Here is a 142,404-nt window from a genome sequence, read left to right on the forward strand (position 1 = left end):
TAATGTAGGTGGGTTGTTTTTTTGGTTGGAGGGTTTTTTGTGCGTGCGAGAAACGTAAATAGGCCTTCATCTTTTATGCATTTCCTTGTGCCTCCCAGACCCAGAGCTCCTCTCCATCATTTGACATCATTTCTAGTTCTGAAAGACGCACTTACTAGAAAAAGATAGAAAGGTATTTTCATTGCAGTACATCATATTCACATACATAAAATATTAAAAGCAATATAGATGAACCCAAAAACAAGGCAGCACTTTAGAAAATAGTATTAGGCTTTTCCCTAGGTGTTAGAGAAGGAGATAAATCGTACCCTGTGAGACATTACAGCCTCCATGAACTCCCAAGGGGAGTGTGTGTCATGCTCAGAGATACCAGGAGGGTCTTTTACAAGGGGAGCAAAAGATTTCCTGCTATATGCATGCAGACACAGAGGAATATAAATATAAATGTGTGTGTGTGTGTGTGTGTGTATGGATGCTTACACAGCATCTGTCAGCACTGCCAAGGAGCATTGGCTGTGCCTGCCCCACACTGCTGTCTCTTGAGGACAGAGTGCATTTCCTGAGTCCTCTCCCAGTCTGTGCTGGGTCTCCCCAGAGGTCCTGAAATCTATGGCACAGTGCCATGGGGAGGCCTGCAGGACGTGGCACTGAATGGCAAATGCAACCCAGTGGAAACAGCAGTTTTTTCTCTAATGGACAGCCCCACTAAAGGAGCCCTTCAGTGTCCTCCAAACATCCTTGCTCAACTCACTGCAGTCAGACTTTGGCCCCAGGTGAGCCCAGGCTTGGTCTCAGGTGACTAAAGGTGATGTGTCTGATCTTCAGCAGTGTCCCCTGGAGACAAGTGCCCTCACAGGTGATCTCCATCATAAGAAGGCAAAATGGTTTTCTCCCTCTTAAAGGGTGGCCTAGAGGGTCAGCCCCATAATAACCAACTGCAATACTCACTGAAGCTCAGTAGGATGAGGAAACAAGAACTCAAACCATCCAGGATCACACCCAGCATGGGACCTAATGTAGCTCTGAGTTCACTCCTCTTTGTGAGAAGAGATTTACTCCCAGGGTTAGTGTCTGCATGTTTTTCCAGCTGCTAGCTCTCTCCCCATCCCTCAGATCCATGTGCCTTCCCAGTCTGTCAGTTCTTCATTCATGTCCACATGTGTGTTCCCTTCCTCCTCTCTCACTGGGAAGCCTCCCACAGCCCACCCAGCTCCTCCAATGCCATCCTTCACTTCCCCTCCTGGGACAAGGCAGCAGGAACCAGCACTGCTCCCACGTCCCTGCTTACTGGGGTTAAAACCATCTCATCTGCTAATGTAGACACACAGAAATGCTTTCAGGAAAAGCTATTTGAAAAACAGGAGCAAGCATTTACTGAACGTTTAAAAACCTGCAAATTCCTCTCCATTCCATTATCTTCCCTTTTTTCAATCTTCCCTCTTTTATTCCCCTTTTTTTTTCTACAGAAAAGTCTTATATTAATAATTATTGGTGTCTCTTTTTCATGGGTATTTGATTCCATATTGCTGCTGAAAAAAAGGAGTAAATATAAAAGGTTCCTAAAGCATTCAGTCATACACCCACATTTCTCTCCAATATTGTCTTGCTTTTCAAAGTTAGACTGAAAAATCTATGATTATTGTAAAAGTTTTAAAACAAATTTAAAGGTCTGATTCCTCGAAGCTCAGGTGGTCCAGGCTTCAGTAGCCACCAAAGAAAGTAAAACCAGAACCAACAGAAAATATGAAAATCCTTTTACAGGCAGAAAATGTTAATGGGAGAAATGTTAAAGGTGTTAATAGTACCAATGCCATATTCAGCATCTCCTATAAATGGGGAAGGGAATGTTACTGTTGGCAACCCTAGGCAATAGCAGGAAGTATTTACTAGCTCAACGGGATCCTATATTTGCAAGGGTAAATCCAGCCAGCGAGAATTATCGCTCTGCTGACAGACTAGCTAAGGGGCCAAGGAGAAGGAAGGTGGCAAAGGGGGCATCCACTGAGGGCAAGGGAGGGGTGCAGAGCCCCCAAAAAGCAGCACTCCCCAGGCAAGAGGGTTCCCAGGGCTCCCCTCCTGCCCTGCTCAGAGCAGCTCACAGCTGTAGATGCTCTGATGGCATTTTTATGAATGGTGAAAGGAGATTTTGGTCCAACAAGTCATAGAAGTACTGGGCTAAGAGAGAGAAGGGCAAAAGAGAATAAAAGCAGTGAAAGGTGATTAATGCTATGTAGTTGTTGGTAGATGCTTGCCTATAAATCATGTGATGGTGTGTAACATGAAAAGAAAATTGAAGCAAGTTATTCAACAGGAAACTCCATGACACATGGAGAAAACTCTTCAGCTGTACACCACAGGCTTGATTTTCTCTGCTCAGAATACCTGCAGTAGGCATGGACTTCACTGCCAACAGGGACTATTCATTTATTATGGTTATATAGTAGGCACTTGAAGCAAGTCCTACAAAGCTCTGTGATTCATACAGACCACAGACCTAATCCCAGAATGTTTATTGTCATCAGTGAAAAAAGGCTAAGCTGTGACAGGCACTCTTGGCCAGGAAGAAGCAGAGCTGGTGCCCTGACTATTTTGGGACAAAGACATCCTGTTCCTCTAAAGCCTGAGCAGGGAGTACATCTTTCCCACTGGGAAGCACCAGCCAGGCTGGCTGCAGGGGCAGCCAGGGGGAACCTGGCCCTCTACAGCAACTTGAGATGCCTGCTCATAAATACAGATGCATATGAATAAAGGACTTGAGTTTATTTTTTGTGAGTGTTTGAAATGATGACAGTCTTAATTCTTGCTTTTCATTTTGATAATAATAAAGTATTCCTTCTAATTCATCTTGCTCTTCTATGCATCTTGAAAACTGTCCCATGCTTAGATGATAAAACATCCCCTCTCCCTCCAAAAGTGTTTTTATGTTCTTGTGTGATGTGAATTATAATCAGGATTGGGACAACAGCATTAATGTGATATTTTTCCAATTCAGTTTGAAGCTATTGGCCTTCTACCCTTTGTAGCCATAACACTAGGTTGTGATACAGAGACTCAGGATAAACATGCAAATAAAATATTTCTTCTTTCCTTTTGCAAAGGTTATTTCTGATTATAGAGTTATTACACTATATTGTTCAACCCCCCCCTTGTTTCAGTAGCACATATAATGTTTCTGACTTTGTCTGGGTAATTATCAACACATAAGCACAGCAATACAGATGTCTGTGATATCCAGTAACTTTTTGGGCAGTGGGAAAGCTCCAAAGGAAAGCAAATGTTGGAAAAGGTTTTGGAAAAGGTAGAGAGAAGGATCTAAGTAATTATAGGCCTGTCTCCTGACACGAGTCCCAGCAGTATAATGGAATGACTCATATGGATCTAGATTAACAAAGAATCAAAGGAGGAAAATATCATTAATGCCAATCAACAGGAGTTTATGGAAAGAGACCCTTTCAAACTGACTTGTTATCTTTCACCAAGGAGATTGTAAGGGTGAGTGATAAATGTAACAAAGCTGATGTAAAACACTTGGATTTCTTTGAGGCCTTCAACTTGTTGCAGCAAGACATGGTGATTAAGAAACCGGAACAATCCAAAGCCAGTGTGGCACATACAAATTGGTTGTCTAAGTAATCATCCCTGAGACACCACCATGGGGTTCCTGGAAGGGTGCTTGGGGCATTGTGAGCAGCAGGCACTGCTCCCTGGGTGCCACCCTGGGACCTTCAGCTCAGTGTCCCACCCCAACCCTTTATTCAGTCCTCAGTCCTTGCACCCCTTCCCTTTGCTTGCTGGAAGACCTCACTAATCAGCTGTGTTTTCTCAGAGCTGTTTATTTTTCCTTTCCCACCCTGGATGGTCTGTGCATTGTGTGGATTTTCAAGATAGCAATTACTTAGCGACAATTTTTTAAAATCAGAAAAATGCAATATGGTCCCATAACCCTGCACAATTGGTTCTTCACCTTCACCAGGTGATATTTTATCAAGAACTGTAAAGAAACAAAAGGATTGCTAATAAGGTTTGTAGATGACACCAAGACAGAGAAAAAAGATAAAAAATAAAGGATATGTCACCAGTACAAGCAGACCAGTTTACAAAATTGCATTCAGATGAACAAGACAGTTGAGTATGACCAAAGGTAAAAAATCACACCTGTAGAAATAATAATAATAAAGGGTAGTTTCAATATAGGAGATACCAAAGGGGCACATGAGACACAGCTGAATGTGAGTTTCCAGAGTTCAGAGTTACAGTATCTGAGAGGGCTAAATGGGTTTTTTGGCATCAGCTAAATAACCTACATCATGTCTGTATTTGGGTTTCATGCCATTACAGATGAAAAACCATGTTCACATCTGGTATCCACAGCACAAACCAATGGATAAGGCAGAAATGAATCAGAGGAAACATGCATGCTGCTGCTTACAAATTTGAATAGGATGCCTTTTGATAACAGACCCTAAGACTTCTATCTCTTTAGTCTCTTGAAGAGATGGATGTGGGCTGAGCTGGGTCCCGATTTGGAGTAAAAGTCTGATCATCCATGACACAAAAACAGGAAAGTTCCCATAGCTGGAAGATGTCATTAGCAGGCATATCCAGAAGAGAAGCAAAGGTTTCTAAAACTAGGAGGAACAATCACATGGACAGTCTTCCTAAATGCTCACTGATTCCTTGCCTCTGGTAATATTTAAATAAAATATACAATCCAAATCAAACACAAGTTACGTCAGGGAAATACACAGAGAGACTTCAGGGCTTGGTTCTGCTAAACTTTGGAGACTATATGAGCAACAACCTGGGTCTTCACCTAAAGTGCCTTCAGAAAATACTGAAGCTCAGCCTATGTCTGGACCTCAACACAAACTCTAGTATGAACAAGGTGGATTTAACAAGTATGGGCTATACCAATTTTTAGGATAACCTGTACCCAAAAGCCCTGGAATTTATCTTACTGCTACAAAATACTTCCTTCCCACTATTGCTTGGGCACACCAATTCTTAACCAGCACTTGAAAACATGACATGTTCAGGAGTCATCTATTCTTCTCCCATCATTGTGAATAGAGTCATTGATTCAGTATCAACCACACAGGAAATGGCATAGGAGTAACATGCCTGACTTAGATGGCAAAGCATCTAGGATGTTGCTTTGGTGGGGTCATGTGCTAAGAATGGAAGAGGCTTGCTATAAAACATCTATTTTAGCTTCAAACACACAGAGTCAAATTCAGAGTAGCATCACCACCAACTGGCTACTTGTCCTTTGTGTTACCTTCGTAACCCACATGGCGCCAGGGTCATGGAAAGCCAAGGAGGTATTTTCAATCCTCTGCTTCTCTCACAGTGACCTTGTGCCAAGCCATGAGAGCAGTGCTCTCACCAGCTCTCTGCAGCACTGTGATTCCGTCCTGGAGCTACGATCCATACAGGCATTTGCATCAAATGGCACCAGAATTAGTGCAGTTCAGGCACTTGGTAGCGATCCCACCATGAAGGTTCATGTGCCATGCACCACACTGCATGGCTCTGCAGGCAAAGCACAGCATGCCTGGCCCTGCAGGAAGGGAAATAAATGAGGCATGCAGTTCATGAACCAGCACTGTTTGCTCCTGTTTGCCCACAGCTGCAGCCCAGCCCCTGAAGCTCTCCCCACCTGGGCAATGCAGAGCAGTCACAGTGCCATGGCCACTCTGCTGTCCCCAGGCACTTGTATGGATCAAAGAGAGAAGTCAACACACACAAAATCTTCTCCCACCTCTCAGATCTCAGTCTCTGCTTGACATGAAGCTGAGAAGGAAGATCTTTTCCTTTTCCAATGTTTTCTCTGCTGTCCACACCACATTTTGCTCCAGCCTTGCAGGAGGTTGCACTTGGGCCTCATTATAACAGAGCATGGACTATTGATTCAGGTTGCAGACAGCAATCAGTCCTTTTCTATCAATAGCTTTGCCATTGACATTTTTAAAATCACATGCTTTTTCCTACCATAAAACACTGTTAAGATTATGTATTGCCTGGAAGTTAAGATTTTAAAACCAAATACAAATACTGATTTCAAACACAAGGAATGACTTCGGTTCTAAAGACAGCACTAATGATAAAACAGTCCTGCATGTGAAAGAATTCACTTCATTACCTTAGAATTTCTATAAGAAATAGGAAAAAGGCATTGGAATAAGAATGAATAATATTGTCTATATCTCAGTGGATGTAGCATATTTTAAAATGTGTTTTTCAAAGGCTTAAGGAAAAAACAAAAAAGTTTCATCAGGGTTAACAACTATCATTCTAAACTGGAATTTTGTATAACCTAAAATGATTTAATACCTGGGCAGGTTTCCAGCTGGTAAGCATTGTCATAGCTGCAGAACACAACAGAGCACCTATAACAATTACATTAGCTGATTCTCTACTTGTCTCTACCAACTGATGTCTTTCAGTTCCCAGCCTTTAAAGAGCAGTGAGTGGAATACAAATTCCTCAGTCAGTTCTGCATTTGTAATCCTTCTGCCAGAATTAAGACTCAAAACCTGTGCATATGAATACATTAAACTTAATCTTTATGTTGTGCCCAGCAATTGTAATCAAGTCCAACATTTTTTGCTCAGACTGCAAATGCTGTTGGAGTCTACTCTGTGCAGCGCGGTGTTAAGAGGTTCTTAGTGTGGCTTTTAATGTCCAGAAGAAAAAAATTCTAAATTATTCACCACAGTGATGTCATTCTGTATCTTATTGTTCTGTGAGGTGGCAGCCAAATGAGTGACATAAAAAAGTTACCTTAACTGGCATCATCTGCTTCCTGTATGTTTTTGAGTCATATTCTCCAGCTCTACTGCCAAAAGTTTTTATAACTGCTAGCACTATAGCCAGTACAGCTCAAAATACAAATTGCAGCCTATTCTGGTAAGATACAAACACTATCATTGAAGTCCCCCTTACAAAATCACTGCCACCATTACTAGCGATAGCATGAGAACCAGAAAGCATGATAGGATTATCAGACTGCTTTCTGAGTTTTCAAAACCTTTCTATAGGAAAAGAAATCATCTTCTGATTTGTGAATGTGGCTTAAGCAGTACCTGATAATACACAGAATATTTATGGAAAACAAAGATAAAATCCATACAATCAGCTTTTTTCTATGGCCCAATTTCTAAGAAGAACATGAATACATTTTGAAATTAACTTATCTGTTTAAATGGGAGAAGCAGAATATAGCAACAATGAAATGCAGAAGAAAGCACCTGCTATGCAGTTTGTCATTCCCTGTGCAAGTTTTGCTACACAGTAAAACCAGCTCTAATCAATGTTGTCATTTAATGGCAATAAAATAGCAAAATCAGCTACTGTTATTTTTGTGGTCTTAAGCACTTCAGAAGTTCTTACTTCAAAATCCCTTTGCCAATGAAAAACATGACTCTGAAAGATACAGTCATCCCCCACAGCTCCCCTGCTCCCTGTGCCCTTTCCCCAGCCCCTTTAAATTTGGCCTGCAAGTATTAAATGTAGACTTTATCAAGGGTAATAGTGGAACTCCTACTGTATCAACAGGCCCAGGAATTCCATCTGACTATCCACCATTGTACAGCTCAGATTTTATCTGAGTGACTACTGCTTCCACAGAGCAGAAATGCAAGTATGTAAAAACACAATGCTGTTTTTAATGCCTCTTCATGCCCGTGCACAGAACTTGCACAGATCAGGACAGGCACACTCCTAGGTGCAAACAGCATTACATGTACTTCCCATACTGTGCCAACAGCTCCAACGTGGGCAGCTCAGCCTTCCCATGCTGGCTGCAGTGCCCACGAGTGCAGGCTGAGAGCTCCAGGCTGGGTGACAGCCCAAAGAAACCTCTGCCCAATTGCTGCCCTTTTACTGACTCCGTCATAACTCAATTAAAATTTTTTACAAACACATCATAAAGAACATATTCTACTGGCAACCAAAAAGAAAAAGATGAAGCAGCAGCCCTGTGGCAAAAGCAGAGTCAGGAGATCTGGATACTTTTCCTGGCTTTGCTTTAGATTTGTGACTGACCTTGGCAAGTCAGATATAGACAAATCCCACTCCCTGCTCTGTGCAAGGGGTCCTGCCTGCTTCCCAGGGACAGTGGCTCTGCTATGAGAATGTGTTGTCTGAGCAAAGACACACATGGACGTGCATGTACACACAGAAATACATTTTCACAAGGGGAGAGTCCTGAAATCCAAAATTCCTGCCATTGACAAAGAGCAAGACATCAGCTTAATGAGAGGTCAGAAGGAAAATCTGCAGGTCAGACATTGTGGAGCATTTTGTAGTCCTGAAGATGAAGTAACAGACATACATTATTTGGTGGCATTCAAAGGCCATCTTTCCTTGTTCATGTCTCTAAAAGCAAGGGAAATATCACCTACATCATAGGATGGATTTCAGGGCTGAGCTTTCAAATATTTATGAGAGCCATAAAGTTTAGAAGTCTAGTTTAGTCCTTCCACTTTAGAAAGACAAAATGTTACTGCTAGGCTGCCAGATCCACAGATATGCCAAGTCTCTACAAATCCCACCAGACCCAACATTTTTTTTTTCTAGAGAGGTTCATTTTTTTCTGTTAAAAAAAAACTCCAAAAAAACCAAAAAAAAACCAAAAAAAACCCCAGAAATAGGTTTGTTTTTAAACCACCTACATGCTGAATATACAAAAGTTATTTCTCTTTCTTGTTTTTCATTCATAATTAGATCTACTCATGACTATACCAAGATCTTCTTCATAGACTTAAAAAGGACTATGCAGAGTAACTACTGGATACACAAAGAATGTTTTGATAGCTCAGGCTTCCACCCTCCTTCAACAAATGAGCCAAGCATCAAGTTGGATGAAAACACAGTGCTGTAACACTGTATGGGTGTCTGATGGCACCAGGTGAGATCTGCCAACAGCAGCCTCAGACCCCCGCCAGGTATGAGCTCCCTTCTGTAACACACACCATCCTTGGGCTGGGAAAGCCCAAGGAAAGGAAGGACATGCTTTGGCAAATGGCCCAAGGACAGAACCCTGAACATGGATGACCATTCCTGGACTATGCCTGCCTGTGTCCCTTTCCCCGGCTGTGAGTGGGCAGTGGGGTCTGTCCCCTTCCCCAGTCAAGGGCTGGCTCTGTAGGGAGATCTGCCATTTCTCCAGCCACTCTGTGCACCTTCCCCTCTGCCCCACGGTGCTCCCCAAAACCTGAGCTCCCCACCCCACATCTCCTTCCACGCCAGGGGGGGCACATCTCCCTGAGGGCCTCTTTACAGAATCAGAATCAGAGGCTTTTAAGGGGTTGGAAGAACCCAGTGCCAACCCCCTGCCATGGGCAGGGACATCTCCCACCAGACCAGGTTCCCCAAAGCCCTACCCAGGCTGGGCTTCAACACTTGGTAGGGGTGGGACATCCACAGTTTCACCTGTTCTGGTGCCTCACCACCCTCACGGTAAAAATTTTCTTGCTAAAACCTAATCTAATTTTCCCCTCTTTCAATCTGTACCCATTACTGTTTGTCCTATCACTATAGCTCCTCATGGAGCGTCCCTCTCTAGCTTCCCTGCAGACCCTCTCAGACACTGGAAGGTTGCTGAGGTGCCCACACCACCTTCTCTTCTCCAGGCTGAACAGCCCCAGCTTTCTCCATCTTTGTAGGGAAAATGTTCCAGTCCTCTTAACATCTTCAAGGTCCCCTCTGGACTCGCCCCAACAGTTCCATGTCCTCCTTGTATTGGGGACACCAGAACTGCATGCAGTGCTCCAGGTGGGGTCTCACAAAAGCGAACCCGCCCCAAGCCGTGCCGCCCCGGGGCTGCTCCGATCCCCGGAGAACAGCGGGGCCGGCACGGAGGGCAGGGCCGGTCCCAGGAGGGTAGGGGCCGATCCCCGGAGGACAGCGGGGCCGGCACGGAGGGCAGGGCCGGTCCCGGCCCCGAGGCCCCCGCACACGCCGGGCGGGGGGCGGGACCTTCCGGTTCATGTCGGCGCTGGGCTGGCGCGGAGGAGCAGCGCGGCCATCTTGCCTCGTCCGGGAGCGGCGGCGGGGCGGGCGGGGGGCAGGCAGGGAGGGAGGGAGCAGCGGGCGGGCACCCACCGAGCGTCCGCAGCCCGCGGGGCGCCGGCCTTCTCGGAGCCTGGGGCGGGTCGCGATGCGAGCGGCGGCGCGGTGAAGCGGGGCCGCGGCGGGGGAAGGAGAGGGCAGCCCCCCGGGCGGCGGGCCTGCGCTAGCCGTGCCCCGGCGGCAGCGGAGAGAAGCCGGGCTGCGGGGCGTCCTGCCGCCGCCTCCTCCCGCCCGCCCTGCGCTCACCCCCTCCCCCCCGGAGCCGCTCCCTCGCCGCCTCCCTTTCCCCGGCTCCATCCCTTCCCTCGGCTCCATCCCCTCCCCGCTGGATGAGGCGGCCCCCTGCCCGCTGCTGACCCCTGCGGACCCCGGCTGTAGGATGAGCCCGAAGGACTCGGAGGGGGCGAGGCCGCTCCGCTCCCCGAGGAGGATCTAGTGGGGGGGCACCGACGCGACGCCGCCCCCCGCCAGGCACCTCGTCCTTCATGGTGGCTCCCTGCGACCACCATCTCGGAGCAGACGCGCAGCCCGGGGCCCGTGTGTGTGTCTGTGCGCGCCGCCGCCGCGGCCGCCCGAGTGAGGGAAAATGTCCACTCGGACTCCATTGCCCACGGTGAACGAGCGCGACACCGAGAACGTGAGTACCGCGGCCGCGGGGGACCCGCCGCGCCACCGCACCGCGCCCGGCCCGCGCCGCCCGGCCCCGCCGCGCGGGCATCGCCCCGCGGGGCGCTGTCAGCAGCCGCCCTCCGCCCGTACGCTGCCCAAATTGCCGATTTATTCTGAATTGATTATTTTTTTAACCCCTCCACAGCACGGTTCGCCGGCTCCGTGGCGTTTGCGGGCATCCCTCCCAAAGCCGGTGTCCCCTCTTTAATTCCCCAGGTTCTATTTGAGTGTCGCAGGGTGGCGAGGATCGGGTTGGTTATGTCGGTAACGGGGATCCGCGGTGGGGAGGGGAGCGCTGGGGGGCTGCTGCCTTCTCCTGATATGCGAACTTACTGCCAATGCATCCGAATAAACCTCTGGTAAACAGATGGGAATAATTCAGCTTGGCTAGGGGTGGGCTAGGTGACCTAGATAATAGGCCTCTTCCCTGCTTAATTTGCAGGGTTCTCGATGGTAATGACGCTGTTAGGCTAGTCACCTGTTCAGATGACATTAAAAGGGTTTCTTTATTGGAATTACCCTTTGCGCAAGGGAGCTTGTTCCCTTCACACCGAATACCCCCACCTTTTTTTTTTTACCTTGACAAAGCCAAGGTTTAGGAATCGACACTTTATTTACAATATTAAGTCAGTCACAAAGGTCGTATGCTAAAGGAAGAAAGAACAAAAAAATAAGCTAGTCCTACCACATGAGCATATAGCAACAAACGAAGCTCGGTAGGAGACTCCCTTTCTGCAGATAGAAACTGTGTTTCTCCTGAGTTAAAACTTACTTGATCCTGGTGTATCCTGTCTAACCATTTTTCTGTAGAGGCTCTGACATGTCCCCAAATGATAAACAGAAGGGAGTTGTCACTCACTGTAGTCTGAGTTGATAGGTGAACTTTGTATTCAGCTTTTTGTAAAGGCTATCTGATATTCTTTACAAGATAGATGCTAAGCTTGACGGATGAGGCTTTTTTTTGAGGGGTTTGGTTTTTGTTTTTCTTTTATTTTTTTTTTTTGGGAGGGCTTCTTATGTTTTGGACTGGCATAAAAGGTGGAAACTTTGGTTAAAGATCAGGAAAAACTGTTGGATTGTTCCAGACCATAAATAGTCTGAGAAAAGTGATGGTAGCCCCATTGTTTAAAACAAGACCAGACAAAGCGTTAGAAAACATGCTGCATGGAACAATTACTGCATTACTAGGGATTTAGATTTTATTGACATAATAGGCATTTCTAACTTCTGTGATCTTTATTTGCTTTAGCACTACATGCAACCTGCAGGCTAAGGGCTGTATTGAGCAAAAAGCCAACTAAGCATATTTGGTTGTAAAATCTCAATGAGCTTCCTGTCTTGTGGAAGAAAATAATTAAAATATTATGCAGCCCTTCCTATGCCATGGGGAGAGTTGAAGTTGAAACATTCTACAAAATACTGTGCATGGTTGATTTGGGTGATTTAAGTCTATATCAAACCTGACTGGACTTTTCAAGCTCCATGTGAATGTATGGAGGCCACATAGTAAATCATTTTAGAAAGTGTTCAGATCAGATTCCCCAGTTAATTCAAACTCTACTGTGGATAACTTAACAGTGGAAAGACTTAATATGTGCTTGAGGAAACATAATTATTCACAAGCTGTGTGTTCTAGCACTTGAAGTTAGGTTTTTACATGTCTTCCACTTAAGGCACCTTATTCTCACTTCAAAATATTGGTCTAACACTTCTGTTTAGTTATCTTCATAATTTGACATACATGGTTTGTCTTGCTTGCAGATAAATTGCCTTAGGTTTAGAAAAAGGCATATTTTTCAAGTGCTGTATTCTGTGCTGGTGTCCACAGAAATACCTGTAGGTAGTGATATTGACAGGGAGTGATTAATCCAAGTACTCGCCAGATCCAGCCAGCCAAGCCCTCCCCAGTACAATACCATATTCTTCAGGAAGCTCTCTGATGTTTTGGCCATCAGCTATCTAGAAATTTACAAACTATTTTGTTATGCCTTGCTTAAAAACTAAATTTAAATCTGACATTTAGTCTGTCTGAATTCCCCCTACAGCTGTGAACACCAGGTCTCTTTTTTAATACCAAATGCAATAATTTTGATACTTCAGCTAACTGTTCTATTCCCCAAACCTGGGTGTATTATGTTGGCAGGTAAATTGAGCCTTGATTCATTCTCTTTCACATAAGAGAAGTCTAATTAGTTAATATTCAGAGGGCTCTTTGAAGAGGCTTAGGAGGTGCCAAGGTATTCAGCTAGCCTTTGGGCCATGGTTGTGGACCCTGTTAATGCCTTCTCTCTGCTTGGAAGGTTACCACTGCTGACAAAGGCTTGGCTGGTGTTGAATCTGGTTGAAGTGTGCTGATCATAGCTTATCCATGCCTATACTTGCAGTTTTGAAAATGAAGTTAGCCTCCAGAATGACAGTGAGTGTAAATTATCATTGTCTGTGCTTGCACTTAACCACGTTCAGTGGTTGGCAGGTCCTGTTGAATAAAAAATTGTAATTGCCAGTACTTGATTTTTATTTTTTTTCCTAAGGCTTCTTATCAAGACATGCTGAAGTGGAAATACTGTCACAGTGACTTTCCCCAAAAGCTACTCAGAGCTACCAAGCCTTTAGTGCCTTTGAGATTAAAGAATTTGGCTGCGAGTCACCTGGTTTTGAGAGGAAAGGCATCCCAGATGATCTGTGATCATAGGAACTTCACACTTGGACAGTTGGAAGCTGGCTGTTGGCCTGCCATGAGCAGAGACACAGCAGCTCCTCTCTGGCCATGTCTTGTGCAGCAGGGGCTGCTTAGGGGACAGAAGTGCAGGACAGGATCAGATCTTCTCTGTCTTTTTCAAAAATATGTCCTGCATGTAAGAAAGAAAGCAACAGAGACAAGCAGAGACCTCCTTCATGCAAATCTGGGAGATAGGATAGACACAGAAGAAGGACTTTAGATGACAGAAGAATGAGTAAACCTGTTTTACTAGTGATGAGAAGGAAGGAAGAGAAGATGGAGGAGAATAGAGTGTGGAAACAAAGTGGAAAAGGAAGATAGAAGGTGGAAAACAAAAGATGAGAGGAGTCACAGAGGAATGTGCATATGGCAGGATGGAGGACAGCCAGTGACAAAGAAATAAGAGCAGAAGAAACAAGATTGTGAGGAGTAGGACAACTATTCATTAAAAAAAATATTCAAAGAGTGGGAAGATGATAGCAAACTATAGATAGAAACAAGGAAATACAGGTGGTATGGAGGTTGGAAGATTACTTTTTTTAACAGCATGAAATAGAAAAGAATAATCTTGCATTAAAGAGTTTAATTAAAACCTCTGTGTTCGTTGCACAGCTGTGTTTTCTGGGGGGGAGAAAGGGTAACTCTTTTGAATGTGTTGGTTCTGCAGGCCAATCTGAATTAAAAATTTAAATAATTTGAGGAAAAGCAAGACTAAAATATACTCTTATCTCCATGACTGTGCCTAATGTGAAAAATTTGCTATTGAAAAATGCCAGCATGATGGCAACTGTGCTTGCACAAAAGGATTCTGTGCAGCAGAAGTACCACCCGTTTTTGGTTTTTGTTTTTTTTCTTTTATTTAAAAAGATTTAGCAAAGGCAGAGTTAGGTACAAAATGTATTTTGAGCTACTGGGAAAGTTAGTGCAGTATGTCTTGGTTTATTACCAATTAACTATGAAATGCATTAGAGCATTTGCAGACAATATGCAAGCTTGCATTGTTCTATATATTATTTATCAGTCTTCTCCTATTACAGATAGATCTGTAATTTGAATGCTTTCTTCCGCAGCATGAAATCCTGTGGGTTTTTTTAAAGAAAGGACTGAGGAGGGAAGCGTTCCTGTGGCCAGCACTTCTGACAGATTTTCTTCTACAGGACCATCTACACTATTCCATATTTTTCACCAGTTGTAATAAATGTTCTGGTTTGAATGAAATTGGGCAAAGATGGCAAAATAACTAGAAAGAAAAAATATTTTAGGAATTCACCTGGCATGTATTTTGTAGTGCCAAAATTCCCCAGAGCAGAAAAAAATGCTGATGCTCGATAGGCCTGGTACTGTGTCCTCAGAAAATACCTGGTGAGCTGCATGACATTGCGAGTCATTAACTGCTAGTATTTTCACATTTTTGCAGTGAGACATTTATTTCTCAGCTGTGCTGAGCAGCCTGTGCTGTGGTGTTTAATCACTTGGTTTCAGTCAGCTCGCACTGATGGGAGGCTGCTGGGGGCATCGGCCTCGGGTGCCCCTTCCCACCCGTGGTTTGTGCCAGCACTGATTATCACGGGGCTCTGAGATGAGTCTGGTCAGCTCTGATCCGACTGCTAGAAACCCTTAAGAAAAGTGGAGTTATCTCCATTCTGTGGCTGTAAACAGAATGTCCAGTGCAGGTGGGGAAGGTTAGAAATGCTTCCTAGTGGTTTTGTTTTGGCTTGAATTAAGCCAGTCATAGCACAGCACCCTAGGGCTAGGGTAACTTGAGTTGTGCCACAAGTACAAACAGATACGTATTTACAACAGTATAATTTGGGATGTTTTATTCCTGGAAATAATATTTTTTTCTTCCTTTCTTACATTATTTCAATAACTCAGAAAAACTAGGTTGCAGGACCTTACTCCAGAAAATGTTACATAGTTAGACTTCATTTGTTACCACCAGCAAATGTGGCTTATATTGTGGGCTTAGAAGTAGCAGTCTGAAAAACACAACACAGCTACAGGAATTGCTGAAAGAAAATAAATGAGTAAATACAGTATTTAGTACACTGAACTTCACAGTCTTCTTCCTAACTTTTGTTACCCACTCAGCTGGTATCCTTACCTGCTCAATTCTCCATTTTAGTTCTAGCCAAAAGATATATTCATGTTGATGTGAGCGGACAGTTCCTGTTGACAACATGTCTCAGGTGACTCAAGTCAAAGGAATTCAAAGAGTGGAGGCATTTGTCTCTCCCAATCTCCATTTCATATGATATATAAGTAGCATGTGTCTGCAACTTCCTCTTCTCCTCAGTCAAGTAATGCTGCCTCATGGGTGTCAGCCAGATCAAAAATGGAGGTCACTTTTTTTTTAGGCTCATGGCATATCAAGGTTGGCTCTGCTTTGCGTGGAGATCATCTGCCACTAAAATTCTTTAGAACATATGATAAATAGATGCATACTGCTCTTAAAACATAAACCTGAAAGATACTGAGTACACCTGTGATGAGGAAGAAACCCTAACCCTCCTTGGGTTAGGAGGAATTCTTGCCCCATAAAGCAGCAAGTTGCTGAGCTCAATATGTGTATATATACATATAAACAGAAATTGACTTTCAAATAAAATTTGTTCCTGCAGGGTTAAACCCTAAGCAAAGCTTTCTATCTGCAAGCTCAATGTGGTTTTTGAAAACCAACTGTGAGGTGGTTGGGTTTTTTCTTTTTTGTTTAGCATGTAATTACTGACAGTGATGATTCTGGAAACAACTTAGTTGGCAGTATTGTTGATGAAGAATAGAATATGGTTGGCTCTTTAGCTATTATTCCCCAGGCTGATGTCAATAAATATCCATTTTAATCAGCAGTAAAGGAACTTTGGCTGGAAAGATATGATGAATGTCAGATCTTGATAATGTGAAGCAACAAAAGAGCTTTTAAAGAGCTTTTCTAACCGGCACCAGACTTATCTTTTTGATTATATAAGCAGGATTTCTTCACTGTTGTGTTGTTCAGTGCTAATCATGGAATTACAGATTCACTCTCTTTCATATGCTGTATAGAGCATGAACCAAATACTGCCAAACACATCTCAGAGGCTGTAGTGGTTTTGGATGGGAGGACTCTTGAGCCAGACCCTGTGTGTGAAGCATCCTGCCTTTGCTGAGGACTGTTAGTGCTTTGCTGTCAGCACTTCCCCACTCTGGTCTTCAGAGCACTGCTGCACTTGTCACTAGCAATTCCCACTGCTGGTCAGTAGCCAGAATTAGGGGTGTGCAAGTGTTGCTTTGGGTAGCAGTGTTCCCTCTTTTCCCAGTGTTTCACTTTGCCAGGTGTCCTGTGTCCCTACTGTCACCCTCCATCAGGCTGCTCAGTGTAGGCTGTTCCATTGCTGTGCTCACTTTGAGCTGTATCCTGAGTTTTTTTCTTTTATTTTGCCTTCCCCACTGAGGTGTGGAGGAATTGGGAATGTGTGTCAGAGGTATAGCTTCCATGTGCTAAAGGCTGTTTACTCTCCAGGTTCCCCCTTTAATCCGGTGGTTTGACAGATCTGACCTAATTAAAAGAGCCACTCTTTTTCATGAATGTCATACCAATTACATGAATGAGCACTGTGACAGGCTGAGAACTGCACAGTGAAATCTTCCCCTTTTGACAATGGAAGCATCCCAATTAGTGTTTTCTCTCCCTTAACATCTATATTATATTTCTAGAAGGTCTGCTTGTCTCCCTTGATGAATTCTGACCCTTTCAGTTGTTCCTCTCAATCACAACATCCATAATGGTTGGGCTGTAGCCTACATCAGTGAATCAATCTGCCCTCGTGGGTTGATAACTTCAGTACCATTTTAGGTGGATAGCATTTTTCTTCTTAGGAGACCCTTTAAAATTTTGTGAGATGGAAGCCATGACTGTTTACCCTTAAGATTGATTATGGAGCAAGCTAGTCTAAAAACTGCCTTTTAATTATATGTGTTGGAACCAAATAATTGGTTATGCAAACATCAACATATGCATGCTGGGTCTGACAAAACCCACCTCACTCCATATCCTGATTTGTGCCTTGGTCACTGGTAGGAGGGAAGTTAAATCAGGACAAGTACAGGACATCTTCACCTGATGTGTTCCTGTTTATAATTTAGGAAAATAATATAATATCTTATAATACATGATGATTTAGGGAATCCCAGAGCAGTAACTGGTATATAAACAATTGTGGATGAGTGTTTGCTGTGACACCCTTTGGTGGCTGCCAGAAACGTAAGTCTGTGTTTTGACTTTCCAGTAGAATTCCTGTGTCAGCAGTTGCAGGATGCCCTGCTGTGCTGTTTCAGGGATGTCTGCTCAGTAAGATGCTACCTCTGTGCATATCCTTAGGGCTGCCTTTTTGCTCTTACACTGAGCAGTACTCAGCAGTCTTTGTGTTCTTAAAGATGTTAATGAGAATGGGAAATAAAATACAAAACATTGTTGGGATGGGCTGCAGTGAAATTTTGTCTTTGCATGTTTGATTTAAAATATTTTTGAGTTTCCTGTTAAGTTTTTCTGTAAATATGGTGGTAGTGGCAAGTGCACAGCCAGAAATTACCATTTATTTATATATTGTGTACCCAGGTTAAGGTAATGAAGCAATTTAGTGTCTCAAAAATTCATGTCCTGGAATCCTTACATTATTAACATTATAAGGTATAGGCTTTAAGTATGGGTTTTTTCTTATTACAATTAAAAAAGCTGAATGAAATGAGGTTGTCATGATTGTTACTGGTCTGACAGATTTCCAAGAAATTCTGTAATATCACTTTGTAGTATTTCATACAGAGGTTAGGTAACAGCTAAGGTAATAAATATTCCTGGAAACTTCAGTAAGATTAAATTGTATTAGTTCAGTTTCGCTGATGATAAGCTAGTTCTCACTATTTAATTAAATAAATACTTTTAAAAAGTCGATGCAATTTGTTCCCTACATTTCAGAAAGAGTTTCCTATTTACTGTAATTAAACATGGATTTTTGCAGGTCTTGGACATTCTGATTTCTTACTGTTTTTCAGCTCTTTGAATGGATATCAGATTCTGTTTCTTTCAGGTTTTTTCCTCAACATTTGTCACCTTCTTAAGCAGTTCAAGAACTTCGATACTAGTCATCCCCTGCCCTGTGTGTTTCTAATTCTCTGAATGTTAAGATATCTGAAACCATACAGATACTGGATAAAAGTAACATCTACCAAAAAGATTTCAGCTGTTGACACCCTCATACTTCATTTGCTTTTTACTTTTTTTCCTTTTCTTTTTTCTTTCTCTTCATGCTAATCATTATCTGGCTATGAAAGGATGTCGGCTCATCATTGGGGGAAGGCTTTTGCGAAAAGGTGGGTTTTGTGTTGTGTTCCAAATGGAGTTGGTCTTGGGTTCAGTCCCTCCCTTGCAGTAAGGTCTCTCACAAATGGAGATGTTTTACTTCATTTCCTTCTGGGTTGAGTAATAATAGGGTGGGGCTGAGGGGAGGAGGAGAATGTTTTGTTTTTGGGTTTTTTTAATGACAAAGGTTGTCCTGTTAGCTTGGAAATGGATGGTGCAAAAAAAGAACAAACGTTTAAAGTATTTAAAAGATTTTTAAATGCAATCTGGTGCATGCCAAGATACGGAAAAAAAGTGCTTTATTGTCATGAGTGGATTTCAGGAAATTTTTTTTTTAAAGAGGTGGTGACTGTCAAACCCGAAATTGCACAAAGTACCTCATCTCCTTGCCTTAGTTTCCCTCTACAGTGTAATGGTCCTGCTTTACACGAAGACAGATATTTTGGGAATCACTTAGCCCTGGTGAGTTCATTAGCAAGTGTTATTCTTACACAGAAAACACCTCCAGGAAATACAACTCACCTACCACAATATATGGAAACTTATTAGAAATGAGCATATGCTGATTTTAAATTTTATGTTTTTAAGACAAAGCCCATATCTTCTTGAAACCATATAAATGTGGACCTGGAAAAGAAGCCTGAAATTGAACAGAGTTTTGGGGGGTCAGTGTAGTGAAGAAGGCAAAATCTGGAGATCTTAGGGAAAATACAAATGGCATTCATCTCAATTTGGAGAGCAGAAGATGCTATTGCCATTTCTCTGGGCTGAGATTGGCACTGTTAAGCTGTTTGCTGAGGAAACTGCCCTGGGAAGTACTTGAGCCAGATGCTGTACAAGCCAATGCATGATTTGAGCTTTTGTTGGACCACCTATATTTTGCTTTTTGCCTACACCATTTAGCTTTCCATCTGCCTATCATGGCTTCTTGAAAATGACTAGGCTGGGAGAAACACTTTCACTCAGTTTTGAGTTTATGCTCTTCATTTCCATATGCAAAAGAAAATCCATGTTGAAATGGACAATCTGTTTTCTGTGGTTTTTAGAAAGCTTGTTGTCTGTTCAGTATAATAATGTAACTGACAGAGGAAGGACTTGCTGATAGATTTATTTATGTGAAGTGGAATATAGTCCAAATTAGATATGGTTGCAAATGGCTGGATTTCTACAGAGGAAAACATGTCTGAGCAAATCAGTTGGAGAGAACCGAACTGCTTAGGAACACGCAGCTTGATACTTAAAACCCACAGCTGAAAAAGGTCATATTCTTGAAAAGAAATAATCTGGGTTGGAGTGGAAATGCAGACCTCCATACAAGGAGATTTTGTTCAGTTTATCAACCCTAGTCCAAATCAGTTCACAGCTTTTCATGCTGCCCTTTAAATGCAAAGCTAGGAAGCATGAAAAAATTATAGGATACAAGAAATCATTTTTCAACAAGAGGACAGTGAAGCTCTCAAGACACAATTACTGGGTGGTTTGCTACGTGGAATAGAGTTTGTTAGTATAACAGAACCTTCCTGATAGTGCTTATGTGAAGTAGGGTATGAGTCAGATCAATTTTGGCTAACCTGTTCTCTGGCTTGTGACTACGTCGTGCCTGGTGCCCACATCTCAGCTGCTTCCTAGGCTAGCTCAGGACTAACAGTGTTTTAGTTCCAGCACAACTGCTGTGTTTTCAGAGTCAGCTATGTGGTTCAAAAGCTGTTGAATTCAAGTTGTTGAATCTGTCTGCTGGAGAGCCTAAGCTAACAAGCCCTGCTGGGAGGCAGTCTGCCTCCTGCTGAAGGCAGCTTGTGCTGAGTGCCCAGGTGTGGAAGGGCTGTAGTTTAAATAGCTCTGATACACTTCTTCTTTTGAGGAAGGTTATCAACTTAGTGAAGTGAAGTGTAAGTAGTACAGCTGTATTCCTGGGATGCTGTACTTGAACTGAAATGAACCTTCCTCTGATATATCCAAGAAATATCCTTATGGCCCTGTACAGAACATCCTGGTCCCTGATCACCAGGGGTAGCAATGCAGGAGGATGTTAACACCTAGAATCAGCAGTTGCTGCTTTTTTCTAGCTGGTCTGAATAATTTGACACTGAGAGGTATGAAAGGAGCTGACAGAGAAGTTCTCTGCATTGTGTGTTGCAAGGTTTGTTAGAAGTCAAAGTTTAGGGAAATACAGAGGATTGGCATTGCTGTGCTAGTGCACACAGGGGTGGCTAAGGTGGCCTGAACAATCAGCACCAGCCTGACATTAAGGACGTGCAAAATACTGAAATTGTTAATATAGGATTTCACTGGCTTTAGTAGGTGCTTCAGTTGTTGACTGCTCGCCCTTCCTCTCCTTGAGAATTACTGATTGATAAACACCCAGTTGTTGCAGGTCTCAAGGTATTATTGAGAACACTGAATTATTATTAAGCCTTGAATTTTTACTGGATATGGTTATGGATGTGCTTCTTGTGGCAGTTATTAGTGGTTTGGAAAAAATGTGTACTCTTGCTCCTGACCTGTGATAAAATTGTTAGACTATGAAATAGGGCAGGATGGGCCTCTCATTAGGAGCACTTGATATTCTGCATGAAAAGAAACTTTGCATTTCACTTCAGCCAAATGTGATCGTGCCTGTAAGAATCCAGGAATGAGAAGCAGTAAATCAGGGTTGGTGTTGGGTGGTCAGGTACATATGGTCTTCTGCAAAGAGGGTTAGTTCTGCCCTTGTGAAATCAGTGGGGTGTTGAAAAGGAGATGCAGCCTCTGTGTTTAGCCCTGCTGCACCTACTCTTGGTATGGCAGGTCCATGTCTACCATGAGCCCCACAAAAAGATGTTGGAAGAATAGAGGAGGGTTCTCAGCAGAAGTACAGGAAATGTTTTCTTGTCTTTAATCAGTTGTACAGCAGCCTGTTTAGGGAGCTCAATATGCATATCACTTCCTGAAGTGGTGGAAGGGTTTTGTGACCAGAGAAATGAAGTACCTCTATGGGAAGTGCAAATCTTGTGGCAATGCAGTAGCCAGGCAGTAAGGAGAAGCTAAAGCCAGATTGATACTAAAACATTGTGTGTTTTTTAAAATAGAACTATTGAAACAATTTCCAGGAGTTGCCATTGCCATAGACTCCTATCAGTAGCATTTCTTAAAAGAAAGTGTTTTTAACAATAATTTGATCACAACTGTTGCACTCAAATTAACAAATCAAGGAGCCCAAGATGGGAGAGTGTATGGTCACAAGGTTACATCAGGCAAGTGAAACTTGCCAAGTGTCATGCAAGCACGGATTTGTTCATTTGTGCCTGTACTATGGTTGTTAGCTCTTGAGGTATCATCTCATCCTCACACTACAGTGATTTGCAGACTGAATGTTGCTCTATGCCAGTTTCTTGGTTGTCCCAAATGGGTTTCAGCAAGAGGAGGAGTAGTAGAAGAGCAAGATCTGGGGTTTCTGTGATGACTGTGAATTTAATGTGTCATCTTTGGTGGAGTCAGATATTTGTTCCACCTTTGGAGGCCCCTAAACATTTCTAATACTTTAATGAGTGTGGTTGGTGTATGGACCTCAACCATGAGTTAAGAATGTAAGAGGGCACCTGCTCTTTCATAAACAGGCTATCAGGAAGTGAAAAAATACTTAAATCTTAACCATGTAATCTAATGAGTAAAGACTGTTATAGATAATATATAACCATTCCTTTTTGCAATCAGTAGCTATTCAGGGAAATGAGAGTGAAAGGAACTTGAAAGATTGCAGACAGTGTCTCAGATCTCTGTAACTGACTTTCAGCTTATCAATATTCAAGGTTTCAGTAGATTAGGTAAGATTTCTTTCCTTGTTCTCCAGATCATCCTGGGTGTTTGCAGTCATGTGGATCTGTAGGAACACAAGTTAGTACCAAAGGAAAGAAAAAAACCTTTTTTTATTAGTATAAGTTGTCCAATAAGGGTTAACAATTTGTGATCTTGGAAAATCTGTATTCGTGTTTCCTTTCCAAAGGCTTTCCTGCACTAGTTATGCAAATGGGAAATAACATTAAACACCTCTATATTTTGTGCCTGACCTGGCAGCCCATGTAAGTTACTTAGAAATGCTCAGCTGTTGCAGTGCAGGTGATATTCCACTGTCTTGACCAGGTGATGAGGTGAATATTGTGTCATGAACTGGGCACCGCTTTATTGCCCCCATCAGAACAAAGTTCAGTGTGAGTGTGAAGTTTCAGTTGGATCCTTTGAAGATTTCTTCAAAGGCATTACTGATGTTTTTGAATGCTGTATGCTTCTCCTCATTGATGTGTTTTGTCTGTGTTCCTCAGCCTTACCATGTGTGTGTTTTTGTTGCAGCACACGTCCCATGGAGACGGACGGCAGGAAGTTTCCTCTCGAACTGGGCGCTCTGGAGCTCGCTGCAGGAACTCCATAGCCTCCTGTGCTGATGAGCAGCCACATATTGGAAATTACAGACTCCTTAAAACCATTGGAAAGGGGAATTTTGCAAAAGTGAAGCTGGCAAGGCACATCCTAACTGGCAGAGAGGTAACGTGGTATGGGTGTAAACAGCAGTGAGTTGCTGTAGGTGTGAAGGTTCTCTTGGAATAGCATCATTAAGTTGGTGAACATAGAGCACATTTTACTAGAGATATTGCCACTGATGTAGAAAAAAGCAGAAATTGAAAACTATTTTTTTAGAAACGATTACAAAACAATTTCTCTTGGAAATGGTTTCTTAAACTTGTATATTTGGTGAGTCTCTGTCCAGCTGAATTATGTTAAAATTTGCTACTAATATTCTTGGATAAATCCTCCATTTTCAAAAACCAGATCAATATACAGCAATTAAATAAGCTTGTTGGAAGGACTGCCTCTTAGTGTCTCTATACTGCAGGGCTGTATTGGAGGCAAAGTCGGGCATGAGAACTAAATGTTGTCTTAATTATTTTCCAATAGCAGTATTATTTTGTAGCCCAAATGCAGTATTTTCTTGCCAGAGCCATGTATCTCCCAGGAATCCTAGGGTGGATCATCCCAGGGTGTCTGCAGTGCTGGGTGGCCTTGGGAGGACGCTTCAGTTTGTTCAGGGATAGTCTTGTGTCAGTGACAGTTTGTTCAATGTGTGCAGTATAGACAAACTTTCTCTTGCATCTCTTCTTTGAGTCAAACTCAGCTCCATATTTAGTTTCTGCATGGTATTGCAGTGTAATTACTCACTTAATGGTGGTTCTGATTTGGTGAACTATAGTCCTGTCTGCTTGTTACAAGAAGATGTTTCTTGGTGCTGTTTTATTAAAAGCAACTCTGAAGTACTGGAAGAGGGAGAAGCACCTTGCTAACCTTTTCTTGCCAAACCTGTCTGATGAAGTGAATGTTTGCTGATACCAGCAAGGACTTTTACAGAAGCTGTGTTGCTGACTGCAATGCTTTAATGGAATTTCTCTTTTCTGAGCTATTACAGGGTTCAGTAGCAGGAACAGAGGGAAGAAGAGAGGGGACATCGTTTTGCAAGAGCTATTGAGATAGATTTTAATTTTTTTGGCTGACAGTTCCCATTGTCTTCTGATATTAAAGTTAGTTCTCATTTGTAGAGAAAGTTTTTGATTAATTCCTTTCCACTTAAGTTCCCTCCTCTTTTTACTGATACTTAAGATGGGATATGCAAGTACTTGTTCAGTATTTCTTTGCTCTTATTATAGCTATAGAACTTGGAGGTAGATATGTGCCACACTTTGCAAAAAGTGAAGTACATATTTTTTTACTTGCAGATAACTGTGTTGACCTCTGGTTCATTATTTTTGTTTGAAATTTCAACAAATAAAAGGGACAGTGTAAAATTTTTGGCTAAATTTGGAAAGATTCGAGTACTAAGTTTCTTCCACTCACGTAGAATTGATGTAGTTCAATCAATTCAGAGCATAAATACTTTCTGGGTTGTGGCCATTGGAATGAGTGTTATTCCTTAGAAGGGAACAATTAAGCTAATTTTATAGGAATTTCTTCAAGATATTTCAAACTTTTTTTTTTTAAGAGGGAGAAGAGTAAAATTTCTCTTCTTGCTAGATGAACTGTACAATGTTGATAATTTTTGATGCCTGTGACCAGAATTGTTTCCAATATGCTGGATAGCAATTTCCCCAATGTCATTACTTCACCCTTGCCCTTGCTTTTTATATGTATTTATCTGATCAATCTTCAGATTGTGCTAGGCTTTCTCATGGCTGTTAAATTGATGTGTTTTGCTTGTGGTCAGCAACAGCACCAACCTTGTATGTTGAATCTCAGTTTCATTGCTAACTCATCTCCAAGGCTGTTTGAATTGGTTTTCCATTGTGTTTGATGGTGCCTCTTAACTCCTTCAACAGATTGAATCATTATGCTTTGACATCCTCTGCCAAGGCCACGGATACAGATATTAAACAAGATTGGTCCCAAAATCTTGTCCTTGAAAAACTCTTACTCATTTATTTCCAACTTAATATCTCTTTAGCCTCTTTTTTTAGGAAAAAATAAAAACAACTCTGTGCACTTTTCAGCTTATCTAGTTGAAAAATTTCCATGCTGCCTCTTAGATGAGGCTTTTCATTAGTCCAGGTAGTTCTATCTTGTGTGTTTCCACAGGGTACAGTTAACTGTAGGAAAATATGTTGCATTTAAACCTTCTCTTTCCTTGGTTTTTCCCTGCCAGTTTTGAGTTCAGGAATTTTATGATGAATTGGAAAAAAAAAAAATTGTCTGCTCATTTCTAAACCCAGCTCTCCTCTTCTGTTCCTGGTAGATGCTAGGAACCTGTGCTGCAAGAAGGCTTTTTTTTTCTTTCTCCTTTGAAAATCTGCTTCTTGTAAGAATTCCAGGGTCATATTCTCAGCCTGGCCTCAGCCAGATGGCACTTAGCTTTCTGAATTTGTGATTTCCTGCTTTACAGTCTTTCTCCTGCAGCCTGTCCTGTCTTTGTTCCTGTTCTTTTTTCCATCTTATGTACCAAAACCTAAACTAAATGCTTAGTTTTGGGAGTTACACTGAAATGAGTTTTCATCTCTGCTGTGTTCTTGCTGTATTTGAACCCCACTTATCTTTTTCCTTGTTAACTGTGTCTCTGTTCTGAATGTCCTTTTAAGTGACCATGTCAGGTTCACTTTTTGGCAAATTCCTTCTTTATATCTCTGTGCTGAGTAGCTTCCAAATCCTGAAGCAGATCAGCACTTTTCTGTCCCTTCCTGGGAGGAGGATATGTTTGTTTAAGCATTCTTTTAGGCTAGTTGCTCATCTCCTTGCATCTGGAGTCCTTCCCTGGGAGTTTTCCTGTTGCTTGAGACGAAGATTTCATGTTTCCAACTAGAATAAGTTCTAGGACTCTTCTTCATTTCCATTTTTAGTGTGTCTGCAGGATGCATGATGAGTGCCCATCTTCAAATTACTGAAAGGAAGAAATGTTCAGCCCTTCAGGGGATGATCAGAACATCATCCCAATTTGGAGGGTTGAATTGTCTTGCAAGGAGTGTGTGGCCAGAGATCAGCTTCACTGCATTGGGGCTGGTGTTTGGACACACCATCCTTCTTGGTCCTCTGCCTAGGAGAGTGTTATTTGTAGGCTGTCTGCCCTTTTGAAACCACAAGTCTTCATTGTCAATCTGCTTTTCTCAATTCTTTGACTGCAATCCGTGTATTTGCTGTTGTAGTTTTATCAAAAGGTGTTTCCTCTGACAAGTTTTCCATACTTGCCAAAATGAATCTAAAAGATAAAGCTACCTTCTGCTATTACTGAGGTGGCCAAAATTATTCTGGACCCTTCTGTTCTTTAAAGACATGTTCAGTTAATAGCCAGGGAGCTGAAGTTTCCCAGTGAGGCTGAATTCTTTCAGAACCCAAGTCTGACTCCAAGGAATCTATTGTCATCTTCTTTCTCTTCTTCTCTTGGAAAAAGTGAAATTTAAGAGGGAGAAAGCATTCTGAATAGTAGCAGTTTGGCCAATTTGGTCAGTGTCCCAACTTCTGATTTCTTTCACTCCCTCATTCAAATCATGTAGGAGGAATGTTTTAAGTCACATTGTTGTGAATGGTGGAAGCAAATTCAGTTTTAATTCTATTAACAATTTCACACAGAATATCATGGCAGTGGTGTAATAGTGTAGATGGACTTGCATTTTTCAGCACTGGCCCTAGCTCACAGTGCATGAAACCATTCCAAATGCACTTTACATAAAGAGAGCAAAGTTTCTGCTTTAAAAGACAATTTAATGTTTTATTAACTGTACTTAGAAAAGTCTCCATTTAACTTGGTCAGAACTGCTCTTGAGGGCAGGCTGCCTTTGCCTGTGATTTGGAGACCTTATCAAGGCACCTGAAGTTGTTCCCTGTTCTGATGATGGGTTCAAGCTCTCACAGCCCATGTTAACACATGGTACTCTCAGTGTTCATATGGATAGGAATTCTCTGAATTCACCCTGCCTTTAAGGCTATAATTAGTGCACTGAACAGGCCTGAGAGTCTGTGTTCTGGAAAACTGAGCTCTGTACCTTCCCTGTATCTCCAGGGCTGAATTTGTTTGACAGTGTCAGAGCTGAGGTGAGCTGGTTTTGCAGTAACACGGCACCTTAAGGCTTGGTGGGTTAAAAAAAAGTTTACATCTTGTAAAGATTCACCAAAATGGTACAGCCAAGAGCAAAAATGCAAACTTTTCTGAGTGGAATGTGCTTACTAAGTGAACAGCTGTGGGTAGTCTTGGGGCACCAGGTCACTTTCAAATAACATTATCTGCTGTTGACAAAGGCAGTGCTCACTACATCCAGCATTAGAAGAGTCCAGCAGTATAATCCAGAATTATGAGAGATTGCAGGACGTGAGTAACTTTGAACTATTGTCACAATGTTAACAACAGGCTTAAAGGTAGAGATAAAAATCTTTCTTGGTTTTGTACACAGCTGCTAATATAAAAATACCAATTGCTTAATGCCTTTCTCTCTTGTTTGTATTTTTGAAGTGATTTCTCAAGGTTTTGCAATGGAATTTTGCCTCGGGAAACAGTGATCTATAATTTCAGTAGCTTGCCTTAGAAGAAAACACTCCCAGAGTAAAAACATTCTTAGATGGCTTCTCAGTCATGTCTCATCGTATCTTGCAGCTAGAAGAGCTCAAAATAAGTCTTGAATATCAGTTTCAGAAAACACCATGTCCATTATATAACTCTGTGATGCGCCCAAGCGTTGAACACTGTTCCCCTCTTACCCTCTCCATCGTGACAATCCATCCCTGTGTTTTTGCACTTGAATGTAGGGATATAAATTGGCTTTGATGTAAGATATTCTTTATTCCATATGTCACCAACCCCAAGTTAATGAGGTGACAAAGATAGCTCCAAGTGATGCAGGGAAATGGGAGCTGTGGCATGGGAAGGAGCAGCATCTACTGTTTGAGCCAAAAATTGAAGTGGAGTTGAAAGCCTTTGCTTTGCACCAGTGAGGTATTATAATCAGCTGAGTTGCAGCATCTTGCCTCTTTGAGAGGCACCATCTCCTTCTGTAGAGCTTCTTTTGGTATGTTTAGTCTCTAATTTAGAAAGAAAAAATATCAATTGACGTGTAATTCTAGAAAGATTCTCATTTCTTGTTCAACCTCATCCAGTATGCAAACTGCATTGCACTGAAGTTTCTGTTGCCTATTTATTGCTTCAAATCTTCAGGTTCTGACTAGTTAGCATGGTATAGAATTCTCTTCTGCTTATTGTGTGAATTTTTTATTATGTTCTTTAATATTTCTGTGCAACATTTACTGAAAAGAGGAGAACAAGGAATGTACTTACCCAAAGTGTTGTACTACAGCCAATGTATTTTTGTTGATTTCCAAGTGATACTTTTTTTAATACCCATCAGGGAACAAATTGACACAAATATTTAGTGAATTTCCAAAGATGAACTTACTTCTTGCCAAATTTATGTGGAAATGCTTTCAATATGCTCAGAAATCTCTCTGCTTTTAGAAACTGCCAGTGCCCAGTCACTACAGTATAATCTGTTGTGTAATTATGCTGTGTAAATATTATCTGTAGGCACACTGCTCTCTATCGGGGCACTGTCTGCTGCTGGAGCTTCCACTGTCATGACTGTGATGGTCTTAATGTCAAGTCAAAGACTCAGCAAGCTTCTCATCTTAATATCCTTAAAATGCCAGGGTTTTTGCATTCCTGCTTCTAGTTTAAATAGAAGTGTATAATTTGCAGAAGGACCTTAAGCATTTTTTGTGTAATTTTCATGTTTTCCATGTCTGTTACTGGATTTGAGCATGTTGTAATAATGTGGTATTGTTCCTATGGAAAACACTGATCATGAACTCTTCCTTTAGGTTGCCATTAAAATAATTGACAAAACACAGCTGAACCCAACTAGTCTACAAAAGGTATGTTTTTACATTTAATCTTTCAACTCTATTATGACTTGTTTGCTTCCCCACCTCCTTCCATTAACCCTGAATGCCTGTGCTGGAGAATCTGAAGCATTGCATACCTTTGCACACATCTGACTACTGTATTTAATAACTGGTTTTGTAACAGATATTTCTGACAGCCCTGCAGTTGTTCAAGCTGAACTCATGTGGAGCTGTAAACTGAGAAAACAGTGGTATTTGCCACTTCCTTTGTCTTCCAAGCAGAGCTGACTCTGTAGAGAGGACCTGTGGTTTGGTGTCATGCCCCCATGTCTCCTTTGTGACGGTTGCTTTGTTAAACTTAGAAATGCAAAACTTATGTTCTGTCCTCTTAAACTGGCCTTGAAAATACTGCCTGTGGACTGAAGGCCAGGCAGTATCTGGGCCTTTCATGTAGCTTGCAGCAGGAGAGGTGATGCAGTTGTATGAAACAAATTGGGCCATGTCTATTCTGGTTTCTTCCCTCTAGCTCTGAATGTTTAATGTGCTGTTACAGTTGTATCACCTTATCTTTTTAGTACAGAGTGATAAACCCTGCTCTTTCATTAGGCAACCCAGTCTGTTTGGGAATCCGTGCAGGAAGTACATTTAAACGTTACTTTTACTTGGGACTTCTCTAACTCTGTCCTTTTAAGTTCTGCAGTCAAAGGCTTTTTGTTTACTTTTGAGTACTTTGATAAAATCCCCTTGAAATATTTCTGTTTGAACAAGAGAATATGCAGAATTAACCTGCAAACAAAATGAAAGAGGATAACTAGAGTAAACTGGAGAATATACACATTTGTATTTTATGCAAATACTAAAAAGATCACTTGACTAGACTTTTTATCAAGATTAATGGTGCAAAAGTAAATTGGAAAAACACACAAGTTCTTACATTTTATGGTTTCATTGAGAGGCAAAGAATAACCTGTAGAAGAAAGGCTCCATCAGCTGAGCAGGTGGCAGCTTTGTATGACTCTGTAGACAGGGTAAAAGTTGATAATCTGGTTCCATTTTTCTCAGAATTTTTCTCAGTTTAGTCCCTGAGGTTACTGGTGGTTTCTGGGTAAGCAGGGTGAAAATAAAGTGCAAATTAGGTAATATGGTGGATCAGATAAAGTTGATTTCTGTGGCAGATTGCAACTTGAAATGCCTAAATAAAAATGGTTGAATGCTTGAAGCACTTGAAAGTGAAACAAAAGCTGTGTGATAAAATTGGGAAATATCAGAGCATGGGAAGAATGGTCAGAGAGAAGTAAAGATGCCATGTTTTCAGTTCAAAATGTAAAATCATAGTCCTTCAGATGGTGTTACTTGAGATTGGGCTCTAATGCCAGTTTGAGCTCATATGGGGATACAATACAAACCTTTTACAAGTCACAAGTGTTCAGTTGGAAAAGCTACAAGCTGGAAGTGTGCATGATGGGCCTTTGATTACTGGGTTTCAGCTGGCTCAGTGTCCACTCACGGCTCCATCTCTGTTGTAATTTAATTTTTATTTAGAATTTATAAAATTAGATTATGAAGTGTGATTTGTAGTGTGATCTTGTGTACCACTGGATTTCTTACCTGGGAATCTGGAAGAATAGTACCAAATAGCAGGGCAGATATCAGATCAAATTTATGGAGTGAAATTGCAAATGTGCTCTCGTCTCTGAGCTCATTTGTTATACGAGCACAAAAAGAATTTAGTACGGTGTATCAGTTTTTAATTCAAAAACTGAAAGCAGCTTTACTAAAATTAAATTCCTGCTTGCCGTAGGAAGCAGGGTGAATGCCCAACATCCAACTTGCCAGCTTTGCCTGACCAAGGCTTTTCACGTTGCAAGCCTTTGCCCCTTCCCCCAGCACCGCCGGCAGCGCCGCAGCCTCGGTGCCTTTGGAGCCAGCTGCACACAGGACCTGTGCATGCGGGGGAAGCTCAGATGGAAGTGCTTCTGATCTTGCACTTCTGCAGAGAGAGATAAAATATTTGAGGTATGGTGGGGAGGGAAGGGCTGTGCCCAGAAGAGGGTGTGTGTACAGCGTCTCAGCTGCGGTGTAGCTGCGTGCCCGAGTCATCCTTAGGTGGGGAAACAAATGGTGATTAAAGGCCGCCAGTTCTGGTTTCTTTGTGTTCCGTCTTGCACATCGATACTTCAGCTGCCAGGAAGAAGTTAACCTTGTTAGGGACAGGCTTTGCTTTCCGGAGCAGTAATTCTTGGTATGCCCTCCCTGACAGCTCTGTGCTGACACTCAGCAGCACAGCTCTGAAGGGTCGGGTTTCTGCTCTGCTGCTGAGGAAGTTCTGTGGCAGCCACATGCAGCTACTCCTTACTGTTGTTTTAGGACCTAATTACTGCTCTGCTGCTCTTGCTTAGTGAAGAGGAAGCTGTAACTGGTACTTCCCTGCTTTGAAAGAAAAGGGAATTCTTAGAGGTTTTTTCCCATGCTGGCAGTGTTAGTCATAATCACTGTTCTCCACAAATGGACTTGTGTGTGCAATTCCAGTGGATCTTGGTCTCACTGCAAACAAGTGCTGATGCTACAGAGTTCACTTCCTCCTAGACAAAAAATAAAACAGTTTGGGGTTTTTTTTCCTTTGATTTACCAATGCCATTATATGCAACGGGTTTTTTTTTAGTAAGCCCATGTAATAGCACTAAATCATTTCTCATTTTCCTGTTTTAGAACTTGGCTCCTCAGCCAAATATTTTTGTTCATTATGTGCAGATGTTTTGCCACTTACTTGGGCAATACTTATTGTTAAAGCATTTAAGTGTTCTTAAACATCAATTTTAACATGGTTCATGTCCTTTCTGACCATGGGTCAATCAGTGTTTTAAGAACTTCAAGAAAAGTATGAGAATTTTAAATGCTCAGGCTCTTCTGTTGGTAATGTGTATCCCTTTCTGTTTCCAAGTTGTGCTTAGTTTGAGGCAAACTTGTATTGTGTGAAGGCTTTTTGCTTGAGGTTCTTTATTAGATGTAGGGCATATTTCAGTGAGCAGTTACCAGGAGAAGCCTCATACACAGGTCAGGCTTGAGCTGGCTTGGGACAGCATCCTGTAAAAAGCCTCCTCCTTTAAAGGACAAGGTGACCAGGAGGGGTTGGTGCTCTGCAGCTGGCACTGACTCACTTTTTAGAAAACTTTTTCAGTATTTTTAAAATAATTTGTTACAGTCTTGTGATAACTACTGTGGGAGCACTTCTAGTCTGTCTTTTGCTGTGTTCAAAGAGAGTTAACCTAAAAGAACCAGCTCCCATTGCTGGTTCGTTGGGGGTTTTTTATTCAGTTTTTTAGCTCACAGCATTAATTAAATGGCATTCTTTTCCTGTATCTGACATGGCTTGCACTCAAAGGACCAGACCACAACAAAGCTGAAAGCCATTTGTTTGGCAGACTAAGGATGTTTGTCTTTGCCTGGAAACGTTTGTAGAGCTCCTGTTGACGGAAAATGAGCTGTTCAACAAGCTGGGAGTAGTTTTGGATCTCAGCATTAGAAATTAAACTGATGAGAAGTGTTTTCAGTTGTTTGTGTGTCTTTATAGTTTCATTATGACAAGTAATTTCCTAATACTAAGAAAATAAGTTTCTGTATTGAGAACCTTCGTGTTACATTTTCTGATATTACACCTTGTTCTGTGTTCCTGTGGGCAGGGAACCTCAGAGGTGTGAGGTTTTATCATACCTGGCTGTTTGCAATGAATTTTATTGTGTGATGATAGTTACTAGGTCATCTCCCAGAAGCTGATGCACATAACAAAATCTGTAAAACCTTTATCCAGCATACTTTGGGAAAGTTGTATGATGTGTACATTTTATTCCTCTATCAGAAATAGACTATAATACATATTACAATGTCAGGAATTATAGAAAATATATCTATTTTGCCAGATATCCCCATCTTTGTCAAAATATGACATATAACAGATAAACTGACTAAGGGTGCATGATCTAAAGTGCATTTATCTAACTAAAATTACAGTTTGGTGGTGGTTGTATCCTATTCTCAAGTATTTTTATTTTTAATTTCCTCTGAGGCAGAAATAGTCTGTTTTTTAAAAGAGCTTGTTCCTAGTCACCCACTTGAACAAATGGCTCATGAAGTAGAAGCTGCTTTTGACATGCTTCATTTGGGTTAGTAAAGCAGAGTAGTCATTTTGTGGACCAGTGTTTTGGTGAGGGTCTGACCCAGTAGGCTTTATCTGGGTATTGGGGGTGGAAGATATCAGATACCAATTGAGAATGAATTAATCCAACTCTCTTTGAAATTGTAAAAACTGATAAGAGCCTTTCCATTATATAAGCTGTGATTAAAAGTATTAATGGAGTATTCAGAATATATTATACACCAGTTTAGCTGAAATGAATGAAAGGCAAGAAAAAAATAGCTATAGATTCAGCTGCTTTTAAATTCCTGATGATCAAGAGAGAGTCTGATGTATTCTACCCTGTCTGATTACATATGAAAAAGCTCCAGAAATAACATAGTTTAAAAAAGAAAAGAAGGCAATTTTACCTCTCTAGAGGATAAAGAAAACGTGTGCACAGAGGTTTTGAAACTGTTTTGCATGGCCAATAATTTACCTGATCAATCAATCGTGATTTCACTTGAGCAGCTTGTCATCTAGCAAAGTCATCTACCCAGGCACAGACCTGGGTAACAAGATAATCAAAAGCATTTGGAAAACTGTTTGGTTTTTCTCTGTTCAGGTCGTGTGCCAGTCCCAGCTGGTGCTGTAGCAGGGAGGTCTCCAGGGCAGTGCAGTGAGGATTGCTCCCCAGATGCTGGCATTTGCAGAAATTCTGTGATTCTGAAATATCAGAAAGCAGAGAATGGTTTGAACAGCTGCCCTCCAAATTGTGAATTTGTCCTAAGATTTATTGAAAACCCACCCCTTGCATTTTCTTTTATTAATAATCACAAAGGCCACAAGGATTTTGTTTTGTTGACTATTTGGTTGTTTTCTGTTTATTTCTAATGTTTCACCTTTTTTTTATTACAAAGTTTCACTTTTTCTTTGGTATTACTGAGTAAATACACTTACAGGTTTTGAGTTGTTACTAATATATGTAGGCATACCAAATTTCTTCACTTTATCTGACATCTGACCTGAGCCAAATCTTCCAGCACCACTTTTTTTTTTTCCTTACTGTAATTAACTATGCTGTTATCCCTATCCTGTATTTACAAAACTCTTGGGTTTTTTCCTGTGTCTGCATTTGCTTGGAGCTGTGGACTTCTATTCTGCTTCAGTCTCTCTACACAAAGTTCAGTATGATGTTAGGTTACTGATATTCCAGTAGAAATTTGTGTTAGGTATCTAATAAAACCTCTTGATTACTCCCACTTTTTGAAGCATGCTGTTAGAGAATAATTGACACTGAAGAACATCAGCCCTCTGGAGTCTTGGGCTGGCATGTTTGGCTGAGCTGCAGAGGGAGAACAGCTACACACCTGGCTGCCATGTAGTGTTGTGCATAAAAAGAGAATTCTTTGCTTTTCTGAATACAAGAGTATTTATGCTTCAAGGTTTTTTTTTGTAATAATATTTTATCTTGGAACTGCTTTTCATTAATCTGCTATTTACCAGCTTTGTTCAAAGCAATGTTTTATAGTGCAGAAACACCACCTGTGGCATTTTTAGTATTATGGTTATGAATTTGTGTTATCTTACAATAGTCTTTTGCAGAAGAGAGGTGAAAATAATTTACAACTGTTCAGTCATGACTTTGCTTTCATTTCTAGTTTGTTAAATGTCACTCCATATTTTCATTAAGTTGCAGAAGGACAGAGTTTGCTCTGTGTGACAGGCAAAGTTGAAATCTTCAGAAATAGTTACTCAATTACAGCCCTCTTCACACAAGTATTGGCAGTGGGGGAGGGACACACAGGACATGAAACATGACAATATCCTTACAATCTCTGGATTTAGGGCAGGGGATATAATGTCATCCTGCAGCTTGAAATGGGCAGTTGTCCCTCACCACCATCCTGCTGGGGTGAGCTAGAGATGGAGTGATTTTAGATGGGAAAGTTGTGTATTTTGTGAGATATTTTTGTTAAATAATTCCTGTACCTTGTGTGTCAGTCAGGGTTAACAGCAGTGCTTGCAGGAAGGGAAGCAGCAGATGGGGTGAGGAAAGCACCATTTGTGTTCTGCCCTGTTAATTTTGGCCAGTCCATTCAGGGTGCTGCACTGACCAGGCAGTGCCTGGGGGTGAGTCAGGGGAGCTGTGCCTCAGTTGCCTTGCAGCAATGCTTCTGAAGGGCTCAGGGGTGGCCTTGTCTTCCCTTCTCTCCTTAGAACTTGCTCCTTGCTGGTGTAGGTGGATAACATGGTTTTTGCACAATATAAACAGCTGATTTTTCACCTGTGAGCTGCTGTTGTAGCACAGTAGTTCTTGGGCTTTAACAAAGTTCTGAAGAATGCTGAATTCATACTGCAGTGGTCTTCTGAGGGTGTTCTGGTGGGGATTCACAACAATTTGGAGCTGTACTTTTTGTGAAGGGAGTGAAAGATGTGTGAGATGTGCTGGTCAGCAGGAAGCTGCATGGGCTCACAGTGCTCTTCTGACCCCAAAAGTCTGCGAACCACAGGGCTAAGGTCACTTCTTTCCTGAGCTGTCTAGAGTTCTTCCTGGGACTTTGCAGGTTTTTGAGTGTTGATTTGCTTGGGAGGGGTGTTAAGCAGGCATTTAACTCTTCCTTTCAAAAAGTGCTCATTTCATGAACTACGTTGATAATGTTTAATAATGTTTGCTCTTTCTGTTTAAATGACTATATTTAAGTCTTCAGTCTTTAAGGAGAATGGCTGTTTGTTAGTGATTTCATTAACTTATTTCACGTTTTATGTTTATTTCAGCTCTTTAGAGAAGTAAGAATAATGAAGATCTTAAATCATCCAAATATAGGTATCTTGTTTCTTTCACATTATTTCCATCTCTGGAGAAATTTTAGCTTTTTCACTGTTAAGATTGCTGTGGCATGAGTTTAAAAGATTATTTTGCACTGGAGTGTGAATTTACTCTAAGATAGCAGTAATAACTGGTATTTCAGAACTGTGTGTTTAAAAAAATAAAATAAACATTGTGATCCCATTGCACAGAACTGTTATTTGCATAGCTAACTGATAAATTTTCTCCTTTTGAATATAGTATTGATTTTTGACTGAACTCAGGTTCTCATTATAAATTAACACATACACCAAAACCAAGAAGTGGTCAAGAATTTTTTCAAGTTTGTACATTTAAATGATGTGGTACTCCTATGGGACTGTCAGCAGGCTGGTAACTGATTTGTCACCACATGTGTCAGTTCAGTGCACATGTGTGGCTATTGCTGATGCTCAAATCTGTGCACGTTCTGCTTAGTTTAGTTATGTTCCCATGTAAAAGAAGCAAAGTATTGGTTCTTGAAATTATGTTGTTCTGTATGAGTTGACCAAATGTGTTATAGTATTTTCTACTTAGGAGCATTGGACAGAAAGCTTCTTTAGAGTAAATAGTCTGATATTATCAAGTGGCAGGCAAACAGTTTGGGCATTTTTCTCTCACAGAATTCTGTGGGGTGTTAACATAATGCTTCTGCAGCTAGTTAACTGATGACTAAATGTCTTTCTTTTCTAGTGAAGCTATTTGAAGTCATTGAAACTGAAAAAACTCTCTATTTAATAATGGAATATGCAAGTGGGGGTAAGTACCTCTTTGCTGCAGTGACACACTGCAGATTGCCAAGTGAGAGAAAGCACTTGTTTGCTTGAAAGTTTTGCTTTCTTTTTCAGCAAATATTTATGTCAAGGTAGTGTAAAATATTAAGCAAAATCTTTAATATTCACTGGGACTTGTTTGGTCAACATAAATAATTCATGTAACTTGTAAAACCAGCTTCTAAATTTACTACAACTTAGTAACATTTGCTTTTTTTTCACAACTCAAATTAACTGGGAATCTTTTCTCAGCCACTGATTGTTCCTGCCCATAACAAATACCAATGTTCTCAATTTACTGTATTCAGTTCCCTACCTCTGGTGTCCTATTTTGTATAAGATATTTGGTAAAATCATATTCAGATGAAACATTTCTGTGTTTGTTTAATTGTTGCTTTCAAAAGCATGAGCGCTGCAACTTCTGTTTTTAGATGTTGATGACATCTTACATATCTTAATCACAGGCCTTCTACTGTCATGAATTGTTAGGCTTAGCCTTATGCCATTTTAGAAGGAGCTTAAATGCTCTTCCTGATTCTACAGGGGATGGAAAAATGCACTTTGTGCAGTGTCAGATATTTTCACCAGAGCCAGAATTAAGGTATTCAGGCTTAAGTTACTCCTTGCTGGCTAGAACTTAATATCACTCAGCTTGTCAGTGTGACCCTGGAGCACCAGCATGTGGGAATCTCAAACAGTTGGGGCTTTTCTTTAGGGGCAGGAAGGAGATAGACTTTTTTCAGAGAAAATCAGTGTTGAATTCAGACTGTTACATTAGATTATGTGAAGTTGAATGAATTGCTACAACTAAAGCAAGATTCTCTACCCACCTGTCTTTTCTTCCAGCAGCTTCCTAAATGCTCAGCCAAGGTTTGCTTAAACAGGAACAGAGTGGGCATTATCCCATTAAAATATTGACTAGTACAGGTGTTTGGGGAGACATCTCTGTGTTGTTTGATGGTACTAGACTTAAAAGTGAAGTCTTATTGCCATCTAGTGATTGGCTTCTAGGAGGTAGAAAGGCCAGTGGTTCTCTGAAGGAGTGAGGACCTTTCCTGGGATGATCAGGGAGAGGTAAGTACTGTACTGGTCTAAAAGGCCAAGAGCTGTACCTGTTGATGTGCCATGCAGTGCAAGACAGGAATGACTGGCAAGCACAGTGGCAGGCATCAGCTTCCCTGTTTGCTCTTTGTCAAGGTAGAGGTCATCATGTTGCACATGAACTCTGGCTGCAGGATGAAAGACATTATTGCTGCAGCTGCAACACTTCACATAAATTGGGGATAATTCTTTCCCTGGTATCTTTTTCCCTGATTTATGAAGAAGTGTTCAGGTTTGCTGCTTCAAGGTTTTTTAAGAAACAGCTGTGAAATACAGCTGGGAGAGTTACCTGAGTTGAGGATTACAGAATGCACTGCAGAGGGAAGACTATTTTATGGGATGTCCTGACATTCCCTCAGATGGCTCAGTGGTTGCTTTTCCTGCAGTGTGACTCCTTTTTTTTATTGCAATCTGGTGGAGTTGTGTCTTTTAAAAAAATAAATATATTACTCAGCTCTTCCCTTGTGAGGTGGCTGTCTACAAAACCATGTTTCCTTGCTCAGTAGGGAATGTTTAAATATTTGAACCACTTCTGATTTTATGGTTTTTGCATACTAGTGAGGATTTTCAAAAACTGTGCTATTATTCTGTGTTTGTAGTTCTTACGTACGTGACTGTTGGTTTTTAGTAGAGAAAATCTCCCATGCTTTCACAAACATGTCAGTGTTTCATGGGCCAGTGGCCTGCACCTAAAGCTCAGACATTGTAGTCTGTATTGATGTGCTCTAAAATGACTGCATTGATTAAAGAGGGGAAAAGCTGAAACACAGTAGATCTTTAGTAATCTTTGGTCATCCACAGCTGTACAACAGTGGCCTTGTTCTGTGTGTTTTACAGGTGTGATGGTTGTGTGAGGGATTTATCAGTGTGTCCTGCTGTGCTCATTCTTGACCCTCCTTGTGGGTACCTCTTCCAAGCCTAGGTTAAAGCTAAGGTTTTGATTTTGTTTAGAACCATTTTATACACATGAACAAATTAAAATTCTAGCGTTGGTATTTTTTACATTTACATTTACAAATATCATTAATTGTTCTCATATATGAAACTTTTGCTTTCTGAAGCAAAAGAAACTCTGGTGAGAAAGTCTGTGAAGGGGTAGATGTCATCTTTGTTTACAAAACAGAAGTATGCTGCTCAGTTTCTATCCTAAGTAATTGGAAGGAAATGGTTTCCTTTGTGTATATCCAGTCACTCATTATTTTCTTGTAAAAGAGATGATGGTGTAGTAAATTGCACAGCAGTTGTGCCTTGTTCTCTTGAGCTGTCCTGTAATCATAAACTTGAAGTACAGTAATTCCAGTGAAGCTGCTGTGGGCAACTGCTGGAGAAGAATCTCTACATTCTGAAATTGGCATTAATGTATCTTGTTATTGAATTGTAGGGGAGGTGTTTGACTATCTGGTTGCACATGGAAGAATGAAGGAAAAGGAGGCTAGAGCTAAATTTAGACAGGTATGTGTAACATTCCTATATGTCAGCTTTCCCCTCACCCCTGTTTTTAATGGTGAAATGAGTAAAACAGCTGTCCTTTGCATTTGACTTACAGCAGTGTTCAGCATGTTGTGGGCTTGTAGCTCTGAGTTAGAAAAATCTTATGTCACAGCAGTACTTTGAAGGAGTCAGAGTCTGTTCAGTGGTGCTGTTTCCTTAGTGCTGAGTGCCAGGGTGTCCAGGAGTGCCAGAACACAGAGACTGCTTGGTTTGGAAGTGTATTCCATTCCAAAATGCATTTCCTCTGGGCTGATTTCATATGTCCTTACCTCAGCAGGTCTGTAACATTTTGGAAGTTGTTCAAATGTAGCAGGCTACTAACAGGCCAGTTTCAAACTACAGACAGTGCATGTAGTAGGGATCCATTCACATTCATCTGCTTACATGAGAAGATACTGTTTAATAGTTGTTCTAAAAAATGACAGAAAAGTAATGTCTAGACTTGTTAGTTTAGCTTTCTTTATGATGGATAAGCTAGCCCTGCCAAGGTGTTGGAATTTCATTGATCTGCAAAAAGCATTTCCATTCTACAGTCAAGCTGTACTGAACAAAAACAGATATTTTTACATAACTAATTCAAATCCAAATGTCTGCTCTTGTAGCATCTGGAGTTTCAGATCTGACCAGTCTTACACCCTTTTTTCTGCTCCTGTGCTGAAATTTGTAAATGCCTATTCCCTTTGGTCACTTGGATAGCCTCAGTAATGTTGTGACAAATTATAAATGTCAAGATTATGCTCCAGCTTAATGACACTTGAAAATAATGAGTAGGGACAAGAGTGGTTTTTTGAATGGTGTGTAGGGGTTTGGAACTGCTGGATCAGGGCAGTGATGTTGCCCTTTTGGAAGGGGAGGCTCTGATGGTTTCACTTCTTAAGTATTGCCATGCATAATAGAAATTTGATGTAAGATATGAGACATCCAGGAACCAAATTAATGATTTTGCTTTGTTTTCTCTCATCCTATTAAATCTTGTATTTACCCTTTTTAATCTTCTGGGGGAAAAAACCACACCAAAACCACCACCACCAAACAAACAAAACAACCCAAAAGCAGCTGTAGACTTCATCTCCCCATCTTCATCTTCTTCATTTGTGATTACTGGAGTTATCCAGCTTGACAGTAAGGAAAACTTTTCTCACTCTTCAACACTCTTAGGTGTCTTTTTAAAGCTGCTGCCTTCACTTTTATATTTGGTAGGTAGAGAGTTTTTCTCTGTGATTGAAGGTTTCTGGTTTGTGCTTCTGTGCTGTGTTGGCAGTAGGAGTGGTGGGATGTGAAACAGCCATTCCCACTTCAGCCCTCTCTTCTAAATCCCTGCCTGTTGCCTTTGTAATGTCACTTGAAGAGCTTCAGAGTAACTTGAGAGGATTGACTGTTCTCTCTCACATGTGAATATTGGAAACTTCTGCTGATAGACTCTTTGCTCTCAGTCCTCAATTTCTTTCATCAGGAACTATGTGGAAAAAGATCTTGCAGTAATTACATTAAAATTACATGTTTCTTCAATAAATACCTTTTTTTCCTAACAATTTTACTCCCCTTTAAGTAAAAACATACAGAAACAGGTCAAACATGTTTTACAGGTACACTTAGTGCTTAATTTTACGGGATAATGTGGGTAGTACAGGATATATGTAGCTTCATTTTTAAAAAGAAATGTGGAGGAAAAGAATTTACAAGGGAGTTACCTGCTGAGCTGAGTGTTTGACCTATCAAGAATTGGGTTTATGTACTCTCAGCCTGATTTTTTGAGTTGGTTTGTTGGGGTTTTTTTTGTATTTCAGTAGAATAAATGCTGTTTATAAAGATACATAGACGGCCTCACTTGTATGCACTGGAATACACTTTTCAGTTTATTCATGTAAGTCTCCTGGTGCAGACAGCTGTGCTCTGTCCTCCCCCAACAGCTGATTTCCTGGCTGCTGAGCTCAACCAGTTTTAGAGGACCTTGATCTCAAAGGAGGGAGGTTCTTGAAAGCTTCAAAAGCCTCAGTTCCTGGGAAAAAAAGAGAGAAGCCTGGAAATAAGCAGAGGAGAGAAACTGTAGCACAAGCTGATTGGGCTAAGCCAGAGAGAAAAGCATTCATGCTGGATGAAAGTCAGGTAACTTTGATCAGAGCTTGGCATTTTATTAGATGCTAAAGCTCAGCCTGAGGGACAGTGTCAAAGGAAACAAGGAAATTAGATCTTGCTGGGTTCACAGGTCATGAAACTATTCATTTCACCTTACTGTAGTCCTGGAATAGCTTTGTATCACTTTTGGTCATTGTTGGAGGAAGAATGCACTCTGCAGACCTTTTATCTGATGCAGTGCAGCTGTTCTCTGTTAGATAGAGACTTGTGACATAATAGTCTTTTTTTTTTTAATTTCTTAACTGTTTTAGCAGACAGCAGCTCTTTCTAAACCGAAGAAACAGTTGTGCCGTGGTATTGAGATTAGTTCTTACAATAGATTGTATTATATCTTGTTTTCAGATCATGTTTCTTCTTCCAGTAGATGTGATTTCTGGATCAAACACTTGTGTTTTGTCTGAGGAGACACTTCCTCTCTAGCAGGCAAAGAGCAGGATTCAGTAATTCTCCCTTCTTTGCTTGTTTAAGAAAATGTTGTTTCTTTGCTTGTTTAAAAAAATGGTTTTTAGTCCATTTTGTTAAACATATGTAAGGTTTTTAGCAGGAAAAGAGAATATAAAAGACTAATAATATTATTTCAGTTGCACTTGACAAGGAACACAGGAGAAGGTACAAAGTCGAAGAATACAACTATGCTATACAGTTCTCCATTTCAAACTCCTTTTGTGTAGCCATGTGTGAGAAATTCAAATTGAGAATGTTTTGCATTCTTAATGTCACCTTATTCTTCTTCCAGGCAGTTCTGGTTCAATTTCATCCCTTTTCCACAAAAAAATCTGATGCAGAGCAGCAAGTCTTGTTAAATTTGTGTGTGTTAATTCCCTGTCTTTTCTGCAAGCTATGAGATCTGGCCTTTTTCAGTGTTCTCACTGTTTCCCTGCTGAAACAGTTTAGAATTCTTAATGCTGATAGATGTTAGGACAGATCTTAGAAAATTATAAAATCCACAAAATACATCTTATTGGTGTGTTCTAGTAAAGCAACAGAATGCTCTTAGCAGTGTGGAAGGGGCCTTGAGAGGTCATTCATCCTTTTGTCATTTAATCCTTTTAGAGAATGGTTCTTTTGCCTAGAGAGAACTTCTTCAAAACCTGTATTTATACAGATTTTTGAAATCACTCTTTAGAAAAGTTTTCCAGTGTTCCAATTGTTACTTCTAGCAAAAAGCTCAGATGCTTTTTCTCCCCTTCTCTTCACCTGCCAAGTGTCAGAAAATTCCTCACACAAGAAGGTTAGGAAGTGAGGGAGCTGTCAATGGAAACAGTGATGGAAGCTGGAAGACAAAGGTTTCAGTCTGAAGCAGCCATGCCTTGTGCTATTTTTCATTCAGTTATGTTCTTCAATTATTAATGTCCTACACATTTGATTATTTCACTTCACATGGATTGGACTCACTTCTGCAGTCTCTGTGCCATCCTGTTGCAGTGCAGAGGAGTTCAAAAGCATCTCCAAAGGAAGCTGCTGATTGATCATCTGCTCAGCCTTCTGCTCTTAGGCAGGCACAATAAAGCAGCTCAGGAGTGAGTGAGTGGTGGTAGTGCTGTGTCTCTGCAATCCTGAATAAAGCCTGAGGTGTTTGTCATGCTGGCAGCACTGGAAGCCCCTGCAGAGCGAGCTTGTGACTGGGGCTGAGGTAATGGTAGCAGAGAGGAAAGGAAGGGAAACCAAAAGGAGGAGACAAGTGGTGGCATGGGAGCACTTTGGCAGTTTCAGTAACTGGAAAAAGCTGAACTTGGAGTCTGAAAGAGGGAACCAGCATATAAAGGAAAAAGCCAAACCAGAATGAAGGTGTGGGGAATGGAAATAGTACTTCAGCTTTCCACCGTCTGCTTGGTGTCTAAGGTGACATTTTGCATGGGAGTGATTCAATATTACAGGGCACAAAGATCACTTTGGTGCTTAAGTTTCAAATACAAAACTTACTGGTGCATCAATTATTTGACCTACCAAGAACCTACCAACAACTTTCATGTGCTCTAAATGCTGAGGGAGAGAACCTTTGCTCCTTCACCAGTACAAGGGATCCTTACACTAAACTGGTGATCAGATCAGGAGTTATTTTCTTGTAACAGTAATGCTACCTCATCTTTCTGCTGGGGAAGTCTTCTTACTCTTGAATGAAGACTGAAAATATATTTATTTAAATGTAGTTACTATTTTTATGTGCAGTTCCACTTATTTTAACAAGTCATAACATCTGCCTCAATTCTGACCATGCATGCATGACAAAATGCATTTGACTGCATTTGTGGTCATGTAAGAATAATACTTTTTCCAGCTTTTCCATACATGTGAATTTCTGCAGCAATGCTTATGACTCTGAAAAGCAATGTACTATGACACTGCACTGTGTAAATAGCTTATATGGTTTGCTATATAAAGCAGGAAAATCTTTATGATATTTGGAAATTATCATGGAAGAAATTATTCCATTACACTTGAGAGACACAAGAGAGTTTTTCCATTGAGCTTTCTGTGGTATACAAAATACACTTCACCATATGCACTTAGACAGCAGATCTCTGTCAGATGCCTAGTTGCTTCTCATTGCATAAATTTTGACAAACAGGCTGTTTCCCAGTAGTTTCTCAAGTAATCAAAGCCCATTTCTTATCCTTTTCTCTCTGGCATGGCATAAAAAACCACATTTGGAGAGGGCCTGGAAAACCTCAGTCTAGGGGGAAAGCTTTTATAGCTGTATACAGTATTGGAATGGAAATACTTCAGTAACCTTTCTGAAAGTCATTGCTTCTACTGGTCTATAATTAGCCCCACAGGAAAAACAAAATCCTGGTTCAAGTATAGGAGAAAGCAAATAGATCAAATAACATTGAAGTTATTCAGCAGCTTTTTCCCAAATATACTGGTCACTGTAGGAGTTGGTTATGTAGCTCTGACTGGATAATTTCATGTCAACTTCAGTAATAAATGTTGAAATCTTTAATTAAAGCTCCTGCTTCTTTGAGATGTCACTTACATAATTTGGCTTGTTTTCTATCCAGATAGTATCTGCAGTGCAGTATTGCCATCAAAAGCATATTGTTCACAGAGATCTCAAGGTGAGTAGGAAAAAGTGTGTGCAGTGTATGTGTGTCAGCTTCTGTACCTGTGGGTGTGACCTTTATTGTTTATAAAATACAGTTTATACTGAGCTTTCTGATTTATTTATTTATTTACATATGTTATAGTGAGTCTTGAGAAATATTTGCAGCTTAGAACCAGTTTAAATAAAAGGAAGAGGATTTATAAAGCTTTTAAATGCAAACATTTAATGGCTGCTGAAAGATAACCTCTCCCCCAGTGGTCGCATTCAGATCTGATGCAGGTCAGTGTTAGCTGAGAAATCTTTTTTTTTTTTTAAAGTGGTAGTTTGATAGAGATATGACAAGAATTGATGTTGAACAGAATGAATTACCAGTAGTGATAATGAAACTGAAGTATGGCTTCTTTGTAGCTTGGCATGAAACAGCCTATCTCTTGTAACTGTGCCTTTTATATTAATAGTACTGCTACATAATTTGTTCAACTTGTCATAGCTTTGTAACTTAAAAAAAGCAAAAAACAATACCACCATTAAAAAAAAAGAACACTTGAAAGCACTTTAAAGATAATGTTTATTACCAAACTACTGCAAGAATACCATGCTAAAATAAGTATGGTTAGTGAGACTATATCTTATTTTCATCTGAATAGATCAAAATGTAAGATACATTTCTGTGGAGAAAAACATGGTAACAAGTTCTTGGGCAGTGAAACAGCTCCCATAGTCTGAAGCCATTGTACAGAAATTTTTAAAACAGGACATGCTAATGATTGACTAAAGCACACCTTTGCAAGGAAAGGAATGTTAATGGATATTTCAGCTTCTTGCCTTTTAAGAAAGAGTGAAAGCAACCAACAGCATTTTAAATCAAGTATTTTATTAATCTACAAACCATTCTTTCTCTTCCAGGCTGAAAATCTATTGCTAGATGCAGATATGAACATTAAAATAGCTGACTTTGGTTTTAGCAATGAGTTTACAGTTGGAAATAAACTGGACACCTTTTGTGGCAGCCCACCATATGCTGCTCCAGAGCTCTTTCAAGGGAAGAAATATGATGGACCTGAAGTAGATGTTTGGAGTTTAGGTGTTATTCTTTATACTCTCGTGAGTGGATCTCTTCCCTTCGATGGACAGAACTTAAAGGTAGCTCTTTGTGGACTGTGTTGGCCATGTTTATCTAATATTTTATCTAATATTTTAAGTGACTTGCTGCTTACAACTTACTGTCTGTTCTTGTTCTGTTGCCAAGGAACTTAGAGAAAGAGTGCTAAGGGGAAAATACAGGATTCCTTTCTACATGTCCACAGACTGTGAAAACCTCCTCAAACGTTTCCTGGTGCTAAACCCAACAAAAAGAGGCACTCTAGAGGTAACTGCACAAATGAGGTGCATCAAATTTTGCAAAGTGCGTTTTTGAGGTGTAATTTATTATTTCCACCCTGTTCCTGTGCATATTTGGGGTGGAGGTGGGATTGTTGATGAAAGCACATGACTCTTCAAAGGTATTTTTTACTGGGGTTGTAATACACCTGACTCCAGTTACTATCAAATTCAACGTGTCACAACACTTTCCATGTCATATAACTTTTCTTGGCAGTTAGCTTGTGGATTCCTGCATTACTGGATGATCCACCACATTGTTTTCCACATTCTCAGTTGTGAGCTGGAGATACTGGCTCTTGTAGTTGCCTTTGGTACCCTCTTGGAGGAGTAAAGACTAAAACAGGGCTTCCATGGAATTCTGTTGGTGGAGCTTGGAATTCCAAGCCATGTCAAAGTTGTCACATTGCTCCTGGTCTGCATTGCAGGCTTTTGGCTCTCTGCTGTGAGCTGGAATTCAGCTGACTGTGGGGAGAAGCTTGGCTTGATGTGTGTAGTTGATTCTCCTCACTGGAACAAAGCTGGAAAAGTTCTGAAAAATAAAAGCTAGGAAAGACCTTAGTGTTTGTTGTATAAAGAAGTTGTTCTTCTCACAGCTTGATTTCTTTGCTGCTGAGTGTACTGTACTAACAAAACTTTTTTTTTTTTCCATAGCAAATTATGAAGGACAGGTGGATCAATGCAGGGCATGAGGAGGATGAACTTAAACCTTTTGTTGAACCAGAACTAGACATCTCGGACCAGAAAAGAATAGGTAATTGAGTACTTCCCAGAACCACAATACTGTTTGCATGATGTGGGAGGGTTGTTTTTTTTTTTTCTCCATCACCACTCTGTATTTGTTTGACATTTGGAGAAAGTAACTAGTCCTTTAAAACTGATACTTGATCAGGTTTATGTTCTCAAAATTAATAATTCTGTTTTAATCCTTTCTCTTGAACACTCAGCCAGCCTGAACATCAGAGTTTCAGTTACTTACAGAATGTCTGCTTGGTTTTAGATATTATGGTAGGAATGGGATATTCTCAAGAAGAAATTCAAGAATCCCTTAGTAAAATGAAGTATGATGAAATCACAGCTACATACTTACTGCTAGGAAGGAAGTCATCAGAGGTAAGTACCATTCTTAAAACTGCAAAGAAGCAAATCAGAAAGTGTCCTTAGCAGAGTTAGAAGCAAAAATTAAGTCAGTTACTGTAGGCATTGCATTCTTGCACAAAAATCCATTGCATTTTAAGTTATGTTGTTCTACTCATCAGCAGTCCAAATTAAGCAAATTTGTTCTCACCTGATTTTGAGCCAGTGAACTCTTTCCTTTAGGCTCTCCAGAACTGCCCTGTTTGCTCAGCAGTTACTGTCCTGGCTTGTCTAGGAGCTCAGGTGTGAATGTGTCAGCTGTAACTATTTTAAGAGAACCAAGGAGCAGGACTGACCAATCTGAAAGAGTTCTTGCATTGTACATTACCTTTCCATGCAATGCTGAGAGGGCTCAGCATCAGTAAGCTGCTCTTGGTTCCTCTGCTGGAGGAGTTGGTGTGGTGGCCTCTACAAAGTGTATCCTCTCTTCCTGTTAAAACCCTGGAGAACTCCAAGGGGGGAGTTCTGAAAGGACAAATGGATTTTCTTTACTGATTATCCTTTGAGGAGCTGCAAATTCCACTGAGTTTTACCTAAGACACTTGTGCAACAACCTTAAAGAATGTGGGACCTCTAAGCAGCTGCCCATGTCATCAGTAATTTCCCATGTAGCAGAGCCACCTTCCACCCCCCTGTTCCTGCTCCCAGAATGTGGTGGATGCTTTAATTTGTTTTGTCTGAACTTCTCGTTTTCATACTCTCGTTTGTATTGTAGTTGGATGCAAGTGACTCAAGCTCCAGCAGCAACCTTTCACTTGCCAAAGTTAGGCCAAGTAGTGATCTTAATAATAGCACTGGACAATCTCCTCACCACAAAGTTCAGAGAAGCATATCTTCCAGCCAGAAGCAGCGGCGGTACAGTGATCACGGTGAGCTTTTCTCATTTTCAGCCTTGCAGGGTACAGTGGCTTCCAGTTCTGCTCAGTTTCTGGATTTGTCTCCATCCCCCAAGTGTAAGGAGGATGACAACAGCATAGTTCGTAGCATGGTGGTTAAATATTTTCGTGAATAATTGATTTTTTAAATTGGTTTTGTTATAAAGCTTTCAAAAGAGCTTTTAGGGGAACACTGAATACACCAACTTAATTCTCTTGTTCTGCCTTGTGTTGTCCCATAAATTCCTGACTGTGCTGGCAAAATCTTGTTACACAAATTGAAGAGAATGTTGCAACCCCCTTTTTCATGAAAAGCACAGCACTCCTCCCCCATCCTCTTGTATGTCTGTTCAGCTTTTGTTTTCTTTTGACACTAGTAGGTCAGCTTGTGTCTAAAACTTGAAGAAATGTCAGTTTGCCAATATTTCTGGTTTCCTGTTTCCTGAAGCTAGTGTCACTTGGTTGTCCCCCAGGAATTTAATTTCTAAAGAACAATGACTCTGACAAACTTACAACTTTTCTGCTTAATGAGAGTGCAATGTAGTAGATTAGGATTTTCTAGATGTCTTAAACATCCTCCTGCTCAGACACTTTGCCTAAACTGGGATTCCTTTCATGAGCTTTCTCTGCACTCAGAGGTTGCTTTGCTTGGGGAGTCTTCTGGGATGCCAGTTACTGAGGGTTTTGATACTTGTAAAACATGTTTTAGCTACATATTATATATTTATATGTTTATGCATTTAAATGTATTTTTTCTGTCTGTGTATATACATACATACACTTTTTGATTCATTCTTATTAAAACATTTAACTAAGAAGTTGATATAACGTGATGTATCCTCTTCAGAGGTGTGAGAAGTCAGAGAACACAATCCTGACACACCCCACAGACTTCACCCAGTCTGAAGAAGGCTCTTAAAGCAAGAGGGAGCCTGGCTCTGTTGAAGGGACTTCCTCATTCTCAGGTGTGGGAGCAGTTTTGTGTTCCTGGCACACGTGGGAGGCTGAGCCACTGCCACTGGTGCAGGAGCACAGAGCAGCAGCCACCAGGGCTGTGTCACCACCTGCCTGTCTCAGGAAATTGGCTTGAGCAGCACATGGCAGCTCTGTGCTAATGAGGGATGCTCTGGTTTGAATGAGTCAGTTACTTGTTAAGTGTCTTTAAGATGTCTCTAAAGCATTTTTCTAGCAAGCCAAATGAGAAACCTTAATGAAATTCTTGGAACTTTCATGGAAATCAAGTAGTACATTCACCTTACAAGGTTTTTGTTTTTCAAAAATATTCTACTGTTTCCCGAAATACATCTATTTCAATACTTTAATTATCTTTTTGCATCTCTGGTTCCCAGTGTTAACTGTGTTGGTTCTCCTGAATACATTTCCATTGTGATAAAAAATAGTCACTGAACTTCTGAGAAGAAAAATCCTTTTCCTGTTTCTTTTGTTTGTTTTTTAAGCTGGACCATCCATCCCCTCAGTAGTGGCATATCCTAAAAGAAGCCAGACTAGTACTACAGACAGTGACCTCAAAGAGGAAGGAATTCAGTCAAGAAAATCCAGCAGTAGTGCTGTTGCAGGAAGAGGAATTGCACCAGCTAGCCCAATGCTTGGGAATGCCAGCAATCCCAATAAGGCTGATATTCCTGAACGTAAGAAAAGTTCAGCTGTCCCTAGTGTAAGTAGAAATGTTTATTTATCAAAACCTTAAATTTTTTCAAGGTGTAAAAAAGTGTTAAATATGTGATTTATCGGTGGTGCTGCTTTTACTTTTCATTTATCAAGAGTAAATGTAGGTATTTTTCCCTTGCAATGTCAGCTCTTCACTTTACCTCTTAATAGTCTCGAAGTAGTCAGTATTCATAATTAGCATTAGTAGCTCTTGGTAAACAGACATGATTTGGGTATTAAGAAAAAGTAAAAGAGGAAAAGGTAGTTATGTTACTCCTGATACCAACCACTCCTCTGTGGCCTCTGTACAGAAGAATGAAATCTCTATTTTTGTTATCCTGTTTTATAGTTTCATGTGTATAAGGAGCCACCTAATCTTTGTCCTCAAACATTCCTATTTTAAGTCATAGTTATGTTGTTAAGAATATCAAAGAAATGTAGTTCTAAAAACTCTTTAAAGATGTATTTCAGCCTGTATTCAAAAGGAGTGTTCCTGGCTTTTGTCCTTGTGGGCTTCCCCCACCTGCCTCTAAACCACAACAACAACAATAAAAACATACAAAGGAGCAAAAGTAGTAAATGTTCATGGTTTAGCAACAGGCAGCATGCCAAAAGAAAGAAAATCCTTTGTTCATTTTGGCTTTAACTTGTGTTCTCTGTGGTTCCTCCCTCAAAGGCAAAGTTGGAAAACTGTTTTCACATAATGCTTCAGTCATGTGACAGTTAATTTCTAAAACTTTGGGATTTTGTATTGAAAAACTTCCTTCTTTTCAGAAGAAAAAAATTCTCAGTCCTTTATTCAAATTGTTCAACTTGCAACAGAACTTTTGTTTTTTTTAACTCATCCCACAAAGCTGTCACAGTTCCTTTGGTCACAATAATTAGCACCATTACTTACAGCAAATGAGAACATAACTTCCTGAGCTGCAGGACAGTCTGAAGCAAAAGAAGTGAAATGAAATTTGGTTTACTTCATTGGCCCTGTATTGTCAGTTGACTCAGTGGCTAGTAGTGAGTTGGCTCAAGGATATCAGCCCAAGAGTTTCCTAGGAAAAACACATCTTCTACTGTAGCAGCTGTTATTCATAAATGTGAATGAGAATTCAGGATTTTGGGGAACCCTTTTTTATTTTTGTGGTCCTCCACAGTTTCCCTTTGTCCTTGATCAGTCCAGAAACCATTCAGATTTGGTTTTCTCTTAAAAGACAGTTCTTAGCTATTGAATCTCAAAATGGTAGGATAAACAAATCAGTTTTTGTCCTACTTTGGACTTCACTTGGTATTGTATGGTGCCTTGTTCAAAAGATTTGTGTCACAGTTACAACATACTTTACATTCAGTATCTTTTCATCTGCTATTCTGTGCCACTCCCAAATATTGGGGATTTATTCCAGTAGGCTTATTTCAAATTTCTTACTCCTGTACCTGAAACAAAATTTCAGCTCATAACCATTCAATGCTTCCCTGACTCAGTGTGCAACTGGTCCAGCTGATCTTTTACTAGCAGTGTGACCAGGTGGTAAACAGGAAATCAGACTTATGTTGTCACTCAATAATTGGTGTTTAAAATTGTCTCTGTTTATAGCTCTTCACACCAGACAGTTCAAACTCTTTTTTTTCCCTTTCCTTTTTCTCTCCCCTGCAAAAGACTGCAAAGATGACACTTTGGCTTTCTGGTTGTTGGGAGTGAAGGGAAGCACTCAAAAAATGAGTTTTTAGTCATTTCCTGCAGCTGAGTAGGGAATTCTGTTTCTTACAGTGTTGGCATGCATCCAGAAGGAAAAAAAATACAGGAGTTACCATATTGTCCTGAGGCTGAAAAAAGTTTAAGGTGAAGAGAGTTTCTGTTTTACTGAGCACTGAAGTCCTGAAATCTGTAATATGATGGAAAAGCACTGAAGAGATGTAAAAATATCCTATAAAAACAATCAAAATTTTCACAGAACAAAAGCAAAAGCAGTAGAACCAGTCCTTGCTGGAGACCCTTAGTCAGATGTGTGCTGCTGTTATTGAGTAACAAAGCATAAAAGCCTGCACTTGAGGATAAGAGTTGTGCCTGGAGAGCAGATAGCTGAGTCTGGGACTGGAGTGAGGGGCTCCAAGCTGTACTTCTAAAGTTGATAAAAGTGTTTAAACTCTTGTAAACAAAATTGTTCTGCAAGCTGAACAAGTACAGATCAAAAATCTTCAAACTATTTGGGCAAATACCAAATTAATAATGAAAACCTGCTACAGACATTGGATAGTTAGCAGGAACTGATATATCTGTGTCTTAATAATTCCTTTTTTTGTTTCTTAGAGCTTTGAAATTTTTCCTCAATGTTGTAATAAAGCTGTCCCAGAACCCTTAGAATAGCTTTGAGAAAACTGAAATAGGAGAATAGGTGGTACCTTTGAAAAGTTATCCAGGACCAAAAACCATACTAGTGCTCTTAACTAAATACATTGGTTCACTGCTGTAAGTCAAAAGCTTTATATGAAAGTTTTCCATCAGTCCTTCCCCTGGTATCTCTTAATGGGAAATAGCCTGCCTGAGCAGTGCACACAGGACTCTCTCTAGGAAAAGAGGAGGACTCTGTACCACAGATTCATCCTTTGTGCTCTGACTGGACCTTGTGCATGTGCTCACAAGTCTCAACATGTGCTGGGCTGTGTCAGCTCCTCCTGCAAAGAAGGCACACAATGCCATGAAGATGAATTTAGGCACTACCCCTGAGCCTGGGGGTTGTCATTCCATCAGGAAAGGCTGCTCTCACCAGTTTCCAGTGCTGTGCACCTGTGCTGTTTAGTCAAGTCCAGAGATTAACAGTCTGGAGATTGGCTGAACAAAAAGTCACAGCTGAAGAGCTTCCTTGATGAATCGTGAAAGGTCATACACTAGAAAGTGTAACGGCCCCAATACCAAGACTATTCTTGCCAAAACTGAAATTTGAAACTTTGAAGTGCTTAATCTCTTCCTCTGACCTCTGAAATTTGAGTCAAACAGGAAAAAATGTATACTGATGCTTCCATCTTTGCATTTCAGAATGAGCTGGGAGAGCCTGTCCTCGCAGTCCTCTCATTTCAGATATGAATAGCAAAACTCTCTAACCTGAAAATGCATAGTCTTAAAAGTCTGGTCCAGCACAGAGATTGTGGTCTTGTCTTTCCAGATGTGCCATATGACAATACATTGTAATGTTATGTGGTGTTTTCTCAAGGGAAACCAACATTTCATGTTCAAAGGGAGCAGGTGGAAAGAAGGAAGCCACTGATTATTTTGCTTATTTCCCACCAGAAGAGCAGTGTTGGATGTTTTAGTTGCTTCATCCTCTAGTATGTTCAGGAACAAAATGATCTGCAAATACTAATAAGCAATATTTTGCTGTACCATTGGTTTGTCAGGCCTGCATGAAGTGTCCTGCACAGTGTGGCTTCCCAAGAGCAGATAAACAAAACTTCACCTTAGGTGCACAGCTTTCATTGCTGGCATGCTTAGTAAAGAGAGAGGAGTTTATACAGTGATAAATGTCAGAGTGGAAGAATTGGTGGTGGGGTTTTTTAAAATAAATAAATGTATATGAAGACAAGTGATGTATAAGGAGTAAAGCACAAGGAAAGGGTCAGGAAGGCATGTGACCCTTGCCACATGTTTATCCCTAAGGACTATAGTGAAGAATACTTGAGAACCCTTTAGACAGCTGCATGCATCTAACATGTTAATTAATTGCTCTGCCAATCTAAAATATCCTTTGTCTTTGTACTTTTTAACACCAGGAGGTTGTGCCCTGTACATTTGTGTAAAAAGATGTGTAACAAACAGGTCAGCAGTCCCTTAGACAAGATGGCTTCAAGGTTAAATAGCTCAGGGAATGTGTTGCTTGAGACTCCCTACATAGCAGATATTTTGCCTTAAGGCACTGGAGGAGCTTTTGGTATTTATTGGGAATACTCCACTTTAACAGTTTTATTTCAGGTTCGGAAACAAAAAAGGTTTGGCTACTCTGCTTTTGTGCTTGAACTAGTTTTTCCTTTCTTTTTTTTTAATCCTTCTTGCCATGATTCTCTCCTGTGACCGTTTATGCGAAACCTTTTCTTAATGCTATTTTTAAAATCTGCTGAGTTTCCCTTGTCCGTCATAGCATAATTCTTCAAAGAGCTCCAAAAGGTTAGTTGAGCATGAAGTCCCCTGCCTGATTCTTAGTGGCCCTCCTTACTCAACATGTGCTTATCCAGGTGCTGACCAGTCATTCCCTTAAGCTGACCTCCTCCAAGACTTTCCCCAGCAGTGATGTTTGAAGTTTATAGCCTTTTTTGCTTCCTGCTTTGCCCCATGATCCTTTTCTTTAAAGAAAACTTTGAAAGATTTTTTTCTACTTTTTCAACCATTTGCAGTTTCCTGTGTTTTGTTCTTGGGGTGGGGAGAAAAAAATACAAAGGCTTGCCAGCTTTTACTTCCTCTACGACCTGGGGGTGCATGTTTGTCTGGACCACCCTGCTTTTCCTACAGTAATTGCATCTAACTCTTTATAATTCTGTTATCTGTGAATTACCTATAGCTTCTCAGTCGTTCCTGGAAAATTGACCGCCAACTTGGGCATATCTCCACCCTCTTTCTCTGTAAAGACAGAGGCAAAGTAATTCTATTTCTTTTCTCCCCTCTAAAGTAAGGTCTGTAGTTTAAGTCCCCCTGGTTCTCTTGTCCTCAATGTATTATGCTTGTATTGAAATGTGTATTTTTAAAAATGTCTTACTAAAATTCTCTGCAATTTGTCTCTTATTCTTCCCTGTTTTTAAAACTTGTCTAGTGTTTCATAGTATCTTAATATTTAAAAGTCCATGTTTACCTTCCCACTGAATTTTACCACATTTGTTTGTTAAGTCTTTGCTTTTCCTATCTTGTTTAAGGGTATGATTTTAACTTAAAGGAAAATTCTCCAAGCTACAAGTGGTAAAGTATTTCAAAAATAGGTTATAAAGACACAGGCTATGCAGATGTAGAGGAATGCTGTATATACTGAGAATTTGTAATTCAGAACATTTGTAATTAAAACCTTTAAGGAATATTAATTTTGAGCCATCAGTATGAAATACAAGAACAACTTGTTAGAATTATTTTTCTGATTGCAATATTCCTTACAAATACTAGATGGAGTTTGTATATTAAGTTATTTCATTATTGTAAGTTTTAGAGCTGTGTAGAACTAGCATTAAGTAAAAAGCCTTCAGTTATATGCAGACTAACCTCAGAAAAGCCTTCTGTGGGGAATAACAAACCTATGTTTTTTAATTGTAGAATAATACTACCCCTGGAGCAATGACACGGCGCAACACTTATGTTTGTAGTGAAAGAACCACTGCTGATAGGCATTCAGTGATACAAAATGGCAAGGAGAACAGGTATATGAAATGTCTTCCTATGGTGTATGTCACTTGTCTTCACCTTTCCAAAGAAATTCTAATGCCTTATTTTAAAATAAGTGGTATTCTAATGTAATTCATGATGAAAGGTGAGTACAGATCTTTGGTTATGGAGCACCTGTAAGTATGTTGGGGCTTGGGTTTTTTTCCTATATTTCATTTAATAGTCTTTATACTTAGAATATAAAAGGAAGTTTCTAATTTCTGGTCAAATACATGAAATATTTGTAGCAGCCTTCATCTTAAATCTGTTATGAACTCCTGTGGCCAAACTCTTCTGCATGTGCTTGCAGAAGAGCCTTGTTTAGTGTCAGACTACAAAGTCCATCTCTCTTGAGCCATTCTCTTTTTTTTTATTTCACTCTAAACTCTGCTTCACTGGAATTGTTTGAAATACTGTTTTTGCTGCAAAGTCTCAGGGAGAAGGTATTTTTTTCTGAGCGAAGATGAAATGGTGATCCACCATTGTCTGGGGCTAACAGTGTTCCTTGCTGATACTCTGGCAGTTTAGTTTCCCAGGATTTACAGAACTCAGCTGCTTCCCTCCTGAGGCAATATCTCCATATTCTGAGTGAAAACAGTCAGAGAAATAACACATTTCTTTTTAATTTACTGAATGAAGGCCTGAGTAGAGCATGCAGTAGAACTGGAGCTAACCACTGTATGTGTTGGCACTGTAGCCACATCTACTGCCATCCTGTGAAGACTGAGAAGAGCTGTCAGAAATAATATTATAGTGAACATAGATGTCAGGTATAGAGTAGCAGCTGGGAGGAACACCACCAAATTTCCTGGCTGGCTGAGGTTTTTTAGTATCCAGCCCTTCTTGTCAGAATTTTACTGATGGTAACCATCAAAAGATGGTAACAATTAAGTAGTTAACCCTTGCCTGGTACTTAAAAGAAAGAATGTGTACCCTTCTACTGTTCTTCCCAATTTTCTCCAGCCCTTCCTAGTATTATATCTTCTAACTTGTGTTTTTGCACAAATTTTTCCCCTCCTTTTGGGAGTTGATGAGGAATTGAGATGTTGACTGGAAAGCCTGTCTATTCCCTGTTTGATTCCTGGAGCCTAGGGATAAAGAGCATGATTTTGACCCTGTCTCTTCCTCCTAGCTTTCTGCAAATGGAAAGTGATTAAGGAAAGAGTCAGATGTAAGTTTGAAGACTGCCAAAAGTGTAGTTGGCTAGCTGGGTGTGCAGTCACCTGTTTTGTGAAGTACAGCCCAGCTCTTTGGTGCTGTCCCTTACTGTGTCTGTCTCAGCATCCACTGGTTACTCCTTGTTAATGTTACCAAGTTGTTTAGGGTAAAAGTCACCATCCTTTCTCTGATTTGATGTGTTAATAGCTTTTTTTCTTTCCAAGCACTCTTTGAAAAAATGAATCTTTCTGTCTGTAATAGTTTTGATAAATTTTTACTACTTGATTACTTGGTTTAGTACCATTTCTGTTCATCCTTAAACTAATATCTTGCCTACAGTTTCTTTATTGCATTTTTAAAAGCTACTAGATATTGTTTACTGGGAATGCTTGAGATTTAGATGTTCCCTTAATTTTGGAGTAAGTTCATACTCATAAAGAACTATCTTATGAAGTAATTTTATTTCCCCAGCTTTCAGTTTCTCAGGAAACTGATGTTTTCTGGTTTGTCACATATAGACCTTAAAGTTAAGGTTGAGTAGCACTTGACAACTATATTAGTTGTGGTTTATATTCATAATTGGTTATCCTTGTGTAATTTATCTTTTATTGTCAATATGGTATTTAAACATCATTAGCTTTTTCTATAAACCAACCTTATGTGGGTCATTTGAAATGTCTGAGAATTTATATTTGCACATGTAAAAAATGTCTTTTATAACTTTTATCATGCATTTTTTGATTATTACATTCATTACTTTTCATAGAGGGTTAAAAACAGAAAGGGTAATGAGAATGCATTGCTAATTGTATTACAGTTGGAGACCTTTCATTGTCTGAAATGCTTCAATACTAAACTGCATGTTCATTTTGGCACAGTTTCAGAATTACTGTGATTTGGCACAGAATTCAGAATTTACATCTGAATGTATTCTGTTGCTGTAACTGGGTAAAGCATTGACTGGTCACACAAAGTGCAGGGACCTTTAATGCAGGAAAAATCAACGTGGTGATTGATGGGACTGGCTCTTCAGAATTAATCTTTAATGTTACTGTACTCTCAGCTTGGCAGAAAGTAACTCTAGAAACTTGTTCTTTTTTCTTCTATAAAGCAAGATCTGAAGTTGAACCTGGGCTTTGTACATATACAAGGTTTAGTTAAAAATTACTTCTATGCCTTTGAAATGTCTGTTGGTGGCAAATGTTACAGGCTAGAGTAATTGCTGGAATTGGTTTATTACAGATTAGATTTTAGATTTTCCATAGCTACTCAGATACTGACTGTGACTCAGTAAAAACCTGGGAGACTTACCATAAAAAGCAAGATGCACACATTTAAAATCTCCACTTTTTTTCTGTAGAGAAAGCGTTAAAACATTGCTTATTCTGCTTTTATCTTGCACATTGAATTATGAGAAGGCACTGTTTCTGAAAGTATGAAAGCTTTAAAGAATCAATAGTCAGTAGATCCGATGTTGGAGACAGTAGTCTTGAAGACCCATGCCAGACTGGTGGAAGCAAAGAATTCTGAGTCTCCCATCTCTCTTTAACACATTGTGTGGCTGACACAGGCGTTCTGCTGGAGACAGCTCCTTTGGCTTTCCTCCAAAGCCTGAGCATTAATTAATGCACTTGGGGACTCATGAAACACTCTTCATAATGATAGGCAATTGCTTTAAATCATTTGTAACACAAATGATTTACAACAGCTTCAGATTTTTAATAAGCCTTGGCACTAATTGGTGATTGTTAGTTCACTGTTCCTGTGTTCCCAGGCTAGTAATCCAAAGAAGCTGATTTCTAGCAAAGCATCAGAGGAAGAGAAGGTCCTTTATTGATATCTTTAGATGTCACATCTTTGGGGGCAGGTGACTAAAAATTGGAGTCTTGTATTGTAAAACTAGATTCTTTATCTTTTGTAGTAAATATACAGGAAATGAGCTGGAAGAGCTTGAGAGACTAGTGACCAATTTTGTGACTCCAGAGTATTAGTTTTGGGATGAATGTTCATTTTCTGAAAATTCCTTAAAACCCTGGAGTAATGTAAATGCTGTGCCTGTATTGAAGGCTTCATTGTAAGTAGTGCTTGTAGTTGTCATCCTGATGGATTCAACATTGTTGAGATGTATGCATGACTCAGATGAAGTTTTTCAGGTCCTGAAAAGTTAAAAACAAACCAAAAGCAAGTATGTTTTGCTAAGCATTTTAGGTAGCAGTTCAGATGTCTGAGCTGTGTGGTGCTTTGCACTGGTGCTTTGGGAGCCAAGCCTGAGAAGTGGGGGAGCTGACACTTGTAGCTGCACTAGCATTCTTCTCTCCAGAGTCTGATGTGCCAGAGTTCGGTAACAGGATTTGAGATTTTGTGTGTAACCAAGAAATAACTTGGAAGTGAACATGCAGTGTCATGAAACTGTCACTGAGAATTACTGATTTCTTAACCTCAAGCAGAATTTCTGAATTATAGCTGTCTTACTTTTAAGGCAAAAACTTGAGATGAATGAGGTGGTGGTGTAGTCTGAAAGGGCCAAAACATCTTGTGGCTTCTCACTTTTTTCCTATCCTTATCATTACTAGATAATGTGAAGGCTGCAAAAGTATTTTGGCTTAAATAAATAACTAAATTTAATGCTCCTATTTGAACATACCATGCAGCTGGCAGCTTACTGGCCATTCTGCTAAGACAGTGCTCTATACGTTCCTTCAAAGCCTGAACGGTAATTTGGAAAATTTAATGCTCATGGTCAAAGCAATACAAGATGCTCTTCAACAGTCATTCTTCTTTCTTCAGGGAGCAGCAAGCATGTCAGTGCTTACTACACATACAGGTTCATTATTAGCAGCCTTTTTCTTTTGGCATCTCTGGAGTTGTTAAAGATCATGGTATTTTTGGTTTTGATTGTACCTGTGAAGTCTCTCAGTTATCTGATGTAGATTTAACAGCTTGACCAGCTTTCACTAATTTCTTTTAACATTCTGAAAACGAAGGATTTTGCTGTCGTAATGGAGCTATCATGAGTCTTTTGGAAAGTGCATTTGGTGGGGGTTTTAATGCATTGTTTACTGTTAAGAGCAATACAAGTTACATCAGCGCTTTATCGTAGAGCTTTGGCATAGAATTCTGAGTTATTCAGGTTCTGTACATCAAGGAGGGTATTGCTGCAAACTAATGCTAATGGTAAGAGCATGGGCACTTACAGATGTGTGGTGCCATGTAAGTAAGGATGCTTTTTAAGGGGGTCTTTTAGAGATGTCCAGTACCATGTAAGTAAGGATGCTTTTTAAGGGGAGTGTAGGGCAGTTATTGCTGTTACCTAGAAGAGGAGGGCTGTTAGAGTTCGTGTTCTTTGATAAACCAGTTAATAGAAGGAAAAGTTTGCTTTTTTTTTCTATGCAGTAGTTTGTTGTTGGTCCATCATGCTCTTCTTTCTGCCTCTGCCTGAACCCAAACCCCCTCGCAGCCTGACAGAAATGTTCGCTTACGCAGCTAGCCCTGCTTCAGTTTGTACCACATCCTTCTCCAGTGTTCGGCTGCGACATCAGAAGTCGATGTCCATGTCAGCCTCTGTGCACACGAAGATGATGTTGCCTCCAATAGACAATGGCGCAGATAACTTCAGGCCTATGTAAGAACCAGAAATCGTTGTGACACTAACTTATACCCACTGCTTCTTAACTTTGTGCTGTGGAATTTTAGTCCTAGATTGTTCTAGTATATTTTGCCCACAAGATGTGTGTTTCCTCATTTTTTTAGTCTCGTTTACATTTGTCTTGTGGTGTGTCAGGCTGTCTGTGACATAATCCTGCAATAGTGAACCTTAAGTTTTTTCCTATTGTTAGGAGTATTGGACATTCCCTATTGTCAAAGTTTGTGGGAGACTTTTAACTGTGTATCCCGAAGGACTTCACTACTTGGAGCGGTTCGCTTGTAGAGAATTTTGTGTAGGAGACTTTCAAATTAATTTTGTGTAGGATACTTTCAAATTAGCAAGACTTTCAAAGATGTATGTACAGAACGTGGAGGGAGAGACATTAAAGTTACCTATTCTCTTTCCTGGGAGGAAACTTTACCAGTCTATTCTTTTATCAGTCTTCTCAGCAAAACACCGTAGGCCTGGTTTATCTGGTCTTTTCCAGGATACTCCTGTTGCACTTTTCTGCCTATGTAGGTTTCTGTTTCGGCAGCCTCTTAATCCTAACTTCTTACAAGTTTTGATTCCATACGGTGCTGTAATAATGTTGGTATTTCCAACCTCGGCCTATACCAAAGTGTGTGCTTACGCTTTACCGTAGAACGTAGCGTTTTGTGTTTCCTGCTGAGCCGCAGTGCCCGTGCGGAGGCGTTCTAGCGTTGGTTTCTTTGTTTTGTTTTCTGCCCTAGCGCTATTCCCGATCAGAGAACTCCCGTTGCTTCCACCCACAGCATTAGCAGTGCGAGCACCCCTGACCGTGTTCGTTTCCCCAGAGGGACGGCCAGCCGCAGCACGTTCCACGGGCAGCTGCGCGAGCGCCGCACCGCCACCTACAACGGCCCGCCCGCCTCGCCCAGCCTGTCGCACGAGGCCACGCCGCTCTCGCAGACCCGCGCCCGCGGCTCCACCAACCTCTTCAGCAAACTCACTTCCAAACTAACCAGAAGGTAAGCCTCTTCAAATGCCAGTGCAGTGTGGCTGCCTTTTATTTCCTTTTTGTAGTAGGAATACTTCATCGCTTAAACGATTTTTGTCCACATCCACTGAATAATGGCTCAAGTTCTGCGACTTAAAATGCAGTTGCTTGTGATTTTTTCATATTTTCTATTTTGGTTACAGAAGCCATTTGTTTTTGGGTGTTGAGTCAAATGGGATTAAATGGGAAACAGTTTGGTCTGTGCTGTTTCTTCTGTGCTCTTCAGCCTCATGTCTGCAGAGATGAAACATTTCAGCTCAGTTGAAAAGCTGCTCAGTAGATGGCATAAACTAGTCTAGATATTTCATGTAGCATTAGCAGCTCAGGTTGTGTTTTCCAGTCACTTAGTCCATCAGTGTTTCCAGTATAACCTTGCTAGCCACACAGAAATAGAAATATCACAGGTGAAGCGGTAGGGGCAGGAGAAAAAAGCTTCTGTTGGCAGTAGTGCTGTCACAGGCCATCTTAAAATCATGGCAGTATTAGTGTTTCAGTCTGTTTCAGACCAGACAGGAGTCTGGTCAAACCTAAAAAAATTTACTCCTACTTTGGCCTTTAGTTGATGTGCAGGTTCTGTGTTAGGTGTGAAGGTGTGGTGGTCCAGCCAAAGCCAAGCTTCAGCAGGTCTTGCTCCTGCACTAACAATTTTATTCTAACTGAACTTCTAGTTTCAAATCCATGCATTATTTAGATTAGTTACTACAAACCCTAAAATTGATTTTTTTTTTTCCTTCTCTATTAGAAACCTGTCAGTTCCCACACCACATACTTCAGACCACTGATCTCCACAACTTGCATTTGCAGAATTGAGGGCTTGTTTGTCTTTGATGTAAGAGAATCATCAAGCTTTTGTACATTCCTTATCAGGTGAAGTTTTTTGGACAAGATCATTCTAATCTTGGCCTGCTAGCTTTTGTTTTAAGCTTATACCACGTCAGCAGCAAGCCATTTCCTTCCTATCTACTTTATGGCTATGGATGCCTCCCTCTCAGTATCACCTTTGCAGTCTCCCATTCCTACAAAATAATGCTAAGCCACAATCCAGTTTTTCACAAATGGCTGATTTCAGTTTAGAGAGTGAATTTCTTTAAAAATGTAGAATTTGCTTCTTTGCAAAACAAGAACATGAGAGCCTAGCCTTTGATAAATGTTTTAATTTGCTCAGTTCTCTGCCAGGTAACACTTCTCTGGGAAAAACTGTGCTGTAGGAAATTTGGTTTGGGTTTTTCCCCTTCTTTTTATGTTGAGAGAGAGAAGTTTAATTTGAATATTTTTTAAGTGTTAAGCCATCTGCTTTCTGTCAAGTGAAGTCTTAATCAGGCACATCCTTTTGGCATGTCTTTCTTTCTGCACTTTTGTTTGTAATATCCTTACTTAATTTTCCATTTGACGTTCCAAATGTGGACGCTCAAACTGTGAACATGCAAACTTTTCACTCAGTTGTTTAGGCAGCATTCAAACTTCTATCATTACCTCAGAGTTTCATCTTTTGCAGTGCAGTGTGGTTTTCTTGAAGAAGTCTTTCCCCACGACTTTTGACAGTAGTTTAAATTCCATCTGGACTTGATTAAATAACAAGCAATTGTAACACAATAGCACAGTTACAGATGATTAGTTTGCTCTTGGAGGATCTCTTGCAGCTGGGGCTCTGTTATATTCAGTGCTGTACAAACTACTGAGGAGGTGGATAGTGCCACTGAAGGACATGGTTATGTTTCTTCCTGTTAAATAGATTTTTTTTAAACCTTATTACTCATTAATTTATTGTAGCATTCTCAATGGGGAATCAGAATTCTTTTGGTGATTAACTACTTATGTTCTGGTGTAGGCAATTGTTACAGCTTCTGCCACTAAAAAAGCTAAATATTTAAGGCAGTTTTTAGCACAACATGACTGACCTAATGTTATGAAGAAAGGAGGCAACCTAACTCTGAAGATACTCAAGATAGAATTATGGTAGTGTTGCTGATTTTTGCTTTCCATGATAAATATATGAAGAAGATCCAAACATATTTTTACCTGACCTTGCAGATTTTGAGTTTTCAAGTGTTTTGGCACCAGTACATATTTTAATTCATAATAAATACTGGTTACATATTTCCCAGAAAAAATTGAAAGTAACAGTGCCAGGAGTTTGACTCTTCAGCCCCTAAATCATCTGCCTAATCTGAGAATGTATTGAAGTGTAATTTAATTGTGCATTTAAAATGAGATATTTTTGCATGTTTCGCTCTAAATGCCTTTTTCAATTTATTTTGTACAAATTTTTTTGTTAATTATTATTTTGGCTTAATTTCTTTTAGAAACATGTCATTCAGGTTTATCAAAAGGTAGGATTTATTTATATTTAAAAAAAAGTGGCTCCTGCAATTAACAAAAGATTTGGCTTTTCTAGCCTTGGTTTTCTGAAAACTAAACTTCCTGCTGAGAACTAAATACTTTCTTTCTTCAGAGGAAAGCATAGAATAAATCCATTAACTCATGATGATACCTAAGAATCTGTGGCACCATCTGTGTTGTATAACAAGATGCTAAGCATGCCTTGTGAATTCTTCTTTCTTTGATAGAGTTGGTAGTACCAAAGTAATTCTGTTCTCTGTACTAATACACTTAGCATGCTTATGTTTGAAGAATGAGGTGTTTGATAACAATGATGAAAGTATAAACAAAACATAAGGTTACAAGCAAATAAAGGTAAGTGTTGTTAAATTTGTTATCCCTCTGTCTGTTTTATGATATTGAAGAGAAAAAAGGTCTGAATCATTGCCTGCAGCTGAGCACAGCTGTGAGTTGAAGTTTTGTGTGGAAGATTGAATGAAGATTCAATAGCTGTATATTTATTTTAAAATGGGGTGCATTTGTTGAAGTGAGTTGCAGCTGAAGTGCAAACAGAGCTCTTCAATTCTAAACAAAAAGTACAACATTTATGCAAATTTATCAGCAAAAGGGAAAAGCTCAGAAGTCTGATTCACATTTCAAACCAAAGGATTGCATTTAGTTTTGCAATTTGGGAATGAATCAAGCTGCTATATTTCTCATTAATCCATTATGATTCATGAAAATTGCTTATACAATTTTGATGTGCAGGTCAATTTTCCAGTAGAGTTTTGTAACAGCCTGTTTAGTTCTACCACATCTTGGAACTTCTCAAAGGGTGGTACTTCCAGTTTCCTACTACTGATCAAAACCAGGGAGATGGGGCCAGAAACCAGGCATCTGTTTTAACCTTCAGAATACAAGGCTCTGCTTGTGACTGTAATTTGGAGTTAGACCATTTCAAGGAAATGCTTGGAGAGTCCTGACATATGTAAATTGCTGCCTGAATCTGGGATTATTGTGTACAGTGCAAGGCTGAAAGTACCCTACCTGATGAACTGAGTAAATTCCATGCCATGGTGATGATAATCAGTGCTCTTCCAAACATGTCCATGTTTGGAACTGGTGTTGGTTGGCTTGGCTGGCATTGTCACAGCTGACTTGAGAAAATGCAACAACTTAGTTAAGGAAAGAAACCATGCAACTCAGCCTACAGCTGGAACTGAGCAGGGACAGTGGCTTAAACCCAGTGTGCATCATCAGCTGTGGGGGGCAGCCCACTTCTAAAACAAAGCTCTGTGATCTGTGCAACCCTCCACAGCTGGATGCATCTACATTTGTTCTGAAGAAAGATGGGAAATGCTAATATGGGTACAGTTTTAAACTAGCAGGTTATTGTTTAAATTTGAGATTTCAGGTAATTTTAAAGTAATTTTTTAAAAATTACCTTTGACTTGAGGCCAGGAGTCTTAGACCGTGGTGGAAGTATCTGCTACAGCTTCCATGAATGTGTCTTTTTGAATAAGAAATTTGTTAAATCTCACACAACCTGCAACAGGAGCAGTGTGCTTTTTAAATTCTGTTTTAAGAATCTGTGGTGTCCCTTCATTCCTGATCTGTATGTAGGTACAAAAACTGAAAATGCTGGGGCTTTTGGCAGTTTCTCCTGACTCTATTTGCTATGAATCCTACCTGAGCTCACTGTCTTTTTAGTTCTGAAAGAACTACAGTAGCCCAGTAGCATGTATACATAGTGCCACAACATCAGTTCTAGGGAGCTGAATGAAAATAGATGATCAGGCACTCCTTGTTAAACTGCTGAGTTTTAATATTGTGCTCAGTACACAGAAGTATCAAATATATATATATGTGTGAGTATATATATATATATCTATCTTGTACTATGCACTGTCTTTGCCAATCTGCACATTGTGGAAGTCTTAACTTTTTTTTTCTTCTCTGACAGCAAAAATGACTCAATGTTCTGGATTTTATTGCAGCATCATTTCTCTGTTTCCATAAATTGATCTTATTTTATCATCTTGCACTTTTTGTTGGTTTTCAATATCTTTTTAGACAGTTTTCTTTGTGTTTACTTGGATATTTAAAACAGCATACAAAGATGTAAAGAACAGGAAACACAGCATAATCTGGGACAGATGTGTGGAAACAATCAGATTTGTGAAAGCCCTTCATAAACCATAAGGTAGATAATGTGTAAGCATGCCATGACAAATGAGAACAGAACTTGTCTATGTATTTGTTCCATTCTCAAGACCAAGAAGCATCTTGGTCCATAAAATCAGTTTATGTAAAACACAAGCAAAGCAGAAAATTTAGAGCATAAACTAGCACAGAAGTGAAGATTGTATTGGCAATTGAGGAGGCCTCAAGGCTGCCTCTGACTCTCAAAGCCCAAGCAGAACAATCCTGGCAGTACAGTCAGTGCCTGTTCCCAGAGCAGCAGTGCTGGGCTGCAGGGCTGGACCATAACCCTGTCTGCCATGAAGGAAGGAGCACCTTGAGAGACTGGCACAGCTCTCCTAAGCTTGGCATAATGGCTCACCTTTGAGGTTCTGTGTCACTTTATGCAGCTTCTCCTGCTCAGTGGATGGAACACTGATGCTTGGAAAAACTGAGCAAAGTGAGGGTTTTCTGAGAGGCTTCCATGAGAATGTTTATTATTTCAAAGTGGCAGGTATATTCTAAATAATGACCTTTCTTAGATTTAGAGTACTGTGGTTTACAAATGAACACTTTGGCTTAATTTCAAACTGAGAAGTGTGTCAGAACATCACTAGGGATTTCTCCTTACAGACTTTTCTGGACAGATTCCAGCAACAGTAAGGCTGTTCATTGTTGGGGAAACTGGTTGTGCTCCCATTTTCTACAACCTTTGGCAAGCTTCAAAACAAAACACCAAAAACCCAACAAAAATCTGTAAATGTTTGCAGCTCTTAAAGCTGCCATCTTCCACTTCCTAGGAACACAGAAGGCTCTCTGAAGTTTAAGTACTCTTTAGTTTTTCAGTTGGGAAGTGTTTTCTAACTTGTTGGTGGCTTTGCCCAGTAAAATAATCATCTGAAAGGGGAGGATCTGTTCAGTTGGTCCATGTGGTGGTTCCTACCTAACCCTTTTTTGGTCCTGTAGAGCTCTCATAGGGGATGACTTCATGCTCTTGGTATATACAGGCATGAAAAATCTTTTTCCACCTTCTCTTATATCCACCATAAATTAGCAACATGAGATCTCTTGAAAATAAATTCAGTAACTGCCCACTTTGCACTGGGACTTCCAATTGTCTTCTTCTCATTTTTTCTGTATCTTTTTTGCTTTCAGCTGTGCATTTGCCAGTGGCATTGTCCCTGTTGTACCATGAGCTGTGTGGTACCTCAGAGAGCAGGCTCCTGCTCGGATGCTGCCATGACCAGCAGCTCCCAGCTGAGCAGCTTTGCACTCTGTTAATTGCAGTTGCTTTGCAGTAGCCCCTGAGTTGAATTTGGGCTGGTTCTGTGGCCCATGCAACCAGTGCTGCCACCCTGCCCCTCACAGTGCCAGCACAGCTCCTGGTTCCCTGTGACACGGACTGCCAGAGGCACCTTGCAAGGCTGATCCCTCACCAGAGCTCTCAAAAGGAAGGAAAGGAGGAAATCACACCTTGTAACACCCCACACACCCTGATATAAATATCTCTCTGCATCAGAAATAAGGTTACTGTCTTACATTGCTGTCCCTAGACACCTGCCACCCAAACTGCAGTGTTTGTGTTACTCAGGGAAGCCATGTACTGCCTTGGTCTGGATGAAATCAGTGTACAGGCAGCATCCCCCTGAGCAGAATTAATGCTGATGTGTTGAACCATCCTCCTTCAACAATGGGAAGGTAGAGAAAGATAATTTCCCCTTAATTCTTCTTGACCCTGGGCTTTCAATAGATGGTAGTGACCAGCAGTGTAGCCTTAAGCACTGCAAGAAGACAGAAAGCTTAAGCTTGTTCTTGGATGGGGAAGATGCATCAGTGTCGAATTACTGGGATGGAGTTAGCACAGCTTGAGAAATCTTGGATTTGGCTCTTAAAGTTCTGTTAAAATGTATATGCATCTTCTTTTGCATTAAGGTATTTTGGTATTGTTTGAACATGCAGATCTGATGAGCATGCAAATACACAAGGTGATCAGACTTGTCTGTAAATAGTTATGGGGATTTTTTCAAATATATACTTTATTCCAGATAAAACTTTGAAATAACATTAACCTAAAAATATTTGGGAGTTATTTCTCTTTTAGGAGGTACTTAGTAAATAATACAGTCACTTCAATATGCTTTGTAACTAGTTTCACATTTTCTGCTTTTAGAACTTCAGATTTATTCCATGAGTTCTACAGATTTAAAATATAAACATATACTGTTAAAATTAGTTATGGACAGTTTAAAAACTTATAAATGGAAGTTTATAGACTTCCATTTGGTTTGACAATATGTTACTTTCTGTCTTTGTCCTGACCTACCAAGTTCTTTACATCTTTGTTGTTTTGTATTTTAACACACCTTTGGTATGATTGCAGTATCTTTTAGCAACTACTCAGATATTATATACTGTAGTGTAAGATTTGTCTTCTCTTTCCCACTTCCTTTTGCTTCTGCATTCTTTTCATTGAGGCTCCCGACTGAATATGAGAGGAACGGGAGATTTGAGGGCTCAAGGTGAGGGTAAATTTTTTGTTTAAAACGTTACTTAGGTGAGTTTGAACCTTTCTTCCCTTGGTTATGTGGCATAGTGGCTTCAGGCAGCAGCTTTTTTTTTCATGTAAGTCATTGGAACTAAACAAAGAAGCATTTCTGTCTGCAAAACAGCTATTAAAGCACTGACTGACTTGGTTCTAAACTTTCAGCTTTCCTGTTGCCTTTTTCCTTGTGTGGTTTTTCTTTTTTTTTTTGCATTTTAGTCATTGTAATTTGCTGTTGTCGTGTAGATGTGTAGATGAGTGGTCTCTAGTGAGGCTGCAAATGTGTGGAATAACCACTGAAAGGTGATAAGATATTTCTCATCTCCAAAATCACAGGTAGTTAAATATTTTTCATGTTATACTTCTTGCAAAATCAGCATATCAAAAAAATATTAGAAATTATCAAACTGCTGGGTTTGCCGACTGTTTTCAAGTAGAAAAAGCTTCCAAAAAGAAAATGAGCATTGAATAAAAATTGGGGTTTTCCCTGGTCCTTTACAGCCCTATTAAATTAAAACCTCAAAACAAAATACTGTTTAATTTGTGTGATGAATTTTGTAACATCTGGCAAATCACATTGCGTAGTCTTATGATTCTCACAGTCACAAGAAATCTTTTAATAGAAGAATTATGAAATAGGTTATATTTGAGAAATATATTCATTTAGTTGTGGCCTTGCTATCACTTTTTATTTAACTTTTTCATAACTGCCTGCTTAATGGTAGTAGAAATAAAACTTGGTGTAACCATTGCCATCTATTTCAAAGGGCAGCTTGGCTTAATATGGAGGCTCAACATGAGACCTAAACTGCATGGTTGGGGGCCAGTCAGGTTAGCTAATAGTTAAGTATGACAGTCAATATATTTAATTAAATTTGAAGAGGTGACTGGCAGTGTACAAATATTCAGAAAGCAAATCTGTATTTTGTCCCTGGAGGTCCAAATGTAGTTCCTTATTCTTTAGCTGCATGACTACTGATTTTAATTTAAATAGAAGAATGATTACAAGCTAGAAATTTCTGGAACATTTCTTTCCCTTGTCCTGTTTAACTTCACTTATCCATACCAAAAGGAAAGCTTTCTTATTATTAAAAAAAAAAAAAAGTTGCAGATTTGGGAACACACCCTCGATATTTGGTGCTTCATCTCTTAAAAGTGTGACAATAATGGTGCCCTCTCACCATCTTTACAAACTGTGTTGAAGAGGTGTCTAATAGTGACTTCCACATCCCCCTCAGAGGCACTTAACTGCAGAGCTTGTAGCTGCAGAGGATTTCATCACTGTACCTCAGTCAGTGGTTGGTATTTAATGAATTTCTGACCAACTCAGGAGGAGGCATCTCCTTTCTGAGCAGCCCCCAGGGTGTGTCCCTAGGGATCATCTCAAACTCGCCCCAGCGGGAAGGCCAGAGTGGAACTGAGCCAGCCCAGGTCTGGGGGCTCAGGGTGCCCCTGGGCAGCAGGTGGGTGACCCTGGTCCTGCTGTCCTTCCTTCTGCCTGCAGCCAGCTGCTGTGGGGCTCCAGGGGCCCTCCCAGGGCTCTGTCTCCTGGCTGCTGCCCAGGAGGAGGTGCAGAGGAACGTCAGCACCTTTGTGCATGGGCTCACTCCATTCTGTGTAAGTGGGCACCTCCCAAGGCCTGGGCTGAGCCCTCGTGCCACAGGGAGCTGTTATTTCAATGTTCCAGAAACTTCTAGCACAGAGCTGGTGTTTCAGCTGCCCACATGGCCCGAGAGTAGAGTTTTGAGCAGAACCTGCCTTAATATCAAGTTGTAGGTGCTGCATGTAGTTCTGCCTCCAGAAGGTCATTGCCCCCGTGCTCCTGAATCCAGTGAGTGCCAGTTGTGTCCCAGTGAGTGCCATTCCTTTGTTCCAGCCCCAGCAGCTACAGCTTTCCCTGTGTGTGTGTAAGCAGCTGGGGGAGCTGGGCTTGGCCACAGCCAGAGCCTCCAGTGCTGCTCTGGTGTGGGTTGAGTGGTGGCTTCACTAAGGTGGCCCTGGGGAGGGTGGCTGGCCCTGCTCACTCCAGAATTCCTGTCTTTCAGCCGCAATGTAGCCGTGGATCAGAAGGACGAGAACAAGGAAGCCAAGCCTCGGTCGCTGCGTTTTACCTGGAGCATGAAAACCACCAGCTCCATGGATCCCAATGACATGATGAGGGAAATCCGCAAGGTCCTGGATGCCAATAATTGTGACTATGAACAAAGAGAGCGTTTCTTGCTTTTCTGTGTCCATGGAGATGGGCACGCAGAAAACCTCGTACAGTGGGAGATGGAGGTGTGTAAACTGCCAAGACTGTCCCTGAACGGAGTTCGCTTTAAGCGGATATCGGGAACATCCATAGCTTTCAAAAACATTGCTTCCAAAATTGCCAATGAGTTAAAGCTGTAACAAGAAAAAAATAGTTAAGTTGTAAATTAGTTAGCAATTTAAAGTGTTTTTGAGAATTCCGATGGAAATGTATAGAATAACATTTAGGCAATAACTTCTGCATCCTTCTGAATAGTGATATTAAAAAAAAAAAGCTGCTGAGCTGGGAGGGAGAGTTGGACTTTTTTATAAGTGCACTACAGCATTAAAGTTGCCTACTATGTAAAATATTACCCCTTCTGCTTTATTTCCATTGCTCCTAAGTCTTTGACAACAAATTGAAACACAGAATATATTCATTTAAATATGCCTCCTGTTTGTGTGGATGTGTGAATGTACAGTATGTGTGTATAATATATAAAGTATTATATGTAAACGATTCATTTACAACATCGAGCTGTACCAGTACCTCTTTTTGGGCTAATTTTGGTGCTAAAAATTGAAATGGCCAAGGAGGAAACACTTGAGTTAATATTTAAAATGACTGAAGCATTAACCAGTAAATGCAGGTTTACAGTTCACTGCTGTGTTAAGAAAAAAGTGTGTGAAGGGTTTGGATTTATGGTTGTGAACATTATTAGTCCTGTTTTCTAAGTAGATCTCATGAGATGATTAAAAATTCACTTCTACTGAGTAAGTCTTGCATTATATTTTGCCCACCTATTTATTATTTAAGTCTGAATCAAATTTTAATAATGTAGTTAATTTGTGCATTAATATTTGGGTAAACGCTTCCATTCTTCTGCTTCTGCTAAACTACTAAAACTGTATCTTTGTCCTTTTGGCTTACGAGTATTGACCGCAGCTAAGAACGTTTCTCTGTTGTTCCTCTCGGGAATGAGGCAGTGTAAAAGGAGGTGCTAATTGCTGAGTAGTGGTTTTCTTTCAGAGCGAGTTTGCCGCGTTAGACTAGGTCAGATACAAAGCACAAAGGGACTCCCAAATCGTGGCCATTCTCTGCCAGCTCCGAGGCCTTGCTGCACATTGGGCAGTGCTGTCCCTCGCCTCCTGGACACCCTCAGCATTGAAACCCAAAAGTGGGAATCAGATTGGCTCCTGATCTGCTCTGTCCAAAGTCCAGCTTGCCAAACTACAGCCATAGGCCGAAGCAGTTGAAGCTTTTCCTTGCACTCTCCCAGTGTGCTGCCCCTTGGCTCGGGCTGTGCTGCTGTGGATGGCTCTGTGCCAGCGTGTCTGTGTCCCCATGCTGCCAAGGGAGTCCCCTGTCCCTGTCCCCGTGCAGTGTGGCACCTGCCCCGATGAACTCTGATGGCCAACTAGCCTTGGGTAGGACATGGAGCTGCTCTGGGACAGCCCCCACTTTGTAACCATCACGGCGGAGAAAGGGATTTGATTTTGCAAACTAGAACGAGGAGATTTCTTCACGCATTGTTTCCTACCGATACTCAGTTTATTTCATCGAGGACTTGTGTAGATAATACCCTGCATTATCTACTTGACTTTTTGTATTAATGTTTTGTGGTTATATTTCAGTGAAGCACTTACGCATGTACTTAACATGTGCTTTAAACTGGAGCCTAAATTTGCATTTTAAATTTGCAGTGAGCTAATAGTTACTCATAGTACACAGTTCAGATTTGACCCGAGGTGAAAATGCAAAGTCCTTAATATTTTGCAAGTTAGCTCTTGTGATCTGTAGTCTGTGAAGGCAGCAGACTTCCCCTCTTTCCCCCCTAAGCATTGGTATTGATTATGCTAGTTTAAAGGGTAATCATAGTTGTTAAATGTAGTAAATATTCCTGAATTTGCATTTTATTCTCTGTATATTCTGTATCATGCCATGGCTTGAGAACTCCAGGTGCTACCAGAGTTCAGTTGGCTTTCAGTGCTCTGCCCATGCCTGTGCTGCTCAGTATGGGTTTTTTCCATGAAAACTCCATTTTGTAATAGCAATAAGACATTTCAGGGCAGTCATTGTACTTTCTCAGGTGAATGGTCACCTATCCTTTCACTCCCTACATTTTAAGCACTCCTCCAAATGTATTTTTTTCACCTGGCAGTGCACTTTGTTGTCTGAACTGAAAAAGTGTTCTGATAAATTATGTAAATCTGTATTCGATGGAAGTTCCAAAAGGTTTCATATTAAATGTTTTCTGAAATACTCTCTTCCTACTTCACCTGTTAAGCATGTAAGTGTTTCTAAAAAGTGCACCAGTATCATACTTTGGATATTTAAAGTTTGTACTTTGGTATTTTTCTTAAAGTGTTCTCAAAAGGTTCTTTCAGTAAATCCTTATTTGAGGTATTAAAAAAAAATCACTTATTATAATCAGAAAACTATTTTTAACAGCTTCCTTCCCAAATGCCTTGTAAAATTACCTTGTGTGAGAATATTTAGCACCCTGCATGCTTGGTGTTCAAGCCTCTGGGGGCTGCCTGGGAAGGAAAGTTCTTTCTTCAGCTCTCCGAACCAAAGATGAACTGCTTCCCCAGCACAGGCTTTTTACCTGTTCTTATTTCTTGGGAATCTCTGTAGGCTTGCAGGCACCACTGCTGATGGGACTCTGCAGAACCACACCCGGTTTTTCTCACCTTAAGGGGCAAGTTTTAAAAATAATCAGAGGTCAGTGTGTGGTGAGGAGGCAGTAGCAGGTCTTGAGGTTTTGAGGTACGTGAACAAAGACCAAGAAGCTGGTTTGTTTGTTTGTTTGGTTGGTTTTTATTTCGTGACATGGCTGAGTCCTGGAGCGTGTGGTCCGAGTGCTGTGTTACGGGCTGGTTGTAATGGGCTCATGGCTGAAGGTTTGCATCACTGAAACCTGTGTCAGCCTGCACTGATGGCATCATCTGATTGCTGAATCTGGCAGAGAAAAATATATTAAGAGTTTGGGTTGTGGGGTTTTACTTTATTTAATAAAAGCATTTAAAAATACATACATAAAACAAAACAACACTGAGCAGGAACAAATTCAGATACACTTTTTCTTATGCAAACCTTCCCTGTACTTAGGATTTCTGAAACATTTCAGTTTATTTGACCTCTTTACAGGACCTGAGGTCCTTGACCATATTGAGAAGTAGAGAGAGGTAGGCTGGAGGAACAGCTAGTCCTGCTGGGCTAAATGTTTTGCACACTACTTCTGTTCAAGCTACAGCATCTGGTCCAATCTTTGGGGATTTAAAGACTTATAGTACAGACTTGGGCAAGGTTTAGCTTTTTTTCTTGCATTACAGTGAGGCTTCAAGATTAACTATACCATGATACTGTATCCTTTTTTTTTTAATTGCAGAAGTTTGTGTCAAGATAAATTAGATTATTTATAAAAATATGGAATTAATATCCACACGTTTATGTTGCAGGAATGAAGTTCAGGGTTCAGTAGTCCTCCCACTCATATGGAAAGACTGTGGCATATCTGGAATTTAAATAAGAGCTGTCTCCAGTTAAAAGCTCAGCTATACATGGGCCCATTGGGATAATGTGTAGATGCTTTTAATCAGTATTTCCCACAGCTGCTGTGTCACAGACCATGTTGTGGATTGCAATTTAATTAGGCCTGCAGCCAGCCCAGAGAGCTGTTCTCCCTGTGCAGCCCTGGAGCAGCAGTGTGTGCCCCCTGTGCTGGAACCTGCTCAGTCACAGTGGCCACTGTCCCCAGAGGGCTCAGGTACCCCCTGGGTGTGGGCAGAGGCCCCTTGAGCCAGAGTCACTCTCTGTATCTCAGGGAGGGGCTGGTTGGGTGTTTCTTGCTCTGCTATCCAGGACCACATCTTTTCTTAGTAACCTAAAGTGTTAAATATTTAGAGAATTTCAGTAGTTGATGGTATTTCTGCCATCTGGGGTGGGGGGGGGGGGGTCATACTAATGTAACATTTTGGTTTCTGATTTACAGCAGATGTTTAGGAATAAATACAGTTTTGGAAAACTGGCACCACTGTGGATTAACATTTAATTTTAAATATGTAGGCTTGTAACTGTCTATACTATCTCATTTCTGTAAGTTTTCACAGAAGAGTCCTGGAGCTTTCCAGTAAAGACAGGCTCATGTTATTACAGGTCACTGGTGCTGCCAATTAAACCCTTGATTTGACATTCTGATGAAGTGGAGTTTTGAAAATTCCACCTTTGACTGGAGGTTTTCCCCTCCAGTAGCAGTGAATCATTTCATTGATTTCACCACTGACAATTACTCTATCACTTCATAGAATAAACTGTTATCCAGCAGGAGGGGGCGTGAGCTTTGGATAAAGCTCAACCTAGAGAAATGAATAATTTGTTAGAAGTTCAACTTTTTCATACCCAAGGCCAGTCAGACTCCTGCATTGCAACAGCAGTAAATGCTTTAAAAAAAACCAAGAACAAGGGGGATGTTGGAATTGCTGTCTCTGTGCATGCTCCTTACTTCTGTCAAACTTAAGAGCAAGAAAAAGTTTAATTTTTAAAATGTTTGCCTTTAAGAAAAAGGCAAACCAGTAAACTTGGATGACTTGAGGGTTTCCATGTTCCTGTTTCTGCCAGTCTCTTTTTAGTGCACTACCAGGTACTGCCTACCAGCAAAGGGGCTGGATAAAATGAGCAAAACCATGGAGGAACAGTCTCTTAGCCACTCAGTGCTTCTGAAGTTGAAACAGTTTGGTATTCAAAACAAAGGAACTTGAAAGACCCTTAACTGTTCTCTTTTAGCCTTCTAAGATTGCTTTAACCTTTGGTACAAACAGCAGGCTCTTGTTCAGCACTAACAGAAAACAGAAGGGTGTCAGTACCAACGCTATGAATCCTGCAAGTATCTCTGTACAGAAGCCACATTCAGGGCATTAATTGTCAGCTGTTGGGAGTTCACCTAGGAGTGCCATGAACACCTTGTAGTGGTTGTGACTTAGACGTTTATTGCAGAGGGAAAAAATGCTTTTGCTTGGTTTTTGATTATGTGTGTTGAGCACTTGGAACAGCGTCAGACTGGGATGTAAAATCCATGAGAAGTGGCCATGGTTATGGTTGCTGTGGGAACCACAGCATGGAGTTTCAAGGCATAGATATGTTGCAGTTCTCATTCCATTTATACCCTTATGTTATCATTTAACATCCTTCAAAAATTCAGGGCATAAAAACAAAATACTTGTACAGTTCATGTTTCCTTGTAGTTGCTGATCACATTGAATGTATTAGGTGAATAAAATCAGATAACAAAATAGCTCACCACGAAAATAATTCTGTTAAAACATATGGGGATGCAAAATCAGAAAGTAAAATTCTACTGGCATTTCTATCACATGGTTTTCAATCGTTTTCCTGTCTTGAGGTAAAATCCTCTTTTCTTGGAGGTGCCTCTTACCAAGACCTCAGCCTGAGCACCACAAACAGCAAAGTTTCTGAGCATGGAATAATTTCCTTCCCTGGCTCACACAGGAGCAGTCAAAAGGCATGAAATGAAGTGTTTTCACACGTGTTTCCAGATGGATGGGAAAAACACTGATAGGAGCTTGGAGGCATTGTCACAATGGTCCCGTGTCTGTGGTGTCCAGAGGAGCAGGGGCTGGTGGTGGAGAGTGCCTGCTGAAATGTCAGGGATGGATGGATGGATGGATGGATGGATGGATGGATGGATGGATGGATGGATGGATGGATGGATGGATGGATGGATGGATGGATGGATGGATGGATGGATGGATGGACGGTCCCCTCTGCACGGCAAGGCGAGCTGCAGAGGGACGTGCAGTGTCTGCAGCGGCCACAGGATGTCTCCCAAACGCAGAAACAGCTCTAGTTGGGGTTCTCCTGGAATTTTTTTAGAAAAGAACTCCATGGATCACTCCCTCCCTGCAATTTTACATCGGTTATCGGTGTTACCATCTGCTCGGACAACTTTCACTTAATTACAGAGGGAAACTGACCACAAGGTATTGATGGAAACTGTATTTTTCACCTTGAAACACACCCTAATGATACTTCTATTTTCCCATTCAGTTGTATTGTTTTCTGAGCTGAAGTGGAGTTCCAATGAGCTTTCCCATGGAAAAGCTAAAGGGCTACGAAGCCCTTTTTCATTTCTTTGTTAAGCCTTGCTCAATCTCCTTTCCTAGAAAATGACCATGTCAGGCAGCATGCTGTTCTGCTGAGAAGGACAAAAGTCATACAGAATATTTAAATTCATTTGCAGCTCATTTCACGAGTAAGAACCTTCAGTTTCCTCTTCAGAAATTTAATTACTGAAGTTATTTTGCTGTTCATCCTTTAGTAATCAGTCTAATCAAGGCTGTAAATTGCAGCCAGCCTTTTCTAAAATAACCTGGGATCTCTTGCCATTTATATTCCACAGTATTAGTAACTCTCTAAAGCTTTGTGCCCGGCATTTTCCATGCCTGCAGTCTATTTTATTCTTCAAACAAATCATGTCACATGTGCTTCAAATAGGCAAGAAGTGAAACTTCCTTATTTGCTCAGGAGCTTTTTTCAAATTGCATATTTTGCTCCAGCTTTCACTTGTACTGTAATCCAAGTTTTGCTGTTGTGGGATTAATAGTGACTGGTACTAATATTTATCACTGGGGTGTTTGGACTTGGCAAGTGGGAATGGAGAAGCTGTTTATTTCAGGCTCCTTGGTGCTTGTTCTGTGAAGGAGTCCTGTGTCTCATCCCCTCCTTCCTGCAGTCCCAGAACCATGGGCTGCTGCTGAGCCCTTTTCTGAGCCTCCCAAGGCAATTCCTGGAGTGTTGGTTGTGGTGAGAGGCGTGCACAGGGTTCACCCCGCTGTGTGTGACTGCAGTGGGAGCAGTAAAAGCAGAGTTCTGCTGTTGGGAAGTCCTGTTCCTCATCACTGATCTGGAAGCAGCAGCAGAGTCACTTTGTTAGGTCAAATATATTTTAGTGGTTTTATCTAACTGACCCCTTGATGAACCTCTTTATCCTTGGCTTTCAAAACTTGTTGCTTACTCCGTATCTCCAGAGACAAGCCTTGGCTGAACCCTTCTAAGCTAAGTCTTGCTTCAAGGGACTGTCCCTTTTTAAGGTCTCCTATGGTGTCAGAGCTCCATGAGTCTCTACAGACAAGATCTATGAGTGCTTTTCTGGCTGGAGAAAGAGTCCAAGTGCTCTGGGGTCCCTGAAGCATCTCCATGCTGGTCCATAGTGCAGAGCATGGCAAGAGCAACGGGATCTCCTCAGTGGCTGAAGTAAATCCAGACCTGCAGGATGGCTTAGCTCAATTAAAGCCAAGGCTGTAATGAATCTAGCATTTAGAGCAGTCCCTGGGATAGGGGAAAAGAGAGACATCAGTTCTGGATAGCTTCAGTTCCTGGGTGTTTTCCAGGCCTCTCATTAGGGAATCAACCACCTCACCAGAACGCTCTTTATTGGGTGTATTCTCTAATGCGTGGGGCAGAGATGGGCAAGGAGCACAGAATAGCCCAGAAGGGCTGGGAGGCTCTGGGTGCTCATGGACAGGGCAGGGCTGTCCTGCTCTTGGGGCTGCCATGGAGCAGCCTGCTCTCACTGCAAGGCTGCCACAAGCAGGAGCTAAAGCCCATCCTGGCCATGTTGCTGTGGGAAATCCATTTTTCTTCCTGGTTGCCCTTTAGCTCCACTCAGACATGGAAATGAATACTGCAAGGTGAAAAGGGAGACATGGTGGGAGCTTACCTGTGACAGAAGAGGAGCTCAGTGAGCACCACTTCAAAGGGCCCCTTGCCTGTGTGGATTTGAGTCTGGAGCTCAGTGTACTGTTTTCCATATTGTCTCACAGTCTGTTGGAACAAACAGCTCTTGGAGTGAAGCTGCAGCCCACAGGAGCTGCATGGAGGGGCTCGTTCCTCTCAGGGCACAAGCAGGGAGGTTTCTCTCTGACCCTTCTGCCTTGCTCACTTACAGGTGCCACAGCTCCAGGGGGCACAGACTGAGCCCAAGCTCTCACACACAGTGTGTGGCCACATGAGGCTTGTTTCTCTGGGAAACCAGCCCAAAAACTGTGACAGTTCACAGCAGGGACCAGAGCTGCTAGCCAAAAGGCATCTCGTCTCTAAAGGTCACCTTTTAGGTCAGAGCTGCACTCGGGGTGAATCCTGATGGAATAGGGGAGAATTCTGCTGGGTGCAAAGGGGAGCTGAGCTCTGATTTGTGCACCAAATAACTTGGGTAGTTTAAAATATTAAAGATGCTTCTCCAATTTTCTGTCTACCACTGACATTATGAGCTGGGTCTCTTGGGTGGGCGTTGCATGATGCAAAATAGTCAGGAAAAAAAATGGTCTCGTGTCTGGCTAATTCTGCTGCAGAAGTGGGGAATTGTGGAACCACCTTTGCAAAGCAGTAGAAGTAAAGGCAGTGACAAAAGCATTCATCAAGGCTAAAAATAAAGCAGAGGGATGAGAGCCAAGGTTTATAGGGACAGACACATGCTGTTTATTTAACCAGCATCCAGCACTTCTCATTAACTTACTATTACTTCTACTTTACCCTCCCCTTCTGTCCTCCAACAACATGTAAGAATAAAGAATGTTTAATCCTTGCTTTTTTTGTCACTCAGATGATGCCTTTTCCCAGTTTTCTGTCTTGGGAGCAGTAGCATTCCACATTTCATTGCAAAGCTGAGTTTCATTGATCTAGCAGCAGAGTTCAGGAAAGGCAGGGGATGAAAACAAGTCCTAAATTGGGACTGAACCAAAGATAGACGTGCTGCTAAAGGAAAAACCAAAAGCCTGGAAGTAAAGCTCTGGATCAGCACTGTGCTGCATTGAAATTTGTGGCTATGCTGATTGCACCTGTTACACTGGCTATGCTGGAGGATTTTCTGGATCCCTCACAGCCAGGCTGTAGGTGTGGAAGTGCAATGAAGAAGAGGAGGCACCCCCAATCCTGATGGTGACTAACCAAGGCTGGCACAACATTCAAGCTGAGAACTGAGCCTTAGTCTCCTCTCAAAGGGGACTGAACACCCCCCTGGCTGCAGGGCACCCTCCAGCCGGGCTTCTGCTGCAAGGGGCATAAAACCAGGTTGCCCATGGAAAAGGTTGCCATCTCCAGTTGTGGATGCCCTGTCTCTGGAACAGTTCAAGGCCAGCTTGTACGAGGCTTTGAGCAGCCTGGTCTAATGGGAGGTTTCCCTGCCCATGGCAGGGGAGGTGGAACTAAATGGTCTTTAAGGTCCCTTCCAACCCAAATCAGTCTGTGACTCTATAAGCAGCTTATTTAGCTCATAGACCCAATTTATGCAGCTTGGGAGCACCCAAGAGCTGCTTGTGCTCATTTAGAAATCAATGTATGTGCAAAGAGTCTGCAGTCACCAGCAAACCTGGGCTCCCAGACCAGTTCTTCAGCTCATAGCTGCTGGTGCTTGTGGTGCTGTACAACTTGCTGTTGAGCCTGAAGGGCACAGAGCCTCCCTTCCTCATGTTTCTGGGGCAGACAGCAAAGGAAATGAGGTGTTAAACCCAGTAGGAGCTAGAACACAGCCCTGCTCAGCCTTGATGCCACCGGAGACACAAAGGGCTGCCAGCAATCCCACTCATCAGCTGCCATGTGGAAAATCCTAGAGTGTGCTGAGATTTAGGGAAAGGTACTAAAATCTGTCTCTGTGGGTGATGGGGGTCCCTAAATAGGCCATGTCCTGAGGCAGGAGACTGAGCAGAAATGGAGGCAAATCTAGAGGAGGACAGGTTGGGGTGATCTAATCTTGGCTCCTATTTTCAAGCAGGTGGAATAGATCTATGCATTTGAAAAGGGAGTAGCAGCAGCTCCTTCCCTTGGCACACTTCTCCCAGGCATTGCTGGAGGATTGGGTCAGTTCTTGGGACAGTCACTTGTTCCTTCTCCTAGTGCTTATGACAGGGACCCACTACCAGTGTATGGTCACAGTGGTCACCCCTGCCTGCAGCAAGGGTCCACCCTGGCAGTCCAGGGAGCACCACAAGAAAAAGAACCCCACTGGCACATCCCTCTCCAGGCGTGGATTTCCTCAGCAGAGCACCCTGGTCTGCTGCTGTGTTACCCTGTACCCCAGAGCTCTGGCTGGCAGGGGTGGCAGCTGCTCCAGATAGGGGCGAGCTGGAGGGTGAAGGACAAAACTCTGCCTGATGATAGCAAAAAGTTTCTTCCTGTCTCAGCTGGTTTCATTTCTCTGTTCTGGTCTGAATACACACTGGGCTGGGGCCAGGACACTTCTGAGCCCTGGTTTCTTGTCTAGTTGCTAAACCAACTTCTTCTTTGGCTGGCTGGATGCTTTTCTGCTGCCCTTCCACGTGGCCAAGACTGGTGCCTGTGTGAAAGAGGAAGGGAAGGTCCTGCTCTCTCACTCAGAGGGAGTGGTGCAGCTTGTACAAGTGTCTGTCACAAGGCAGGAAGAGTAGGAGTCAGACTTTCCCAAGGCTCAAGTTAGATCTCTGTCTGGCCGCCGCGCTGACGTGTAGGACAACAAAAGCACTCTGTTGGTAAATGGAAGTGGAGTAGTTTGAGAAGGTCCCAAATTTTCTTCTTGGCAAAGTGAGGTGATACGTTTTCACAGTGCTGTGAGAACCTTCCTGAAATTTTCTGTCCTGGAGAAGGGGTTCACAGTATGCAAGGAGGACCTTGAGGTTTGTTTTATAGTCACAAGGCTCAGCAAACAACTAGGAGGAAGCACAATACCCAGCCCTGTGGTTACTTGTCCTGTGCTCAAGCTGCTGCTGTCCTTCCTGGAGGTCATAAATAGTCAGTCCGCTCCGAGGGTCAGCCAGTGAAGTCTCTGGGGAGCCAGAAAGTCCCTTGGATCTTCACTGTACAGAGCTAATGTGTGTTTGAAGCTGCTGAAAAGGACTGTGCATCTCATTGACAGCCCTGGCTATGGCTGAGGCGTGGCTGCCTGTGTCAGCTGGACCTGGGGAATCCTGTGCATGTCCCAGGGAGGGAGCTGGGGGATCCGTGCTGAAGTCTCCCTGGATGGCTAACTGTGACTGCCTCACTTCCACCGCTGAAGGAAGCAGCAGGCTGTTTTGTGAACCTCTCAGCCTGCAGTGATCCATAAAAATCTCGAGCCCAGGCACCTGCTCAGACTGTCTTATGCTTGAATTCAAGAGAAGCTTTCTCCTTTGGCAAAGAAGTGAAACCACCTCTGGTTTGGTGCTAGCCAGGAGTATCACCCCTTCCCCTCCTGCCCCGTTCTGAGCTGTTCCTGAGCTGGCTGCCAGAACTCCATCCCTCCTGCCATGGTCCTGCTCTCTTGGGCAGCTCCTCCCTACCTGTGACATGCTGCAGACATTGCCCCCCTGAGAATACAAAGGAAGGAGCACTTGTCACCCGGAAGGACAGGTCTTTCAGACATCTTTTGAAGCCTCACAGCCCTGGGAGTGGGCAGGGCTGAAGTAATTTGTTCCTGGAGCCAGAAGTCTGGAGGAAAAACAGTTATGGAAATAATAACAACAGTGACAATCAGAATAGATGGGATTGAGCTCAACACAAAGACAATGTGTTGGCTGAAGCAGGCATCTGTTTCTGTGGAAAAAGTCATCTGCCCCTGTGATGAGCCTGCACCCCTCCCTGCCTTTGGGGAGCTGGGAGGAGGAGGAGACAGGAGGGATGGAGGTGGCTTAGTGCACACAGACCTGGCTGTGCCTGGACTAAAGGCAAAGTTTGATGCCTTGGTGTGTGAGCAGGAAAAAGCAAGGGAGCTCTTTGCCCCTTTCACTGCTCCTGGACAGCATCAGCTATGGCTTTTGTGAACCTCTGAGCCAAGCTACACCTCAGTGAGGTGAAGACATCAGAAGAAATCCTAATGCTTTGCAGGACACATCGTGTCAGGTTTGGCCCCTCTCAGCTTGGTGGACTCTGAGGTGACAGTAAGTACTGCTTGTGGTTTAAAAGGGGTCACAAATTGCAGCAACTCTTGGTGGCCTCAGGTGTGTGACCTGCAGGTGAATGCCTGGAAACAGAACTTCAAAGGGAAGTGGAATCCTATCCACAACCTGCTGCTGTGGGGTCAGCCTGGGCTGAAAGCAGTGAAATTGGAGGTCACAAACCCTGGTCAGTGAAGGACTGTGCCCTTCCTGCTGGCACTGTTTGTGCAGGCAGCTTTCACCTGCCAGCCCAGCCTGAGCCCAGCCCAAATCCAGCCAGGTGCTGGGGTTCCTGGTGCACCTGTGTGCTGTGACCCCTGGGGCCATGTCCCCCTCTCCTGCCTGACACGTGGTCTTGTCACCTGCAGAGTGACACCCAGGCTCACAGAGCACCCCTCAGAGCTGCAGGACTCACAATCCCACACCAGTGTGGGTCTGTCCCAGGGCAGGGCAGGGGGTGCAGCCCCACACAGGCAGTGGGGTGGGGGCTCAGCACCCTCGGCTGTAGCAGCACCACCGGGCCTGCTTGGCATCCCAAAACAGACCTGACGTCCTAATGACACTTGCCAAGGGTTTCTCCTGGGCTGCAGCTTCCAGCCTGCGTGAGCATCACCCGGCTGGAGAGTAAACAATATCCTTTAATAGGAGCAGGCAGCGCAGTTCGCAGCGCAGGGAGCGGCGGAGCCTCCTCAGGCAGCGCCGGGGCCGCGGCGGGGCTGCCATGCCCTCATTTGGAAGTCTCTTGCTCGACCCAGCTGCTCGAAATGCGGCTGTTTCCTACGCAGAGGCCAAGGGAGGCTTTTTATTTAGAGGATGCTTGGCCTGCTCAGTGTAGAGGGGAAGTCGAAAGGCACCAGCTCTGCTCCTGGGCTCTGCCGGTTGTGACTTGGACCTGGAGCAGGCCCAGGAGCCATCCCCGCCCTGCCAGAGCCTCCCGGTTTTGCTGGTGCTGCCATTTATGGGGCTCCCCCGCCGAACAGATTAGATAATGCTCTCCCTCCTGTGCCCCGGCACTGCCTGCTCCTCCCGGGAAGGGGCTGCTCTGCGTACACAGGAGCTGCCTTTAAAAATAACCTGAGGAAACAGCCAGGCGGGAGGGCACCGCTCCCGTTTCCATGAGAACACGGGGAACGCAGCCTGCCACGGCAGCTCAGCCCTGGCCTTGGCTTTCTGACCCCGCTCGGTTTCTGCCCAGCTTTTCCCCCCTTTCCTTCTTGGGGATCCTTTGGGTGGGCCCTTGCTGTGGCCCTGCTCTCTGCAGCCTCTCCCGCTGCCTCCAAGGCCTCTGAGCCCTCCTGGGGCAGCAAAGCCCCGTCCTGCCACCACCAGCACCCCAAGGCAGGGGTCCCACAAAGGGTCCCACCCCCAAAACGGGCACAGCTGGGAGGATAAAGCCCTCTGCCTGAAACAATGAGGCTGGGGGCTGAGACAAGGGTTCAGCCACATCTCTAGCAGGGCAATATTGCTACCAGCTCCTGGGCTGGCACAGGGATCTGTCCTGAGCCGGGCCAGGATAGGGCCCCTGTGATGCTCTCCTCATGCTGGTGGGAGGTGACCTGTGGGACAGACCAAGGTGTCCAGCTGTGAGTGGGCCACAAAGCTTTTTCACCTTTGATAGCGTGCTTTTTACAGTCTTTTCCATTCCCAAGAGAAACTCGGCAGGAATTTTCTATTTCTGCAGGAAAGGCAGCAGGGAGATGAAAGGTTGATCTCTCTCGAGACCTTTGTACTTTATTTTTACTTTTGTTGTTGTTTTTATTTTAATCATGAGGAAGGAACAGACTAAAAGAGGCATAAATAAAATCCAGCTAGTTGGGACAAAGATACTTGGTTGAAATCTTTGCCCAGTACTGTGGGTGAGTTTGTACGTGAGAGAGACACTCAGCTAAAGGAGGATTCTGCATCTCAAACCAGGATTTTTTTATCTTTCTCTATGTTCCATCTGGAGAAGAAGGAGAATGACCAGGTTAACCTTCACCTCTGAGGAGGGTGAGCAGCACTGCAGAGGATCATGTCCACAGCAGAGGATCATGTCCAAGAGCCACCTTTCTCCCCCTGTCCCCAGCCTCAGCAAAGCAGCTTCCTCCCTGCTATGAGATGGGGTTAAGATACTCTCCAAGGGCTGGTTAAAAGCCTGAATGATGCTTTGCTAAATGCAACATTACAGAAGCACAAAGTACTGTTAGCACTAAGCCTGGCATAAGCTGAAGGAGCAATCTTGTTTTCTTTTCCAAGACAGACTTTGGGATTTCCTTCACCTGGGTCAGCACCTGGTGGTGTGTCAGGAGGCTTTTTTGGAAAGGAGGGAAAATGCTGTCAAGCTTTCACCTGCATCTAAAACATGTTTTAGCCTCGTGCTTCATGCAGAGTATAGTGCCATTTCTTATAACAAATATAAACATCTCAAATTTCCTTGTGTTACTTTCCAAAGATCCCAGTCTCAGGGTGGCTTGTCCATAGTCTCTCACCACAGGTTGCCCTCTCTGAGAGGTTCATTTCCAAGTCCCAAAATGTCTCCCACAACAGTTCCTTTGGAAACTGCAGTCCCTTGGCCATGGCCACCATGCCCTGGGTGCCAGTGTGAGCCTGGACTGGCCACTTCTGCCAGCACTCCAGGGCTTTCTCAGTGGGGTGGCAGGACAAGACAGAACATGTTGAGAAACAGCTAGGAGAGAATTGTTATGCCAAGTTCAAAGATTAGTGGTTGGCTTATTAGGTTTTCCCCTGAGCTCAGTATTGAGTAATTCTAAATGACCCACACAGAAGTCTGAAGGGAGGATTAGTAAAGTTTAATGGTGGAGGTTTGAGTTTGGAAGTGTCATGGGACTAAAAGTGCTGGCAAACAACAAAATGTTTCCCCCCTTGCTAGTAGATGTTTCTTAATATCTTAAAAATTGTTTTACCTCACTTGCTGGTTTTCTGAGTCTTTTTAATAAGCATTCCCATGCCCATTCAGTCTCAAATAGCTCTTGGGTTTCTAAATGTATTTCATTGTTTCTCTGTATCTTTTTGATGCATTTATTCCAAATCCCTTTTAGGTAATCTAATCCCTGGTTTTGGTGGTCCCTGCTCAGGGCTGGCTTTAACTGGAAGTGAATAAACTGAGCTGAAAGGCAAGTCAGGTGAGCACTTAAATAACTCCTATAGAAGATGGTGGCTCTCCAGGGAAGTTGCTCTTGGTGGAAGCTTCACTCTTGAACTAAGTAGTATGAAAACAATCTCCATGGGCCATGTCAATGGCAGTGGAAGTTATTTTAAAAGAGAAGAAGGTTGTACAGATACCTCAGGAAAGTCCAGGCTGATGGAGACCATACACCAACCAGAAAAACATGTCATTGCTGGTTTGGGCACTGATTTATATTAAAGTATTTGGAAAAGATATTCTTGTCATCTGCCACTTCAGCTGACCCACTGCTTGATGTAATTTCTCATAAATACTGTTACAGGGACAATCCTTTAGTCCTAGTGAGGAAAATCAAAATATAGCTTCAGTCTGCTTTTAAAGCTGCATCTTTTACCACATGCAAGGGGTTTCCCAGATACGTGTTCTGGGGTGTCACACCCAAGCAGCAGGGCCACCTGAGCCCAAGGCATTTCCAGGGAGCAGGAGGGAGCTGCAGGGAGGAGTGCTCTGCCCCGGGAAACATCCTGGTACCCCCAGGAGAGGAGAGGGACACTGGGTAGCAGCTGAGGGCTGCATCCCAAAACATGCAGTCCTGTTGCTGGTGTGAGGACACAAGTGGCCACTAGCATGAAATGCTGCCAAACACCTGTGACTGCCAGCAGGGAGAGAGGCTGGATGCTCCATGGGTGCAGCTGGACTGATGATTCCCAGTGGGACTGGGGCTTGATTCTGTCCAAAATTTAGACACCTGCTAGGAGGTGATGCACATGAGCCAGGGCAGAGCCCCGTGCTGCCACAGGGACCCTTCCCCACTGACACACTCAGGATCCAGCCTGTGCCAAGGGTGCTCCCCTGCTGCAAGGGACAGGTGTGGCAGAGATGGATTGTCTCCATGCCATGCTGAGGTTGTCCTTAGCCCTGTTTCAGCTCAGCAGTGACCCAGGCTGATGCCTGAAATCTGAAGCTCCCCCCACACTAAGCTGCAAGGTCTCTGTCCTGCTGACAAGTCTCTGCAAAGCACAGGGTTCATTGCAAAAAAAGAAAAAAAAAAAAACACACACACACAGAAAAAAAAGGCCAAACCACCACATAACAGAAAACACACAACCTGGGGCGCTGTGCTGGCCAGTCCCTGCTTGCTGGCTCAGCCTGGTGCCCAGGTGAGCCCTGCCCCACTTCACAGCAGCCCAGGGAATGAGCTGGAGCAAGCACAGCAGGACATGGCAGTGGGCAGCTCAGCTGCTGCACCAGGTGGGTGCTGCTCTGGTGCAAGGTGTGATTCCCAGCAGCTGCTGCATTAGGTGCCTCTCACACAGCCCTGCCCAGCCCCTGCTGATGATCATCCACCTGGCTCTCTTCCACTTAATGGAGTCAGGAGCTGGCTGCAGTGAGCAGCAGTCTGTACAGGCACCACTGGCTGGGGATCCTGGCCAGGACTTTTGGGGTTGTGGGGACGTGCATCCATCCATCCCCAGCACATGCCTCCTGCTGCTGGGATAGGGCTTCAAAAAGAGTTGGGAGGTGGGAAGCATGGACACTGAGGGATGCTGTGAACAGTACTGTGGGCTGGGATCAGCCTCTGGAGAGCCACAGGGAGATTTGGGAGGTGCCCAAGCACCTGGTGGGCACAGAAGCTGAGCACTAGGGTAGCTGGGCACTCTGCAGCCCCTGCACATGTGGCCATGCACACCTGACCTTGCATTCCCTCCTCAGCTCTCCTTGGCCTCCAGGACAGCTGTAAGAAACCTTCAAGCCTCTTCTGAAGCTCTCAGCAGTAGGAAACAGCTGAGCTGTTTGATTTCTCATGGCCCTTCCCACCCTTTAGGCAAGTCCAAAGTTTGGGAGTCCCACTAGCCATCCCTTGGCAGGATCAGAGATCACCCTGTGCCACCCACCAGATGGAGGAGGGGAAGGGGCACTGACAGGGACAGAGGGGGGACATGCCAGAGTCAGAGGGAAGGAGGTAGGTACCCATCCTCAAGATGCTCAATGCCATTTTCCCTTAAAATAATGGCTTATTTTAAAAGAAAGAAAGAAACAAACAAAAAAAAAAAAAAAGCCAGCCATGACTCTCCCATGGAGAGGAGATGAAACTCTGGGGCCATCCATTGCAATCCCCTTGTCATGCATATTCCCACAAGTATTTCTGGAGCCATCTCTCCCAGACAAGTTCCAGCTTGGAGGCTGTTACAGCAACAAACCAAGACAAAGCTATCTCATTGTCCTCTGCTGAACACAGCCCACTCCTTCATGGACCAGAGGGGTTCCATGGCCCTCCTGTGTCCATTCCCCCTGGAGACCTCTCCTCTCCTGCCCACTTGGACATGTGCAGTCCTTGGCTCCAGCACAGGCTCTGGGTCAGCAGTGCCAGCAGGGGATGGCAGTGCCAGCTCCCAGTAATGGCAGCCTGGGAGCGCTGGCAGCCCCAGCAGGGATTAGTGATGATTCAGGGGATTTCACCACAGCCTGCAGGGAGAAGGGCCAGTTTCTGTGGGCAAACCGCAGGCCCTCAGTGAAACACCAGGTTCCCTGCCTGAAATGGCTTCACCAGCCATGCCCCAAAGCCACCTGGTTTGCACCTCTCTGCCTCCAGCCTGTCCCTGGCCAGCTGGGACAGCACAGCAGGAGGAGTCACCTCTGTGCCAAAGACAGCGGCCAACCTCCATCAGCTCCCATGGGCAGAGCTGGCACTAGAGAGAACCCTCCAGCTTAGCTGCAGTTTGGATGTGCAGCACATTTGAACTGCAGACAGACACTATTCACACCCCAGAAAACCTGCCCTTGGTGAATGTGCTCACTGCTCTGCTGGTCCAGGCATGGGGTTTCAGGTGAGTTAATTCAGTAATTTTCCAGTCTCACTCTTTCACATGTAATCCAGGAAAGCTTTGCTGTGCTTGAGTGCTACCATCAAACACCATCACAATAAGGCACTGCTGCTGACACTTCCAAGGTCTTCCAGGTTATTCTCAGTTTCACTCCCTGGTCATCAATAATGGATGTGGAAAAAGCAACCAGACTGCAGCTGTCAGCCAAACCTCACACCCACCTGCACAAAACACAGGGAAAAGCTGAGGTCATTGCAAAGATGTGGAGCTTGCATGCATATGGTAAATTAAACTTCACTTTTGATTTTATTCTGAAATTGCATTGAAGAAAGCTCAGGGTTGCCCATTCTTGTGTATTTTTAGCTGAACTTTTCACATTCATTAAAAACTTCAACGTTAACATTTTCCTACCCATTTTCCTGGGTGTTGAACATGAGGCATTCTGCCCTTTTAAAAGTTTAATTCATATATATATATGTGTACGTGCATATATATATATATAAAAATGGTTTCTCAGATCTTACTCACTGGCTGAATGAGAAAAACAAAAATGTTTGGTAGGTCTGGATGCATCTGAGTTTATTTTTACCCTGTCTGATACTGCAGAATTTCCCTGCTAATTTTCAACCCCAGGCTGAGCTCACGCTGCCAATTTGATCACTAGACTCACACTGTGGGTGTAGCAGGTACTAGTTCTCACCTGGCACACTCAGCCTGGCTCTGTGCAGCATTTGGACAAAAAAACCTGCCCAGATTGTGTTCCAAAAGGTGGGGGAAGCCCATTGGTTCAGGACTGACACCTTGGGCAGCCCTCACCCCTGGCCAGTGGCTCATGGCTGGTGAGGTGCTTGAGTCCAGGGCAAGTGGCCCACATGGCCCTTGAACAGCAGCTGGTCTGGGGCTTGTGTGATTTCTGTGTAAGAAAATAAATCTAAAATGTCATAGCCAGGGGAAGAGGGTCAAGCAATGCAAGAGGCCCAGTTATGATTAGCTTCTTATCTTGTGCTGTGGGGTGTTCTCCATCGCTGGGCTGGGCTCCCCTCCACTGCAGACAAATAAAACCCAACAAAACCCCATGATGGTGGGGAAGTGCCCTGCCCCACTGGGGGAGAGCTGGAGAAAATGTCACCAGGCTATTTCCAGCTTTGTAACTATGTTTTTTTAGGAGGAGGGAAGGCAGACTAGCCAGAGGAATGTGGAGCAGCCAAAGGAGCCTGCTGGCCTGCTGCTTCCCCAGGGGAAAAGCAAAGCAAACAGGAGATGAAAAGCTTGAGATGCCATCTCCATCCTCAGAAGAGTGCCTTGCCTACCACACTACCACATTTTTTGTGTGTGGGTGGGTGGGTGGAGAAAAGAACAAAGATCACTCAAAGTCTTCTGCTCAAGTTATTCCATGTTGCGTAAAAATATGGTAATGCTCATCTGAGGACAGGCTGGAGCCTAAACCCTCCCAGGTGAGTGCTGGAGACATTAGGCAATAGCACCTTCCTTTTCCTTCTTGGCCTAGCAATGGATGCTGAGCAAAATGGAAAGCTGGAAGAAAGCATTGCCCTGCCCTAGGCTGTGGTTGGAGCTGAGCAAGAATCCTCTGCGGAGAGCCGGACTGGAGCAGGAGCCTCCTGTGCCCCAGGCAGAGCACTCACCAGGAATCCAGCAGGTAAAACCACCTTGCTCCATCCCTTATTTTTGTGAGAGAGGAGGGACACGGTTTGGCCACCTTGTCCTGGGAAGCAGGAGCCACTGTGGAGCAGCTGGAGCTGCTCGGGAAGCAGCCGCCCTGTCCCTGGCCTGGCCGGAGGCACAGGGGAGCATGCGGGGAGCCTGAGCCTGGCTCTGAGGGCTGGGAGCCTCCCCCACCAGGGCTGCGGTGCTGAGTCCTCCAGAGGGTGAGACACCATGAATCATTTTCCAGTAGATAGCACGGAAGTGGGATAAGGAGCATTTAAGCTGCCAGTAAGTGTAACATGAGAGGCAAATGGTTTCCCAAAGAGATTCATTTCTTGAGCAAGGGCTCTGGGGTGCCAGCAGGCAGCGCGCTGCCTGTGCCACACGTGTCCAGAGGCAAGGCTTGGCACCACACCAGCCAGGGCTGGCCAGCTGCTCCCTGAGGGAAGCAGGAACAGGAGGAAAATGTAATGACAAACAGAAATTTCTCTTTAGAACATCATAAAAGTGGTGCATGTCTCGCAGCACCCAAGGGACAATGTGCTGGCCTGGGGGAGCAGGGGCAGTGAAACAGGACAAGGGGCTGCCTTGCAGCAGCAGGATGGCAGCAACCATCCCTGCTCACCAGTCTATAGGGGAGAAAAGCTCAGCTGAAACATCACAGGAAAGCCCAAAGATGGCACAAAGGGCTCCTGACCCCTCTCCTCCCCCAGCACTGCTGGGACCAACAGAGAAGTCCCCATTCTGGCCTGGTGAGGACACTGCCATCACCGTGGGGGTGATGAGAGCAGGAGCCACATGGCTCCTTTACAAAAGCTACGGGACACAGGTGGTTAATGCAGGTTCCCTGGATAAAGCACAGCACTGACTGATAAGCTTCCTCTCCTCTCCTGCCCCATGGCAGCCTGCCAGCACCTGGCACCATTTGAGTGCCCAGAGCACAAACAAGTGGCTGCTCCATACAATCCATGATGGGCACCCAGGGCACAAGGGTGAGTAATGCCAAAGACCAAACCAAAGCTTTTAAGGTGAAGGGGCAGGAGCTTTAATCTCTCTCTTGATCAGAGGTTTTTAGAAAGTCCCACCTTGGGTTGGTCACAGTATCCACCTTTTGCCAGGACACATTCTTTCTCTGAAATACTTGCAATTGCTTTGCTTTGTACAAGCTGAAACAAAAGCATGGTCGCATGGCAGCAACACGAGGGAACACAGCAAAGGTAGTGCGTGGGAAAGAAAACCAATTAAAAAGAAGTATTTTCTAGCTGGATGCAGGCATTAAAGACTGGCTTGCTGCTTTGAGCACAATTGTTTAGCCAGCTACAGGTGCTGTCTCAGACTGCAGGGACTCAGGGGCTGAAAGCAGACAAATGTAACAGCTCTGATGGGTTAAGAACATAGGAGAAACAAGATGCATAGAGAGAGAAATGTTTTTATTAGTCCAGCTGATATAGCTAGAAAAAAATAGACAAGTTTTCAGGCAACTCCTTTCATTAGGTAATTGCTGTGAGCGCAGTAACGACGCTGTGTTGAGGAGAGGCACCACTAAATGAACACTCTCTGATTACAAGAAGCAAAACCAGCTATTTGCCAAGCGTCTGTGAACAGTGACATGAAGCACAGCATGGGGGATCTAAAGAATATACAGAACCAATCGGTTGTATCTTGCACCATTTTCTCTTCCCTGCTCTCACAAGCTTCACACAGAAAACTCCTGTGCTGATTAACTTAATACAGGAACACCCAGTACAGAACAAAACTCTTACATATGATCTCCTCTCCCCCACCCAATTAACTTTGAAACACATACAAAGCTGTATTAAAAGAAAAAAAAAAATCTTATCTGAAATGTTCACTCAGCCTTTTCTCACCAAAATTAAATTAGCTTACCCCAGCTGGAATCATCTCTTCAGCTAAGTGACAGCCTGCAATCACAGCCTTAGAAATATCACAGCCTTTACAAAAGAAAGCTTCAGTTATCTACACAAACCTATATAAAGCTGCACACCAAGGAGCTCTGCAACAACCTCTCATCACGCTCCCTCCCTCAAATCTGTGTTTTAGCAGTGGGTAGAGCTGCTGAGCAGGTGCATCTGCATGAGCTGCAAAGGCTGCTCTTCCCAAGGGTCTGATGCTCCCAGTTAGCAATACTTGTGGGAAATACTGCTCCTGTATGTTAATAATGTGATGCTTCCACACAGCAAGCACACATGTACAGCCATTCTGGAGAACAGACCTACTTGATGCAATCTTGAGCTCATATCCAGAGAACTACCTGAGCTTGCAAGCCAGGCCCAGTTTGGAAAAAACTATTTATTCATGTTTTAATTGACTGTACTGCTCAGTTTTAGGTTCATGGGGCAACTGGTGCAGGGGCCAGCAAGAGTCAGCTGACTAAAGCTCATTAGCTGGTATTTTCCTCTAAGTGGCAGCATCCAGCTCTCATCTCTGCCCTGGCTGAGCTAAAATCACTTGAGAAGCATGGGCTGAATTAATCTAGATTTCACCTCACCCCTTACACTCAAAAGAGCAACTGGTTGTTTACACTAGCTAGGTTGAAGACAAGCTCCTCCCCACAAAGCAGCTCAGGGTCACTAATACCATGGGCTGGAGTCTGACCTCAGAGCCTTGCCCTGCACCCCCCGAGGGCCCAGCTGAGAGCAGCAGTCCTCTGATCCCAGCCCTGTCTCCCCTCCCTCACAGGAACCAGCCTAGCTTGCAGTACCCAGGATAATGAGAGTTTACAGTTGGCATGAGCAGATGCACAAGTCAAAGCCTTGGAGGTAGGGCATGTTTGCAGTGACTCATGTTTAACATTAGTTCTCAAATTTACAGCAACTACAATCAAGTTAAGAGGTTCAACTTCTGAAACTGCTTTAACAACATTTCAACTCAGCTGGTCTGCAGCAGCACACCTAGGAAGATGTGCTTGCACACAAAACCAGACCACCTAGCATAACTATGAAAACCAAGTCACTTAAATCTCAAAGACATTCAGTTAACATATCTAAGACATCTCAGGCCAAACAATAGTTTATTTCATTTCATTTTCAGCAACATCTCAACCATCAAAAAAATAAACTCTAACACAGATGGATGGAAGACTTCTCTACAGTGTAACTAAGTGGGCTCTGACCCCAAGGGTTTGAATTGGAGTGACATTTTATTATTCATCCAATAAGTTAGGAAGCATGAGAATAAAGTGCTTTATTTCTGAGCTGGCATGAGGTCATCAATGGACTGGCCTTTTTCAAGGCGTTTCTCCATTTCAATGAGAAGCTTCACTCCATCCACCACCATCTGCACCAGCTCCACCTCAGAGAAGCCGAGACGATCAGCATTGGAGACATCAAACACTCCTCCAACAGCAGCTGTGTCCACACCACCTGCAGCAAGAGATGCAGTTACAACATTGACCTCAGCCACAGCAGGTGAGTCTGCCTTTCCTCCCTCACTAGCTTGAGGCAGGGACACAGCAGGACCATTCTCTACAAGCTGCCACTGGTACCTCATCCTACATGCAGGAGATAAAGCCCTGTGTGACTGCCAACATGAACCACAGAATATGCAATTAGGCCAGTTCTTTATTCTTCTGACCCATGAGCAATCTAACCTGAGGTCACAAGTACCCACTGGAGCCATCTCCTAGCCATAGGTTAAACCAGGATTTCCACCCTTGCATAGGAACAGGAACAGCTGGCCCCAGGTCCACCTTACCTGGTGCTCAAAATGACACACAGGACATTAACTAGACAAAGTACAAAGTAAGTAGAGCAGTGGCATCCTAAACTCCTCCACTATATAATTTGAAAACTTTTTTCTCTACATGTGCTTTACAAGGGTTTCTTTTGGGTGGTGTGACAGGCACTGACAGTGTGAACCAAGAGATGGCTCTGGCCATAACCAGGCATTTGCTGGCGTCCTAGGGCAGACTGACTCAGCCCATCAGTGTTATTATCAACTCTCACCTGTGCCTCGTTTCTGCAGCCGAAGTCTCTTGAGGACTTCTCCAAATTTCTCATGTTTCCCAAGGTGTGGGAGCTTGATGTGCACACCAGCACGGAGCCCTGTCCCAAGGTTGGATGGGCAAGTCAGGATGTAGCCCAAGTGTGGATTCCACATGAACTCGTAGTTTTTGGCCTTGAAGAGACTTTCTATCTATAAATAGAAAGAATGAATGTTTAGAGATTGTTCTCTACTTTAAGATTGTAGAACATCCATTAGTGCTCACTTGCAGCTTCAGTCAATCAGCAACAGCCACAACACTCAAAACAGCTATTTCAGCCACATAAGCCTCCTCCCTATGGAAAAAATGGCCACCAACAAGGGGCTTTTAAGGCCTTCATCTTGCTCCTAGCAGTGAAACTGGCTAAGTTTAAAAGCTACACTCCTTATGTCACTATCTGTTGGGAAGCTAGATTTAATGCATGTCAAGCTGACACATCTGTTAGGATCAGGAAAGGGGCTGGTAAAGCTCAAGCTTCTATCAAGACTAGAAATAGAGAACTTGAATCCAGCTTTGCCCATGCACATTCAAGCAATCTCTCCTCCTCCCCAAGGTGTTTCAAAGCTTTAGAGAACTATGTAGAATTTCTTTAAAATACAGTTGAGACATTTGGATAAGGGTGCCACCACATCAAGCAAACATTCTAGATTACACAGCTACAAGGCTTTTTGCCATAACACCTGTTTTGGAGCCCTCACAGCTCTGGATCTCATCAGGGTGTTCTCAGAGATCCAGGTTGTGAAACACAACCATGGAGGACTCCAGAGGGGGCTTGAAAACTGCATTCTCAGCTCTAACCAGAGAGCCATGTGCCATTTGAACCTACAGCCCAGACAATGGTGATTTACCTTTGTTAGTCCAGTACAGAAGCGGCTGAATACTTCCTTCATGTTGCCACCTTTCTGCATGGAAATAACTCTGAGGTGATCCTCCTCATTGATCCAAACAAGGAAAGTCTTGTTATCATTGTGCCTAGGAGACAAAGCAATCAGTTTGCTGTCTTGCCCACCTCACATTTTGAAGATGGCCCCAAATTGCTCATCACTGCAGTTTTTAGTTCAAGATACTCACTTAGCTGCTTCAACAAGATTGATCTTCCTTCTTTTGCCCACACAGGACCTGAGCTAAGCTGGTAGTTGTTACCCTGCTCTTTTCAAGAGGTAATTTGAATTGGCCTTTACAGAGTGAGTAGTAACATGGCATTACTTAGTCTTACAGTATCAAAACTCAAAACCCCCTCATCACCCTAGCTCACTTGTGGCTCCAGTTTACAAGTTAAGGTATTTCTGCTCAGCAATTTGCAGAAAGGTGATTAATAGACTTTGAGGGAGTCCTGCACAATAATGTTCATAATGACACCATGCATAACAAGCCTTTTTAGCAGTATTTTGTCAGATTATGTCAAACTGCACTTTGTATCTTACTTTCACTATGAATTTTAGATCAGGGCTCTTCAGAGATGCTATATAAAAATCCTCTGAACAATGGGCTCCTCCTGCCCCAGCTTGCAGCTGACAGCAAGTACTATCATCCGTGTTTATCTTGCTAGTAATTTCTGAACTTGATTAGGATAAAAAATTAGCTAGTACCCAAGGAAAGTTATTTATGCAGACAACACTAAGACATTACACACTTCAAGTCTGTAGATTAGTCATGCTCAGATGACAGCGCTATCTGGTGCTGGCAATCTGCAGGTAGATGATGCAATCTTAAAGGTGACCTACAGAAACAAAGTGTGCTTCCTCCAGATTGTACTGAAACAGCTGCAGTAATAAGATTGGAGCATTCCTGTTGATAAAAACCTAGCCCTTAGCTTACAAGGGAGCAAGTTAATTATGGTGCAGAAGCTCCTGAGATGCAGTTTTATGTAGGTGACCTACATTTAAAACAAGCAGAATCCTTCTATTCCACACCTCAGTCAATTCCTGTCACCGAATCTCTGAGGACAGGGGGAGATCTCATCACTAGCACAGATAAAGCCACACCAGTCCAGCACCAGTGAGTTTCTGCAAGCAGAAGTGAAGAGACTACAGGGGAGTAACTATGCATCCAGGATCAACCCTGAGCTAAGACAATGCTATGGTTTGTACCACAAATTACTCTTGACTCTTGTGGGAAGAGCCGACTGTAGTGGCACATCTGCTCCTTGACAAGTGATCCACTTCCACAAGCTGATTCAGTTTTTGCATTGTAGCTCACTAACCCATGCAGGCTCTGGTTCTGGGCTAGCCAAGCTGGCTTGTTCTTACCAGCATAAGAGCACTTGTCCAAATTTTGCTGGTTAACTGCAAGTTCTCTGTAGAAGTTTCTCATCAAATACAGTAATATAAAGTGAGAAGTTACTACTTTGCCCAACAGTACAAGTCACCACTGAAACAGCATTCAACTTCTATGACTGCTTCCTCACAGACATACTCACCAGATACCCCTGGCATCAGGCCAGTCTCGTGCCATCCCAGATGCCAACAGAAGAGGAGAAACTGGCTTGTCAAACAAGAAGTGGTCATCAATCAGCTGCTGCTGCTCTGCATCAGTCATGTTCCTCAGAGCATAGTACTTCCCCTTGAGATCACCATCCAGACTACCCAGAGCTGAAAGAGAGAGACTCTTTTAGAATGGGACTAAAGGTTCTACACTTTCCCAGCACTTGGCCATACTTTGTGTGTGGTCTCCAATGTTTGATCTGCTGGGTCTGGTTCCTCCCTTGCTTTCATCTGCAATGGCAATGCCCTTGTGGCAGAACCTGAGGCAGTGTCAGATGATTTGTCTGCACCTTCCAGGCTTATACAAGTAGCCTTTGTTCCCTTACATGCAGTTTTGGATCATTACTGCTGCTGAACTCTAAAAAAGGGGACTGCTTTTTCTTCCAAGGAGAGCCAAGGTTATGAATATAACAAGCAGTATTATTCTAGTCAAAGACTGTTACCCTGCCCTTGAGAAATTTTGAAACAACTACACTCTCAGCCTCCAGAACTGCACCTTGAGCACTGGGAGGCAATAGGAAAAAAAACACAACAGCTGAAGAGCTTCAATGAAAACCAGTGCTTATTCTAGTCAGCTGCAGATTTGGAACAAGACTACATCTCTAAGCAAGCTGAACATTAATGAAAGTCAATTAAATGTAGCCACAAAACACTGCACCCCATGACGCAAGCCCTACAGTTGCTACATACCTGTTACATTTCAGGTTTGAGCCCTGATGAACCAACCTCTTTCCCCACACACACAGACAAAAGCTTTTGGGATCAGCAGAGGTCAACTTTAATGCAGTCCAACTTCCCTCTGCCATGTGTTCTTGCTCTCAGCTACAAGTTGCAATGCTGAGGCAGCTCAAAAGCAATGAGCCTTTTCCAGGGAAAGCTCCATGTTCATACTAAGCCTCCAGGGAGCTGCCTTTTGCCAAGTACCTCCATTTTCAAACTGCAAAGAGCACCTCTTGCACAAAGGACAGGACAGTGTCCCTGATGCACCCAGCTCTCACCTTACCTTCAACAGAGAGCTTCTCGATGGCGCGCCTCTCTCCTCGACTGCAGTGCGGGGGGAGGCAGAAGCCACGGATGCTCCTGCCAGTTCTGACACGGGAACTCAGCACGTAATTGGGATCCAGGTCATCACCTCCCTGCAAGGTTAGCAAACCAGCAAGTACAGCCCTGTTACCAAGATCCCTAAACACACGTAGCCCCTGCGCATTTAAGAACACACTTTACACCCGAGGCAGTGACTCCCTGGCCTGTAAGCCAGCGCCTCACTTCAGGGAAATTCTCTTCAGCATCTCATCAAGTACCTGTGTAACATAACTCTTGCTCTGAGGTCAAGGCTACAGATACTAAGTAGTCCTAGAAGACAGGGATATGACCAGAACATCAGTTCCATGTCCATTTCAGACTGTGGTCTGGGTTTCTGTTACCCACTACAGATTTGCAATCTAGAGATATCAACATGAGGCAAAACCTTCTTTAGGTAAGTGTTTATTCTTGCAAATGAGAACTATTCATTTCTGTTCTCCCAAATCTCTTTATTTTCAATATGATTTATGGCTAGCGAATCAATATGGAGTAAGGAACTGCCAGAATTTAGTTTACAATAACCTTTAAAATCTGTAAAATTATTAAGAATCCTTACTCCTAGCTGTAAAAATATTTATTCAATAGCATGACACCATCAGCTGGTAATTAAGATCCAAGATCAGAGAGAAGAAAGTGTTTAAATTTTATGATAGTCCTTGACTTCCAGGACAGCGTTTAGGTTGACTTTTAGAGCCCATAGCTCACGGAAACACACACTGAAGGTGTTTGCACAACCCACACTGCAACAGCACCTGAAAAAAGCTCCTAGTGCACACAAGCTGCCCAGCCACTGACATCCCACAGCAGCAAGCTCTTCAGGCTGCTTGCACCAGACTCACAGCCCAGGTGTCCATGCTCAGTGGAAGCAAGGGGACAGAGCATGAGCAACCAGCTTAGGCAGCTGCCAACAACTTCACAGTCCTGAGACCAATAATCTGTAATTGATCAAAACTTTATACCTGCAGGTTATCAGCATTCAGGTCAGTCTTGTGCTGATCACTTGGTTTGTAGCCACCATGCCTGTCTTCAATAACTGGATCAAAGAGCTCCTTGAACACTTCATAAGATTCTTCATCACCAGCCACACATCCTACTGTCATTATGAAGGGATGGCCTGGAGTGGTAATAAAGTCAGAAGAGCTAAGTTTGGGTGACATTTGGCTGTAATCCAGTGCAGCACTAACCAGGCAAGTTCTTTAGTGGCAAGTCTAGTCACTTAGAAGTTCATTCTTACATAGAAACATTTGGAGAGACCCTACATTTTACACTTCATCCAGTTTGTCAAATGCAGTGCTATGGAAACCCATAGCTATTGTCATTAAACCAGGCTCATTTGTCAAGCTTGGTTTAGGACAAATTTGCACAGCACATCTAATTTGACTAGCTAATTTAGATCACTGCATAGAACTTTATGTCTAAACAATCATGCTTTGCTGCAAGCAAGCAGGCTTTGCTTTTCGCTCCTTCTGCTAGAGAGCTACATTTCTGTAGTCTGCTCATAAATGCCACCTCCACATGATTAGTTTTAAGTCACCATATTCAAAAGCACCAGTTACTTCAGCTGGTTCACACAGAATATTCTCAATGCATTTTACCAGGATTATCAACCCCAGTCTGAATGACATCATCCAGGGTGAAGCCACTGGGCGTGACTCTGTCTCTCAGTTTCTCGTATAATTCCAGGGTTAGAACTTTGGCCATGTGGTTGTTGTGGGTGCTCAGGTCCGGATACTCCTCATCAGGAGGCAGTCTCTGATTATTTAGTTGGGCCATTTTGATATTGCTAGAGTAAAAATAAATACTGTAATGTTAACATGTAAATACATCTGCTCCCCCTTTTTCATAGAAGTGCTAGAAAACATCATATAACCAGTCTGGAATAGGAAGAGACCAAGATGGCCAGGTAATCTTTTTTTCCCCCCCCCCTCCTCAGATGAGTTATAATTAGAATGCATTTGGTTTGACTTTTTTTTTCCCTCTCCAGATTGAAAGTATTTAGCAGAGCAGTTACATAATTGAAGTGTCTGGGAATTGGTGTGTCAGATCACAGCATGAAACATAGCTGGATGGAAACATGGCCTCCCAACAGAGCCATGACTTTAGAGCAGTCTCTCAATGCTTTAGATTTGTCCCTCAGTAGCTTGAGAACTTTGGGTTCTCAAGTATTGTCAAGAAGCACTTCCAGTCAGGAGGGAGAACAGATCATTGTGCAGACCTAACGATCCCATTACCTGGGTTGTCAACCCCAGTCTGGATACAATCATCCAGGGTAAATCCACTGGGAGTCTGTTTATCCCTCAATTTCTGGTACAGGTCCGGGGTCAGCACCTTAGCCATGTGATTGTTGTGAGCTTTCAGGTCAGGGTACTCATCCTCAGGCTTGTACTTCATCTTCAGAAGGTTGTGGCTGTTTGAGAAGGGCATGGCTGACCCTACCGCAGTCACTAGGGGAGAAAGACGGGAAGCCTTTCACTGGGGGTTTGGCAGCCTCCGGACCGCCCGGGGGAACGCCAGGCACCCAAAAGGTCACCTTGGCTCACGTTCCACCCGCGCCCTTCACACCTTTGCGGCTACACCACCTTCCACAGGCGCCGAGGAGGAGCAAAGAAAGTAAGTTCTTCACCTCCAGCAGCCTTGCCCCGTCCCCGCCATCCCGGCCGCAGGGGCACAGGTTCTCCCGGCTCCGGGGCGCCGCCCGGGTGAGGGGAAGCGCCCAAGGTCGCGCGGAGCAGCCGTTGCACAGCGGGCGGACCCCGCGCGGCTCCGGGGCTCGGGAAGCGGCCGGGCCGCCGCCAGCCGGGGGGTGCTCGGCCCCGCCGGGACCCCGGGCCGGCCGGCAGGTGAGCGGGGCGGCACCGCCGCACCCTCGGTGCGCGGCCGCGCCTCCTCTCGCCGCTAAAGGGCGAGGGGAGCCGGAGGAGCGACGGCGCCCTCCGCATCCGCGGACACCCGGCTGCTCCCCGACCGGGGAGGGGAGGGCAGCGCAGCATCCAAAAAGCCCTTACACAACAGACGGCTGCCTCAGGGGACCTGGACGGGGCGAGCGTATGTAACTACCCTGCTAAATACCGGGTTAATCTGGTTTTAGAGGCCAACCAGCCCGGTGAGCACCTGCGCCGCTCCCCGCGCCCCCCGCACCTCCTGCGCCCCTGCCCCGCGCCGCCCCTCGTACTCCTCCTCAGCCGGACCGGCTCCACCCCACACAGCGGGGGAGGAAAGAAAAAAAAAAAAAAAGGGAAAAAGAAAAAAACCGGAAAAAAAATAAAATCCTTTGTTTAAAGGCTGCAGAACGGCTCGGCTCCCCCGGGACTTACCGCGGGCTTCGCAGCTACAGCAAGAACCTCCGCGACGCTCCGCGTACTACACCGCTCGAGTCCGAGTGAAGCTCCAGCGGCCCCGCCGCGCGTCTTTTATATAGAGTGCAAGCCCGCACCCCCATTGGCCGTTATTTATAGCCCATTCATTGCATTGGGCCGCGCAGCGGCGGGCGGGGCGGGTGCTGCGCCGCCGGCTGGGCCCGCGCTCGCCGCCATTTTGCTCGGCGTCGGGGAGGTCGGTTGTGGGTGGCCGGACCTTGCGGGCCGCTCCTGCGGCGCTGAGGCCGCCCCGGCCCCGGCGCGTCCGTTACCGCCGGCGTGAGAGCAGGAATCCATCTTGTGTGCCACCGGCCGGGGCGTGCCACCGCACACCAGCGTGGCTGGTTGTAGGCTTCACACCTTTGCCAACACCTTGGTCGGGGGTTCAAACACGGGTCTGGTAGTGCATCACCCCAAAGTAAGGGTTATGTGGCGTGCGGACTGGCCGTGCTGAGAGCCTGGTGAGTGGTAAGCGCCCCGAGCTGGCAGAGAGCCCTGAGGCGCCTGCGGATGTGGCGCCCAGCCCCCGGCAGCCCGGCTCTGCAGAGGGAGGACCTGCACCTCGCCTCCAGCACCTGCGAAACCGTGGGCTCGTTTTGCAGTTTAATTCGAAAGGAAGTAGGGTGCTGGTGTAAATCGCAATGAATCCTCTGCTCTTGTCATGTGCCAAAAAAAAAATAAATTCTTCAGCTTTGATTGGAGAGGGGGTGATTTCCTGCTAAAGACAGGCACAGGAACTCTGGGATCTGACCCATCTAAAGCTCACCTGAAATTCATGAAAATAGTGACTTCCACTGGTCTTTGTAGGAATGAGCAAGTTTGTCCCAAAGCAAAGATGCAGCTGAGAATCCTGCCGTTTGCAGAAATTGCAGTATGTTAACAATTTGAATGAGTATCTTCATTTGACTTTCACCTTTACAAGATAGTATCTTTATCTCACAGCAGAACCCATGTTTATCCTCCTGTCCAAACAGAGTGTATTTATCCATGAATGTGCAGATCTGACTTGCAGAGTTGCTTTCCTTGACATGAGCTGTGAATGTCAGGAGACATCACCTGAAACTCTTTCTCCATCACAATCCTTTCAGCACCATGACCAGTACCCTCACCCTAACGAAAAGAAGTATGTGCACTTTACAGAACTGTTTAGGACTTAAAAATAATAATATACATATAGAGGAAATCATTGCAAAATAAAAAGCCTAGACTGCTTCAAATAAAAATGTGCTGTGTTTGGCTGCCATCCAGATTTCCGAGTTATTCCAGGTCTGGTAGACTGAGATGCTGAGTATACAGATCTCCAGGAGAAGCCAAGGGCTCAGCATCTGTGCAAGTCCAGTCTCAGCTTCCGGATCAAAGAACAAATCCTCTCTCTCTTGGTCTCCTCTGCACTTTTAACCTCACAAAGTCTTCCCCTATGCACTAATAGTTTCACACAATGGTCATGTTTCAGAATAGTGTAAATTGCAAATAATGCATGGCTAGACAAGTATTAAATTATTATAAGTGTAAAATTGTACCTAGAGTCCTCAATAAATTACAATAGAAATGTAATATTACTGGATTACCTCAGCTACAAACATAATTCTGATTTTGGATTTTTTTAAATGTAAACCACAAATATTTTATTCTTAATTTGAAACAGGAATATACTAAACCCATTTTCTTACATTATGGCATATTTTTGTGGCAGTCTTCTCCACAAAAAGAAAAAAAAAGCGCCAGGGTAGGTTCTGAAGGCTCCTTTTATCTTATTCCATAATCTGTTGCCACACAAACAAAGAAGCAATCAACTGTTCTGTAGTTTAATTGTTCAGGAGACTTGTGGAGTCAAGGTCACCTCAAGATCCAAAACCCAAGGATCCGTTTCATTGCATGTGCTCTTTTCCTCCCAGTCTTGCAGAACAGGGAATACCAGTCATGGTGAGCAGGTAGAAGTCTCAGGGTGCCAAACATTACAGCACTTCCAACACAAACACACACCTCTTCTTCACAGAACTTGAGTGGCATGGAAAGAGGAACACAAAAACACTAAAATATATCCAATTTACATGTTTGACAAACAATGCACCCTCTACCCCCCTTTTCTCACCACTATTTGACAAATTTCTAGCACACAGTAAGTCAGAAGTGACTGGGTTTTACTCAGACAGCACTTAAAGATTTGCTGAAAGCTGTGTGTAAATTGGATCCTATCTTTGTCACAGCATTCCCTGCCAGCTTCCCTAGTGACTTAATTACAGATGCTGTGCCCTGTGTCAACAGCCTCTGATCGCCCGCTTTATCTGCCTCATCTGCTGGGAAACACTGGCTTTGGATAAGCCTGTATGGCCTGTTAGACTGTGATAAGGGCACCAATACTCACTTTCCATGCTGGGATGGTATCTTAGTGAGTACTGATTTATATGCTACATTTCCAGTTGGAAAGGTGGGCTGATTACTCCAGAGATGTTTGTGCTGAGCTTTTAACAATGAAGAATTAAGGGAAGTTAATCAAGGGCCATGCAGCTAACTTCCTAAGAGGCTTAATTATAAATGTTGTGTGGTGTGCAAGTGCAAGACGAGATGGGTGTTAGCCAGTGAATGTGTCTTCTGAAATTACTTGTGTAAACATAATATGAACCTGAAGAATTAGGGGATAAACATCATCTTGGAAACACAGAACAATATTCCAAATTAGGAGACAGCAAGAGAAAGTGGTTTGCTGTGAACAACTGAATTGTTTCCAATTCCTAATCTACAACTAAACAGCACTTGAAAATTAAACATAACACTCATGTACCAGTAGATTAAGGAAATTGGCCATAGCTCCATCTGCTTAACTTGTCAAATGAAACTTCTCTTCCCATTTATCACTTAAAATGTATTTGCTTAGTTATTATCCTTGGTGTATGTTTTTCTCACTGCTTAGGCAGGCTGCTGAAAATTACTGATTGTTTCCAGTGAGCTGAGTGCCTATGGAAATGAGGAGTTGCTGAGTGTCTCAATCTTGCACACAGTCAGGCCCACGGTGATCTGAACAGCAGCCCATCATGGGAAAGAAAGGACATGAGAACATAAACAATGACAAATATAACCAATGACACTAAAAATGACAGAAAATTAAACAAAGTGGGTGCAAATATAAAGGCACAGTAGAGCCATGATTGCCAGTCAGAAAAACAGCTGAGTAGGAGTTTGCAGTTTAAGAAACCTCTGAAACTGCATACATTATGTTTAGATTAGATGGAGAAGAGTTTCATAACTAACAAAGTCTACTGCAATTATGCTATGGGCAGGTCAACACCATAACAAAAAATATGTTTTCACTGAAGGTAATGGGAAAAAAATCCCTTATTCTTGGTGTAACCACATTAATTTAAAAAATCACAGATCATCATCTAAACAGCTCTCCGTTACTGGGTTGGTGATTGTGAAAGGATGACTTTTTCTCCATTATTGTGTATTACAGGTTACTGGTGAATGCACCACAGTACAGAGTGTTATCTGATTTAGCTGGGAACACTACCTGCAGCACGTCCAAGGTGATTCACATGCTCCCTGCTATGCCCATACCGCTCCCATGCCAGGTGGCCTGGGCTTGTTGTGAGCAGAAGATGAGGCAACATTCTCCTCCTTTGCTCCTCCTTGCCTCCTGACTACAGCCCCCGTACCACAGGGCAGGCAGGGCTCTCCACATCACTTCGATCCTAAACACGAGACAGAAGTAGGAGTTAGTACCATGCTGTTAGGGGGTTAGATAACAATTCTGCTGCTTCTGAGCCCACAGTGTGGTTTCTCCTGCAGCCTTATGAAACCTCTGTGAAGAGCTTGGTTGGCCTTGAGCTGCCTTTCCCCGAGGCTGCCCTGGGGGAAGGGCATGCAGAACTTTCTGAAAGCTGTCTGCCTGGGGGCCATGGAGGCAAGGCCCAGGTGTGCCAATGGCAAAGCCATTCCCTGGGGAAAGGGCTTCAGCCCTGCTGGTGGTTGCCCTTGCGACACCCTACACGTTCAACGAGTGATGAAGGCCGAGTTCCCACTGGGGCTCTCAGTCCCCATTGCAGCTGTTCCCACTGACCCACTGGGACCCGTCACTTTCACTGACAGGGAAGCTGCCCGAGGCAGGAGCACCCCACGGGGTGCCTGGGGGCTGCTGAGGGTGGTCAGTGACCGTCCCCACTGCTCAGGAGCCAGCAAGGAGCGCTGAGAGGACGGGGCGGGGGCGGTCAGCAGGGGGACAGGCGGGGGACAGGCGCCTCGAAGGGGCTGGGGGCAGGGGTGTGCTCAGAGGGATGGATGCTTCGATGGGACTGTGGGCATGACGGGCTCAGGGGAACGGGCGCCTTGATGGAGCTGAGGGCACGACGGGCTGAGAGAAACAGACGCCTCAGGAGGGCTGCAGGAACTAGGTCTGATCGCGCCGGGCACAAGCGGCGGCGACTCCCGGCTCCAGGCAGGGCTGGCGGGGGCGGAGGCGGTGGGAGCGTCAGCAGCCTGCGACCGAGGCGGAAGAAGGCGCTGGGCGGTTCCGCGTGTGAGGAGAGCCGGGCCGGGCCGGGCTTGGGGAGGTAAAGGGCTCGGGGCACGGGGAGAACCGTCCCCGCGGGGACGCGGGGTGCCGGGGCCAGGGCGCTCCGGCCCCGGGGCCGTTACGGGTTAACGCTGCTCTCCCGCAGGCGGATGCCGCCTCTCACCCCTTCCCTGCCCAGCCCGTGCTTCTCACCTGCCCGCCGCTGAGGTTCCCGGGTCCGCTGGCACGGGCCGATGCGCTGCTGGGGTGCAGGAGCCGCATTACCGCCCTCGGGATACGGAAGGGGCTGAGGGCAGCCCTGGTATCGGGGTCACCTCTGAGCGGGGGCACGGAGGCAGGGAGGCGGCTGTGCGTGCGCCTGGGCAGGGAGGCGGCTGTGACTGCCGGAGGTTCCCCGTGCCAAGCAGCCAGGCTTCAGGAGGGGGCAGGGGCAGCCTGCCAGGTCCCTGTGGGAGCTGCTCAGGGAAGAGAGACGTGTGCCTGGCTTGTGATTGAAGGGAACACAGAATCATGTTAGTGGTTTTATTTGTGGGGCTACCAGGGATCCCCTGGGCGTTGGGTTTAGGTCGCTGCAGCCATGGCAAACGCAGAGAGAAGTCCTGACCCCGTGTCAGGCGGCACGACCTCAGTTTCCCGCGACAGCGGTGCTGCAGCAATCCCCTGAGTGCTGCCCGGGGGAAAATTGAACAGTGTGGGACCCTCTGCACTGCCAGGCAATGGAGAATACTGGAGGTGGTGGTGTCACTGTGCTCCTTGACAAGGGGGCGAGGAAAAGAAACTTCCAAAATTCCTCACAGACGCCAATTATACCCCAAATGTGTGAATATAATGTAGTAGGTGAGGCCTAAGGGATGGGATGTCACTTGGGATGTCACCTTGCACTGATATGGATGGACTTGCTGGACTTGACGATCTTAAAGGTCCCTTCCAGCCTTAAAGATTCTGTAATTCACTGCTGTGACTATTAGCTGTGGTAAGTGTAGTGGCTCAAAGGAAGGCAAGGAAGCTGGGAACCAGCTGGTTGGTGTAATCAAAGGGAGAGGAATTCGTTCAGTGTTCCTGCAGGCTTGCTACAGGATTCTTTTGCACATGGGTGTAACTGCAGTAAATACTGTGAAAGAAATGGATTCCATTCGAGGTCCTTTCAGATGACGCTTGTGAGAGCTGAAAACTGCACTGCATTAAAAGTATCTGGAATGAGAACTCTGAGTATCATTTATGAAAGATTAAGACATGAACATAATCATAGGGTGCAAGCTATAAAAGACAGCATTTGTTCTATCTCACAAAGTCCTTTATCTATATATTTCTGAATTCATGGGATGCTCTTCTTACTATTTCACCAGATGTCCAGAAAAGCCTCCTCTGCCTTGGCATCTGAACACCTTATGCAATAAGCATGTCATAAGCTTTGGAAGTTTCAGCCACAAGCACATCTGTTTATCAACCTCAGTGCCTGCAGTGGAAAAAATATAAATCTAGCTGCTTAACAGTAAATTGAGCTACATGGAACTCCAGGCAGGAACCAGACTACAGACACCAGACTAGACTTTGAGAACTGAATGTTTTTAATTGAAATGATGAAGCAGGACCAAACTCTTAAACATTCAACACAAAAGTGCATGAATTCAGTAATTGTTCTGAAACTAAAAGTAACACTGCTTTTGATTCTGCCAGGGATGGTGTACCAGAAATCTGACTTTCAAAGCCTGCTGTCATAGGCTTTAATTTCTAACTTTAGGATCCCTGTTACTTCATTAAGCAATTCTTGCATGAACTGATCAACCTGCAGCTTAGACAGTTAGCTGCTTTATCTGAAAGGCAATGTCAGATTTCATTGTAAACCACCGTCTGATTTCTAGATTGTCTTCTCAAAGCCATCAAAATTTAATTGTAATTCTCTAAAACAGCTCTGAGACCATGGGGCTGAAGTGATTCAACTGTTGGCATTAGCTTGCAAGTGGTTGTTTACATTTAGCTGGAGCAGAGATCACTTCCCAGACAATTACTTTGCACCCCCAATGGCAAATTAAAGGCCACAATATTCTTTTTCCATGTAGTTAGTCAAGTTTATGCATAAATTAATGCCCTTAGCCTATCTCTAAACGTTCATTTGGAAAACTTTCAAGTATACTTTTGTTAGTGATCCTAATAGCTGGTGACTGAGGTCCAGGCAAGTAGCAGAACGTCTTTATGTTGTAAATCATCAAAAAATAAGCAAGATGGGAATAGAAGTTAAATTTAATAACATGCTCAGGAACTGTAATTGAACAGGGTGCTGAAATTGGTACTAACCTGCAGTAGCATTTTGAGCATTTACTCAGTAGCAGACTGAGTAAATTACAATGTATTTCCTGATTTTTCTTTAAAATGTACCATAAACCAAGAAAAATACTTGTTATTTTCAAATCTGTGGGATCCTCCCATTGATTGTAATTGGATCAAGAATACAGTGGAGAGCAGCTCCCTGAACTGCCTGGAGCTCTCTTGTAGCATCTTATTTGTACAGTGCGGTTTTGTTCTGTATTGGAGAAAATAAATTACTTGGTTTTATGTCTGTAGGTTCAGCTCCAGTGTGGTCCTGTGAAACCCTCCTGACATATTTATTCTTCTCTAGGTGACAATCATCAGCCAACTACAAGATTGTGAGCATGAGTTTTGTGGAATATGGAGATACGATAAAGGATGGTGACACGGCTATTGTGTTCCTGGGCCACGAGTCCATGTTTCCTGTGAAGGTGCAGCATGGCTCTGTAACACAGACTAAGTACGGGGTCATCAGGCACTCCACAGACCTCATAGGCAAGAAGTATGGCTCCAAAGTGACCTGCAGTAAAGGAGGATGGGTGTTCATTCTTCATCCAACTCCAGAACTGTGGACCATGAATCTCCCACACAGGACGCAGATTCTGTATTCCACTGACATCTCCATAATCACCATGATGTTGGAACTGAAGCCAGGCTCCATAGTATGTGAATCAGGTAATAATTACTACGTTGAAATCCTTTTTTAGGAACTAATACCAACACTTTCATGAAAAAAACAGGGTTTTCTTTATATTTTGCAAAAAGTTGCACTTTCTTCCCACTGTGATACAATTTTCCCTGCCCACGTGTTGAAGAATTCTATGTCATGTGCACGTTATCAACTGTTTCTTGAAAAATTGATGCTACCTCAGCATGCAGCCTCATTTATGTGGGTAAACCTCTGAGCATGTGTTTGGTTAATTCATCTTAGAACAAATATGTAAACATTTTCATTTCCCTTTGCTAAAACCGTTGTTAAGTACTTAAAAATGTTTGTAAATACATGATTTAAATCAAGATTCACGCTTTGAATTTGCAGCTTCAGAGGATGTAGTTGAGATAAACTGGTGAAAGAAACTCTGCTGATCGGGTGTTGAACTAATAAGAGAAATAAATTGGCAGTATTTATATATGGTACCATGTAAATACATCAATTTCATTCTTCTTTTCCCAAGTGTAATTTACTTGTAGCACCACAACCTCATGCAAAATCACTGATTAAATACAATGGATGATGTGTTCATCACAGGGCTCTGGTTTATTTCTAAACTTGGTTTAATTTATTACAGCTTTTGTGATTTTGCTTAATTTGGCAGTAAGGAGAAAATTGACATAAATGTTATCTTGGTTACATAGAGTTTATAATAATGTCTTCATAACTTTATTACTACAGACAGTATGAGGCTTGTTTCATTTGAGTGGATCTCTGTAGTTTGGAGAAATAGCAGCTGAGGTAGTTTGTCCTTGTTTTTTCTGGCTGTTGGAGCATTTTTCGAAGCAGTTTCATACACCTCCCTCTCAAGCATAGATATGGCAAAGGATCAGCATGATAGGACTGTGATGCACTGTGCTTTCTTACATTCACCATTTCCTGTTCCCACTCATGCATAATTTTGGGCAGTTTTTCAGGCATAATGACCACTTTCCAACACAACTGAGACAGCACTTATCTCTGCACCCAGTTGAAAACCAGGCACTGTGTTTAGCTGCTTGCTGTACAGCAGCACTTGAAGCAGGCAAAACCCTGTGCAGAAGCCTCTGATACTGTGAAAATAGCTGGGTCCTGTGAGTTTGTGATTTGGTTTGCAGGACAACCAGACATTTTTAGTTTTGTCATGGGAAGTTTCTGTATTCATCAGCTCTTCCCCTCCCTGCTATGTTTAGACAGGATGGGAAAAGTAAGCAGAAAATTATTTGGGGGGCAGGGGGAAGAGATTGGAATTGCTCCATATCCTGTCTCACTCAGACTAGTCAAATGTACAGAGCTGTATATAAAATATTTTCAATAATGTCAAAGGTGCCTGGAGAGGATGAAAATGTTTAATCTCTTGCTTATCTAAACATCTAAGAAATGGAAATACTTGATGATTTCCAAAAATGTTGTGAGTCAAAAGTCATAGCCACAAATCAATCCTTTTTGCTAAGGGGAATCTGTCCCAGGTTCATTTTAATGCTTGTACTGACATTGTATTGCAACTTCAGCTTTCCAGGCAAAGTGAATACTTTTACAGCTATAGTTATGCTTGTATTGCTTGCAAGGTTCAGTGTTCACAAAGAAAGGAAAGAAGAAAGAATACTCTAATAAATCCATCTGGCTAACCTTGAAGCAAGAGACCTTACTGCAGATTTACTGTGAATTAAAAACTTGACAGGTATTGACAATTGGAGCCTGCAGTGTGGTGAGACCAAGACAGTGATGTAGCCTGATGTAGTGCCTGCTTTGTGGTGATGTAGTCTGCTTTGGTGCCATCCTAAATTCTGTGGTGTTTGGTGATCCAAAATCATTAGCTCTAGATCAGCCTTGTGTGGGCTAGACAGAACCAGCCCAATGGTGATGAGTAGAAACAAGACAGGAAATCTGGTATAGTAAAACTTGACTCTGCTTCCTGCTGGTGCCAAGTTTAGGTGTATTTTAAGCATGAATTAGCACAGAGGTCTGTATTTTTTATTATTTGAACTTAGATATACAGTTGCTGTGTGAACTGGCAAGGCAGGCTCTGTAAAACAAGCTGGGCTCTTTTCCTCTTGTCTTACTAACTCAGCTGTAGAGGTGTGTCCTGTATTTAGCCATTGTGAGCTAGCAGAATTTTGAATTGGTCTCCCCAGCTGTGAGAAGAAATTATTGAAAAAGTAAGAGGAAATACCCTCTGTGTTGTGTTGAAATGCTCTGAATATAAATGATCTTCTACATGTGATTATATAAATGGAGGAGAATAACCAGAAGGATTAATTTTATGTCACTTTAATTATATAGTTTAAATTGATTAGTCATTATTTGTCCTAAAAGATACAAACATATTCATATAGTTTTTACCACGTTTAATCATCTTCAATAAACACATAAAGAGCAAGCTTGTCAGCAGCACATGCATAATTAAAATGACCCAGGCATGCTCTGTTGAGGAGGCTATAAGGAGACTCTGCATCTAGCTGATGTTTCATGACAGAGGTGTAGGAATATGATCCTTTTTCTGTCTTCTGCTAATTTCTAATTTATAAAGGTATGTTGAGTTTTAAAACTGTTAGCACTGTTACTAGAGCTAAGATCTTTTTAAAATATTGGTCCCTGCTCTAAGAAATTCCACACTTGGATAGAGTTTTTAACAGCTCTATCTTTCCAAAATTATGATATTCAAAATAGCTGCTTAAATATCTGCTGTGAGTGGCCCAATAGTATGAAAGTTTCATTGTTGTCAGGTAACTCTAATAATCCCATGTGTGTTTATTGCATGTGCAGCAATAAACAAAAAATGCCTAGATAAAGGAAAAGGCTAAATCTTTTTCTTCTGTCTCACCCCACTCTCCAAATCATCAACTTCCCAGGCTAGGCTCTCTGTAGGATAATTCCATTTGACAACTGGTTTTGAGGGGTTCATGTTTATTTTTAATACTATGAAACCTTTCAATTATTTTTTCCAAGCAAAATCCTTTTCTTTCCAGTCCCCACACATCAAGGCTTTTTACTGTTCTCTCTCTATGGTGAGATGTAAAATACTGCCTGTCTTAATAGTACAGCATGTGAAATCTCATTTAATCTGATAAATCTCAGAAATATTTTGGCTTTGATGGAGTGTAGTATTTAGACAAAACATAATTTAGTCAAAAGTACTTTAACCACCATGCCAGTGATCCTTCAGCATTCACAAAATCAGACTCACGTGAGCAAAAACGTTAATTGGATTTTTTGTTTCCCTTCAGCTAAATCCCAAATTAAAAATTGCTAAACCCTATTCATTGCTGCACAGCAATGGGTTTCTGAGCTGAGGGACTGGATTTTTGAAGGCTGAGAGCAGTGTTCTGGGTTCTCATAGTTTCTCAGAGAAGGAGTAATGGGAGCTGCCACCCAGCCTTACCCTAGAGCTTCTCAAAAACAATTATGAAATTTTCAGACTCACAGCCTGGGTATAGATTTTGTTAAAGAGTACACCCATAAAAAATTAATGAGGACTTAATGATTAATGGATACTTAATAAATGATTAAGAGTTTATTGTGAAGTCCCAGCAAGTCAGCTGTATGCTTATGACTCTTCTGAAGTGCTTATGGACTTTTTGACAAATACTTCTCCTATCTTCATTATTTTTGTGTCATAAGTACATCTAAATTGTTTGCAGCTCTGTTTTTAGTGTAAAGTACGGATCAAAGTTAATTTGATTCTGGAATGTGCCCAAACTAATTATGTCTGTGTTTTATAATGTCTCCCTTATCTACCTCTTAGCAGCTGTTCAGGTTTGAGTGGGAGAAGAATTAGAAAACCTGATCCTTGTATAGGACCTCTTGAAGTATTAGGAAGGCCTCATGAGTACAAATGTCATAAACCACAACATTCTCTTGCCACACCAAAACACTGAACTGGTGCTGGGGCCCCAACAGAGGGGAGGAGAAAAGATGTGGATCTATTGGAGCAAGTCCAGAGAGGCCATGAGGATGAGCAGGGGGCTGGAGCATTTTCCCTATGGAGACAGGCTGGGCTTGTTCAGCCTGGAGAAGAGAAGGCTCCAGAGAGACCTTACAGCACCTTCCAGTACCTAAAGGAGCTGCAAGAGAGCTGGGAGAGGGAATTTTACAAGGGCACTGAGTGGTAGAAAAAGGGGTCATAGGTTTAAATTGAAAGATGTATTAGGAGGAAACCCATTACTGTGAAGGTGCTGAAGCCCTGGCACAGACTGCCCATAAAAGCTGTGGATGCCCCATCCCTGGAGGTGTTGAAGCCCAGACTGGATGAGTTTTGAACAACCTGGTCTGGTGGAAAGGTCCCTGCCCCAGACAGGTGGGTTGGAACTAAAGAATCTTTAAACATCTTTAAGCCCAAACCATTCTGTGAGTCTGTGATGATTCTATGATTCTGTGCCTCTGACCACATGAGGCATCACTGGAATGTATTCAGACTTGTGGCTGTCATTAGCTGATGAGGAATGCTCTTCATACCCTAAAGTGTTTGTTTTCAGACTTTCTGGACTCACTTTGATCTTGTAATTTCACCTGACCACTACACTTAGCTCCGAACCTAACCTTGTTGTTAACCACCTTATGTTCATTTTGTAGAAGATTCCCTCCTAAAAAATTCAGACTTTTGAATCTCTAAGGAAAATGTATTTCTTCACTTGAATCTCTAAAGAAAAATTAATTCTTCATATTCTTTTTAGGCAGTGCCAGCCTTGAAAACCTCCCTACTATCCTTCCCTCAGCTCCTCAGTCTGGTCAGTGAGCAGTGGCCCTCTCTGACCTCCAGCCTGTTGCCTAAAATTAAAACGCCTGCTTCAGCATGGTGTCCATGACACATAGGCAGATAAGCTAATTTTCTGTCATGGGAACTTCTTGACTGCAAAGTGAACTTTTTTTATTAGGTGTTTTCTCTTTCATCTATCAGTTCAACTCCTTGAAATTCTCTCCCTCCCTCTCTTCCTTCTTTCTGTCCCTGCTCCTCCTGTGTCTTACCTCTGTTACCATGATTTGGACCCTTGACTATCTTCCCAGGAAGATATTTGGGTTAATTTCCATCAAATGCTTAATATCTTTTCATGTATTCATTATAAGTCATTACACTAACTTGTCATGTAGAGTGAGCAGTCTTTCTGTTCAGTCTTTCTGTTTCTTGACAGATTTTAGCTGTGGAGTTGTTAGCTCTGTCTCAAGATTAATTTTCCCTTGGTTTTGAGGCTCCTTCCGTTCTCATGGCTGATTCATGACCTATCTTACTATTTGCTAGGACTAAGTGGTGTAGCTAGGAGACAAATAGAGCAACACTGTCATTGTTTTGTTGTATTTACGCATTTCAGAATATCTTAGGTAGCCAAATTATGCATCAGAAGCTTAAGCTCTCCTAAAATGTTATTAGATATTTTAGAGACGCAGTATTAAATAGCACTTTGCATGCTTTTCTTTTATTCCTGTTTCCAAGCAATATGAACCTTTTTATGCACTTAAGAGCTTATTCAGCTTTATTCCAAAATACTTTTGCTTACACACAGCTGTACACATCTATAAATCCTAAATGACAATTTGAAGCTCCTTTTTTAAAAAGAAGCACCACGATGAGAAACTTCTAGGGAAGACAAGCCAAGCAATAGCCTGCAAAGAGAAAATGTAGTGGAGCACAGAATCAGGTCACTTATATTTATGGCATGGGTAGGATTCCAGGAGATTAGACAAATCTTTCTCTTTGCAATAAGGAAACCAGACAGGAACAGAAAACAGTGTAAAATGTACTTTGTATCAGTTAAGTGCTGTGCTTGATGCTGTGGTGACACTCAGTCTTGGCAGTATTCTGTACATGCTATATTTTTGAACAGCTCAGATATTGTCCACTTCAACTTTTGAAAGGTGAGAAGTTATTTTACCATAGTCATTGTTTCAAGATGGCTGAGGTGTGTGGAGGCTTCTCTGTGGAAAACCTGTCACTTGAATGAGCAGAGAGTGAGAAGAACAGATCTCTTGGAGGTCAGGGCAGTTGAGAAGTTAATCTGATCAATACTTGCTTGTCTGCAAATCAGAAGGAGCTATCAGTAGGTGCTGAGCTAGAGTGTTTTATACAGATGTCCACTTGCTAGGACTGAAATCCTAAAACTGCATGTTTTAGGAGAGGAGCAAAAACATTCCCTTGGAGCTTATATGTATCAGAGAAGGAGAATGTCATGTGCTTGAGCCCTAGAAGGAAAGAATACTGCATCAGTGTGCAGGGCCATTAGCCACCTAAATCATGGGTGTAACACAGGAGCTTAATTCCTGCCTCTGGAGTGAAGTGGAGCCCATTCCTGGTTTACTCTGTGCTGATCCCCTGCACAGTGCTGCCTCCTCAGATGTTGAGCTTTGAGAATGGCATATTGGGGCCCCTGCAGTGTCTCATTAAATGCCTGCAATGCAGATGTCTGCTTTTTGACTAAGATGTTTGAGATCACAGAACAGTCAATGTAAAAGAGCATCACATTTTCCAAGTGAAAATTAGCAATGACATAAGTGCTCACCTAAGTGAGCTCTAAAGCAGCAGCTGTGATGTTAAGGTTGTCTTCAGTACAGTTTGAATTGTTGTTGTTTTACTTCTCTTCTGTAGAGTCCATTCATGATTAAAACATGGTAGTCAAGTGGGCATTGTCCTGTGGTAGAGAGCAAACAGTTTCTAAGACTATTTATTGTGCAGGCTGTCAGAAAAGGAGCATCCTAGTGTAATAATTATAAATCAGTTGTTCTAGTTGTCTTACCTTCTGCTTTCTAGGTCATATCAGAACACAGACATTTCACTGCACCTCTATGAGAAAGAAAATTCACTGGAGTTCTTCCAGTTCTGTTCTTGCCTCTTCTGACACAAAATGTTAATTTTTGAGTATCCAGTTTTTTGGTTCAGGTAATTTGGATACAGGTAGTTCAGGTATGCTATTTCTGGTTTGGTAGCATTCTACTATGTCTGCAGTAGTACTCCTCGGGTTTTGTTGCTGCCCTGACTGATTATCTATCATGCTAGGATACATTTCATTTCCCAAGGAAACTTGTACCTAACTAGAACTTACTCCAAACTGAGTAAGACTCTTTGAGTCATATTTTGCTTTTTATCAGTAGTGATTTTGAAATAAGGACAAAGAGAAATTGAGATGGTTGCAGGAGGACAAAAATGTTGAATGCTGCAGATTTGCAGGGAAGAAGGTGAATATAAACATTCATTTCCCTTTCTAGAACATCACAAAAACAGAGGGTTGAACCCCTGCCTTGTGCAGACAGTGCTGATTGGGCTTTAGGGCTTGTGGCAGGTATGGACTCATGCCAGACTCATATTAATGGATCACATCAAATGTGCTGGTCTATTGGGCACATGAGAGTTAAGGGTCATCATCATGTCACATGTCTGGGTTCAGAATATATTTTCTAGGAGAGATTTTTACAATAGTGGGTGATTCATAACCATCTTGTTTCCTGCAGTTTTGAGAGTGTTGTCACGGAGAAGACAGGCAGCATCTTCAGAAATACTCCCATTAATAATATTAATGTGATAGAATTTGATAGGTTAAAATGTGATACATATGTATTGTTCTCATGTTTGTGGTAGCCAGTCAACAATAAATAATTCCTGGCAACCTTGCTTAACAAAAGCTCTGTCTGTAATACGCCTGTAAGTGGTGACTTCCAATATCTTGGTTTTAGTTCAGGGTTTGGCTTGGAGTGTTTGTGAATAAAAGAGGAGTTTTAGAAAAGAAGCCAAAAAATCTTAATGGGTTTTCCTATTGAGAAGACAAATAGTATCTTCTGTGGTGTTTTTAAGAGCAGATTTAAAAGGAAAGTGATTAAAAATGTAAAAGAATATGAACAAGGAAACTGGATACATGCACAAGCTGCCTCACTCTTCTGCTTACAGCCCAGGCTTGTTCCCTTCTTCAGATTAGCAGGGAGAGATGCAGAAAGTGTGCAGCACTACACATTTGAGAGGTACAATAATTAAATTTCCTCATTTTACAATAGTTATCAGTTGTGTAATCCTCCCTTTTGGCATGAAATGTAAAGGCAGAATTTCAGTCTTTAGCATCCTGGGAGCAATAGTTCCCTGCTTTTGTCATTAAAAACCTATCAATGGAATACTATTCCTTTGTTATGCACATATATCATTGAGTTTTCACAACTACATGGCTGCTGTGCTACTGTTACTCCTTTGACCAAGGCAAAGTTCACTTTGACATTTAGATCCTTCAAGTGCTGTGATGGGGTGGCTTTTGCTGTATGCACATGTAGGTGTGTTTTGCTTTTCCTTTGTTTTATTTTAATACCACCTTGAATGCCTGTACTTTCACTTTATTAAATACATGTGTGTAAATGTTTCTCTCTTCTCTTGGACCTCTCTGAAGCCAGTGCTAAAATGTGTAGCTCCTCCATGCCTGCCTCCCTGCGTGCTGTGCCCTGCTGAAGCTGCGGCGGTGCCCGTGTGCCCGCCGGGGTCAGAGCCCTCTCCCAGGGGAGCAGGGGAGCGGTGCCGATCAAACCTGGGCCCTGAGCTCTGTTTACAGTCTGAATGTGTCCCCTTTCAGAGCTGTCGGATTAAATGCAGGGCCGCAGCAGTGCTCCTCCCTTTGTGGGACTAGAGGGCAAGAACCTGGGATCTGCCAGTGAACTCAGACTTCCCGGATGATTATGGAAAGCACTGCTCCAATTAAGTGGCTGTACCAGCCCCTGTGCCCCCTAATTAATTTCCTTTCTACTTGTTTCTGAGCTGCTGTACTTCAGATTCTGTCCTTTATATGTTTTTTAAGATTTATGCTAGCTGAAAGGACTTGCCTCAGGCTCAACAGTCATTTAAAATAGCTAGAAATAGATTTTATTTCTACAGGAGAAATGTGTTCTAAGCACAGGATTATGAATCAATAAACACAGAGAATTCGGGCTTGCTGTGGGGTTTTGAATTTGGGGGATTACTCCATTAAATGCCACTTGAGTAACTAATTTGCAATGGGAATTGGTATATGGGTGTTTTCTTAAGTGAAAATCTTTGTTATTAGTCATCCATCCATTTAATATGCCAATGGATCATTTAAAGTAAGTTTCCTAAATTATCTAACTAAAACAAGGAAAAAAAAAATCTTTGTATTGTCAGTTCCTGTTTGTATGTGGTAATTGTAGTTACCTACAGTTGTGTGATAGATTTTGTTAGACTAAGTTAAGCTTGTGTAGGTGAGTATGTGTGTAAGTGACCTGTGAAAACAGCTGTTTGATCAGTGTGGCTGCAAGGAGCCAAGAGGCCTTGGTTTGGGGTAATTCCAGTGGGAATTGAGGATGTCTCTTAAGAGATCTGTGCAAAGTAAACTGTATCCTGAAGGCCATTTGTTTGCATGGATATTAATAGGATTTTCAAGCACGGAGCCATGCCAACATATTTTCTTTGTTTAGTAAAGTATAAGGTTTTGAAAATCCATTAAAATTTGCCTTAATCTCTTTTCACCTTAGAAGAGTCTGACACTTTGAAAAAAACCTCTCCAGTTAATTTCCCTGAATTTTTCCTGTTGCATTTACTTCCTCGTGTTCTCTAGTGGCACTTGTTAGAGCTATAGCTGACCCTTGGCATTAGTTTCCTCCTCTAGGGAGACAGGACAGATCCTGGGTTTGCAGGATTTTGTAATGAATGCTTTGAGGACCCAGAAGACTGTTTCCTAGGACACCTAGTCCCTCCCTCCCTCCCTCCCTCCTTGTGCAGGAAGGACTGTTCTCTTTCAGGAGCTGAACAAGTGGTTTGTGTTCGTTTGAGTTTTGAACACGTGTTCCAAGCAGGAAGATGAATGCAGAAGACTTTAGTTCTGATGTTTGTCCCTGACAAACCCAATTTCATGAGTTGTTTGTCTTTCCTAGGTACAGGCAGTGGGTCCCTCTCCCATGCTCTGATCAGGACAGTGGCTCCCACCGGGCACCTGTACACAGTGGAGTTCCACCAGCAAAGGGCTGAGAAGGCGCGGGAGGAGTTTCGGGAGCACGGGGTGGAGCACCTGGTCACTGTGACCAACCAGGATGTCTGCAAAAATGGCTTTGGCGTCTCCAACATTGCAGATGCCGTGTTCCTAGATATTCCATCTCCATGGGAAGCCATAGGACATGCCAAGTCAGCATTAAAAGCTGAAGGTAACTGCATTTTTCTCTTTCTGTTCAGGAAGCACTGTGCACATATCTCTGCCTTTGAGCCATACATTAGATGTGCTCCCTTCCCTTATGTGATCACTGTTCTCAAATGTCAATCTCCGGGCACTTCTAAGGCTATAAAACCTTCAAAAGGTGTCTTCAATTTACAGTGGAAGATTTGAAAGGAGAAGAACAATTTTTTCCTGCAGGCCTGTGAGAACGGCTACAATTAGCATGGGCAGTTTATAAAAACTACTTTGAACCATTCTCAAGTGCATTTTGCTAGATCTGAGGTGTGTGGGAAGCAGAAGTAACAATAAATGCTGAAAGCAAATTTCTTTGGCAATTCAGTAGAAAGGTGTTTGTATAAAAGGTGTTCAGCCTCAGTTCACATCAATCATTGCAGATTTGTACCCATTTAACAGAGCACTCCAACGGTAATGTTAAAAAAAAATGTGGTCACACTTAAATATGCTTGTCAGTTTATGTCCTAAATCTTTGTGATTGGAACTAATGAGAAGTTTGCCATTGGACTCAGTGGGAATGGAAGATAAAGGATGTTCTAGCTTATGCCAGTTACTCTGGGATTGTGACAGCAAGTGAAAACTGATGTTGAGATTTTGCACAGATTTTCATCATTTTATTATAGCTCTTTACCCTATTGAAAAATAAGCTTCAGTGAATAAATAATTCTTTTATCCTGGAATAAGTTTTAATTAATTTCATAATTGTGTGGATCTGAATTAACTTTTGCCAAATTGCTTTCATCTACAAAAGTGACTTCTCTAATCAAGAGAGCATGGAGTGCTGAACAGTGTCCATGCTGGGACATGAGTTTATAAAAACTTGATTATGTGCCAAGGCCCAGTTCTTTTTTAAAATATATAATCACAGGCTGGACTTCAAGTGAATTGCAAAGTCTTGGTGAAATCACAAGATTGAAGCTTGTTCTTAAAGGTCACTGAATATGCGCTGCCTTGCTGAGTCAGGACCAGCCCTGCTGTTAGGCTACCTCAGCTACTACTGATAATTTTCTAGAAAGCTTTGTGATACCCACGTAACACACTTCCTTTAAAAAGTGAATAAATAGAGTGAGCCTTGTTAGCGCTCTGTACCTGCAATGGTTACAGCTCAATTTGTAGCAGCTTTCCAGTGTGTCCTGGGGGGGAAGAAAATCACTGCACTGTACATGCCCTTCCCATGCTCAAATTATCTAATCTAGTGAGCACAACACTCAGCTGACTTCCCAGCTTAGAAGGCGCTGCATTGCGCAGTCCAATTTGAATTATTTAAGTGGTGCATGCTTAGAATACTAAGCAGGGCTGCTTGAACAGTTCCAAGTTTTGAATCCTTGTCTCACTCCAGCATTTGAAATCCTAGAAAATGTAATACAGTCCCAAACCGGCCATACCATCTGGCTATGCTTTTCTGTGCTATGCTACAAGGTTACATCTGCTTAGGCAGTATAAATAATACTTCAAAATCCCACATTTTTGTGTTTGTGAAGTGGCGTCATTCACTTTATGAGCCACTCAAAAGGGAAAGTTGCTGATCCTTGCTGCAGTTTTTGCTGCAACCAGACTCCCATGTCTGAGGTCTGGTACTGGTCTAAGGCTCCTCTTTTGGGCAACTTTGTACCTGACTGAATAGGTGCCTTTTTTAAATTTTGCTATTTTGCATATAAACAAAAACTGGTTTTCATATAAAATATAATTGATTATAGTAGTAAAATGTAAAAACTTAGACACTTCCCTATTTTATCCTGAGTCATGTGGGTAGTTTTATTGTGGATTTTTTACTGCTGTTAAATCTAAAATATGGCAGAAGGTTATCTGTAACTGCTTCCCTTTCCCTACCACAGGCAGATAATTTAATAGTGCTCCTTTGTTTTGTTTTCAAAGAGTTAAACCTCTTCTGCAGTACAGCCTGTGCACATTCTGCTGTTATTGAACCCTGTTCCAGGGTTGATGTAGTGATAAAGCATCACTGCAGGAAATGAGTTCCACTCTTTTCTGTCCACGCCCTCTCTCTCAAATCTGGACAGGGTCACATTTGAACCATTCACACTGTGGGTTTTGTTGTGATGTGCTCTGCGAATGTCACAGCTGTACTGCCAGATAGTGGTAATTTAGTCCCTGAAGTCTTAAGGTATTTTGAATAAAATGAGAACTAAGCAAATTCTATATATAGCATTAGCTACTCTCTTCCTTAAAACCTCCATACTCACAATAGAGTTCAACTGAGAAGATATGGGAGAGTTCTCAGCCTTAACCAAACCTTATCAGATCTGTGTCTTCTCTTCCACTTCAGCTCAAGGTCCTGACTAGTTGCTGCTCTTAGTAGGCTGAGTGTTAATGATCCTGTTTGCAGAGTGCAACTATCACTCATGTTATGCCTTGCAGGATGCTGTAAATACACTGCTTGGAGCAGCTTGGCCTCCCATTTAAAACACTGCCAGCCCCTGAAGAGCTGAACGAATAAAATGGCTCAGTAGGTTTGTGACTGGAAGGTTCTTGTTCTCTGGTGATGCTTCAGGTTTGCAGCTCAGCTGCATCCTTTTGTGCTGATGTCACCAGTCACACTTCCAGCAGAAAAGCTGCTTGTAGCATCTCTGAGGCACTGCTGCACTGCAGAACTGCCTTTCATTTCCAGACCTGCACTGTTTTTCTTCTGCAGCATCTGCTGATTAATGCTTTTCTGTTGCCATAGCTGCTGTTCCCAATATCTGACCTTGGTGGTTTTTGCACAGTTGACATTAACCCGTTCAGGCTAAACTTTTAAAAATTAGGAAAATGAGAAAATTGTGAGGTAACAGAAATATCCTCAATATTCTACAGTTCTTAAATGCCCTGAAACTTTTGACTCACAGTCATTTCTCAGCTGAATACTGTAGTGCTTTGAATATAATTCTGCACCCACCTACTCTACTCTCATAAATACTGTCTATTTCTTCCAAAGCTGTGGAAGATGAGGGAGAAACCCACTGGTACAATAATTTTCATACAGATTTTAAATTTTCAGGTAGGGGGATGGAAAATTACAGCCATGTATTAGGGTGGATTAGCCTCTTATATTTTAAGTTGCTCCTTATGGTGTTTAACAGTCTGAGTCACAAAATTATTAAAACCACCTCTCTTTTATTTCCTTTCTTTCTTTAAAGATTTTACTCTTTAATTCAGATTTTCCATTCCCTCTGGAGCTTCGTGAAGCCCCTAAATTCTGAGTTTATCAAATTGTGATCCTTGAAAATAACTGGATCAGGTAACATGGTGCTCCTAATTCTCCCCCCAAAACTCTGCAGATAAAGTTCACTTTGAACATCTCCCTCTTTGGACCTCTGCACTTCCATGTCCATGTAGGAAGCCTCACTGACTATTTTTCTTGATCTCCAGAGGAGATCCCAGTTTTAAACCACCCAGGTATGGCTTTGAGGCACAGCTTCTGTCCCTCACCATGTGAAGGACTTGGACTCCTAATTCACCCCTAGCTTGGGTCTGTCAGGGCTGGGTAGGTCAGGTGCACACTGTGGGCCTGCCTGAAGGACAAGTGATTCTTTCACATGTAGAGAGTCAAGCAGAAGGATTCCTGCATCAAAATCCTCACTGTGGAAGGCCAGCCAAAGCTACTGGCTTTGACACAGTTTGAAGGAAGTAGTTTGGGATGAAAGGATCACTAAAGAAAGTTGTTAGGTTTTCTTCCCCAGTATGGAGCCGACTGATTCTTTAATTTCCTTGTTACATGCTTTTACCAGCCCATAATAATGAGCAGGAATAAATTCCTTTTGAGTGATGCACCTACAAGTGCAGAGGTTAAGGTCACATTTGCAGAAAATCACATCAAGCTCCTATTAATGAGCTGGCAAGTGATTTAGAGAAAATTCTCTTTTCTGAATCAAGAAACATCCTTTAATTTCTTCCAACAGCCAAATCCTCTAATTTCACTTGTCAGGGAAGCTACATCAAATCGCCCACGAGCACACGCACTTAAAGGACATTCTGTCCCCTTTTGCAGAGACAATATTTTTGTCACAGAGTAAATGCCACAGTGATGCTGCTCAGTGACTCTCCTGCCTCACCCCTACACAATGATAATGCCTGTGTGGTTTTTTTTTTCCTTCCTTGAGATCTTTGTAATGTAATCTTCCAATTATGACAATGCATTGAAGTCCCAAAACCCAAGCTGTGTTCTTTTGCCAGAGGTAAAAATGTTGTGCTGTATTCTTTATGTCACAGAATCATTCTAAAATTACTATCCCTTTTCCCTAAAACTTAATGGTGCTGCACTACATGTGCATCATCTGAATAATACTGGGATGATGAAAGAACCTGTCAGAGCACTTGTAGCACATACAATAACCTACAAAAATAAGAGCACATTTCTTGGGCTTGTTTTCTGTATTATAAGCACACACTGGAGTTCTTGGTTCTTGTCAATTAATAGCACTAAAATTTTCCACACTTGAAACCTAATGCACTCAATAGCTAAACAGAACTGGTAGAGATGTTAGTCCTTGCTCAGACAAACCACAAACAAAATTGTTTGTTAGAGTTGCACAGGAATATTCTGGCAACTTTTGAAGCACTGGCTTCTTGTAGAGATGCAATGGTGGATCCCTCAATTACCAATTAGATAAAGTCTGTTGAAATGTACAGTTCTGTGTGGATGAAAATCTTTTGCTTCCCTCTTCCCTTAAGCTCACTTTTCTAATCATTCCAGTCTGAGTTTTACTTCCATTTTCATGTCCTCCTAACCCTGTTGCTGGTTACAATGACTGCCAGGACTGTGTGGGCTTGTTCCATGCTATGGATTCAGGACATTTAACCTTTCCATTAATGCTTCAAACTAACTCACTCCCTGTAAAACTGAAGGTAGAAAAAAACTTAAGTCTTTCATACAATCTCATTATTCTCTTCTCCTCAACTGTAGCACTTGTCACATGCATTATACATGAATAAACACATTTTTAGACAGCTCTTGAGATCAAAAAGCTCACACAGCTTCCCAATGTGAACAGGATTAATCTCTCATAATTACTATATCAATTTATGATGACACACAGATCTCATTAACCAAATTTAGGAACGGTAGCTCTCCTAAAAGGAGAGCTCTGAAAGAACACAAACCCAATTTGTACAAAAAAGTTTCCATTCAAATGTTTTCACTGCTCTCTAGTCTAGTCCATCCCTTTGTGATCCACAGACAGAGCAATGTGCCCCAGGGAGGAGAGGGGGGGAGTTCATGTCTTTTCTTCATTCACTAAGGAATCCTTGGCAGGGCAAGACAAAGCAGTGCACATTCAAGTCCTTTAAACCCTAGCCTCTTGCATCTAAAGGACAAGAGGCTCTCAAAGAGTCTGAGAACTGTGGATGCTGAAATCTAGATTTATATTTGTTTGGTGATTGTGACAGAAGGGGTGCTGCCTAGCTGGTAGTCCAGCTGGGTACCGAGGGCAGCCCTCAGAGTGCAGAATTCAGAAGCATCTGCTCTCTTCAAGATGACAATGTCTCTGCTCCTGGGACAGATGAGCCTGTCCTTCTGAGTGCTCTGGTTTTCTACTTTTTTTGGGTTTTTTTGCTGGTCTAAACACACCACAGGAATTGAAACTTCCAAATGTTTCTATTTTAGACAGCCTCTCGCAGTCTGGAACTGCAATTTCATTTTTGCCTTCCAGCCTTCTGCTAACTGTAGCTTTCCAATCTTCACTCCTAATATCTGCTTAATCACATAATTCCAGCCTGTAGCTGCAAGTCAGATCTGGCCTGCCTGATGGTGCAGGAAAAAGCAGAGGGGACTCCTCTCCCACTTGTTAGGATCTGTAAGGACAGCTGCTTGATGGGTTTGCTTCTAAGCCCTTTGTGGGTATATTTATTTGGGAGGGATGTATAAAAATAACGAGAACTATAGGCATGAAAGGGGAAAACAAAATTGACTGAACTATTAAAACCCATTGGATGGTCTCAGGTAGATGGAATACCAGCAGTTCACTGTTTTCTCATCTTTCACACCTGAGAAACTTCCAGCAGTGCAGGAAGTAAAGTAATATTTTTTGTGCTTGCCTTCTGGATATTTGCTACTGCAAGCAAGAGCTTTCTCCTTATTAAACGGCTTAAAAGCCTGTTTTCTGTAACCCTACTTCCCCCAGCAGTTGTGAGGAGGCAGCCTGATAAATCTTCACCAAGTTTGGTGTCGATGTGCTGTGCTCAGCTGACCAGCCCCAGGCAAGAGGAAGGCTGCTCTGCCTTTAATTGAAGGCTTGACAAGAACCGTAGGTGGCTTTGCAGCTTGTATGGCAACAGCTGTGTGCAGGCTTTGAGTTTTTGACTGTAAATCCAGAGCATGTGAATTCAAAAGCTTAAACGTATCTTCAAACCCTTACAATCAGAATAAATAAAAACAGGCTTCCTGTAAATGTAAATATATTTTGCTTTATTGCAATATAAAACCTCAAAACCAAGAAGCCTGAATGAAGTAGTAGTCTCTGGTCTCTCAGATTCTTGCTTTGCAGACAAAGAGTTATTGTGAGCTGACATTTAGTTAAGTCAGACATTTGTTCAGTTCCCTACAAAATAAGAATATAAATTCTTTCTTTGTAACATGTGTGCATCACAGTAGCTTTCTCATTATGTAACAGAATTTTTTTCCTGAGCTTTTCTGTTTTACATCTGCAACCACAGAGTAGAGTGTGTAAGTTCTTTGGGCAGAAAATATTAGCTGTCAGATTCAGGAACATTTTGGTAGTGCTGGCCATCCTGATGAACATACAAATCTAATTTCATGGGAGTTAATGGGCTGGGTGTGCAATTAAATCAGCATCAACAGACTTGGTTCATAAAGACACATACCACCATTAGTTTTGCAGGTGATTATTAGATTTGAGTTTTAATTGTCACTCCAGGGAATTACTTGTCCAGGGTACTTTGTTCTAAAGATTCATGATAAGAACCCCTTGGTGCAGAGACTTTATTTGAGGACTAAAATTAAATCCTGCTTAGCGTATGGTGGATTAATGGTTGTGGAGAGTGTTCTTCCCCAGGCAGTACCAGCACATCATTGCTGCACAGTAACTGGAGTGCTACAGTGACGCTTTCAGACCTGATGCTTTCTTTTTTTAGAGATCTGACTTTAGAAACGAAAAAGGAAAAAAAAAAGGGTAGTTTGAGATAAAGCAGGCTTCATGTAGTCCTAGCATTGCCTCTATTTTTAGCAGGATGCTTTGCTCTGGCTTGCACGGGTTCTTTAACTGCTTAGATGGCTGGTATTGGAAGGTTTGACTGGAGCCCAGGAGAGGACTGGGGAGGAATGCAAATCAGGTCAGCAGGCATCTTCATCTAATTGTAATAAATGAAACAATAGCTGAAGCTGCATTGCCCAGTGTTCCTTCCTCCTGCACAAAAGCTTTTCAGGAAGGGCAGTTGCCTTGGGGGACACTGTGTCCTGGGTGAAAGCACATGCCCTGGCCTTATGGCAGACAGTGTCCTTATAATTCTTTGATCTGATTTGGCTGTGGCTTTTCAGAGTAAATCTGAATCATTCTATTCTCAGCTGTTAAGGTGACATTGTAGCACTTAGAAAGGTGTAGGGGGCCTATTAATAGCCCGTATTAAGAATCAAAAATCAGAACTGTGCATAGACAAGGAGACGAGTGTTACTTTATCACTTCAAAGTCCCATCCTTGAGTTTTACAACATTTTGCTGTAAGCCTGCACGATGTGATATCCAGTAAACTTCAATGCTCAGGAGACATGCTAGTCAGCTTGACTAAAAGGGTAAAGCCTTAACAGCACTCCATCTATGGCCTGGAGAGCTGCCTTTATTCTGTGCACGCATACCATCGTCCTCAGCTAAACACAGCCTCTTTGTCAGGGGCGTGTGTGCAGTGCTGGGGCTCCAGCCCTGGGCAGTGTGTAGAGAATGACTTCTGGCTTTGTGTACGTGCCAGCTGCAGTTTGGTGCTCAGTCCAGAACAGTGGAGAGTGATTCCAAAAGAGTTGCTGCTCTAAAAGGATCAACTTTAACAGTTTTGCTGTGAGCAAATGTGGAGGGCAGCATTGGATGTGGAAGATGAATGAAGTTGCTGTTGTTGTTTTTAAAGGGTCTGAAGCATCCTGTGGAGTTGTCTGTGTTTGATTTTGTGCTGACTCTTTAAACCAACAAAGTTGCCATGTGAAGATTTTCTTGAAGAATGTTTCCACTTTGTCTGTATAATAGTAATTCTGTGGGCATCTGGGAGAATTTGAAAAGAGATGAAAAGTGCTTCATTTTGGCTTTTGCCCTCTTTTCCACTACCTGTCTTATTTTGTAGGTGGCCGCATCTGCTCTTTCTCCCCCTGCATTGAACAAGTTCAAAGAACCTGCCTGGCCATGGAAGAATCTGGTTTTACAGAGATTAACACCTTGGAAATTCTGCTCCGAGTGTACAATGTAAGGACAGTTAGCCTGCAAATCCCTGACCTTGGAAAAGCAGCTGAGGATAATTCTAGCACTGGCTTTGACAGCAGCAGCCCATCACATCAAGGCAGCTTGTGTGCTAATCTGCAGCAAGGGACTGTGCAGTTCAAGAGTGGTGTGCCACTCAGGGAGGTGGTTGGGCACACTGGGTACCTGACCTTTGCCACCAAGAGCCTGCTCTAGTACCTGCCCAGTTTGTGCAGTCTGGAGTGGATTTGTGTGTATTCTGTTTTCATGGCTCTTTTTTGTATGGCATCCAAAGTTTTACTTGTCAGGGAATTCCATATATAGTCAGATTTGGTTGGAATATGCTTTGTTTAAATAGCACACAAGCATTAAGCAGAGCAGCATCAAGGGAATGCTGAAACTCTGGAATGGTGCTCCACTTGCTGTCAGAAAGAAGATAAATTAATAGCAAATGGCCATTCACTGGAATGTGCAGAATTAAGATCTCTCATAAGAAAGCAAAACAACAGACAAATTACAAATAGGTTGGATTTTTTCCTCCTTTTTTTCTGAATTACTTTCCCAGGTTTATGTTTTTATTTTTTCCTAGCACCACTGGACACTATTCTTTTAACTTCTCCAGTGTCTGTGTTGCTCTGAAGAATGTGCAAGTGCCTACTTCCTCCATTTTAGATAAGAAAGTTCCAAGATTACAGGGTTGCCAGCCCAACTGTTCACAGAATCAGTGTTCCCGTGGAATAGTGTTCCAGAGGATTATTGGCAACACTCAGGAACACAACCTCTTACTCCATTCCAGACTGGCATCTGCAAATCATTTTGACTACACAGAGGTCAAAGAAGTGTGGTAATTGTTGGATTTAATTTAAATTGGTATATTGTGCTCATCATTTTGTAGTAGAAATTTGAACCTGGATCCATACGGTCATGTTCTAACAGAACAGCCCCTTTTATAGTTGATGAATCCACTGTGAAAATTAACTGAACAGCTGGCTAATACTATCTGACCACCTCTTTGTAAGTGGTGTGGATGAGGTTCCAGTTGTGTGGTGGTTTATTTCCATTATGGTGTATTGTTTTCCTGCAGCTGAATGACAGAAAGATTGCTTTTGGCAGGATTTCTGTCTCCAAATTACATCAATAATGCAAACTTAGTAAAATCCTCAACCAACCTTATTAATTAAGTTTTCGGATCATTTACTCTTTGGTCTTCCGTACAGAGCTGGTGGGTGTGATGAACTGTTTGAATGCTGGATTAAATTTTGTATTTATAGATTAAAATAATAATGCAAATTTATTAAAGTTCCTTCTTTTTTTTCTTATTTTATTTTTAATAGTAAATTCACAAATATTCCTATTCCAGCAACTAGTGCTGCCACTCAAAGCATTTAGCTGTGCCTTGCATTTAGCTGTGCCTTGTATGTACCTGAACTTATTGATTGCTGTGCAAGAGAAGCAGCCATTCATAAAGTGCTGCCTGAACATTTAACCTGATATCCCTCCCCCTTTCTTGACAAAAATAAACAAAGCTAAGCTTTTAACGTGTTTCAGCAGAACGCTAATCCATAACGGTTTAAAGAGCTCAACCGATCACGGCTGCAAAGATAAACTGTTGAGCAGATTAAAGGCAGAAAGCAATTCTGTTCAGCTAAATCAGTTATGTAAGTTGGCCTACAACTGCAGCATTTCCCCAGAAATTATGGGAAAGTTCCCTTTCTGCTGCTGTTCGTGTTCTCCAGGCTGTGCTGCTGACGCCGTGTGTGGGGTTTGGTGGCTGTGTTAGAGTGTGTGTGTGTGTGTTTGTGTGTGCTGGGATCACCACCCAGCAGCACAGCACAGCACAGCTACTGCCAGACTCCAGAGGAAAGGATGGGGAATTACAGCCACAAGGTTCTCCTTAACTTCCTTCAAGGTCATCATCATTCACTAACAAGGGGGATCCCCAAGCTTCTCCAGGGATAATTCCAGCCCCAAACTTGATTGGTCTTTCCAGACAGACCTTATTTTAAAGTAATGTAACATCTAAACAGGACTAAAAAGGAACAAAGTCACGTTTCTGTGCTACAAATAGATGTGGAATGGAAATACCAATGTGTCTTCCTGGAGTTTGAAACAAGGCTGATGCCTTTTTGCCTACAAAGCCCAATTCAAAACCCCTTGAAATAAACCACTGACTTTGCTTGGTCCCATATTGATTTAACCTCTGCTGAGGAAGGGCAAGCATTGCATAGAAGAGAAGGATTTCATTTCTGTCTTTGCAATATTTAAAAGGCTTTCTGCGTTTTTGTTGCTGATGGCAGCCACGGCCAGCAGCACAGCACCACTTCCTGCTGTTGCTTTGTTGTCAGGGTTACAGGGAGGATCCCACAGTGTCCAGTGTGGACAGTGCTGTCCTGACAGACCCCCCACTGTTTAATGCTGCTTATGGTCACCTGTGTCCTACATTCTGGCTGCACTCCCTGCCAGAAGTGGTAGATCAGAAAGCTGGGTCTTTCCCTCCACACTGGCGAATCTGCCTGGGCCACACTTTTGGAGACTCATTTCTCTTCTGAATACATTTTGGTCTCCAGTATGGAACAAAACACTTCTTCCTGCCCTGGTGCAGTTCAGTCACACGTTCAGGTGCACCTTTTCACTGCTGCCATGCACCAGGATCCCTCAGCCATGGATGAGTGCTAGGACACAGCCCTGCACAACACCAGGTCCTGCCAACCCATGCAGGCTGGCATGGAGAGCAGGCTGTGACACCTGGCAGCCCACAAGGCACACAGCAGTGACTAAGATGAGTGACATAAGAAACACTCAGAGCTCTGCTGCTGTTCACAGTTTACCTGTGCTTTAATTAAAGCATCACAGATCTGCATCTCACTGTGGTTGTTTCCTGCCTACCTGTTAGCACAACACTCTTCTCTGAAGATGATCATAAATCCTGCTTGAGAACCTTAAAGGGATAAAGTGGCAAAAATTCTAGGAACTCTCTCTTCTGCTGCATTTCCTGCTCTGCCTTCTCCTTAGGTACTTTGGGATACGTGATGGTGAGGAGATGGTTCTTCCTGGGAAGCGTTCCAGAGATGAGGGTTCTGCTTCACACTGTCTCCCTTGAGAGTCCATCTGTGCTCCATTAGTCCTGGTGAGCAGGATGTCATGGTGACCCAGAAAGGAGGGGGGCCAGAGATGCAGTGATGTGCTTGGGAACGAGTGCTCATCCCTGCAGGGGCTGCATCACTTGGCTTCAGGAGTGCACTGTGCAGCCTGGGTGTTCATGCCTTCCCAGGTTTGTTCTGGTCAGAGACTGGAGAACTGTGCCCTCCTGGGCTGCAGTTCAGGGGTGTTTGGTGGTCCCAGCTCACCTCTGTGCCAGTGGGAGCAGAGCAGGCTCTGAAAAGGAAGGTTGGGAAATGCCTGAGCTCTTGGAGGCCATTGTTGGACTGTCTCAGCTTCTGCTTGCACAAGTAGGAGAGAGGCACGATAAGAGCAGAGTGGGAGACAGCATTGCATAACCATGATGTTATACCAAAGGTACGTGCAGCTGTGACCAGTCAGAGGGAGGAAAGGGGTTGCTGGAGTACCAGAAAGTTCTGTCTGTGTCACCATGAGGGAAAGCATTTACATGCTGCTTGGCCTCTCGAGTGCTCCTGAGGAATGATGTTGTTTAGATGCCAAAAGAGGGGAGCCAGACTGTGTTATTTCCTTTGTCCCTACGTGACAGCTTCTGAACTGGAATGGATCTGCATCAGCATCAACACAGGGAACAGAGAAACCTTGAATTAAATAGTGAAATAAAAATAATTCTCCTCGCTGGTATCCAACCCTTTACCTGCATATCTCACCCAGGAGATCTGTGTCCTTTTGCAGGCTGTTGTCCTCTGCTGCAGGGCAGCAGTTTTGAACTCTGAGGTAAACTGGCTGATATGCTGCTGATAGGAACAACCACGAAGGCAGCTGGGAACAGTCCTGTGGGCATCTCACTGTACCTTGTGCTTCCCCCTGGCTGCCAAGGTCAAGTGCCCACAACTGGGCTTCCCCTTGCTGTGAGTGGTCCCTTCCCATCATCCCTGCTCCTGCCCTCAGACCCAAAGCCAACAGCCATTCCAACAGCATGCACCAGCTCTTCCTGCTGCTCCAAGCCCACTGAGATTGCACAGCCAGGCTTTGTGCAGAGCATTTTCCTCTCCTCTTTACTGCAGCGGAGGACAAGGGCTGTATTTTGCCACCTCATCAGGACCTGCAGGTACAGCTGGTGCTCCTGACCAGGCACCTGCAGAGAGCTGCAGGTTGGAGCTGCTGAAGACCTGAGCCTGAAGTTATTTCGGTGGGGGCCGAGTGGGTAGATGCTAAATATCATATTCCTTTACAGTTGTTAAGAGGGCAATCTGCAGGAGTGCTTCCTGTGGAGCTGTGGAGCTCTCCCCAGGGGTTCAGATAGCTGCAGGATATGTCAGAGACCAGGACTGAGTGAATTCAGAGCTTCTGCTCCCAGAGGTACAAGCTGAATAGTCAAAGCTATGGAAGGAGAAGGAGCCTTTTCCATCATCTTTCTGATCCTGATTCACCATGTGCATGACTAGGTCTAGCCAGCTCAGAGAAACTGTTGCTTTAGCAACCTCCCTTTGTATTAGGCACCATGCAGGAAGGGGAAGTCTGCAGTGGGATTTTCCTCTCCCTCATGTTGCTTTGGGAGAGCTGTAGTCCCCCCTCCTAACCTGAGCCAAAAATACATTTGCAGTAGTTTTGCCTGCTATGTGTCTGCAATTCAGCGTGGCTGGTCCCTGGGCATGTGGAATGAAAGTTTGTGATGTCAAAATATTCTGAGCCAGAAGTTTATTCCACTTGAGGGGTGAGGAAGATGTTGAAGTTGTAGGATCTGATACCTTTTACACTGGTCCCCCATCCCCTTAGAAATTGTCCATAAAGTACCATTGCAGAACAATTAAAATAATCAAGGGTCACCTGTTTGTAGGAATCAGCTGGATTTGAGAACCAAATCTGCTTGGAGGAAGCAGAGGAAGGAACAGTAGTAAGGTGGAGAATGATTTCTAGGAGAAAGCTCTTCCTTTCCTGGCCTTTTGCAATAAAGAGGCAATTTCCCAGGAAATTCCAGATTCTCCTCTTGAAAGCTGTGGCTCAGAAATGCTCATTAGTGAGGATATCAGTTCAATCAGGCTGTCTTAACAAGGGATGTAGGGTGGGATCTACAGCTGATGGAGTGGAAAGGAGGGAGGGAGAGGGAAAGAAGTCTGCAGTCAGCTCAGCCTGTTGGATTTCAGGTGCATCATGTCACACTGTTAGAGGAGTTCAGTATGGTTCAAATTATGTCAGCAAAATACACAATGTAGTTATGTATTATACAATAAAGAATCACCCATTTAAGGACATTACTGGGCAAGAGACTTGAGTAAGAGAGAGATTTGATTGCCTATGTTGAAAAATCAGATTTAACTAAGAAACTAGCTACAGTTTCTGCATGTTCTCTTGATATGTTTTTGTGTCCGCTGTCTGGTAAGGTCAAAACATGTAAGAAAATGGATAATATTTGAGTGGAATACAGAACCCACAAGCACATCAATCTTCCCAGACAGGAGACTGACTTCCAGTCCCAGTGTTCCCAGGAGGATCCTTCATTGCTGACATTTCCTCACTGATCTTAACAGCCCTTTAAAGAGAGAGGGAAGTGCCCTTTTGCAGCAGGGTGTGCAGATATTCTCATGGTCACAGCTGATCACCAGCCTGCAGACACATGTCAGAGCAAGGATGGCAGCACTGGGCTCCTTTAGGTTTTTACAGGGACTGTAAATGGGATTGTGTTCCCTCTGAAGGCATTACAGCCAGCCCTGTGCACTGCTGGCATTAGAGCAGCACCAAGAGGCCCAGGTGGGCTGAACACATGAAGCTGTCACAGCTGAGAAAGCCACCAGCAAAGTGTGACCTGGTTAAAGCCACCAGCAAAGTGTGACCTGTGCATGACCGTGTGGCACCACAGCAAGCCCAGGGCTTCCTCCACCTCAGGGACAGTGCTGGGCCTTGAGCATTATCCCTTGGAGCATCTTCTGTCCCCAAGGAACACAAGGGCTCAGTTCCTTCAGACTAAGTGCCTTTTGCAGCTGCCACTTCTGTGCCACTAGAGCTGTAGTGTAAGAGTCAAGGTGCAGCGGGCTTGGCTAGGAATAGAAACTGCAGTTCTTCCCCATGGTAAATCTCTGTGTGAGACGGGATTTCTGCTTCATAAGGAAACAGTTCCTCATTTATCATGCAGTTTGACTTTGATCCTGCAAACATTTGCTAAGAGAGGGGAAGGGATTTGCAAAATGGCTGTGGCAGGAGATTGGAAATACCCGCGGCTGCTGTGAGAGCGTGCTGGCACCTCCACGTAAGGGAGCTGCAGCTTGCCTGAAGAAAGAGCAGTTTCTCAAAGAAGGTAAAGGGATTTCATGCCCCAGCTCCTACTGGCTTTTCTTGTTTATTTCAGTGGGATTTCAGCACAACTCCCTTGATCACCTGGGCCCTGGTTGTGTAGGTTTCTTTGGGAATCTCACAGCACTGTGCTCCTTCCAAAGGCTGATGCATGAGGGGATTGTGCAAGGCACTGGCAGAATGAAAAACAGGACCTGATGCTCCAGATTTCCTCACAGCTCCTTCTTAAATAACAGTGCTCTCCTAATGCTCAGCAAGAATCCCCTCCAGAGCAAAACTCACATGGCAGAACCCAATGCCCATAAGTTCTTACAGTACCTGGATGCAAATACAGTTAGATAATGTCTTGACTCATGTCACAACTCATTACCAAATCAGAGCATGCAGCCATATCAATGCTTAATGATCTTCTGAAACTTTAATTCATTTTACTCTGTAGCCATTTTCATTAATTAGCTGCATTAATTTTATACCGATTAAAAATGTAAGTCAATCTCTTTGAAGTAGAAAAGTGGCATTTTAAAAATCTACATTTTATCCCAAGCCTATAAATACATCTGCCTCATAGAAATCAGCAGTTTATGGTAGTTCTTATAGCAGAGAGGGTGACTCAAAGAGGCTTATGTGCTGCATTAGTTTTATCAGAGCTGAAAAAAACCTCCCAAATTCCCTGTGAATTAGAAGGATCAGTGACTATAGATAGATCCTATGCTCTTCCCCCACCAGCTGAAACATGGCACTGGTTTTGTATAGTCTGGATCCAAAGCAGTCACACTAGCAGAAAACAGTCACATTTTGTTGCACTTTTACAGAATACTTTCTCAAGTAAAAATCAACAAAGCAACAACACCACAAAGGCTGCTAATTGCTCAAAGCACAGTCAGTGTTTTCCTCCATGCCTGCCCCACTTTGTTGTAGAAAACCTAAGAGTGGTTGAATTCAATTATACAGCCCAAAATAATATTAAAAGATCATGAGTAAGGCTGCAGAGCAACCCATGCAAAAAGCTGGGGAATCTAATAGAATTAAGGCACTTTCTAAGCCATTAGTTGTAGGATAAATAAGGCTGAGTAATGAGTTCAGGGATAAGGGACAGAGGGTTGAGGTCCTAGCTGGGTCTCGCAGGAGTCTGGAGGTCACCAGTGGCGTCCTGGTGTCTGTGCTGGTGCTTGTGCAGCTCAGTGTGGTTATAAATGACCTGGAAAAAGGGCTGAGCACTTTGTGGGGGGAGTCTGCTGATGGTGCACAATTATTTATGGCACTGAGCATGGGGACAGGTTATAAGGAACTTTATGGGTGAGTCCTGCCTGATGATGGATAGGGCAATAAAGAGCAGGTGGAACTCAGGCAGATAAATGCAAAGGGTTACTGGGGACAGCCCTGTGGGGAACTGTGAGCTGATGGTCCCTGGGGCTGCACACCAGGGCCAAGGAGCTCTGTGCTCAGCTGGCTGCTCCAGCTGAGGAACACCATGAGAGGAGCACTGCCATGCTCTGAGGGAAGTACAGGCTTGTTCCTTTTCACAGGAGCTGTTTGAAACCTCCTTGCAGAGCATGACTAAGCAGAGCTAATCTAGGAGATCATTCCTGTTCAATCCAATGTCCCACTGTCCTGCCAGTGATGGTCTAAAGCTCTGTGACACTTCCCAAACATGTAATGGCTGCTTGCTGCAAGTCAGAGTCAAGTTCCAGTTGTGTTTTCAACCACATAATAAGATTTATCTTGCAAAACTTTAGTGGTTCTTAACAGTACATTTGCCCACTTGTAAGATCATTATGACTTTGTTTCCTAAACATTTGAAAGCCTTTGAAAAGCAGAGGGCTTGCTCAGCTGTGTCCATAAACATTCAAATTACACTTGACTTATTTTCTACCCTGTATTTATCCTCTGTGTGTGCATGTTGCTGTTTAGCAAGTGCAGCAGTCCTGATGACTGATGACGGTGGAAAACCTCTTACCTGCACTGCAGACTGGGGAGCTGAACCTCCTGGCACCGTGCTTGAATCTGGGATGGACCAGAGAGTGAGACCTTTAAATTCCTTATCTGAGCACCATTACACCCCAAAAACGAGGGCAGCAGCCACTGGAGTGCCAGGAAGGTGCTGCCAAGGGCACTGCCAGGTGGCAGCTTGGGGTGCAGTGGCTGGTGGAGAGCTGGGCACCCCTCCCTGTCCTGCCACTGCCCCTCCCAGCCCATTGCCTGCTCCAGGGGCTGGGCTCCATGGCTGCAGCAGGAGCAGCCCCAGTGTCCTTGGGAGGCAGCCCAGTTCAGCAGCAGCAGCTCGTTGGCAGGCAGTGGGATTTTACAAGGACTTTTAAGAGGCAGCTCTGCCTTGGGAACAGGTGACACAGCAAACACTGGTGGTGGTGCTCTCCCCTGCAAGGCACCACACAGCTGTAGGGTTTATCTGTTTCACTGCTCCTGATCACAGCTGCCCATCATATTTCAGCATATGTATGACAACTATAGGTCCAACTCTTCCACTTCTTTTGGAAAAAAAATGCAATAAACACACACTACAATTTGCACAAAAATTTTCAACAGCCCAGGCTAAAATCAGTCTTTATGTGCTTGGAATTTATTTAAAATAATTGCTATTTATGCTTTATTTTTTGGCTTTTTACCAATCTAATCAGCATAATTTGACTGTGCTGGAACAAATCTACAAGACTCCAGAACTGCTCTTGCAGATCATGCAGATTAAACATGAACTAATTAGTAGATTTCTGGATTTCTAAATCCACAGCTTTGGAAAAAGCTGGCGATGCCCATCAGTCTTCATACAACAAGAGAGAGGCAAAATCCAGACATACAAGAAAAATGGCTACAGATGGACATATGTGTCAGAAATCTTTGCAAAGGAAAAGGATTAAAAAACAAAACCGAAACCAACAACGACAAGTTATTGGGATAATAAGCAACAGCATTTGGGGGTTTTTTCCTAAGTATTTCAATACTAAATTAATGTCTCTGCTTTTTCTGTCTTTAGTTCTGTCTTTAGCTCACTCTTTTGTGGAAATCAAACATGGTTCTGTAAGAACTAGAGGCCATAAACCACCGTGGGATAGAAAGGAAAAAGTAGCAGAAGCTGCGAAGATGAATATTGAATTCACCCACGAGTTAGTCTGAGCACATCCAAAAGCCATGACGTCAGTAAAAAGGAAAAAGCCTGACTATTGCCCTGGGAATGAAACCAAAAACTTGCTTTGCCAATATGTGAAGGTTTCTGAAAGTCTTCTAAAAGTTTCCTCAAGAGACAACAATAACTCGATTAGAAATGTTCCAGCAGATGATGAAGAACAATAACAGCTGCTCCAAAGCTCACTGCAAACAATGGAAAGTCCCCGTTGATTTGTTCAGTCTTGAACAGGGTCCAAAATTCACAGAATTTCACAGAAGAGGTAAAAGCAGCTGTCTGCCTGTGACAGCAGCGTTCACGCCATGAGGGGACAGGAATGGCCCCATAATTCAAGCCCTGTCCAAAAACTGCCACTGACAGGCAAGGGACTAAAAACAGGCTCTGGAAAAGTGGGTTCAGTGCTGGTCTGGAAGAAGGATGCTCCCTTCCCAGGCTTGATGGGATAACACAGACAAACTCAGCAGGGTCTCTCTGGGATTGAACCTGTCATGGGTAAATTGACATTGTTTACTCCTACCTGCCTTAAGGAGGTGTTTTTACTTTCCTGCTTGGTTAGTCACACACAGTCAGGATGTCCTCCTGACTTCACTGGTAGCAGTTTTATCAGTTTTATGGCAGGTCTCTCAGCTGCATTTCTTGGCACTGAGCTTATTAAACTGCCCATGGGGGCTGAATGGGCTGGGCAGACTCTGCTCTTTGCTCTGATCTGATAAACACCCCAGACTGTGTCACCTTCTGAGCTACTTGGGAGATATCTGTACATAAGTTTGCTCTAATGATTTCTCCTTGTCATCACCACCTAAAGCCTTCCTTCCTTGGCTTCCAAGAGCAGGGAGCTGCCATGTTTCTGCCCAGAGCCCCCAGTCCCATGCCCAATGCAATTAGAGCCTGTTGCCCTGTGCAGTGCAATTAGAATTAATAAGGAAGTTTAAACCAATGACATCAGAAATGTGTTTGGCTCATTATCTTGAAACACAGATACAAGAAGCAAGACAGCCTCAGAACCATATGACAAATGTGACAGTGCTGGAGTCTGAATTCTGGGACTGCAGCAGCACTGGGGAGTGTTGGGCTGAGGGGCACAGGCTGTGGGTGATGGAACAGCCCTGTAGGGAATTTCACTACAGATAGGGAACTGTTGGGGCAACAGAGAAAGCAGTGGGCTTTGCCAGCAAAAGGACAAATTCCTCTTTCACCTCCTGAGGACCTTGGAGTAAACCTGCTCAGTGAGGCTTTGTGCCTTCCCACAGTTCAGAGCAGAGCAGCTTTGTGCTGCAGCACAGGAGCTGGGCAAAGTCAGCAGCAATAAACTGAATCCTAATAACATCTGCTTCACTCTCCTAGCTCGTCCCCCACCACCACCACCTCACAAAAAGAGAAGCATTTGGGAAGTCTAAGAGATGCTTTCCCCATGATGCAGCCTAAAGTTTGTTTCAAAACAAAACCGCATTTCTCTGCAAATGAAGCTTTAACTGCAGAATTATTTATTTAACAGGAAAAACAAGCCAAAGACAAAATAAAACTTAACCCTATTCCTGAGCCTTTCACTAGGTACATATTATTTTGTACTTTCTCACAAAATTATGTAATCTTGTATTTGAAGGGAGCTTGTGTTGCTCATACTCTTTTGGCCAGGTACAATAAATACTCCTAAAAGTAATCCTAATAAAGCTTGTGCAAGCATGCACATTGTAAGCATGCTCCCTTCCCAAATTCCTGTCCCTGCCCCAAGGAACTGAAATCAGGCTTTTTCCATTACATGGTTAAAGCCTGTGCACAGGCAGGGCAGAGGCTCTGGATCCTTGTCCTCGTAGTTAAAATCCCTCTGGAATTTGTGTCGATTTATCCAAAGGGCTACTTGGAAGTACTGTGCAGGGCTTAAACCCCCCTTCTCTGTGCTATTTTCGAGCACAAGCTCTAGCAGCTCTGAAGCATTTATTCCCAATTGCACCCACAACTTTTCATTTTGGTCTCTTTAATGTGTCAGTTTAAATCCCTTCCCCTTCCTCAGGCAGCTCTCAGGCTGTGTGGTGGCGTTGGAGCTGATGCCTGAGAGCAGGAGCTGTGCAAAGTGCTCTCACAGCAGCAGCACTTTCTCATTTCATGGCATTGCACATCTTGGAAGGCACAGGAAAGGCTGGTTTATGCCCCAAAAGGCACACTGGCACGTTGGCATGTGCCAAGGCCATGCAGACTTTGCTTTATCTCCAGAATCACCTGTACAGCTTCACCTGCCTCGGTCATGTGCTGCAAATTCAGACATCAGTTATGGGTGGGGTTTTCTTGCATTAAAAGTTTTATTTGGGGAAAACAAATCAGTTGTACCTGCACCACAAACAGTCCCACTCAGCCATCAGTCTGTGCAGAGAACAGCATGCATGCAAAGCAACAGAAAGCTCTCCCCTGAGGTGGATGCTCCCCAGGGGCAATGCTGCTGTGAGCTGCAGGAGCAGGAGGGTCACATGTGCTCTGTGCCCATATGTCCCTGTCACCTGGTGGGACACTGCAGGGAAGGGATGTTGTCCCTCTGGAGGAACCATGCTGCCTCCACATATCTCACCAGGAGCTCACGAGGAGGGAGGAGGCAATCTCAGAAACTCACACCCCAGAACTGGGAAGGCTTTTTCCATGTTTCTTGCTGAAATTAGTCTTTCCACTTCTCTGCCAGTCCTCCTCCTCCCAGTCAGGCCTGTCACTGAGGAAATGCTAACTCCAGGAACACCAGTGCGGGTTTGGTGCACAGGAAGGGAGATTGCCCCTGCCTCTCTTTGAGGAATGAATACCACCATTAGCAGGGAAGTTTCTTGCAAATTCAAAACAAAGAAATCAAGGAAAAAGTGATTACCTACAGGAAAGCCTCAGCTGATGGAGCAGGGCCAGTGTCCCTGTGACTGTGTCCGACCTTGGATGGGTCACTTGGGTCCAGCACAAAACTGTCACAGGCAAGGGCTCTGCAGTCAGCGAGCACAGGGCCAGGCACTGCTTCTGGCTCTGCCCTTAATGCTCTACTCTTCTTTTATTATTCATATAAAGCCTTCTAACATGCTTGTTTATAATATTACTTTCTACTCTACAAAGGCCGTATGGACATGATGATCAATCATATGCTAAAAGCAAAGTGAAGGGTGCTTTATAAAGTCAGCTTATTAGGGATTGATTCAGTAAATTTATGTCTTTTAGAATGCTTCTGTACACAGAAACAAAGATGTTTCATAATTACATCATTCAGGTCTACAGTTTATATTTCTGTATGCCAGGAAAAGTTCCAATATAATTCAGCCCCATCTCTGCAAAATAAAGACCCTGTACTCTTCATCTAATAAGAGAACAAAGTGTTTGGAGGTCTCTGGAGTAGACTTGCAGTAGCCAAATTCAGTTTCAACACACACCATCAGGGAGCCAGATGAGCTTGTGGTAGCACATATCATGGAGGGATTAATGTGATGCAGCCCTGGAGAGGGCATCTCCTCTCACCTGCATCCCACAGGCCTGGGCTACACAGGGGCAATGCTTCCCTTTAGCAGAGAAAGTGTTCTGTCATTTTTCTCCAGATTGTCACAAGATATAGCCAGTTCTCAATGTAAATATCAAGAATCTTACACACATAGGTAAATGAAAATGCCCCTTCCTTGGAGTTGGCAATGTTTAAAAAGCCTTAATGAGCTTTTCTTATTCATAAAAATGCCTTGTTTTTAAAAGCTTGCCATTTCCTTAACAGCTTTAAATGTGTCTTTTGCATCTCTCCAAATCTGCAACTCTTTTTCCTCCCACTTTCCTCCAAAGTCCATGTTATGGAGTACACATGATATGGTCTTGCAGCTGCTTCTCCCCGAGGAAAGTCCAACCCAGGAAATGGCAACAAGGAGAAAGTGTCAGTGGGGAAAGTTAATTTTAATGAGAAGAAAAGAAAATGCCCAGAGACAAAAGTCAAAGCCAGCTTGTATTGTCAGTGGAAACCACTTGGTTCTGTGGGACATCCAGAAAACACATTCAGGGGAGCTGAGCCATACATGCACCTTTCTTGAGCTTTCTCTGAAACTTTTTCTCCTAAAGTCCAGCCTGACACAACATAACATGGACATCTTGCATCATCTCTCCATTCTGCCTGCCTGCAAAAAACTGAAGATTTGACATTCTCTTGTTAATTATTTTTTCCAAACAAGAGCTATTTTTTAATTACAGGTTTTAAGATGATATAATGTCCCTCCTGTGTTCTCAGGCATCCTGCTGTTTTGCAGAACAGCAGTAATATCTGGCAATGATAACATCTTTATAAACCTGTTGTCCTTGTTAAACAAAGAGGACTTTGATTCTACAGTAACATTGCATTTGGTGAAAACCTGATTTGCAGACGGTCTTTTCCCATCAGCCTACTATCAAACTCACCCAGTGACCTTCAAGGGCTTTTGAGTTCATGTCTAGCAAAGCAATGGCTCAGTGAGCACCTGACTTTCCATTTGTCAGACCTGCCACTGCTGGCCCCACCTCTGCCTGTAACCTTCAGCCATGGATTTGGAGCTTGGAGTCAGCTCTTTACCACCTGAGCCCTTTGAAATGCCTTTCAGCCCCATCGTAAATGGCAATACAAAAATGGTGATAGAGGGAGATTAAAGGCTGATGGCAGGTCTCAGAGGAACTGTGCTATCTCTCCAGTTCTCTGCCAATATTTTCCAGGAACTTAGTTCCTCTTATATAAGTTATAGATATATTTTTAAGAAATTCAATCTGCCTTGTGCAAATATTTCTTATCAGCAGATAATGCCCTTGCAGCACCAGATATATGTGATTAGGGAACCTGGGCTCGAGGTGGCACAGTGGTAGCACATGGTACCATGCAGAACAGCAGCTGGACTCCTTCCACCTAAAAAGTTACTTGTTCTAACTCTAAGGAATGACCCATTAAGCACAAATGATCCACTGAGCAATATGCTTTACAGACCACCACTCAGTGGCTCCTCCAACATGTGCCAGCTCAGAAGTGGGGTGAGGGGAAAATGTGGCTTTACTCCCTTAAACTCTTGGGATTAGCAAAATAATGTAAATGTGTGTGATACAAATTGCATGTCTGTGATCCAGGGTGCTTGCTACTGTGGCACCCAGAAGGTCACCAGCAATGCTTCCTTTCTCATTACAATAATTTGGGGATCAGCTTTTAAGGGTGCCATGTATTAAGTGTTTTTCTCAATGAAACCATTCTCAGAATTGGGAGGTCAGACCTACACCCACAGACATCACTGGCACCCTCCCCTCAACTCCAGCAGCCTTTGAATCATCCCCTCCTTTCTGTGGGAGCTGTGGGAACACGGATACACAGTGCTCTAAAAGGCAGCACCTTTTAAAAATGTATTTGGGATAATTTCTCCCTCTGGCAACCTCGAGTTTAGCAGCTTAATCATCAGCCAGGAAGAAGAGTAGCAGAAAGATCTTCCACCTTCCTACAATGAGTTAATTCTCTCCCCTGCTATATTAGCCGTCATACATCTATATATACTGGCATTTGTTTCTCACCCTCCTCCAGATCAGAGAGCTGCTTAATCACTGCCTGTCAGCTCCTGCCTTGCCATATTTCAGCCTGTTCATTTAAAATGTTGTTATTTGCTCCCTGGGCAGCCAGTAGTAAACCAGAGAAGCAATCAATAAATGTCCTTAACCGGAGCTCAGGCTGCCAGCGGAAGCATTGTCTAAAGCAATGGGGGGAGGACAAATCCCTGTTTCCTTCCCCCAGCACTGCTGATTGCACATATGCACTGATTCACTTGTCAGCTTGCCATTAGCACACACACTCTGCCTCCCAAAGCAAAGGGGTTGTGAGAGGAGAGAGAGCAAACCACACACAGGAACAGCCCCTGCTCCCGTGGCTGGGCTGTCCCCTCCCCTGGCTGGACTCACAGCTCCAGGACACCTCTCCCTCGGCAGGGCTGGGTGCCTGCAGCCTTCCCTGGCACTGGCTGGCATGTCCCAGCCCCACAGCACCCCACAGGCAGGCCATGCTCCAGGGAAGGCCCATGGCATGGCAGCAGCACATCACTGTGGTGCTCTGCAAGCCAAGACATCAAAGGGAACCCAATCCAAGGTGACCACAGCCACAGCTGGTAGCCCTTGGACCTGCAGGATGGAGCTGCTGCCTCTTCAGAAGGGGGGAGGAGCTGGTCTCCTCTCCATCATGACAGCTGGTGCCAAGTTGCTCCATCCTTCCCACCTGTTGCCTGC

At 43.0% G+C, this 142,404-nt stretch overlaps 3 protein-coding genes and 1 long non-coding RNA gene across 18 annotated transcripts; 2 read left to right on the forward strand and 2 right to left on the reverse strand.

The window, feature by feature from the left end:
- Positions 1 to 10,122: 10,122 nt before the first annotated feature.
- Positions 10,123 to 72,448, forward strand: MARK3 (microtubule affinity regulating kinase 3). 13 transcript variants are annotated; one of them, XM_066551609.1, is made up of 20 exons: positions 10,124 to 10,711; positions 18,770 to 18,808; positions 23,124 to 23,315; positions 29,109 to 29,162; positions 36,022 to 36,070; positions 36,785 to 36,850; positions 39,347 to 39,417; positions 44,595 to 44,651; positions 45,545 to 45,781; positions 45,888 to 46,007; positions 46,673 to 46,772; positions 47,019 to 47,131; positions 47,871 to 48,024; positions 49,488 to 49,705; positions 54,974 to 55,077; positions 59,697 to 59,861; positions 60,659 to 60,874; positions 63,207 to 63,233; positions 67,878 to 67,922; positions 69,991 to 72,448. In XM_066551609.1, exons 1-20 carry the CDS (start codon positions 10,661 to 10,663, stop codon positions 70,334 to 70,336), a joined length of 2,424 nt encoding a protein of 807 aa, XP_066407706.1. In that variant the 5' UTR covers positions 10,124 to 10,660; the 3' UTR covers positions 70,337 to 72,448. The 13 variants fall into 13 exon arrangements, with proteins under 13 accessions (XP_066407711.1, XP_066407715.1, XP_066407706.1 ...); XM_066551606.1 differs by having other exon boundaries at positions 10,141 to 10,711; positions 60,617 to 60,874; XM_066551614.1 differs by lacking the exon at positions 59,697 to 59,861 and having other exon boundaries at positions 10,123 to 10,711.
- Positions 72,449 to 91,102: 18,654 nt separating this feature from the next.
- Positions 91,103 to 100,700, reverse strand: CKB (creatine kinase B). 2 transcript variants are annotated; one of them, XM_066552414.1, is made up of 8 exons: positions 100,573 to 100,700; positions 98,854 to 99,041; positions 98,218 to 98,372; positions 97,179 to 97,311; positions 96,112 to 96,283; positions 94,541 to 94,664; positions 93,655 to 93,844; positions 91,103 to 93,072 (listed from the first exon to the last, which is right to left on the reverse strand). In XM_066552414.1, the coding sequence occupies exons 2-8, from the start codon at positions 99,029 to 99,031 to the stop codon at positions 92,894 to 92,896; spliced, it is 1,131 nt and encodes a 376-aa protein (XP_066408511.1). In that variant the 5' UTR covers positions 99,032 to 99,041; positions 100,573 to 100,700; the 3' UTR covers positions 91,103 to 92,893. The 2 variants fall into 2 exon arrangements, with proteins under 2 accessions (XP_066408511.1, XP_066408510.1); XM_066552413.1 differs by lacking the exon at positions 98,854 to 99,041 and adding an exon at positions 99,490 to 99,702 and having other exon boundaries at positions 100,573 to 100,689.
- On the forward strand, positions 99,848 to 128,189 carry TRMT61A (tRNA methyltransferase 61A). 2 transcript variants are annotated; one of them, XM_066552416.1, is made up of 4 exons: positions 99,848 to 99,868; positions 107,742 to 108,106; positions 117,969 to 118,235; positions 126,535 to 128,189. In XM_066552416.1, the coding sequence occupies exons 2-4, from the start codon at positions 107,776 to 107,778 to the stop codon at positions 126,861 to 126,863; spliced, it is 927 nt and encodes a 308-aa protein (XP_066408513.1). In that variant the 5' UTR covers positions 99,848 to 99,868; positions 107,742 to 107,775; the 3' UTR covers positions 126,864 to 128,189. The 2 variants fall into 2 exon arrangements, with proteins under 2 accessions (XP_066408513.1, XP_066408512.1); XM_066552415.1 differs by lacking the exon at positions 99,848 to 99,868 and adding an exon at positions 105,094 to 105,161.
- Positions 102,261 to 105,493, reverse strand: LOC136558114 (uncharacterized). Its single transcript, XR_010783835.1, has 3 exons — positions 105,317 to 105,493; positions 104,123 to 104,303; positions 102,261 to 102,612 (listed from the first exon to the last, which is right to left on the reverse strand). It is a non-coding gene; the product is annotated as an uncharacterized lncRNA (long non-coding RNA).
- Positions 128,190 to 142,404: the final 14,215 nt, after the last annotated feature.

This window comes from Molothrus aeneus, chromosome 6 (genome assembly GCF_037042795.1).
Source record: "Molothrus aeneus isolate 106 chromosome 6, BPBGC_Maene_1.0, whole genome shotgun sequence".
Taxonomy (NCBI): domain Eukaryota; kingdom Metazoa; phylum Chordata; class Aves; order Passeriformes; family Icteridae; genus Molothrus; species Molothrus aeneus.

What these genes read in the sequence shown, in the direction of transcription:
- TRMT61A (XM_066552416.1), top strand. Translation starts at nt 107,776, where the DNA reads ATGAGTTTTGTGGAATATGGAGATACGATAAAGGATGGTGACACGGCT. An exon ending in CTCCATAGTATGTGAATCAG is followed by an intron (nt 108,107 to 117,968) that starts GTAATAATTACT and finishes TGTCTTTCCTAG; the next exon opens with GTACAGGCAGTGGGTCCCTC. An exon ending in GTCAGCATTAAAAGCTGAAG is followed by an intron (nt 118,236 to 126,534) that starts GTAACTGCATTT and finishes CTTATTTTGTAG; the next exon opens with GTGGCCGCATCTGCTCTTTC.
- MARK3 (XM_066551606.1), top strand. Translation starts at nt 10,661, where the DNA reads ATGTCCACTCGGACTCCATTGCCCACGGTGAACGAGCGCGACACCGAG. An exon ending in AATGGAATATGCAAGTGGGG is followed by an intron (nt 36,851 to 39,346) that starts GTAAGTACCTCT and finishes ATTGAATTGTAG; the next exon opens with GGGAGGTGTTTGACTATCTG. An exon ending in CAAAATGGCAAGGAGAACAG is followed by an intron (nt 55,078 to 59,696) that starts GTATATGAAATG and finishes ACCCCCTCGCAG; the next exon opens with CCTGACAGAAATGTTCGCTT.
- CKB (XM_066552413.1), bottom strand. Translation starts at nt 99,682, where the DNA reads ATGCCCTTCTCAAACAGCCACAACCTTCTGAAGATGAAGTACAAGCCT. An exon ending in TGAATGCTGATAACCTGCAG is followed by an intron (nt 97,312 to 98,217) that starts GTATAAAGTTTT and finishes CTAACCTTGCAG; the next exon opens with GGAGGTGATGACCTGGATCC. An exon ending in TCTGTACTGGACTAACAAAG is followed by an intron (nt 93,845 to 94,540) that starts GTAAATCACCAT and finishes TTCTATTTATAG; the next exon opens with ATAGAAAGTCTCTTCAAGGC.